Here is a 144,179-nt window from a genome sequence, read left to right on the forward strand (position 1 = left end):
ATGCTATGTGTCCCACTTTTCCACATTGCCTGCATACTTTGTCCTTAAACCAGCAATCCTTCTGGTCATGGGTTGTTCTGCCGCAGCGATAGCACTTTTCTGCTCCATATGCCATTTCATTGGTGCTATATTCCTGTGGTTTCTGTTGTATTTCCACAGCTCCCCGTGCTGCTGCTTCGTAAAATACTGCAACGCTGAAAGCCTTTTCTAGCATAAGGTCCTTTTCCGAAAGTAGTTGTTTCTGGGTTCCTTCACTCTGGAGCCCGCAGACAAACTTATCCCTTAAGGTATCTGCAAGTCCTGCTCCGAACTGGCAGTGTTTCGATAACTTGCGTAGTTCCGTAAGATAGTCAGCATTACTTTCATCTTTGTGCTGGTTTCTTTTATGGAACTTGAATCTTTCTGCTATCAGCAGTGGTGTAGGGTTTAGATGTTCCTGTAAGATACTGACAATCTCTTCAAAGCTTTTCTCCATTGGTTTAGCTGGGGTAATTAAATTCTGCAATAGGCCGTACGTTCTCGCGCCCATCAAATTCAATAATACCGACGCCTTCTTTTCATCGGCCACCTCATTTGCCTTGCAGTACACTTCAATTATTTCCACATACGTGGTCCAGTCTTCTATTTCGTTGTCGAAAGCAGTGATGCTGCCACTCTTCGGCATCTTGGGTGGTTTAAAATGGCGCCTCCCGCGCTTTTACTTCTTCCCCAATGGATTAAAATGGCGCCTCCCGTGCTTTTCCTTCTTCCCCCACTGCTGCCAACGCTGCTCCTAGCGTTCTAAATAGTAATGGCGGCGCCGTGTGGATTTCTGCGCTTCTCTCTTTTGTTAATTAATTTTCTTAGTTTAATTCTTCTTCGACGCTGTCCACTGCGCGTTGCTTTTCCTTCCCCCTTTTTTATTTTCTTTAACGCTGCCCAACTCTTGAGCACCGGCCGCACCCTGTGCGCTCCACCCTCTCTCTCTCTTTTTCTTCCCGACGACGCTGCTCGGCCCCCTTGCAGAGCCGCTCGATCGAGCTCTAGCCCGCCGCAGTCCGGGAAGGGTCAGCGCACTACCTGCTACCAGCCCGATTTGCTGGAACACCTTGACTGGAGAACCAAGCCCAGCTCTCCACAGCCTCCCCTGCGATTCTCTGAACTCCGATGGATCACTGGGCGGTTGCCCGCGGTCGACGCCCATTGCTCTGGCTTCGACCTCCAAGAAGCTTCTTTTCAGGGATGGATCCCCGTGAGGTGATGCAGTACTGCAGGTGAGTTCGAACCTGCTCGTCGCCACTGTAGTGTCCGCGTATCAATAACACACGGACTGCAGGAGAACGGTAATAACAGGTGTTTACTGAACAGAGGGTATGCTGGAACTAACTGTACAAATTACTACACGGTGTTATATACAGGTGTGGTCACTACTGGTACTGCAGTATACAGGGGCTGTAAAAGATAGTTCCTCTCTTAAAGGTACATACATTACACTGTCCATCACAAACACCTGGGCTCCTCCCATCTTCTCCAATCAGGCTGCTGGTCAATCAGCAGTAACAATCATACAAAATGTCCGATACAAAAATCCTTGAGGCCTGCGCTGATGCTTACAGGCCCCCCTTTGATATTTCAATGTCCCCACTGGAATATCAAGCCGTTCATTACCTTTAAAATCCCCAGGTTCTGTTCTTTAAGCACAAATACATACTTATAATACATTTTTACAGAGAACAAAACTCCTGGTTACCCTTTAGTCAGGGCCCGCCAACATCTTCAGAGTGCCTTGCTTCGCTTTTTACAGGAGAGCCGTAACAAGTACAATCCCACCAAACTCTGTATAATTATAAGAACGTGCGAACATATCCGGATCCACGGAGGGATCTCGACATTTAACCCAATGTCCCACCAGGGCGGGGAAATCATCCCTTTAATTCCCTCCCGTGTCCCGGTTTCGCTGTTCGAGCATGTAAAAATGTTTTTGTGACAGCTCAACAGCTTTTATTAATTTTGTGAGGTGTTCAGGCAGAGGCTGTATCTCGTACCCGAACCGTGTGACGTACTGCTGCAGATTCTGTACCGTGTTGTTTACCATGAGGTGTACTGTGGATGGCTCTAAAATGGGAAGGATGGGCTCTTGCGCCACCTGAACTTCTGTGTGGGGTTTGAAGCAGAAAGTCGAATCGGTGACCGGGCACCAAGTGTGTACCCGACACCGGTCCACGCTTGTCGTGATGCAGTACGTCCCGTCGCCCGCGTATGCTACCTGAGGTGGAACGTGGCTCTGGGCCATCACCTCCATGGTGCAATTGATGGGTTCTGCACTTTCCGATTCAAACCCACACACTGCTCGATCGAACGCGTTCAGGTGCTGGGGACACAATATCACGTGCGCGCCCCTGCTCTGGCACCCCTTGAGGTCAGTGCCAGTCATGGCGTGCTCCCACTTTATAACAAACGGTGGGGCCCCATGATACCGCACATGCGCCCCGTCCCTCAAGACGCCAATGTTATTGACCCGGTATACCGGCACTGGCTGCGGTGACCCGCCCATTACCAGCATCCGCAGTACAATCCCCATAACCGTGTGGTTGGACCATCCGCAATCAACTTGGACTGGGTAGGCTTCGGAAGCTAATCTGAGCTGACATGGGCTCATCGAATTATGATACGGGCTGAGCGTTGTGAGGTGCCGGTTGCTAACCCACGATGGGACGCGACCTTGTTGTAAGTCCTCCAGATGACTGCGTCCCTCGTTTAGCAACCACGCACCGTACAACACATACGCATCACTTTTGGCTGCCTGTGCCGAGGCATTCCTGTCATCCAGTATCAAATCGTTGATGGTCTTGGCGTGTGTCTCCAGCTCAGCGATGACCTCTTCTAAATGAATGGTCATCGCCTGGTCTCCTTTTCGCTCCGAACCTTCCACCTCGTTCCCTTCCCCCAGTATCTTTCACAGCTGGTCCGTTAAACTATTAATCTGCACCTGCAGCTGGATATCATCCATACTATTGACGAGGGACGCGCCCATGCTAAAGGCCATGGCCATGTCATTAACCGTCCCTCGCCTCTGTCTACCCAGATTGCCTCTATCATACACATCCATGCCATACAGTTTCTCCCGACTCACATCCCCGTAGCTGAGCTTGAAAAATTGGCGAGACATTTCTTTAATAAGGGCTTCGTAAAACTGCTCAGTCTCCTTCGGACACCACTTGGGCAGCTGCACCCAGGTTAAATTTAAGATGACCGACGGGCCGCGTAAAGTACATCCTGGAATAAAACCTTCCAGGTCGGGACTAGAACTGAACCATTCCCTGGACCTGGTGTGGTGGCAGGACACCTAACTTCTGTCTCCTGTACCGGTGGGGCTGTGGGCAGGGGCTTCCTATCGTGCACTACCAGTTCCGTGGAATTTATTGTGTTGGGAGGGTCTGGGACTACGCAAGCAACCAAACTCCGATCCCATCGCATATCGGCCCCGGAATCCTGTCATTGCCGTATGAAAGCAATCAACACACCCGCTGGGCAGATCCGTTCTGACCCCCACACACATACATAAATCCCCTGTTCCTCCTTCCACCACTTGTTCCTGCACACTTCCACTCCCCCCTTCGTCCCCGTGATCTGTCGGTACGTGTCGTTCCCCAGTCTTTCCCAGTCCACTGACCTGTTCCCCTTGTCCTGACTCAACTTCCTAAGCCACCACCATCGTCCCAGGGGAATGTGTCCCTTGCATCTTAAGCACACGCGCTTGCCCTCGGTCACCCTAACCCGTGTGACTGTGATCTTCAGTTAGGGACATGGTAGGGAAGCCTCCCCGTACGTGAACCCGGCGTGGCTGGAATATTTCGTCGAATTGGACCCCAGCCACCCTGGCCATCTTCCCTCGTGGAAGTAGGCTGACATCCCGTCTGTGTCCCCCCTGCTACCCCCCTTAGTCACAGTGGGTCCGTCCCCCCCAGTACCGCCATAGGGGAGGGACGACTCGATGTCCCCTCTCCTGCTGTGCCCCGTTCCGGCCAACATCAAGATCACGCTCAGTCTCAGGGCTGTCTCCATTCCGTCCTCGGCATCCTATGAAACAAAAAGCAACAATCCCTTTCTGTGAGAGGGTTTACTTCCACAGGTTTGGCTTTGTTATATACAAGAACTATGTACATCACTACCCGTGTTGCCGGGTGCCCCCGCTAAGGCTCTTCTCGCCGGGGCCTTTTGCAGCTCACGGTCACCGTGTAAGGAGGCGTCCACGGCGTCCTCGGCCGTGGGACCCTACTGCTCCTCCTTACTGTCCCGACCACCGGGTCATCATCATCCCAAATCATGGGAGGAAGAGCCGCATCCACCATGCTCATTATTGGGCCTTGGTGTCGTTTTACGTTTGTTGTTCTCTCCCCTGGGTTAAACCGCTTGCACTGGTTAATATGGAACCACTTCGTGTGTTTTGGGAGTTTAACCGCGTACACCATGGGGCTTGCCTTGTCCACTATGCTATACGGCCCCATGTATAGTGGCTCAAATGCCCCTACCCGGGCATAGTTCCGTACCATTACCTGGTCTCCCACCTTCCACTCGTGGGTTTTCTGGGGCTCGAGCAGCAACTTATTTTTCCGGTGCTGGTACCTCATATTACTGGCTGCCTGCCAGTGAATCTGTTTTAATTTATCATACAGATTCTGTACAAACTTGTCCTGGTTCACTTCCCGGACTTGGGCTTCCGTTAGGACCAGCGCCAAAACGTGGGTGGGGGTGCGCATGGCCCTCCCGGTCATGAGCTCATGCGGGGAATACCCTGTGCTTCTGGAGAGGCTAGCCCAGACACCCATTAAAATTACCGGGACGACCCTGTCTCTTTCCTTAGCCTTTCTTTAATCATCCGGTTAAGGCGCTCCACACCCGCGATGACTGTGGGTTGTGAGCCACATGCCACTTCCCCATAATCCCTAAATCTTCAGGGTGGCCTACATTACTTGCCCCGTGAAATGACTCCCTTGGTCGGACTCCACGACCCGTGGCAGTCCCCACCGGGAGAACACTTCCTTTGCCAGAATCCTTGCCGTCGCCAAAGCCACGGCTGCTCGGCAAGGGAAGGCTTCCACCCGGTTGGAGAACACGTCCACCAGGACTAGGCAGTATTTGTTACCTGCCTGTGTGGTGGGTAGTGGTCCGATGTAATCGACCTGGAGGGACTGCCATGGTCCCTCTACTCTCCTTGTGTGTCCTATGGGGACTTTCCTCCGCTGAGGATCGGGGTTGTTTGCTGCGCACACCAGGCAGTCCGCGCAAAAGTCGCGGACATCCTCCCTGACTTGGGGCCACCACCATACCTGTTCTACCCTCTGCCAGGTAGTTTCCGGTCCTGGGTGTCCCGCTCCTGGGCCCCCATGGGCCAAATGGAGGAATTCCCTCTGGTACCGCTTGGGAACTATCCACCGATCCCCTTTAAATAGCATCCCCTCTTTAACGGTAATGTCCGCTGCTCCGAACGGACCCTCTACCTGTTCACCATTTTCCTTCTTCCCCAGGATAGCCTTAAGGACATGATCCTGGGCTTGGACTTGTTTTAAGTCCGGGGCCAAAGTTATCCCCGGTGTTCCTCCCTTGTCCTGGGTTGCTGTTACCGGGCCTACTTCATAGGGATCCCAGAACTCTCCTTCCCTGCTTGGCCAACTCGTCGGCCCTTTGGTTACCTTCTCCTCTGGGCTCTGTCTTAGAGTGGGCCTTGACCTTATGTACATAGTGATCTCCCCGGGTGTCCGTGACCTCCAAAATCCTCCCTAGCAGCGGAGCTGTTGCTAGGGGCTTCCCGTCCGCGGATTTAAAACCGCGCCGAGTCCAGATGGCCAGGTACTCGGTGCACGAATTACATGCAAACATGGAATCCGAGCAGATGGTGTAAGGAGTGGGGAACTCGTCGGGGTGGGTGACCACATACACCACCGCCGCCAGTTCGGCGTGCTGAGTGCTCAGGGTGCTGGGGAGTTTAATGGCCTTCGCTATTTTAGTCGTGGGGTCATAAATCCCGCACCCGGTGAAGCGCTCCCCCTTTGCTACCGAACTGGACCCGTCCACATAAATGACCCGGCCCATCGGGTGTAACCCAGCCCGGAACCCGACATCCACGTCCCATACCCCTTCTACCGTACATGTGTGGGCCGTACCTGGGTAAATCAAATTCGCTGCCAACTTGGGCTGGGTCAACTCCTGCACTCTCAGATTCATCTGCGAGAGCAATAAAGTCCAGCGAGCAATGCGAGCACCGCTCACTGTCCCGTCCTTTATTCTCCCATCCAACAACATCTGAGTGGGGGTGTGGTGGGTGAGTAGAACTATCAGGGATGATCCCGTAAAGAGCTGTGAGCGCTTTACGGCCCAATGCATGGCCAGGAGATGCCTCTCGCAGTTGGAATATCCCCGTTCTACCTCGGTGAGAACCCTAGATGAGTAGACCACGGGCCGTAGCTTGCCGTGTCGCTCCTGGAGCAACACCGTGCTCTAGCTATCCCCGCTGGCTGCTACCTCTAAAAAGAATTCCTCCCCACCGTTGATGGCCCCCAGTGCGGGAGCTGTCTGCAAATCCTCCTTGAGGCGTGTGAACGCTTCCTGGCAGTTCTGGTCCCACTCCCACCCGACTCCCTTGCGGAGGAGCCAAAGCAGAGGGGCTGCCGTGGCTGCGTAACCCTCAATAAAATCCCTGCAGTACCCTGTGAAGGATCTTACCCCTGTTACGTCCTTGGAGACTGGTAACTCCTGTACTGCCTTTCTTTTCACCCCGCAGCCGACCTGGGCTTTCTTCGGGTTTACTTTAAACCCGGCCTCCCTCAGCAGCTCGAGCAGCTCGGAAGCAGTGGCCCATGCTCCTCCCCCTCAGCAGAGAACAAAAGCAAGTTGTCCACATACTGTACTAGCTGCTGAGGTTGGCTAAAACCCTTTAAGGCGTCCTCCATACACTGGTGGAATATGGGAGGGCTGTTATGAAGACCCTGGGGAAGGCATGTCCAGGTGTACTGTTGCCCTTTAAAAGTAAAGGCAAACTTGTATTGGTCTTCCCTTTTTAGAGGAATCGACCAAAACCCATTGGCAATATCCAGCACCGTGAAAGTGGTTGCGGTCGCTGGAATGCTCCCTATCAGATCGGCAACAGCCGTGACTGTGGGCGCCCAGGCTGGGATGTTTTTATTGAGCACCCGATAGTCCACGGTGGCCCTCCACGACTGGTCGGGTTTCCTAACTGGCCAGAGTGGTGAGTTCACGTGGGTGGCTATCGGCCTCAACAACTCCTGTTCTACCAGGGATCCCCGTGCCGTTTCCAAGTCGGCTTCTGCCTCTCTGGGCAAATGATACTGCTTTTGTGGCCGTGACATGGGGTCCCCGTGTACTCGGACTTCTACCCCTGTCACCTGGCACAGTCGTGCTTGTGCGTGGCGAACGATGCGAGATTGTCTCTCACATTCACCTGATACTTGGCTGGGGTATTACTGACCAATTGCTTCAGGTCGTAACTCTCCTTAGGCTTCATCGTGCACACACTACTCCTTCCTTACTCGTCCTTAGGGATTACTATAACTTCTCCCTCCTTATCGGAGCTCACCGCTCCCCAAAGGCTGTGATTCCTCAAATCCACTATTATATGATGGGCTAACATAAAGTCGGCCCCTAGGACTCCTGACCCTGGCTGTTCCCACTTTATTAGGATGCATTTCCACTTGGTGTGGAGGGATCCTAAATCTATGGCCAAAGGATTGGACATTGCCCCCGCCTGCTCGTTCCCTGTGAACCCCATGAGACTGAATGGGATCCTGCTAGACCAGGGTGAGTTGGTCGGGTCCCTTGAATGGATCACCATGCTCGAGGCCCCAGTGTCCACCAAGTACTTCCCGTGTACCGTCTCCACCCCCATCTTCACACAAGGTCTGCCCCACTCATCGTCCATGAGCGGACACAGGTACTCAGGCTGGGCGCGTTCTAGTCAGGGTGTTGGGTATACGGGAGCGGTGGGGATCACACCGCTTGCGGCAGCATCCGCCCTCCCTTTCTCCTGAACAAAAACCGTCCGAAGGGCAGCCCCCAGAACGTCAAACGGTTCCCCAGTCGCCCCCTTCGCCTCGACACTCTGTGCCTTTTGCACCAGAGGATCCCCTCGGCCTTGCCCCTTTATCTGGGTCGGGCACTCTTGCCTCCAGTGTCCCGTCTTCCCACACCCGAAACATGTCCTTGCCTTTTCTGCACTAACCCCTTCCTGACGCCATTCCTGCTTGCTACCCTCACTGGCCTTTATCTCATGTACCTTGCCTTTATGGGTTTGACCTCCTCCTCTGAACCGGTTTTAAAGGCCATGTTCATCTTACGGAGCACATCGGCCTCCGTATTCGCCAAGTCCTCGGAGTCAAACTAGGCTTCTGCTTTTGCCCTTATTCGTGGCAAACTGTTTGCCATGAGGGTCCTGAGCCAGTGATTCCTGGGGCCCCCTTGCAGCTGTAACCTGTCTAGTATCCCACCCGTGGCCTTTTCGTATACTGGCCATAGCCTGTCTGCGAATGCCTGTGGTGCTTCGCCAGCCAGCTGCAGCGTTCTCTCCACTCGGGAGAACGGACTACCCTGGGTATGTCCCATGGCTCTCAGGATTTCCTCCTTTAAATTGTAGGGTTCTCAAAATTCCCACATTCTCCAAAAGTTATGGATAAAGGGACCCTGTTTGGACAAGTTATTAAAAAGGGTACCCGAAAGAAAATGGCTTCTGAAACCTCGTGACCGAGGCCAGCAGGACTTTAGAAAGCAAGGCCCGGCCAAAGGCAGGCCCATTCAAATCCTGAAACGAAACCTAACATGCATGGATCTGTGTGGAAGACTTTGTCATTTTGCTAAAGCCAGACAGCTAGGTAAACACAGAATGTGCATTTTTCATCTCGAAACAGTTAACTGACGTAATCTTGAGGCCATTAACTTTTTGCATACATAATTGGTGACCGCTCAAAGGAGCCACCAAACCAGGAAAAGACGATTAAACATTCATAAATGACAAACAGCCAGGATATTGAAGCCGTTAAAACCAGGAGACAACCGCCCCAAAAGCCGTTAAGGTGAATGACTGTTGTATCCGTGTGTTAATGGAGACACGGAATGCAGGAGTTGGTTTACAGGTGTTTACTGAACAAAGTCTGGAGGTGAACTAAAAGATACAAGACACTATACAGGCTTATATAGCCCGAGTGGCCACTACCGGCATTACAGTACACAGGGGCTCTTAAAGGTACATAAACCACAATTCCTCCCCTTTTAGACAACCAGTACATAACATTTTAAGCAATCATTAATTAACATGTTTACAAGAACAATAATCTACACATTTGCTGCAGTTAATCAATTATAAGTCAGTCGCTCTGGAGGCTTCCTGACTCGGTCCGGATAATGCCTCGGTGGTGTAGTAGTTTTCGGTGGTGTAGTAGGTTCTTTTGGCAAGGTCGATTCGGCTTGAATGCCAGTGTCGGGTTCATCTGGTTCCAGTATCACCGGATCGGAGGTAGATACTATGGGTATCTCTGCTTCATCATTAGGCATATAGAGTTGTGGTGTAGGTTGTCCCTTTTCGGATGACTCTATGATTTGGTCAGCATGGCGCCTTACTATGCTTTCTCCAATGTCCACGGTATACATCAGCGGTCCAAGTTCCAGGCTGCCATTTCTCGGTACGGTAGTCCCGGGCCAAAACTTGTTGACCTATCTGGAAGGTTCTAGTTGGCCTTTCATTCATGCCTTGAAATTGCCGGTTCTCTACATCCCTTCTGATGTTTGGCTTGATCAAATCCAGCTGGCATCTTAGTCTTCTATTGAAAAACATCATGGCGGGAGTTTGGTTTGTAACCATATGTGTTGCATTCCTGCATGCAAACAAGAAATTATCTACCTTATGTTGTAGATTTATGTCTTCATTACCCATGGCCTTTATGGCCTTCTTGAAGGTCTGGACAAACCTTTCAGCAAATCCATTGGTGGCGGGATGGTATGGGGCGGACGTATAGTGCTTAACCCCATTGTTTTTTTAAGAACTTCCTGAATTCGTCGGACACAAATTGCGGTCCATTATCAGAACAGATCTGTTCAGGCAAGCCCATTCCTGGCAAATATGGTCCTTAATACTGTGATGGTTTTTTCCGTGGTGGTGGAGGACATCTTTATTACCTCCGGCCACTTGGAGTGTGCATCAACCGCGATTAAGAACATTGAGTCCATAAATGGACCAGCAAAGCCGATGTGTACCCTTTGCCATGGAGATGAGGGCCACTCCCATGGATGTAGAGGGGCTTGTGGTGGGGCGTTTTGGACCTTCTGGCATCCTAGGCAGCTCTTGGTCATTTCTTCGATGTCTCCATCGATACCTGGCCACCATACAAACGCTCTGGCTAGGTTCTTCATTTTCACTCCACCCAGATGGCCCTCGTGAAGCTCCTTTAGCACTTTATCCTGGAGTTTGGGTGGAATCACCACTCTGGATCCACACATCAAGGTTCCTCGGCACACTGACAGCTGTTCTCTTCTTTGCGAGAATGCTGGCAACAGTGGTTCGCCATGTGCTGGCCATCCCTTCACCGTTAAATTGTAGACTCGTGAGAGAGTCGGGTCATTTCTCGTTTCCTTTTCAATGGTAGAATTTGTTACTGGTAGACATTCCACTATGGTTGAGTGGAACATCTCCACTGGGTCCACTGTAGGTGCCTCTTCTACCGTTGGCAATGGTAGGCGCGATAACCCGTCAGCATTCCCATGCTGTTTTGATTCTTTGTATTCTATGTCATATCGGTGTGCCCCTAGGAAAAGGGACCACCTCGGTAGCCTTTGCGCTGTCATAATGGGAACGCCCTTTATAGGGTTGAATATGGAGATGAGGGGTTGATGGTCAGTCAACAAGGTAAATTTTTGTCCGTGTAGGTAATGGTTGAATTTTTTCACTCCCCATACCAGGCTGAGTGCTTCCCTGTCGATCTGGGCATAGTTACGCTCAGCTGAGTTCAATGAGCGTGACGTAAAAGCTATCGGCCGCTCCGAGCCATCAGGGAATCTATGCAATAATACCGCTCCTACGCCGTAAGTGGATGCATCGCACGCCAGTCTGATTGGCAGTGATGGGTTGTAATGAGCCAACACTTCCTTGGACGTGATCAAGCCTTTGCATTTATGGAAGGCACGTTTACAGTCTTCGCTCCATTTCCGAATTACTCCCATTTGTAGCAGTGCGTTAAGAGGGTGCAGAACAGTTGACAAGTTCGGTAAAAATTTATGATAGTAATTTATCAATCCCAGGAACGACCTTAATTGTGAGACATTTTCAGGTGCTGGGGCTTTTATGACCGCTTCAATTTTTTCAGGTGACTTATGCAACCCTTGTTCGTTAATTATATGGCCACAATATGATATTTGTTTCTGGAAAAATTTGCACTTGGGGCGATTTGCTCGTAGGCCCCGTTCTCTCAGCCTAGTGAGCACCTGCTCCAAATTGGCAAGGTGCTCGTTGTCGTTTTCTCCTGTTACGAGGATGTCGTCTAGGTAGCATTGAGACCCCGGAATCCCTTGCAGGACTTGCTCCATAGCTCTTTGCCAGATAGCTGGAGCTGATGCTACTCCGAAAACCAGTCGATTGTACTGGTACAGGCCTTTGTGTGTGTTTATCGTGAGATACTTTTTAGAGGCCTCCTCAACCTCCATCTGCAGATATGCCTGTGCCAAGTCAATTTTGGTGAAACGTTTCCCTCCGGATAGTGAGGCAAAAATATCTTCTATCCTCGGAAGAGGATACTGTACCGTGTGAAGGACCGGGTTTACAGTCACCTTGAAGTCCCCACAGATGCGAATTTTTCTCTGTTCTTCAGATTTATCATTATTCAACGTTTTCTTCATGACCGGGACGATGGGTGTTGCCCACTCGCTCCAATCTATCTTGGATAACACGCCTGCCTTTTCCAAATTCTCCAGCTCTGCCTCGACTGCTGGACGAATTGCGTATGGCACCGGCCTTGCCTTAAAAAACTTGGGAATTGCCGCATCTTCCACTTTTATTGAGGCGGTGACGCCTTTCAAGGTTCCTAGTTCCTGTTGAAACATTTCTTTGGCGTTGACCAAGATGTCTTTTAATCGTTCAGGTATGACGTCATCATCATTTTTTTTCTTACTGGTCACCGTCAGTGCCTGAATGGAGTGCCAGTCTAAACGTATCTTCCTGATCCATTCACGTCCCAACAGCGGTGGACCACCATCTTGCAGAACGTATAAATACAACTTCTGTATTTCCTTGCCGTTGTATACAACAGGCACCCTTATTTTCCCTCTGGGGTATACTTTCTGCCCCGTATATGTCTTCAAGATAATAGATGTGTCTTTCAAAGGTATATGCGGAAATAGCCGCTCGTAATCCCGTCGACTTATGACGGTGAGAGCTGATCCTGTATCTAGCTCCATTTTAACTGGGGACCCCGCTATCGTGAGGGTAACCCAAATGGTCTGGTAATCTTCTTTGGCAATTACATTATGTAATTTGAGACAGCTTAGTCTCTTGTTTCCAGAGTCGCTATCACTCTTCTGGTCTTCGGAGCTACTGTCCGTCATCATTTGTACCTTTCTGTACTTTTCCTTATTGATTTTTTTTCTGTCAGTGGATTTTTTGTTTCCAGATCAGCATACACGTGCAATGTGTCCCATCTTTCCGCATTGCCTGCATGCTTTGTCCTTGAACCAGCAGTCCCTCTGGTCATGGGTGGATCTGCCGCAGCGATAACATCTCTTGAAACCCCGTGTCATTTCATGGGTGCCGAAGTCCTGTGGCTTTCACTGTATCTCTGCAGTTCCTCTTGCTGCTGCTTCATATGATACAGCCACACTGAAAGCCTTGTCCAGTGTCAAATCTTTCTCAGAAAGTAGCCTTTTTTGTGTTCCGTCACTTAGGAGACCGCAGACGAATTTGTCTCGTAGAGAATCTGCCAGTCCTGCCCCGAATTGGCAGTGCTTTGACAGCTTTCTTAATTCGGTGAGGTAATCAGCGTTACTTTCATTCTTGTGCTGATTCCTCCTGAAGAATTTGAATCGTTCCGCTATCAGCAGCGGTGTTGGGTTTAAGTGTTCCTGTAGGGTATCAACAATCTCCTTAAAATTCTTGTCCATTGGTTTGGCTGGAGTGATTAAGTTTCGTAACAGCCCGTATGTCCTTGCGCCCATCAGATTTAGAAGTACCGATGCCTTTTTATCATCCTCTACTTCATTCGCTGTGCAATATACCTCCACTCTTTCCACATATGTGGTCCAATCCTCTATATCACTATCAAAAGCAGTAATGTTGCCAGTCTTAGGCATCCTGAAAATCAAAAATGGCGCCTCCCGCGCTTTCCTTTCTTCCCTGCTGAGAAAAAATGGTGCCTCCCGCGCTTTCCCGCCACTGCCGCTGCTGACAACGCTGTTCTCCGCGGTTTTTATTTACACAGATATTTTTAATAGTTGGAGACTCGTTCCCGCCGGACTCTCTGGGACTTTTCCCTCCCTCTGCTTGGTCCGAACGCCGACCTGCTTTGCAGCGCCGGCCATCTCCCGAGTGCTCCACCCTCTGTCTCTGTTTGCCTCCGCCTTCCGACTTGCTGCTTGGCCCCGCTGCAGAGCCACCCGATCGAGCCCCAGCCCGCCGCCCAGGAAGGATTATTGCAGTACCTGCCACCAGCCCGGCTAGCTGGTGAAACCACAGTTTTATATATATATATTTTTTTTCTTCGACCTTCGTCTGAGGAATCGATCTCCTTGAGGTGCTGCGAATTGCAGGTAAGTCCATTTCCAGTTCATCGCCACTGTTGTATCCGTGTGTTAATGGAGACACGGAATGCAGGAGTTGGTTTACAGGTGTTTATTGAACAAAGTCTGGAGGTGAACTAAAAGATACAAGACACTATACAGGCTTATATAGCCCGAGTGGCCACTACCGGCATTACAGTACACAGGGGCGCTTAAAGGTACATACACCACAACTGTAAACACATTAGACGAGCCCGCCAAAAATTAAAAAAAGAACTGACCTGATTTGGTGCGCAGATAAGGGAATGGAGGACCTGTATAATTATAGGCCCACCGGTCGCTCAGGAGAAGCATGCCATCGGGGTACGTTGAGGAATAGAGCCAAATAGCAAGTTCGAGGAAATAACTGAGGACAATTAGGCCGCAACCGCAGCCTTACACGACTGAGCCGACCCCAAAGGCCACCAACCGAGCCCAGCCGCAACGAAATCCAACGACCACCACCAGAAGAACAACCATCCTGCAAGGTAAAGTACCCAATAAAGACTTTACTCTGCAAACTGAGGAAAAGGGGGTACATTACCCGAACGACTCCACCGCCGCGCCCTGGGACCACGTGACGATGGCAGGCCCCAAAGGACGCAAAGAACGAACCCCAAAACCACAACCGGCTTAATCGAGACGCGCCCTGGGACCACGTGACGATGGCAGGCCCCAAAGGACACAAAGAGCGAACCCCAAAACCACAACCGGCTTAATCGACAGGTTTTGAACTGTCAAGGAAACCCCATTGGTGAGCATAAATCCCTGGCCCCTCTTAGCTCAATCTAGTTAGGTATTGGGGGTGGGGACAAGGGTAGGGGGGATTATTAACGTGATTGTTCCCTCGTTGTGCCATGTGTTCCCCATTCCCAACTAAGTGTAATTTTGTATGCCTGTAATTATTCTAGTGATTTTTCCAGTATTGTAATATTGTTGTGCCTTTTAATAAAATTACGGTTTTCTTGTACCAAACCAATTGTCTACTCTATTTCTGTATCGCCGCCTGTACCTAAGTCCGGTGTCTAGAACCCAGGGGTGTGGGAGCGATTCAAACCGCTCAGAGACAGTCAGGGGCAGAGCTGACTGGGCACATGCCACCCCCTACAAAATCTGCCGTGGTTCCCTGCCACAGTTTGGTGGCTGCGGACAGGGCCTGGTACAATTTTCCATCCAGGGAAAATAGTAACAGCCTGTGAGTTTCGCCCTCACGACACCCATTGATCCCCCCAATTTGCTCCACTTCCATGAAGTGAACGGAGGGGTCCCCTTCTTTTCTTAATTTGGGCATGCTTGCTATCATAGCCTGCAGTTGTGGGGTGGTAAACGGGACCACGTAATCGCTCTGCAGCGGGCCCTGAGCACCGTTTTGTGCGGGCGGACTGTACTTTTGCTGCCGCAGAGGACACATCGGTCCCGGTGGTGTTTCCGGCGCCGGTCGGGCTTCCCTCTCCCAGACCCAATCCTCAGACCCCTGCCTTTCCTCTTCCCAGTCCACCCGAGCTTCCCCCGGGGTTGTTAAGCAAACCATCCCTCTAGCTTTGGACAGGGCTGGGGTCAGACTTTTTATCCTTTCCTCGCAGGGCCTGTAGTTTAAATCCTGGTACCCCCTGCTCCTGGCTACCCTGTAGGCTGCCTTTATGTCTCTAAGCTGCCCCTCTAGCCCATCAACTTTACCCATTAAGCGGGCGTTCTCCTCCCGTACAGCCTGCTCATTGAGATTGGCCTCGGTGACCTGGCACTGCAGGTACTCCCCGGTGTTACGGGTGGTTTCCTCCTGTACGCATTTCTCCTGTCTTTCCTCGCGCAGCTCCTCCACTAGTCTATTACCCACTAGCCCCCTTGCGTCTGACTTTTCTTCTGATTCCCTGAGCTCGCCCTGCAGCTTTCCAACCTGCTCCCTGAGCAGTTGGACCTGTTTCTGCAGGCACAGGAGCCAAATCTCTTTTTCCTTCGACGTTTTATGCTCCTTGCTCCCTGTCCATTCCGCAGCCCTATCCTGAGGACTGTCAGAACGCAACATCTCCAGCACCCACTGCTGAAACACATTAACTTTACCAAACACACAGGAGGAAATTCTGAACCCATTGCAGATCTCTTGTCCTCTAAACTTTCCATGATCCTGTTCACACAACCTATCGTCCTGCCCGTGGTCGCCAATTCTGTAGGTGGTTTGCCTTGGTGGTTCGAATCACCTCTCCTACTTAGTTCTAGATGACAGGAATTACGGTGAACAGAACTGGAACACAGACAAGCTTTTCAGACTCAACCGTATGGTGTTTAATAAAGTTAACACACACCTGCCTCCAGTACGTAAAATGCCTGGTGGTGTAAAACAAACAGTACAATAATACAACTTGGCCCGTCGAACAGGCCCCTGTCTCATATTAATATGCCTAAAATCACACTGTGTTGCTATACAGTGTACAACATGGACTTGTCCCACAAACCCCGAAACATACACTGTATAATACACACAGAACCTCCCCACTGAGCCCCTCTGGATTGGTTGGGACACACAACACCCCCTCCCACAGTACCGGTGGTGGGACAATGCTCACCCCGACTGTCCGTTTTCTTGCTCGCTGCTTCCCTGTGTAGTGCGTGTCTCCTGGTTCCGTATCGCCGATGCAGTATCCAAGTCCCAGTTTTGAGGTTCGTTCCTACAGTCGAAGAGCAAGGCGAGGCTCTTGTCGCTCATGGTGGTTTCTTCTCTCCGTCTTGGACGGAGTGCTCGGTTCTTGGTTCAGAGATGAGGGCACGCGAAGGGGAGAGCAAGCGAGAGAGAGCGAGAATGGCCAAAGCTGCCTTCTCTTATACCCTAAAAGTTCATTAAGGTCTGTGTATTGCAGTGATGTCTTTTTAATGACCCTTTTTTGTCTGGTTTCCCGCATTTTGGGGCTATCCCATCTAGGTGCTGGTGTTAATGGTAGATGATGGGCTGCACTTTCCACCCGATCCTGGGTTAAGTGGTTTCCCATTAATTTGCAATGGCCCTCCATCTTCTGCCCATTACCGTATGAGTCACCTACTCGGGCCCATTGTTTCCCAGAGAACTCTGTCTGCTCACACATTCTCCCGTAATCAGTTTGTAGGCCTGGCTGGAATCTCCTGTCCATTACAAACACCTGGGCCCCTCCCATCTTCTCCAAACAGGCTGCTGGTCAATCAGCAGTAACAAACATACAAAAATCCTTGGGGACTGCGCTGATGCTTACAAATGACAAGAGCTCAAACTGGAGTTTTTTCCAGGCATTTTTTGTAAAATGAGACACAATGGAAAATTGAGGATATGTTAGCCTGCTGGTTATGGTACTGGACTAGCAACCCAGACATGGCAAGCTTAAATCTCACCACGACAAGTTATGAAATTGAATTTGATAAAGTTGGTAATCTGTAGGCTAGTGCCAGACGAATGACCATGAAAGCCTTTGGATTGTTGTAAAAATATAGCTAACTTACTAATGTCCTTCAGGGAAGAAAACCTGACACCTTTAATCAAAACTGGGTTTAGAATACATGTACGTAAATGCACAAAGTGTGGGGAATAAGGTTGGTGAACTACAAGCACAATTAGCCATGTGGCAATATGATGTTGTGGCAATAACGGAAACGTGGCTTAAAAACAGTGAGGACTGGGCACTTAATATTCAAGGGTACAAGGTGTTCAGAAAAGATAGGAAAAAAGGAAGGTGGGGTGGCAGTGCTGATTAAGGAAGACATTGTAGTGCTGGAATGGGAGGATGCTCTTGAGAGGGCAAGGACAGAATCCATTTGGTTAAAGCTGAGGAGCAAAAAGGGCATGATCATGCTATTGGGGGTATTCTACAGTCCTCCAAATAGTGAGAGGGAGGTAGAGGAGCAAATCTGCAGGGAAATCGCAGAGATATGCAAGAGCTAGAAGGGGGAAAAATTGAGTGGCGCCCCCTTTGGGGCGCTAACTTCGCCGGGGCGCTAAAAGTAGCCATGTCTGGGTTGCTAGTCCAGTACTGAAAATTAGCGCCCCCGCAGCCGAAATTTATCGGTAGTGCCCCAAGAGGGAAGCGGGGCGCTACTGGAAGTGCCCCGCCTTCCTCTTGGGACGCTGCAAGGGAATATTGCGGCGCTATATGCCGCAGCTCCACGCGCTGCAGCACGTCGCGCCGTGGTACTGCCAGCCTTCCCCCCCTTCTTAAAAGGGAGGGGCCTAGAGCAGCGTGACCCGGGGCCCAGCTGGGCCACCAGGGATTGGAGTGCTGGCAAAAGAGCCCAGCAGTCAAGAGAAGTGCCGGGCTCAAGGAGCGCAGTCGGCACGCCGCGGGAATGCTGCTCAGGAGGCCGGGAATGGCAACGGGGGCAGGTGCTGGCAGGCGGCCAGCAACAAAAATGGCCGCCCGACATCTCGCCTTTAATTTGCACCGCCCTGGCTGCAGGTAGGCCCCCCTGATCCCGTCGGACATAGTTTCCGGCGGTAAGTCAGGGAGCGTTACCGAAGATCGCGACCGGGACGCGAGCGGGGTGCTGTGCACGGTGATGACATCATCGCTGGCGGCACAGTGCCATGGGGCGCTAACGGTTACCGCCGCGCTAACCTCACGCTGAATTTCGCAGGAGGCGTTGGTGGCGCGCGCCCGGGCACAAGTTGTTTTGCCCTGTTAGGGCGCTAACGAGAGGTGCAAAGCAACCAAATTTTCCCCCCATAGAGTGGTGATACTGGGGGACTTTAATTACCCAAATATCGATTGGGATAATGCTAGGGTAAAGGGAACGGCGGGGGAGGAATTTCTGAAATGTGTTCAGGAGAATTTCCTGGGACACAGGGACCTGTGAGTTAATGTGCATAGGTCCCTGAAGATGGCAGGACATATTGAGAGAGTGGTTAGCAAAGTATATGGGATCTTGGGCTTCAAAAATAGAGGTATTGAGTACAAAAGTAGGGAAGTTATGCTGAATCTTTATAAAGCGCTGGTTAGGCCACAACTGAGTATTGCGTCCAGTTCTAGTCACCAAACTTTAGGAAGGATGTGAAGGCCCTTGAGAGGGTGCAGAGGAGATTTACTAAAATGGTTCCGGGGATGGGGGATCTTAGCTACAAGGACAGGTTGGAGAAGCTGGATTTGTTTTCATTAGAGCAAAGGAGGTTGAGGGGTGATTTGATAGAGGTGTACAAGATTATGACGAGTTTGGATAGGCTAGACGGGGAAACGCTGTTCCCACTAGTTGATGGTACAAGGACTAGGGGACACAGATTTAAGGTTTTGGGCAAGAGATACAGGGAGGATGTGAGGAAAAATCCTTTTTATGCAGCGAGTGGTGAGGACGTGGAATTCGCTGCTGATGGAAGTGGTAGAAGCGGAGACACTCAAAGTTTTCAAGGGGAGACTGGATAGGCACTTGAGGGAAATAAACTTGCAGGGCTACGGAGATAGAGCGGGGGAATGGGACTGACTGGATTGCTCTACAGAGGGCCGGCACGGACTTGATTGGCCGAATGGCTTGCTTCTGTGCCGTATGACTATGACTCTATGACTCCTTGACCAATATGTTCTTGGCCCAACTTAGAAGGAGGCATTGCTGGATCTGGTGCTGGGGAATGAGGTGGGCCAGGTCGACCAAGTGTCTGTGGGAGAACACTTGGGTACGAGTGATCATCGTATCATAAGATTTAAATTAGCAATGGAGAGGAGCAAGGAACAATCTAGAGTGGAACTTCTAAACTGGAATAGGGCTAACTTCAATGGGATGCGAAAGGATTTAGCCAGGTTAAAATGGAACCAAAGACTGACAGGAAAATGTGTAATGGAACAATGGGTGATCTTGAAGGAGGAGATGTTCCAAGTACAGGCTAGGTACATTCCAACAAGAGGGAAGAGTAAGGGAACCAAAGCAAGGGCTCCTTGAATGACGAGGGGGATTGAGAAGATGATGAAACAAAAAAAGAGGGTGTATGATGCATGTCAGGTGAATTCATCAAGGGAAAACCAGACCAAATACTATAAGTTGAGAGGGGAAGTGAAGATGAAAATAAGATTGGCAAAGAGAGAATATGAGAGTAGAATGGCGGTTAACATAAAAGGGAACCCAAAAATCTTCTACCGGCAGGTAAATAGTAAGCGGGTAGTAAGAGGCGGGGTGGGGCCTATTAGAGACAAAGAAGGTGATATATGCTTAGAGGCGCAGGGCAAGGCTAGAATACTCAGTGAGTACTTTGTATCGGTGTTTACTAAGGAGGTGGATTCTGACAAAATATCAGTAGAAGTGGAAAAGATAGAAGCAATGGAAGGGGTGAAAAGTGATAGACAGGTTGTACTAGAAAGGCTGGGTATGCTTAGAGTGGACAAGTCGCCTGGTCCAGATGGCTTGCATCCTGGGTTGCTAAGGGAATTGGGGGAGGAGATAGCGGAAGGGCTTGCTATAATTTTCCAATCTTCCCTAGATGCAGGGGGGTTGCCCGAGGATTGGAAATTGGTAAATGTAACACCATTGTAGAAGAAAGGGTATAAGGACAATCCTAGTAACTACAGGCTGGTCAGTTTAACATCAGTGGTGGATAAAGCTTTAGAAACAATAATCAAGGAAAAAATTAACGGGCACTAGGAGAGGTTTCAGCTAATTAAGGAGAGCCAACATGGATTTGTAAAAGGAAGATCGTGTTTGACTAATCTAATTGAACTTTTTGATGAAGTAACAGAGAGGATTGATGAAGGGAATGCAATGGATGTTGTCTACATGGATTTTAAGGAAGGCATTTGACAAAGTATTGCATAGAAGGCTGGTTAACAAATTTGAGGCTCATGGAATAGGTGGGTCCGTGGCAGTTTGGATAAGGAATTGGCTTAAGGACAGCAAACAGCGAGTTGTGGTAAATGTCTGTTTTTCAGACTGGAGGATGGTAGACAGGGGTGTTCCCCAAGGGTCAGTGCTGGAGCCACTGCTTTTTTTAAATATATATAAATGACCTGGATATTGGAATACAGAGTAGAATTTCTAAATTTGCCAATGACACCAAACTTGGTGGTGTGACAATGAGGATGATACCAATCGACTGCAACAGGACATAGAAAGGCTAGCAGAATGGGCAGACAAGTGGCAGATGGAATTTAATACAGAGAAGTGTGAGGTGATGCATTTTGGCAGAAGGAACCGGGAGAGGCAATATATACTTAATAGCACCGTTTTAAAGAGTGTGCAGGGACAGAGGGACCAAAGCACTTTACAGCCATTTATTAATGACCAGATAATCTGTTTTAGTGATGTTGATTAAGGGATAAATATTGGCCAGGACACCATGGATAACTCCCCTGCTCTTCTTCGAAATAGTGGCTATGGGTTCTTTTACATCAACCCGAGAGAGCAGACGGGGCCAAAAGACGGCACCTCTGAGGTTTATAAAATAGTGAAGGGACTGTTTTTATGTAGATCAATTATTTCAACTGGAAAGGTTAGGGAGGACCGGGGTTTGCACTTCCAATTTATGTGGGGGCAGAATTGGGTTGAATTTAGGCGGTTCTTCATTGCCCAGAGAATAGTGGAGCTTCGCCCTCATCAAGATATAATGAGCAGCGGGCCGAGATTCTCTGAAATACCCAGCCGAAGGGCGAGGCTCTCAGTCGACAGCACGACCTGCAAAAATCAAACTATTGGCACTAGGTCTCGTTCACCCATCACCCCGGTGCTCGCTGACCTATATTGGCTCACGGTCCACCAAGGCATTGAATTTAAAATTCTCAGCTGGTGAAATTGGGTAGTGCCCCGTTTGGGGCGCTAATTTGCGAAATTTTGAAAATTTAGCACCAGGCGATAAGGATTCTGAACTTCTAGTAAACTGGGTGTTAGCACCCCAGGAAGGAGGTGGGGCGCTAAATCAAGCACTAATGACCTCAGTGGGGTGCTACAGGGATGCTACCAATAAAGCGCTAATGAATTTCAGGTGCAATGCATTCAGCAATGATCCTTCACATTGGCTCCTTCCAGCTTTTAAAGGGGAAGTTGCATTATTGTGCAGATGCTCATTTTCAGCATTGCTGGCTCTAAGACGACCTGCGAGCAAGTGAATCCCCTGATGGCTATGGCTGTTCCCACTCCCAGGGAGAGAGCTCGTCGATTCACAGACGAGGCCTTGGAGGCATTGGTGGCTGGAGTGGAGCGAAGGAGGGCAGTGCTGTTCCCGGGCACTGGAAGGAGGCCATCGCCTCAGGTGTTCAGGGCAATGTGGAGGGAAGTGGCCCAGGAGGTCTCGACCAGTAGTGTGGTGGAACGCAGCCTGACACGGTGGCATAGTGGTTAGCACTGTTGCCTCACAGCGCCAGGGACCCGGGTTCGAATCCGGCCTCGGGTGACTGTCTGTGTGGAGTTTGCACATTCTCCCCGTGTTTGCGTGGGTTTCCTCCGGGTGCTCCGGTTTCCTCCCATAGTCCAAAGATGTGCGGGTTAGGATGATTGGCTATGATAAATTGACCCTTAGTGTTAGGGGGATTAAATACGTGGAGTTACGGGGATAGGGTGGGATATGTGTTGGTGTAGGGGTTACGGGGATCGGGTGGGATATATGTCGGTGCAGGCTCGATGGGCCGAAATGGCCTCTATCTGCACTGTGGGGTTTCTGTGATTCTGTGATTCTGTGACACAGTGTCGCAAGAAATTCACCGACCTCAGTCGGGTGGTCAGGGTGAGTACGTGCTTCAACAGCTCCTACAAACCAGCATCTGAACCTCAGTCTGTGCACACTGCGCAAACAACCACACCACCACCACTCACCCACCAAACATCTGCCCCTACTCAAACTCACACCCACATCTCACGCCTTGCCCACAATCACAGCTATTCAATGACGACAGGCATATCTCCCAAACACATAGCTGGACTCTGACTCAAACACATTTGTTTCTCTTGTAGGCCAAGATGGCCCACAATAGGAGGGTGCAGCAGAGAACAGGCGAGGGTGATGCGCAGCTCCAGCAGCTCTCAGACCTTGCGGAGTGAGCGCTGCGACTCATTGGGCAGCAGGTGGTGGGCACCGTGGCCGTCGGCGACGTCGATCCCATTGGGGGCAAAAACGATTATCTTCAGCCCCTCTCCTTCTCTCACCCCACTTCCCCCTCACATCGCAGATCTTTCTACCTCCTGAGAATGTCTGAAATCCTTGCTCCATTCCTACCCCCCTGCCCTCACCTTAACGCGAGTGTTGTGCCTTGATGCTTTCAGAGAATCAGCAACCAGATGACTAGCCTGTCCTTGAGCCCCCCACTGAGAGTGAGGAAGGAGAAGAGGAGCAAAACACTGAAATCAATCAAAAGACCTCTTTGCCTATGTGAAATTAACAATGCAGCATTGTTAGCTGAAGAAAACTAAACCGGATGTGGACGCCTTTAATTAGCGTTCCTCCAGGGGACATCCGACTGAAAGCCGCCTCCTCTACCTATCGTTGTTAACGGCAGGCGCACAAGCAGGGGGCGAGAGGGAATTTTTCGTCCGGGGCGTTACCGGAGCGCTGCGCACGGCAATGACGTCACGATCTCCGGGCACAGGAGATTGCGCAATGTCTTACCGCTGCTGCAAAACTCCCGCCGAATTTAGCAGGAGGTGTTGATATCGCCGCGCCCGGTCGCAAAAAAATTTGTGCCCCGTTAGCGCCCCCCGGAAGCGCTAACGGGAGGCGCAAAGGAGCCCAATTTCTAGCCCTGTTGTGTTCAAATCCCTTCATGGCCTCGCCCTTCCCTATCTCTGTAACCTCTTCCAGCCCCATGACCCTCCGAGAACTCTGCGTTCCTCCAACTCTCGCCTCCTGCGCATCCTCGATTTCTTTCGCCCCCCCCGCCACACCCTTGGCGGCCGTGCCTTCAGCTGTACAGACCCTCAGCTCTGGAATTCCCTCCCTGAACCTCCACACCCTCCCTCTCTCCTCCTTTCAGACCGCCTACCTGCACCTGCCCAACATCTCCCTCTGTGGCCTGGTGCCAAATTTAGTCAAAACTGCCCAACGCATTACCGGCACCCGGCTACCGACCATAGAGCACATATACCAGAAACGCTGTTTACAGAGGTCACGGTCCATCATCAAAGACCCAACCCACCCCAGCCACAGTCTGTTCGCCCTCCTGCCATCTGGGAGACGCTACAGATGCATTCGCACCCGTACGACCAGATTTAGGAACAGCTTCTTTCCCAGGGCTGTCATCCTACTGAACTCCACAAATAAACTCTAAAGCCTGCACATCTGCCAATGCACTTTATTATGGTTATGTTTATGTTAATGCATTACCAGCCAAATGTATGTTGAATGTTTAAATGTCTTAATCTAAATGTACACTCTCGGGAGCCGCAAGCCTACATTTCGTTGTACTGCACTTGCGCACTAACAATGACAATAAAGTTGATTATGATTATTATAACGCTCCTGTGAAGCGTCTTGGGATGTTTTACGCCGTCGTAGGCGCTAAATGCGCAGTCCTACAAGTCTGCGATTAGATTTTGTAACATTTAGAAGATTGCAATCTACAAACTCTACAAACAGTTGCATACCACGCGTGTGATTCGCAGTCTTCCCCAGAACTTACGAGTCTCTCCGCATTGCATAATGTCGCGCAAAGCAGTGTGACGGTGAATAAAGCTGCAGGTTCAGTTACTGCACCTATAACCTGCTTCCACAAGTTATTAGCAACGCACCGCGGGACTGTGTGAGCAGTGAGTCACTGGGCTGCGGGTCAATTTTCTTTCCGCCTGGTTTATTTTTCCTGGAATACAAGTGCCACCCACTTTTTTTTCCCAACCAGCTGAACAGATCTCTGGAGACTTAACCCCTGGGACATCACACAGCAACAGCAGAGTCTCCCGCCGTATCTGTGCCTGGGATCCAGTCAGTAAGTATTACAGATCTCGCCTCTCAGTATTGGAGAGGGGAGGTCTCACACTGATGGATATTTATTGTTTTAATCTCTCTCTCTCTCTTTCCTATAACACGCGTATTCTTTTTAATGTTCAGACCATCTTTCCGCTCTGTCCTTAAGTCGGCGCTTTTTCAATGTGACTGTTTTGGGTTCTGCCGCTGGTAGCTCTGTGCTTTTCACTTAAAGCAGCGGCAGGCAAGCCTGGTCCTCATTATCTGCCCAGGATGTTATGGGGAGATAGCTGAATGTTTACAACATTGGTTCGCTGCTAAATGGACAACTGGATGCTTCTGCTCTCAGTATCTCTGCTATTCCTATTTCAGATACTGGAATAGTCTGTTACTGGTATTTCTGTTACATATATTAATATTTTTGCTATATTTTCTGATATTGTGATGAGTATTTCTGCTATTGGTATTAGTATTTCTCGTATTAGTATTTATGTTATCGGTATTAATACTTTTTTTATTGGTATCAGTATTCATCCTAGAATGGTTACAGCCCGTGCAGGTCTCTGCAAGAACACTTCAGCTAGTCCCACTGCCCCGCCCTTTCCGCGTAGCCCTGCAATTATTTTCCTTCAGGTAATTATCCAATTCCCTTTTGAAAGCCATGATTGCGTCTGCTTCCACCACCCTTTCAGGCAGTGCATTCCAGATCCTAACCACTCGCTGCGTAAAAAAGTTTTTCCTCATGTCGTCTTTGGTTCTTCTGCCAATCACCTTAAATCTGTGTCCTCTGGTTTTGGTATTAAAGAAAGAAGAAAGGCTTGCATTTCTATAGCACCTTTCATGACCACCGGACGTCCCAAGGCGCTTTATGGCCAATGTAATACTTTTTGGAGTGTAGTCACTGTTGTAATGTAGGAAACGCGGCAGCCAATTTGTGCACAGCAAGGTCCCACAAACAGCAATGTGATAATGACCAGATCATCTGTTTTAGTGATGCCGATTGAGGGATAAATATTGGTCAGGACACCGGGGATAACTCCCTCCTGCTCTTCTTCGGAATAGTGCCACGGGATCTTTTATGTCCACCTGAGAGAGCAGACGTCAGTTTAACGTCCCATCCAAAAGACGGCACCTCCGACAGTGCAGCACTCTCTCAGCACTGCACTGGAGTGTCAGCCTAGATTTTTGTGCTCAAGTGTCTGGAGTGGGGCTTGAACCCACCACCTTCTGACTCAGAGGCGAGGGTGCTACAAATTAATATTTCTAATCTTAATATTTCTGTTATTGGTATTAATAGTTCTCATTGATATTTCTCATAGCAGCATTTATACTATTGGTGTTAATATTGCTACTATCTGTATTTATGATATTCATTTTTCTGATATTGGTTTGTCCGATATTGGTATTTCTGATGCTGGCATTTCTGTCATCTTCTGTTCATGTGGACTTACATATTCTTTTATCTGATAATCAAGATAACTGTTTTTCATTTTTCTCATGGAAAAAAAACTGATGGCAGCAAGGAATGTTATCTGCCAAGTACCAATAAAATCTGGAAATCCCCTGTAGCAAAAACTGAATTTGACTTCCTGAGCACAATTTACCTCTCCATTGCACCTAGGGAATACTCAGGCCCCAGATGGGAGGAAAAAGGTTCAGAGAGCCATGATGTCGGGCCGCTGCCCCCCCTTGGCACTGCCGTAGGATATCTGAGGCTTTGCTTGAGGACAGGGAGAGTAGCTGTGCCCACAGCGGGCACAGGCAAAGGGCTGCCATTGAAACAAGTTGGGATGGGGTGTTGGCGGTCCTCCCGCGTCATTTCCCTCTGGGGTTTGCCAAAAGCACACCCATTTTGAAGGGGTGGCAGAAGAAGTAGACAGTAGTCTATGTACCTGCCCCACCCTGATGGGGGTCGGCAACAAGTCAAGGGAGGCCCCCTAAAAAAAGTAAGTAATATTTTATAGTGTGGAGATGCCGGTGTTGGACTGGGGTGGACGAATGTAAGAAGTCACACAACACCAGGTTATAGTCCAACAGCTTTATTTGAAATCACAAGCTTTCGGAGTGCTGCTCCTTCGTCAGGTGAAGTGGAGAAATGCATAAAGACACAGCTTATATAGTCAGAGAATAATGTCAGATGTTTACAGGTAATCTTTCTAACTGCCATTTATCACACCTCGGCAGAGAGATAATCACCGCAATCAAAGGTGTGAATGGTGTCCAAACAGGTCAGTCAGGAAAACATTACATCAAAGAACAATGACACCAATATTTTATAGGCACCCCATGGATCTTTCAGCCTTTTCGCTGCTGTTTTTAGACAATGTTGGTGGCCATTCATACTGCTGCAGGCATTTCTAAGCACAAGGTTCAGCCAGGGAGCAGCCTTGTGATTGGAGTGCGGCAAGAGTACATAAGAACGTAAGAGCAGGAGTAGGCCATACGGCTCATTGAGCCTTCTCCACCATTCAATAAGATCGTGGCTGATCTTCTATCTAAACTCCACTTTCCTACCCTATCCCCATATCCCTTGATTCCCTTAGTGCCCGAAAATCTGTCGATCTCAGCCTTGAATATACTCATCGACTGAGCATCTGCAGCCCTCTGGGGTAGAGAATTCCAAAGATTCACAACCCTCTGAGTGAAGAAATTTCTCCTTATCGCAGTCTTAAATGGCTGATCCCTTATCCTGAGTAGGAAATGATCAGGATCCCGAAACACAGGTGGGTTCAGGCCATTACAGGCAGAGTGTACTTCAGGTGTGCTTTGACTGCCTGGCACCTAGGTTAGGGTGAACAGCAAAGTAGGCCCCATTCAATCACTATTGTCTGTGACGCTGATTATTATACATTAGAAGTATGGTACAGGCTGGTTTTCTGGAAACCAGATGTTTTATCAGAATGCGTCCTCCAAAACACTGCTAATATTGCCAGTGAAAACAGAGTAGGACTTATTTAGTCACCATGAACCAGTGGCCCCTGTTTGATAATCATACTGAAACCAAAGATCTTTTTAAAACAATGGAATGTTATTCCTGGTACTGTCAGGCAAGAATTCTTCTGTAGACCACAACTTATTCTTGAATATTTACTCATTTTAGGCAATTTATTTGTCCGGGATTTTATGTAACCGAGAAAGTGTGAGTGAGCGAGTGTCACCAATCCTCGTTGAATTTTCTTTCATTCACGAGAGAGGTTTTGATAGAGTAGACAGGGAGAAGGTGTTTCCAGTGGCAGAATGGTCGATAACCAGAGGGCACTGATTTAAGATAATAGTCGAAAGAACCAGGGGGGAGATGAGGATTTTTTTTTTTACGCGGCGGGTTGTTATGATCTGGCCTGAAAGGGCGGTGGAAGCAGATTCGATAGTAACTTTCAAAAGGGAATTGGAGAAATACTTGACAAGGAAAGATTTGCAGGACAATGAGGAAAGAGCAGGGGGAGTGAGACTAATTGGAGAGCTCTTTCAAAGAGCCGGCACAGGCACGATGGGCCGAATGGCCTCCTTCTGTGCTGTATGATTCAATGATTCTAACACATCTATGCAAGTTATACGATCATTGTTGCATCAATAGAAGATGGTTTGAGCTGCCAACAGATACAAAAGCAGCAGTCATTCAGGGGTCACCAGCCTCCCTGCCACACTGGAGGCAAGAGTCGTGAGCAGGTGGCAGTCCAGTGCCAGGCACTTTAGCAGTGACGGGCTCTGATATGATCTCCAAGAGTGCAATGGCATGTGACCCCCTCCCCCCCCCCCCCCCAATCAAGGAAAGCCCTCTCACACCACTTGAGATTTTGATACCATGGTGTCAGGCCAAGCTTAAAAAGTGCCCCAGGGCAGTTTAAGAATGTACGCTGTGGTTTTGTTTTAATGTTTTGATTAAAACAGATGTGCCCATCTATTCTCTCAACACATTAAGAATTTACTAGATGGGCTCAGTGATCTGGTGTGAGGTAGACCAGTATAGCTTCAGCGTAACAGTGATTAACCTTCACGCCAGCCATGGTATGATTACTGTCCTGAAGTCAAGTTTAAAAAGTTCCCAGAAAGTCCTTTGGACTTCTTTGGGACTTTTTAAACTCATTTTTTAATCTTTACCTTATGAGTAGAGAGCTGGTGGTCGCATTGACACTCTCCTAACATAAAAATTAAATGATCCAGTGAGCGCAAATCTGTACTCGATGCCACAAGAACAGTATAACCAGCCTCTTAAAGGGCAAATAAGCAAAGGGCTTCTCCTTTAACTCCTCCCAGTTTGTAACAGAGGTTCACAATGGCATCGTCACATCAGTAAAAATGATATTACCTAGTAAAACTTGGTTTTAAAATGGAAACATCCCCATGACAACCACATCACAAATAGTTTCTGCTGTAGTTTTCATATGGTTAAGCCTCTTTCAGTGTCAGAGCTCTGCCAATCCTCAGTTGTATTACGGGATATGGAGCCAAGGCGGGTAAATGGAGTTAAGATACAGGTCAGCCATGACCTCATTGAATGACGGAACAGGCTGGAGGGGCCGAATGGCCCACTCCTATTCCTATGTTCCTCTGCATGTGCCAGAAGCATAAATATCCACAGCGGCCCTCCCGCTCGGCTTGCCGTGCCTTCAGCGGAAGAGCCATGGAAATCCCAGGAAAATGGCACGAACACCACTTGCGCCACTTTTCCGGCGTTTCCCAGGCTCGTTACTGCAGACAATCGGGAAAACCCCTGCGGAAATTCACTGCCACAATTTGCTATTCTCCGCAATTTTATTATGTTCACAGTAGCACACAGTGCAACTAGATTCGCAGCATAATGGAAGAGGTCCACACTGAGGAGGTTTCAATCAACACAGCTCAGTCTTGTGTTCATAGCGACAAGGAAGTCTGTATTAGCATTAGGCTGTACATAGCAACCTAGTAATGTACAGGACCATCTGGACAGTCCCAATATATAGAAAATATCATATCCCACAATACCTCTCATATAACTACTCTATCACATTTTTCTCCAGGTGCTTATAAGGCTCTTTCTTGATTTTGCTCATGCAGTCATCACATTGCATACCTTCACCAGCCTCTGCATAAAGTTGTTAAATCTAAAGTTTGAGGTGATAGTTGTAGGTCTGTAATTACATTAAAAATAGTGGCATTTATCTTGTTTGTAACCTTTTTTTTTTTCGTTCGTGGGATGTGGATGTCGCTGGCACGGTCAGCATTTATTGCCCGTCTCTAATTGCCCTTGAGAAGGTGGTGGTGAGCTGCCTTCTTGAACCGCTGCAGTCCGTGTGGTGAAGGTACTCCCACAGTGCTGTTAGGGAGGGAGTTCCAGGATTTTGACCCAGCGACGATGAAGGAATGGCCGATATATTTCCAAGTCAGGATGGTGTGAGACTTGGAGGGGAACTTGGAGGTGGAGGTGTTCCCATGCGCCCGCTGCCCTTGTCCTTCTAGGTGGTAGAGGTCATGGATTTGGGAGATGCTGTCGAAGGATCTTGACCAGAATTGTACTCTGTGTGGGGTCAGACCAGCACTTTGTACAAGCTCAAAATCACTTGCTGAGGTTTGTGCTCTATTGGTCTGGCTATACAGCCCAAGCTCTCTGTCACAGTTTGTACTAGACATTCTCTTGTATTCAATATCAATTGTCAATCCCATAACCGAATCTTCAATCCCTACATTCCCTAATCTAGTTAGATGATGAAATAACCAGGGGATTTTTTTTTAAATTCTGGGGATATGGGCGTCACTGGCAAGGCCAGCATTTATTGCCCATCCCTTGTTGGCCTTGAGAAGGTGGTGGTGAGCCTTCTTCTTGAACCACTGCATTCCGGGTGGTGAAGATACTCCCATAGTGCTGTTAGGGAGGGACTTCCAGGATTTTGACACCGCGACAATGAAGGAACAACAATATATGTCCAAGTTCAGATGGTACATGACTTGGAGGGGAACCTGGAGGTGATGCGTCTGCTGCCCTTGTCCTTCTAAGTGGTGGAGGTCACGGGTTTGGGAAGTGCTGTCGAAGATTCCTTGACAGGTTGCTCCAGTGCATCCTGTGGATGGGGTACACTGCAGCCATGGTGGGCCGATGGTGGAGGCAGTGAATATTGTAAGGTGGTGGATTGGGGTGCCAAACAAGCAGACTGCTTTGTCCTGGATGGTGTTGATCATTTTGAGGGTTGTTGCAGCTGCACCCATCCAGGCAAGTGGAGAGTATGCCATCACACTCCTGACTTGTACCTTGTAAGTGGTGGAGGGGCTTTGGGACTCAGTAGGTGAGCCACTCGCCGCAGAATACCCAGCTTCTGATCTGCTCTACTAAACCATGGCATTCATATGGCTGGTCCAGTTTAGTTTCTGGACCAGATTTTAACAGAGAATCCTAATTTGATGACTGAAATATCACACATGCCACCAGAAGACACTGAAAAGCTCTTTGGTTATGGAAGAAGTCATTTATTAACTCTATAAACGTAAGTCCATTTTTTTTAGTTTAACCTATGCCGAAGTCATAGTGAAAGAGGAGGTAGTGGAGATACTGGATGAGATAAAAATTGATACAGAGGAGGTACTAGAAAGGCTGTCTGTACTTGTGATGAAATAACTCTGTGTTCTGGCATTTGTATTGTCTGTTGTTGTTGTACTTGTTAATGTCTGGAATGTTCTACCGGTGTAACCACTAATGCTCCTCCCTAGCCCTGCCCCTCTGGATCCTCCGGATTGGTGTGAGTCTTACTTATAAGAGCTGGGCCTTACTCATAAGGGCTGGGTCGGTGATGAATGATGGTTGCCCTGTGTTAACTTGATGTTCTTACTTAATAAAAGCCTTTAGTTTTAAGCTTTAACCTCACGGATTCAGGCCGTTATTTGGCACATCAGTACTTAAAGTTGATAAGTCACAAGGACCAAATGGGATGCACCCTAGGATGCTAGGGCAGGTTAAGGAGGAAATCGCGGAGGTACTGGCCATAATCTTCCAATCCTCCTTGGAAACGGGGCTGGTGCCAGAGGACTCGAGAATTGCAAATGTTACACCCTTGTTCAAAAAAGGGTGTAAAGATAAACCCAGCAACTACAGGCCAGTCAGTTTAACCTCGGTAATGGGAAAGTTTTTAGAAATGATAATCCGAGACAAAATTAACAGTCACTTGGACAAGTGTGGATTAATTAAGGAAAGCCAGCGTGGATTTCATAAAGGCAAATCGTGTTTAATTAACTTGATTGAGTTTTTTGATGAGGTAACAGAGAGGGCTGATGAGGGGAATGCGATTGACGTGGTGTACATGGATTTCTAAAAGGCGTTTGATAAAGTACCACATAATAGGCTTCCCAGCAAAGTTAAAGCCCATGGAATAAAAGGGACAGTGGCAGCATGGATACAAAATTGGCTAAGTGACAGGAAACAGTAGTGGTGAATAATTAGGTGTTTTTCAGACTGGAGGAAGGTACACAGTGGTGTTCCCCAGGAGTCGTCACTAGGACCACTGCTTTTCTTGATATTTATCAATAACTTGGACTTGGGAGTACAGGGCACAATTTCAAAATTTGCAGATGACACAAAACTTGGAAGTATAGTGAACAGTGAGGAGGATAGTGATAGACTTCAAGATAGGCTGGTAAAATGGGTGGACACATGGCAGATTAAATTTAACACACAAAAGTGCAAATTGATACATTTTGGTAGGAAGAACGAGGAGATGCAACATAAACTAAAGGGTAAAATCCTAAATGGGATGCATGAACAGAGAGACCTGGGAGTACATTTGCACAAATCATTGAAGGTGGTATGGCAGGTTGAGAAAGTGGTTAAAAAAGCATACGGGATCTTGGGCTTCATAAATAGAGGCATAGAGTACAAAAGCAAGGAAGTTATGATGAACCTTTATAAAACACTGGTTCTGCCTCAACTGGAGTATTGTGTCCAATTATGGGTGCCGCACTTTAGGAAGGGTGTGAAGGCCTTAGAGAGGGTGCAGAAAAGATTTACGAGAATGGTTCCAGGGATGAAGGACTTCAATTACGTGGATAGACTAGAGAAGCTGGGGTTGTTCTCCTTAGGGCAGAGAAGGTTGAGAGGAGATTTGATAGAGATGTTCAAAATCATGAGGGGTCTAGACTGAGTAGATACAGAGAAACTGTTCCCATTGGTGCAAGTGTCGAGATCCAGAGGACACAGATTTAAAGTGATTGGCAAAAGAACCAAAGGCAACAAGAGGAAAAACTTTTTTACGCTAGGATCTGGAATGCACTGCCTGAAAGGATGGTGGAGGCAGATTCAATCGTGGCTTTCAAAAGGGAATTGGATAAATATCTGAAGGAAAGAAAATTGCAGGGCTACGGGGAAAGGGCGGGGGAGTAGGACTTGTTGAAGTGCTCTTGCAGAGAGCCGGCACGGGCTCGATGGGCCGAATGGCCTCCTTCTGTGCTGTAACCAGTCTATGATTCTATGATTCTATTCAAACATAGCTAATTCAGATTTTTTAGCATCTTCTAGCTGCTGCTGTCAGCCCACAGCTCAGCCTTTGTGTTTGAGAGGGAGGGAGGGAGGGAGTGAGAGAGGGAGGGAGTGAGAGAGGGAGTGAGAGAGGGAGTGAGAGACAGAGTGAGAGAGATGCACTTCCTCACAGCTTGTAGAAAATATCAGGGCATAAGGGAGAATTTCTACCCAAAATTCACAAAAATATGCCCGGAATTCAGAAATTTGAATGACGACCAAAAACTCCCATACCTACTAGGGGAAGAGAGAAATTGTGTAACCTTAGCGTCACACTATGTTACAGCTTGCCATAAACAGAGGGACAACCACTAAATATAAGAAAAGAGTATATACAAATTATATGAATGTATATTTATACACTCAGGGATATATCTGTTTACATACTGTATGGATAGATCTGTATTTATGTGTTCAACCATGAATGTTTTTCGATGCTTTGGCAACATAAGATGTACCTTGTCATCATGCCAATAAAGCAATTTGAATTGAATTGAATTGAATTGAGAGAGGGGGGAGAGAGACAGCCTTCTCTCAGTCCTCTGCCTCAAGTCTGCAGGATTGGAAGTTTGGCCAACCCAGCTGTCGCTACCCTTTGACGTGTGAACATGATATTGCGGATTGGCCGCCCGTTATAGAAACTACCTGATTTTCCTTTCCATTGTCTTGGGTGCAGAGCCAGACTAAATGGAAATAAAACATTAGGAATTAAACATATTAAACATTTTAGAAGTTAAGCAAGAAAACAGAAGTGTGGAATCTGTCACAAAGTATTTTAATCCATACGTGCACTGTTCCTCAGGTTGTGCCGGTGATTTTATTTGCCCTCCGTGACCCGCCATCATGCCGCTTGCTCGATCTTTCCCGCTAATGGCCGTTGCATGGACGATTGCAGTCAATGGAGCTGTCCACACTTGCAAGGAAGAAACGAGTGAGTAATTTCAACATTTTAACGTCAAAATAAGCTGAGGTACTACACTGTCATCCAGATGTCTGCAGTAGTACTCTGAGAGCTGGCGTCAGTTTTATTCCTCATATATGTGACTCATTTCATTAGGAGTTGTGCGGGCCTGCAGTGGTTCCTGCAGCATGCATTTCTCAGTTTACTAAAAAGCCAAATGCATGAGGCAACCTGATTGATGAAAACGAAAGGAACTTTGGGCAAAATAGCATGTTATCTTGGTTTCCTCTTTGATTCAACTCAGAATTCTGCCTTTGGAATGAATTCTTTGGGGATAATTCTGCTCTTAAGGGGGAAAAAAATCCTTCCACTGATGTGTTTACGTGAGTCTTCCCCAAGTTAGTAAAAGAATTTTAAATCTTTAATCTTACAATCAGAGCAATATATCCCCCTCCCCAACCGCCGCCCCCCCCCACTCTCACCGCAGTCTGTGGGCTAGCTCAAGCCTGTCGATCACTGCCATCATCTTGCTTTTAGCTAGGCAACGTTCGTTCATGCTTGTGGCATTAAAATTATAATTAAAATTTGGTTATCTGCGCTACATTTTAAATGTACTATGTGCTCGTCACTGGGAAATGGAACAAGTACCGCTCAAGTTACAAGTCGTTGGAATCAAGTACTCCCAGGTCAGGCACAGCTCACGGCCAGCTGTAGAATAAAGCTCTTTCTAATCGACCACAACTTTGGACGCGTAACCATCTCCCTGCCAACGCAACCTTTCTCCATTTCCCAAATCCTTTGGGCCTCTGAGTGAATTACTAATTGTACATCAAATTACGATCAGTTTTGTCCTGTCGGCCAATCCCCGCTGGGTTAAAACGGCCCAAACTTATGTCCCATTAGACCTTTACGGCATGACAGCGAGACAAAGAGGAAAAATATCACCACATCAGTTGAGGGTGGATTTGAGCCCACAGCCCAGATGTGAAAGGACACTAACTGCACCGACTCAAAGTGTTATGTTGTCTCCAGACTTTTCTTAAGTTGAAACAATTTAGGGGAGCTGTGATTGATGAAAGAAAGACTTACATTTATACAAGATCTATCAAAAACATCCCCAAACCCCTCATATACAATAAATTACTTTGAAATGCAATGACTGCTGATTTGCGGCCAAATCCACCAGCCATTTTGTACACAACAGAAGCCCACAAGCAACAAAGAGATTGAGTAGACTAGGCCTATATTCTCTAGAGTTTAGAAGAATGAGAGGTGATCTCATAGAATCATAGAAAGTTACAGCACGGAAGGAGGCCATTTCGGCCCATCGTGTCCGCGCCGACCAACAAAGAGCTATCCAGCCTAATCCCACTTCCCAGCTCTTGGTCCGCAGCCCTGCAGGTTAGAGCATCCCAAGTGCACATCCAAGTACTTTTTAAATATGGTTAGGGTCCCTGCCTCTACCACCCTTTCAGGCAGTGAGTTCCAGACCCCCACAACCCTCCGGATGAAGAAACTTCCCCTCAAATCCCCTCTACACCTTCCCCCAATTACTTTAAATCTGTGCCCCCAGGTTTTTGACCCCTCTGCTAAGGGAAATAGGTCCTTTCTATCCACTTTATCTATGCCCCTCATAATTTTATATACCTTAATAAGGTCTCCACTCAGCCTCCTCTGTTCCAAGGAAAACAGACCCAGCCTATCCAGTCTTTCCTCATAGCTAAGATTCTCTACTCCCAGCAACATCCTTGTAAATCTCCTCTGTACCCTCTCTAGTGCAATCACATCTTTCCTGTAATGTGGTGACCAGAACTGCACGCAGTACTCTAGCTGAGGCCTAACTAGTGTTTTATACAGTTGAAGCATAACCCCCTGCTCTTGTATTCTATGCCATGGCTAATAAAGGCAAGCATTCCGTATGCCTTCTTAACCACCTTATCTACTTGGCCTGCTACCTTCAGGGATCTGTGGACATGCACTCCAACGTCCCTTTGTTCCTCTACACTACTCAGTGTCCTACCATTTAATGTGTATTCCCTTTCCTTGTTAGCCCTTCCCAAATGCATTATCTCACACTTCTCCGGATTGAATTCCATTTGCCACTGTTCTGCCCACCTGACCAATTTATTGATATCTTCCTGTATTCTACAGCTTCCTTCTTCAGTATCAACCACACAGCCGATTTTAGTATCATTTGCAAACTTCTTAATCATACCCCCTATATTCAAGTCAAGATCGTTGATATATACCACAAAAAGCAAGGGACCTAGTACTGAGCCCTGCGGAACCCCACTGGAAACAGCCTTCCAGTCACAAAAACACCCATCAACCATTACCCTCTGTTTCCTGTCTCTGAGCCAGTTTTGAATCCAACTTGACACTTTGCCCTGGATCCCATGGGCTTTTAACTTCATGACCAGTCTGCCATGTGGAACCTTATCAAAAGCCTTGCTAAAGTCCATATACACTACATCAAACGCACTACCCTCCTTGTTACCTCCTCAAAAAATTCAGTCAAGTTTTTCAGACACGACCTTCCCTTAACAAATCCGTGTTGACTATCCTTGATTAATCCGTGTCTTTCTAAATGAAGATTTATCCTGTCCTTCTGAATTCTTTCCAATAATTTTCCCACCACCGAGGTTAGACTGACTGGCCTGTAATTACTCGGTCTATCCTTTTCTCCCTTTTTAAACAAGGGTACCACATTAGCAGTCATCCAGTCCTCCGGCACCACACCTGAAGCCAGAGAGGATTGAAAAATGATGGTCAGGGCCTCTGCCATTTCCTCTTTTGCTTCGCTTAACAGCCTGGGATACATTTCATCCGGGCCTGGGGATTTATCCACTTTTAAAGCTACTAAACCCCTTAATATTTCCTCTATCACTATGTTTATTTCATCTAATATTTCACACTCCTGCCCCCCGATAGCAATGTCTGCTTCGCCCCTCTCCTTTGTGAAAACAGATGCAAAGTATTCATTAAGGACCCTACCGACGTCTCCCGCCTCCACACACAGATTACCCTCATGATCTCTAATAGCCCCTACCCTTTCTTTAGTTATCATCTTACTCTTAATATATTTATAAAACATCTTTGGGTTTTCCTTGATTTTACTTGCCAAGAATTTTTCATGCTCCCCCTTTGCTTTCCTAATATAATTTTTAATTGCACCCCTGTACTTTCTGTACTCCTCTAAAGATTCTGGAGTATTTAGCCCTTGGTATCTGTCATACGCCTCCCTTTTTTTCTTTATCCTACCCTGTATGTCTCTAGACATCCAGGGGGCTCTAGGTTTGTTAGTCCCACCTTTTTTCTTTAAGGGCACCTGTTTGGTCTGAACCCTCCGGATCTCCTCCTTGAATGCCTCCCACTGCTCTGATTTACCTTCAAGTAGCTGTTTCCAGTCCACTATGGCTAAATCCCCTTTGATCTTAGCAAAATTTGCTTTTCCCCAATTTAGAATTTGTATTCCTGGTCTATCCTTGCCCTTTTCCATAACTACCTTAAATCTAACAGAATTGTGGTCACTAGCACCAAAATGCTCCCCCACTGATACGCCTTCTACCTGCCCAGCTTCATTCCCTAAAACTAAGTCCAGAACCGCCCCCTCCCTTGTTGGGCTTGCTACATACTGGCTAAAAAAGTTCTCCTGGATGCATTTTAGGAATTCCGCACCTTCTATACCCTTCACACTAATTTTATCCCTGTTAATATTGGGGTAGTTGAAATCCCCTACTATTACTGCCCTATAGTTTTTGCACTTCTCAGAAATTCGCCTACATATTTGTTCTTCTATCTCCCTCTCACTGTTTGGGGGTCTGTAGTACACTCCCAGCAGTGTGATCGTCCTTTTTTGTATTTCAATTCGACCCATATGGCCTCGTTTGATGATGCCTCTAACATATCATCCCTCCTCACAGCTGTAATAGTTTCTTTTATCAATACCGCGACCCCTTCCCTTTTTACCTCCCTCTCTATCCCATCTGAAAATCCTGTAACCAGGAATGTTGAGCTGCCATACCTGCCCCTCTTTCAGCCACATCTCTGTAATAGCTATACTATCATAGTCCCAAGTATCTACCTGTGCCCTCAGCTCATCTGCCTTGTTCGCTATACTCCTTGCATTGAAGTATATACCGTTTAGTACAGGCAAACCTCCTTGTTGACTACCATCTAGCCCTTGATTCCTCTGTCCTTCCATTGAAACATACAACATTCTTACAGGGCTTGACAGGGTAGATGCAGGGAGGATGTTTCCCCAGGCTGGGGCGTCTAGAACCAGGGGTCACAGTCTCAGAATAAGGGGTCAGCCATTTAGGACTGAGATGAGGAGAAATTTCTTCACTCAAGAGGGTGGTGAATCTTTGGAATTCTCGAGGGCTGTGGAGGCTCAGTCACTGAGTATATTTAAGATAGAGATCGCTAGATTTTTGAATATTAATGGAAACAAGGGATATGGGGATAGTGCAGGAAAGTGGAGATGAGGTAGAAGATCAGCCATGATCTTATTGAATGGTGGAGCAGGCTCGAAGGGCCAAATGGCCTACTCCTGCAACTATTTCTTATGTTCTTATGAGATGAATAATCAGTTACATCTGTGTTGGGTGGCACTGGTTAAGGAAAGACATTTTGTGGGACACCTGGAGGGATCTCCTGGCGTCCACCCAGACAGACAGAAGGGCCTCAGTTTAACATTTCAATTGAAGAACATCAACCTCTTGCCAGTGTAGTACCGCATTGGAGTGTCATCTTAGAATTTGTGCTCATGATCCATTGCGGGGCCTGAACCCACAACCTTCTTACCATTGAAAGCGCTATCAGCTAAACTAAGCTGACACTTTTGATGTGTTGGGGAGTTAGTAAGGCAACCCTGTTGCATAATTAAAATGAGTGTAGCAGGTTGGCTGAGTGGTTGACTCTTAATGACATCTGAAGTGGTCTGGGAAACCACTCAGTTGTAACAAGAGTCATGCAAGGGGAAGGCCAACCTTGTAAGGGAAGTTAAAGATAAAAAATAAATGCGGTCTGTATTTTGTAAGAGATTGATCATTTTATCTTTTGCATTTCATAATGTTTGTTTTTCTACATTTCATAGTTTAGTTGCGCTTAGATTCTTTTCCATGATATGCACTGCCTTTTAAATGTGCAAAGTGAATACATTTCTGTATGTAATGAAGTGAGTGCAACAGTAATATAAATATCACATAAGGATACAATGGAACCATATTTGAAAAAGATAAATATAAACATTATTGAGCGCTGCTGCAACAGGCTGCTTATAGACTGACCACTGCCTCACTACGGATAGAGAAACGAAAAAGAGAGACTTGCATTTCTGTAGCGCCTTTCATGACCTCAGGACGCCCCAAAGCGCTTTACAGACAATGAAGTATCTTTGGGGAGTGTAGTCACTGTTGTAATGTAGGAAACTCAGCAGCTAATTTGTGCACAGCAAGCTCCCACAAACAGCAATGTGATAATGACCCGATAATCTGTTTTGGTAATGTTGATTGAAGGATAAATATTGGCCAGGACACCGGGGAGAACTCCCCTGCTCTTCTTCGAAATAGTGCCATGGGATCTTTTACTTCCCCTTGAGAGAGCCGACGGGGCCTCAGTTTATCATCTCATCCGAAAGACCGCACCTCTGACAGTGCAGCACTCCCTCAGTAATGCACTGGAATGTCAGCCTAGATTTCTTTGCTCAAGTCTCTAGAGTGAGTCTATGTACTCACAACCTTAGACTGATCACTGATAAAGTGACCACTGCATCACTAGGCTACTGATAGAGTGGCCACGGCATCACAAAGCTGTTTATAGAGTGACCTCACGAGGCTGTTTGTAGAGTGACCACACGAGGCTGTTTGTAGAGTGACCACACGAGGCTGTTTGTAGAGTGACCACACGAGGCTGTTTGTAGAGTGACCTCACGAGGCTGTTTGTAGAGTGACCACACGAGGCTGTTTGTAGAGTGACCTCACGAGGCTGTTTGTAGAGTGACCTCACGAGGCTGTTTGTAGAGTGACCACACGAGGCTGTTTAGAGAGTGACCACACGAGGCTGTTTGTAGAGTGACCACACGAGGCTGTTTAGAGAGTGACCACTCTAGGCTGTTTAGAGAGTGACCACTCTAGGCTGTTTAGAGAGTAACCACTCTAGGCTGTTTGTAGAGTGACCACACGAGACTGTTTAGAGAGTGACCACACGAGGCTGTTTGTAGAGTGACCACACGAGGCTGTTTAGAGAGTGACCACTCTAGGCTGTTTAGAGAGTGACCACTCTAGGCTGTTTAGAGAGTGACCACTCTAGGCTGTTTAGAGAGTGACCACATGAGGCTGTTTAGAGAGTGACCACACGAGGCTGTTTAGAGAGTGACCACACGAGGCTGTTTAGAGAGTGACCACACGAGGCTGTTTAGAGAGTGACCACACGAGGCTGTTTAGAGAGTGACCACACGAGGCTGTTTAGATCGAGTGTGCCTGCAGTGAAAGCTATTGTAGGGCCCCTGGGTGAAATCGGGTTGTTCAGCACAGAATGAGTATAAAAACAAGGCTTTCAAGCTTAGTCGCACACCAAGACACTTTTGCAGCATCATTCTGATTATGAAATTTTTGCGGCTAAAACCGTGTTAAAATAATATTCAGAAAATAAATATAGAAAGAATGAGCAGAAAATAGATTGTCTCAATTATTGAAGTTGTAGGGCCCCATAATTATCCTTGACATTTTTAATAAATACAAGTCAAATTGCAGTGAACCATATTAGGAGAGATCCTATGATGATGTCCATGGGTCAGGTAAGGCTTAGACCACTCACCCCTGCTGTTGCTACTCGCTGGCTTCCTGCAGTTGGCGTCCAACTATTAACCTGCTCGAATCTCACAAGTGATGTGTTCCCAGTCCTTAGGCCGGTAACTGTCATGGTTGCTCACTGGCTTTTGTCTTGCAATCTAATTAGTTGTAGCTATCTAGTATACTAGAGCATCCACATTACTATAAATATAGGTAAACACAGAGAACGCCCCAGCTCTTCTTTTACGTCCACCTGAAAGGTCAGACGAGGCCTCGGTTTAACACCTCATCTGAAAGACGGCTCCTTTGACAGTGCAGCACTCCCTCAGTACTGCACTGGAGTGTCAGCCTGGATTATATGCTCATGTCTCTTGAGTGAGGTTAGAACTCCCACCCAAACTGTTTTTTTCTGCTTCTGCCAACCCATGTTCCATGTACAGAGCCAGAACCACCTTGCTGCAAGTCCACTGCTGTTTCGGTCACAGAATCACAGAATCACAGAAACCCCACAGTGCAGATAGAGGCCATTTCGGCCCATTGAGCCTGCACCGACACATATCCCACCCGATCCCCGTAACCCCTACACCAACACATATCCCACTCTATCCCCGTAACCCCACGTATTTAATCCCCCTAACACTAAGCGTCAATTTATCATAGCCAATCAACCTAACCCGCACATCTTTGGACTGTGGGAGGAAACCGGAGCACCCGGAGGAAACCCACGCAAACACGGGAAGAATGTGCAAACTCCACACAGACAGTCACCCGAGGCCAGATTAGACCACTCACCCCTGCTGTTGCTACTCGCTGGCTTCCTGCAGTTGGCGTCCAACTATTAACCTGCTCGAATCTCACAAGTGATGTGTTCCCAGTCCTTAGGCTGGTAACTGTCATGGTTGCTCACTGGCTTTTGTCTTGCAATCTAATTAGTTGTAGCTATCTAGTATACTAGAGCATCCACATTACTATAAATATAGGTAAACACAGAGAACGCCCCAGCTCTTCTTTTACGTCCACCTGAAAGGTCAGACGAGGCCTCGGTTTAACACCTCATCTGAAAGACGGCTCCTTTGACAGTGTAGCACTCCCTCAGTACTGCACTGGAGTGTCAGCCTGGATTATATGCTTCAAAGTCCAATGTTATTAAAATGTAATTGGGCCTGCCAGGTGTCAGCCGTAGCTCAGTGTAAGCACCCTCGCCTCTGACTCAGAGGTTTTGGCTTCACTCCAGAGATGTGACCGCATGATCTAGGCTGACACTTCAGCACGATACTGAGGGAGTGCTGCATTGTCAGAGGTGCTGCCTTTTGGATGAGACATTAAACCAAGGTTCCGTCTTCCCTCTCAGGTGGACGTAAAAGATCCCACGTCACTTTTCAAAGAAGAGATGGGGAGTTCTTCCTTGCATTTATATAGCGCCTTTCACGAACTCAGGACTTCCCTAAGCGTTTTACAGTCAATAAAGTACTTTTGAAGTTGTAATGGTAGAATCATCGGATAGTACTGCAGAGAAGGAGGCCATTCGGCCCATCGGGTGCACTGGCTCTTTCGAAGAGCAATCCAGTTAATCCCACTCCCCCGCTCTTTCCCCATATGCCTGCAATTTTTCTCCTTCAAGTATTTATCCAATTCCTTTTTGAAGGCTACTATTGAATCTGTATCCACCAACTTATCAGGCAACGCATTCCAAATCCTAACCACATGTTGCATAAAAAAGTTTACTCCTTTTGCCTCTGATTCTTTTATAAATCACCTTAAATCTGTGCCCTCTGGTTATTGACCCTTCAGCCATTGGAAACAGTTTCTCTTCACTTATTCTATCTAAACCCTTCATGATTTTGAACACCTCTATCAAATCCCCCTTTTAGCCTTCTCTGCTCGAAGGAGAACAACCCCAGTTTCTTCAGTCTATTAACATAACTGTAATCCCTCATCCCTGGAACCATTCTAGTAAAGCTCTTCTGAACCCGCTCCAAAGCCTTCACATCTATCCTAAAGTGTGGTGCCCAGAATTGGATACAATACTCCAGCTGGGGTCAAACTAGTGTTTCATATAGGTTTAACACAATTTCCTGGCTTTTGTACTCTAGGGGCAGGATTTTCATTGGGCCATGGAGTCGGGATTGGAGGCGTCGGGCGGGGGGGGGGGGTTAAAATCCCAAAATCGGGGGTCCCGACCCCATCCCGCACCCAAACCCGCCTCCATGCCAGTTTCAAAGGAGGTGGGTACCCGCCCCGCACTGGGACCCGCCTACCCGAGGCGGGAAGGGATTAGTGCCAATTAACTGCCTGTTAACAGGCGCAAAAGATGGGAACATTTTAAACTTAAGTGCGTTATGCCCAAAACCACCTAAGCTCGTGCTTCCCCCCAGCTCTTTTACGATGGTTCAAAATTCAATTAGTCGGATCAGGCCCTGCCCACTGAACTGGCCACGCCCCCAGGTTGACATAAGAACATCAGAAACAGGAGCAGGAGTCGGCCATTTGGCCCCTCGAGCCTGCTCCGCCATTCAATAAGATCATGGCTGATCTGATCTTGACCTCAACTCCACCTTCCTGCCCGCTCCCCATAACCCCTGACTCCCTTATTGTTCAAAAATCTGTCTATCTCCACCGTAAATATATTCAATGACTCCACAGCTCTCCGGGGTAGAGAATTCCACAGATTCACGACCCTCTGAGAGAAGAAATTCCTCCTCATCTCTGTTTTAAAAGGGCGACCCTTTATCCTGAAACTATGCCCCCTAGTTCTAGATTCCCCCACGAGGGGAAACATCCTCTCAGCATCTACCCTGTCAAGCCCCCTCAGTATCTTATATGTTTCAATAAGATCACGTCTCATTCTTCTAAACTCCAATGAGTATAGGCCCAACCTGCTCAACCTTTCCTCTTGAGACAAGCCCTTTCATCCCAGGAATCAACCGAGTGACATTGCGAGATTCCACCGATTTGAGCTGGTTCGGGAAGGCTCTTCAAATTGCGCTCATTATCTTAGGCGCCCAGGCACCAGCAGGCACCTTTTTACAAGCTTTTTCATAGCAAAGAATATTTAATTTACTAAGAAATTGACGAGTGTACACCGACGAACCTATTAAATGGTTCTGTATAGCTTTTGAAAGTAGTTTGCAGTGATTTTTAAATCAGGTTACTCACAGGTGGAGGACTGGACACCCTTATAAAAAAAATACTGCTTACTTTATGGGGATCAATCCCATTTTCAGCTGTATTTAAAAAAAACTGCACCAACAGTTACCACTCCTAAATACATCAACAAATACTTTTTAATGGAAAGAAGAAAGAAGGAGAAACGATTCCCTTCTGTTCTGCTGCCCGATGGCACTGGTTAATGGAAAATTTTACATTTACGACTTCCTGCTTGCAGACCTGGCCCAGTGTATTTTCAGAGACAGAGAGAAAATCCCAGTCCATTTAACTTCCACTCTCCTCAGCCTACGGTGGCTCAGACCTTTACGCTAAGCTCGGTCGGACTTTCCTGGGAAGCCCCCCCACTGCTGTAAGTTCCTCTATTGACAGCTTTCTCAGCCATTGGCCCAGCTCCATGAAACCACTTCTCCAGCAATCAGTGTCAGAACCCAGGCCGATACATGAACTAGTATCTCGCTCTCTCTCTCTCTCTGGCCCTCCCTATTATTAAATGTACTGGCCACGACTGCGCTGGTTTAAGCGTCGTTGGTGCATTTATCAAGTCCTGTCTTCTTCGCACACTAGCCTTTTAGTTTTTTTTAAGATTGTCTGCGATCAAGTTATCGGACAAGGACCAGAACATAGCTTATACTGAAAAACTATTGCCAAAGCTACATGCTGAAGGAACTCCCAGTCCAAGAACATGTGTGCTCTTGTGCAACATTGCCCTCCCCCTGCCAGAAATCCGATGCTGTTAAAATGACTATCTGAAAAAAAAGGACATGACCTCATTGCAGCAGGGAAATTTAGTCTAGAAACACTGAAGTCAGTGGTAGTTCCCAACCTCAAACCTAAGCGACAGGCAGCTATATTCTGCAGAGGGCCACAGCACTCACCTGCAGAATTTATTTTGTTGCAGAAATATATCAACGTATTATAATGTATGGATAAAATCAAAGGATTCATCTTGGGGTCTCTTGGGCTTAGCAGCATTCCTCAGTGAACTCGCGCTGCACATGTCTTTGATATTCCCAAGGAGGAGTGCACAGGTCAGTAGCTGGTGCTGGTGTATGACTTTGAAACTCATCCTTTGGTCCCGCTATTAACTCGCCCACCCCTTGCCTGGTGGAATCCAAACTGGGGTGGGCAGTTAAAATGAAGGGAACGACTTTTCCCCTCCGATCGCCCCCTGCATCCCCCTCACCCCCCTTACCTGACTGCCGGGGAACGATCCCGCGGGTCTCCCGGCTGCGGCCTCCTGCTTGCGATATTCCGCCTGCCCGCCAGCCAGATGGTGTGTCTGGTCGAGTTCAGACGGGACTCCTACGAATGTTACGATAATGAGGCCCAGCCGGGCCTCCACATCCCCGGACGCCCCTGGTTCATCGCCCGCTTTGGGGGCTCTCATGCTCTGTACCCGCGCCCCCTTTAAAATCAGGACCTTAGTGTGGGCAACACTTCCATAGGTGACATTCAGAAAAGCTGTTCTTTGCAGCAGTTTATAAAGAAAGAAGGAAAGAAAGACGCATTTATATAGGGCCATTCATGACCACCGGACGCCCCAAAGCATTTTCAACCAATAAAGTACTATTTGAAGTGCAGTCACTGCTGTAATGTGGGAAACACAGCAGCCAATTTGGGCACAGCAAGCTCCCACAAGCTGCAATGTGATAATGAGCAGATAATCTGTTTTAGTGATGTTGTTTGAGGGATAAATATTGGCCAGAGGGAGCTTTACTCTGCATCTAACCCGTGATATACCTGCTCTGGGTGTGTTTGATGGGGCAGTGTAGCGGGAGCTTTACTCTGTTTCAAATCCATGCTGTACCTGCCCTGGGTGTGTTTGATGGGGCAGTGTAGACGAAGTTTTACTCTGTATTTAACCCGTGCTGTACTTGCCCTGGGAGTGTTTGATGGGGCAGTGTAGAAGGAGCTTTACTCTGTATCTAAGCCATGCTGTACCTGCCCTGGGAGTGTTTGATGGGACAGTGTAGAGGGAGCTTTACTCTGTATCTAAGCCGTGCTGTACCTGCCCTGGGAGTGTTTGATGGGACAGTGTAGAGGGAGCTTTACTCTGTATCTAACCCGTGCTGTACCTGCCCTGGGAGTGTTTGATGGGGCAGTGTAGAGGGAGCTTTACTCTGTATCTAACCCGTGCTGTACCTGCCCTGGGAGTGTTTGATGGGATAGTGTAGAGGGAGCTTTACTCTGTATCTAAGCCGTGCTGTACCTGCCCTGGGAGTGTTTGATGGGACAGTGTAGAGGGAGCTTTACTCTGTATCTAACCCGTGCTGTACCTGCCCTGGGAGTGTTTGATGGGGCAGTGTAGAGGGAGCTTTACTCTGTATCTAACCCGTGCTGTACCTGCCCTGGGAGTGTTTGATGGGATAGTGTAGCGGGAGCTTTCTTCTGTATCTAACCCGTGCTGTACCTGCCCTGGGAGTGTTTGATGGGGCAGTGTAGAGGGAGCTTTACTCTGTATCTAACCTGTGCTGTACCTGCCCTGGGAATGTTTGATGGACAGTGTAGAGGGAGCTTTACTCTATATCTAACCCGTGTTTGCAGTTGAAATTGTTTCAAACTGTTGTATTTCTCAGAAGAATGCTCTATGGGGCAGCTCAGCTGTTTAAAGCTTCCTTGATTTTACAATAGATATCCGCAGATCTCCTATGGTCCGAGAAACTGCAGTGTGGTTTCTGATACTTACTACAGCAGCCTAAGTTTGACAGTACCTTGCCCATCGCTGTAATATTGAGGCAACATATTGCATTAGTGACATGAGATGAAGCCTAAATGAATTCCAAAAATGTATTTCTACTGTAATATATTATTAGTGCAGGATTTATATGCAATTTTAAATGTCAATAAAAATCCATTAAAAAAGCTATTACATCCTGAAACTATTAGAGTTCAACAGTGCAGCTACAACACTGGCATCTACCCGACAATGTGGAAAATTGCCCAGGTATGTCCTGTCCACAAAAAAGGACAAGCGCAACCCGGCCAATTAACATCCTATCAGCCTACTTCCAATCATCAGCAAAGTGATGGAACGAGTCCTCAACAGTGCTATCGAGCAGCACTTACTCACCAATAACCTGTCCACTGATGCTCAGTTTGGGTTTCGACATAAAAGCAGTCCGCTTGATCTGCATGCCATCCACTGGCTTAAACCTCCACCACTCCCTCCACCATCTGCACACCGAGGCTGCCGCGGGTACAAGGCTTCTTCGGCAGCTCCTCCCAAACCCGCGACCTCCGCCGCTTGGTAAGACAAGGGCAGCAGGCGCATGGGAACGCCGTCACCTCCAAGTTCCCCTCCAAGTCACACACCATCCCGACTTGGTCATATATCGCTGTTCCGACATTGTCGCTGGGTCAAAATCCTGGAGCTCCCTACCTAACAGCAGTGTGGGAGCACCTTCACCACACAGACTGCAGCGAACTCCGAAGTAAATATTTCTGCAGGACATCGAATAGTTGAATTCCAATGTGTTTGCTACCATTAATTAGTTCCTTGTAATGTATGGGGCACATTATATAGATTATGAGGTAAGCTTTATGAGTTAGCACTCTTAGCTCTGAGTGAATTTAGAGAATTTGGGCAACAACAACTTGCACTTATAGACTGCCTTTAATGTAGTAAAACATCCCACGGCACTTCACAGAAACGATTATCAAACAAAATTTGACACCAAACTACATAAGGAGATATTAGGGCAGATCAAAGCTTGGTCAAAGAGGTAGGTTTAAAGGGCCATCTTAAAGGAGGAAAGAGAGGAAGAGAGGCGGCGCGGTTTAGGGAGGGAATTCCAGAGCCTAGGGTCTTGGCAGCTGAATGCATGGCCTCCAATGGTGGAGCGATTAAAATCAGGGATGCGCAAGAGGCCAGAATTGGAGGGGCGCATGTTACGTCCGTGTGTAATTGAGACACGGACTGCAGGAGTTGGTTATAACAGGTGTTTACTGAGTGGAGACAAAACTGGAACTACTATACAAAGTTACTTCACAGGCTTATATACAGGGGTGGTCACTACTGGTACTGCAGTATACAGGGGCTGCAGAATATAGTTCCTTCTTCAAAGTACATACGCTACAATTCCTCCCCTTTTAGCTAAACAGTACATAACATTCGATTAATAATTAAATAACATATTTACAATTACAGTTGCTATACACATTAGCTGAAGTTAAGCAATTATAAATTCAGTCTTTGAGGAGGCTTCCTGATTCTGTCTGGATAACGCCTCTTTGGGGTATCCGGTTCTTCTGGCAAAGTTGATTCGGGATCAACATCGTTGTTTGGTTCGTCTGCTTCCAATAACACCGATTCTGAGGTAGATGCAATGGGTACTTCGGTTTCATCACCAGGTGTATCGGATCGTGGTGTGGATTTGACGCTTTCCAGTGACTCTAGAATCTGGTCAGCATGGCGTCTTACAATGCTCTCTCCAACGTCCACGGTATACATTAGAGGTCCTTGCCGTGTGCAGATCGTTCCTGGCTGCCATTTCTCTGTGCGGTAGTCCCAGGCCAAAACTGGTTGACCTATCTTAAAACTCCTGGTCGGCCTTTCATTCATATTCTGAAACTGCCTGTTCTCCACATCTCTTCTGATGTTTGGCTTAACCAAATCCAAGCGGCATCTTAGTCTTCGATTGAAGAACATCATGGCTGGAGTTTGGTTGGTAACCGCATGTGTCGCATTCCGGTAGGCAAACAAGAGGTTATCCACCTTGTGTTGTAGGGGTATGTCTTCATTACCCATTGCCTTGATAGCCTTCTTGAATGTTTGAACGAACCTCTCAGCCAATCCATTGGTGGCTGGATGATATGGGGCGGATGTGTAATGCTTAACACCATTGTTCTTTAAGAACCTCCGGAACTCTTCAGACACAAACTGTGGTCCATTGTCGGAGCAAATCTGTTCAGGCAGCCCATTTCTGGCGAATATGGTTCGTAAGACTGTGATCGTTTTTTCTGTGGTGGTTGAGGACATTTTTATTACCTCTGGCCACTTTGAATGTGCATCCACCGCAATTAAAAACATCGAGTCCATAAATGGACCAGCAAAATCAATGTGCACCCTTTGCCATGGAGATGAGGGCCACTCCCATGGATGTAGAGGGGCTTGTGGTGGGGCGTTTTGGACCTTCTGGCATCCTGTACAGCTCTTGGTCATCTCTTCGATTTCTCTATCGATTCCCGGCCACCACACAAACGCTCTGGCTAAGTTCTTCATTTTTACCCCTCCCAGATGACCCTCATGAAGCTCATTGAGCACTCTATCCTTCAATTTGGGTGGAATTACTACTCTGGATCCACACATCAAAGTTCCTCGGCACACTGACAGCTGTTCTCTTCTCGGCGAGAATGCTGGCAGCAGTGGTTCGCCATGTGCTGGCCATCCCGTCACCGTTAAATCATAGACCCTGGAGAGTGTCGGGTCATTTCGTGTTTCCTTTTCTATGTTTGCATTCGTCACAGGTAGACATTCGACTATGGTCGAGTGGAATATCTCCACAGGATCCACTGCAGGTGCTTCTTCCACCATCGGCAACGGTAGGCGCGACAATCCATCAGCATTCCCATGCTGTTTAGTTCCTTTGTACTCGATGTCATGTGCTGTCATTATCGGGACGTCCTTCTTAGGGTTGAAAATGGAGACAAGAGGTTGATGATCAGTTAGTAGAGTAAATTTCTGACCATGCAGGTAGTGATTGAACTTCTTCACCCCCCACACCAGGCTGAGGGCCTCTCTGTCAATCTGGGCGTAGTTACGCTCGGCTGAAGTTAACGAGCGTGACGCAAAAGCTATCGGCCTCTCTGAACCATCAAGGAATTTATGTGACAGTACCGCTCCAATGCCGTAGGGAGACGCATCACACGCCAGTCTTATCGGTAGTGATGGGTTGTAGTGAGCCAATACTTCTCTTGAAGTGATTAGGTCTTTACTCTTCTGAAAGGCCCACTTACATTCATCGCTCCATTTCCATGCTACTCCAGTTTGTAGTAGGGCGTTCAGTGGGTGCAGAATTGTGGACAAATTCGGGAAAAACTTATGGTAGTGATTCACCAATCCGAGGAATGACCTCAATTGCGACACATTTTCAGGCGCTGGAGCCTTAACTACCGCTTCAATTTTGTCAGGGGACTTATGTAACCCCTCTTCATCAATCACGTGGCCACAATACGATATCTGTTTCTTAAAGAACTCGCACTTGGGGTGATTGGCTCGTAGCCCATGTTCTCTTAGTCTAGTGAGCACCTGCTCTAGGTTGGCAAGGTGTTCACTGTCATCTTCACCTTTCACTAGGATGTCGTCCAAGTAACACTGAGTCCCCGGAATCCCTTGCAGGACTTGTTCCATCGCTCTTTGCCATATCGCCGGAGCTGATGCTACTCCGAATACCAGTCGATTATACTGGTAAAGACCTTTGTGAGTGTTTATCATGAGATACTTCCTAGAGGATTCTTCAACCTCCATCTGCAAATATGCTTGTGCTAGGTCAATTTTTGTAAAACGCTTCCCTCCAGATAGTGAGGCGAAAATATCTTCTATCCTTGGAAGAGGATATTGTACTGTGTGAAGGACTGGGTTCACCGTCACCTTGAAGTCCCCACAGATGCGAACCTTCCTTGGCTCCTCAGACTTATTGTTTAACGTTTTCTTCATGACAGGAACGATGGATGTCGCCCACTCGCTCCAGTCTACCTTAGATAACACGCCTGCATTCTCCAGATTCTCCAGCTCTGCCTCGACAGCTGGGCGAATTGCATACGGTACCGGTCTTGCTTTGAAATACTTGGGAATTGCATTCTCTTCTATTTTTATCGAGGCGGTTACGCCTTTAAGAGTTCCCAGTTCTTGTTGAAATACCTCTTTAGCGTTAGCTAAGATTTTTGACAATCGTCCAGGTGTGACGTCGTCATCCTTTTAACCAGCCACAGTCAGTGCCTGAATGGAGTGCCAGTCTAAACGTATCTTTCTGATCCATTCACGTCCCAATAACGGTGGTCCACCATCTTGCAGTATGTACAGATACAATTTCTGTATATCCTTGCCGTTGTATTTGACTGGCACCCTTACTTTCCCTCTGGGGTATACTTTCTGCCCCGTATACGTCTTCAAGACAATGGATGTGTCTTTCAAGGGTATGTATGAGAATAGCCGCTCGTAGTCTCGTCGATTCATGACGGTCAGGGCTGATCCTGTATCCAATTCCATTTTGACTTGGGACCCTGCTATCGTGAGGGTGACCCACATGGTTCGGTGATCCTCTTTTGCGATTACGTTGTGAAGTTTGAGACAGCTTAGTCTCTTGTTCCCGGATTCACTATCACTCTTCTGGTCTTCGGAACTACTGTCCGTCATCTTTTGTACTTTCCTGTACTATTCCTTAGTAGCCTTTTTGTTGTCATTAGTCTTTTTCCCGGACCTCCAAACTCGTGCAATGTGCCCCATCTTTCCGCATTGCCTGCATATTTTGTCCTTGGACCAGCAGTCCTTCTGGTCATGGGTTGTTCTGCCGCAGCGATAACATTTTTCAAATCCCCGTGTCATTTCATGGGTGCCGTATTCCTGTGGCTTTTGCTGTATTTCCGCAGCTCCCCTTGCTGCTGCTTCGCACGATACTGCCACGCTGAAAGCCTTATCTAGCGTCAGCTCTTTCTCTGAGAGTAACCTCTTCTGGGTTCCTTCACTCAGGAGTCCACAGACAAATTTGTCCTGTAGGGTATCTGCCAGTCCTGCTCCGAATTGGCAGTGCTTTGATAGCTTGCGTAGTTCCGTAAGGTAATCAGCATTGCTCTCATCTTTATGCTGATTTCTCTTGTGGAATTTAAATCTTTCTGCTATCAGCAGCGGTGTAGGATTTAGGTGTTCCTGTAGGATATCAACAATTTCGTTAAAACTCTTCGCCATCGGTTTGGCTGGAGTGATCAGGTTCCGCAATAGGCCGTACGTTCTTGCGCCCATTAAGTTTAGTAGTACCGATGCCTTTTTCTCATCGGCTACTTCATTTGCCTTGCAATATACTTCGACTCTTTCCACATACGTGGTCCAGTCTTCTATTGCATTATCGAAGGCAGTGATATTGCCAGTCTTCGGCATCTTGGAGATCTAAGATGGCGCCTCCCGCGCTTTGCCTTCTTCCTCGATTGAACAAAATGGCGCCTCCCGCGCTTTGCCTTCTTCCCCGCTGGATTAAGATGGCGCCTCCCGTGCTTTCTGTCTTCTCCGCTGCTGCTAGCGCTGTTGCTGGCGTTCTTATGCCTTGATGGCGACACCCGATGGTCTTCGCGCGCTTCCCCGCCGCGCTGCTGCTAACGCCGCTCTCCGCAGTCCCCGTGGCAAACTGCAGCTCCTTGCGGCTTTCTGCGCTTCTAATTCCTCTTATTTTAATTACTGTTCCCGTCATCAGAGCAAACCCTACGGGACACTTTCCTCCCTCTTCTCGGGTCTGTACGCTGCCCGGCTTCGTAGCACCGGCCGCGCCCTGTATGCTCCACCCTCTCTCCTCTTCCCGACAACGCTGCTCGGCCCCGTTGAAAAGCCACCCGATCGAGCTCTAGCCCGCCGCAGCCCAGGAAGGATCAGTGTACTACCTGCCACCAGCCCGATTAGCTGGAACACCATAGACAGGATAACCAAGCCCCGCTCTCGACAGCCTCTCCTGCAAATTTTCGAATTCGATGAATCAGAGACGGTTGCCCACGGTCGACGCCCGTTTCTTCTGTTTGTTTTTTTTCTTTTCTTCCTTCTGGCCTCGACCTCTAACAACTTCGCTTCAGGGATGGATCCCCATGAGGTGGTGCAGAACTGTAGGTAAGTTCGGATCTGTTCGTCACCAGTGTTACGTCCGTGTGTAATTGAGACACGGACTGCAGGAGTTGTTTATAACAGGTGTGATGTAAGAAAAAGGAGTCTTACCATCAAGTAACTTTAAAGTTAGCTTTAAGTAACTTATAAACACACTATATACAAGAGAGGTCTTTACCATGCCTCTGGTAGAAGCCTCTTACAATACTGAACAGTCCAGTATTTATACCAGTCCAACAGGAAGTGACATATGACAGGAAGTGAGGTATGTACACAGTTCGTAGTTCACAGTTCACAGTTCACAGGAAGTGATGACATAACTTCCCGGAATTTATTATTATTATCACATTCTTCCCTCCTGCAGGATTAGGAGGCTGTGGTCTACCTTTTGTTCCGTAGCCGCCGAACAAGGAAGAGTCGCACCCGTTTGGATTCCCATCGTAGAGGGTCGCTGGTCCGCTTACATGCGGTTGGCCATTGGTCAGAGTCTGTGTGGCCTGGATTGCCCTGTGAAGGGTCGGGGAGATCATGGCTTCGAGTACGAGCCCCAATAGTTTCAAAGCCGGACTGCCTCTGTTCAGAGGGAGGTGCAGAGCTGGTCTGTGGCGGATCAGTACTTTCATGCGGGGTACTGGGAGGGTCGCAACCTTGAGCACGGGGTTCTACCGGCACCAAGCTAGTTGGTGTCCGATCAGGATCCTGGAGAGGGGTACCCGATAGGTCCCAAGAGTTTCCTGGTGAAATGCCATCACCCGATGTCCCACTAGGTCCTGGTGGGCAGGGAGCCAGATCCCGTAATGATACGGTAGATTCTCGGCCGTCGGAATATCGTATGTTTGCATAGGTGGGGTTGGCATCGGTTAGTTCGACCTCGTCTACGAGAGGGTCATTTTTAGACGTCCGAACGTATCTTCGGAGTAATACAGGTCCAGGAGTAGTTAGCCATGATGGGAGTGATGTCCCATGAGATGAGCGACGCTGGAATCCAAAGAACCGCTCATGAGGTGTAGTATTTGTGGCTGTAGAAAGCAGGGACTGTATAGAGTGCAATGCATCCGGAAGCACTGTTTCCCATTGCTGGTCTGGTAGGCCTCGAGATCTTAAAGCGAGACGTACGGAATTCCAGATGATACCGTTATACCTCTCTACCTGCCCATTTCCGATGGGATGGTATGGTGTTGTTTTGCTTGGAGCAATTCCCCGTTCTGAGAGGTAGTCCTTGAGTTCCCTTGACATAAAGGATGGACCCCGATCTGAGTGAATATAAGCCGGCATGCCACAGAGAGAAAATACCTGCTCAAGGCAGCAGATTACTGTGGACGCCAACATATTGGAGCAGGGGAAGGCAAACGGAAAACGTGAATATTTGTCGATCATGGTGAGCAAATATGTGTTCCGAGTTGAAGAGGGCACTGGGCCCTTAAAATCGATGCTAAGTCGTTGCATCGGTTGGGTTGCATGTATGAGTATACTATCTGAGGGGCGGAAGAACTGAGGTTTTAATTCCACACAAAGCCGGCATTCTGAGCATATTTTCTTTACATCTTCAGTGGAAAAAGGGAGATTCCGTGATCGTACGAAATGTAGCATGCGCGTAACGCCAGGATGACACAATCCATTGTGGACATCCATGAGAGTAGAGGATGACATAGTGGAGCAGAATGCCCGTGTGAGGGTGTCCGGGGCCACATTCTACTTGCCAGGCCGATAGAGAATGGTATAACCAAAAGAGGCCAGTTCCATCCTCCAAAGTTGTATTTTATTATTCTTAATTTTGGTTCGTTTTCGATTATCGAGCATGAAGGCGACTGATCGTTGGTCCGCGATCAATGTAAAGTGCTGGCGAGCTAGAAAATGGTTCCACTTCCGTACTGCCTCTATGATGGCTGTGGCTTCTTTCTCAACCGGAGGATAATGTAGCTCGGCACCTTGTAAGGTCCTGGACATAAATGCTACAGGACGACCTTCCTGATTCAGAGTAGCCGAGATCGCCACCTCCGAGGCATCACATTCAACCACGAAAGGGAGATTCTCATCGATGGAGTGAAGAGCCACTTTCTCCAACTGTTTTTTGAGAAGGTTAAAGGCTGCAACAGCCGCTGTTCCCAGTGGAAATGATCTAGCATGCAGCAAGGGTTGGATTTTGTCCGAAAAATGAGGAATCCATTTAGCGTAGTATGCAAACAGACCGAGAGCCCGACGTAAAGAAGCCGGATTCTTAGGTGACGGGAGCTCTTGGAGCGGGCGAAGTCTTTCTGGGTCTGGCTTAATGATACCATTGCCTACGCAGTAGCCAAGGATGTTGATGGTCGGTTGCGACTCAACAGATTTGGATTCATTCAGGGTCAAATTACGGCGATGGAGGGCATCCCGAAATTTTTGGAGGTTGGCGTCGTGTTCCTGTTGATCGTGACCTGCAATGGTAATGTTATCAAGATAGGGAAAAGTGTCCCTTAGGTTTTCCTGCTTAACCAGGCCATCCATTGCCCGTTGGAAGACAGCCACTCCATTAGTAACCCCGAATGGGAGGCGACGAAATTGGTACAGCCGTCCATTAGCCTCAAAGGCCGTGTACTGCTTATCTGAGACCTTCAAGGGTACCTGATGATAGGCACTTTTTAAATCGTAAGTTGAGAACACTTTGTATTCAGCCAGTTTATTAACCATATCATCAATGCGTGGCAATGTGTAGGCGTCCAAGTCGGTATATTGATTGATGGTTTGCGAATAATCGATGCATAGTCGCTGTTTGTGAGGTTTTAGAGGGTTCTTGACAATGACGACTTGAGCCCGCCAGGGCGACGAAAATGGTTCGATGATATCCTTTGCTAGAAGTCGAGAGATTTCAGCCGCAATAAAAGATTGGTCTTCCTGATTAAAGCGCCGCGATTTCGTTATTATTGGTTTGCATCGAGGCAGAATACTGGCAAATAATGAGGGTTCATCAAGTGAAGCTGCTGACAATGCACAAAACGGTAATTTAGACGGTATATTAGAAATAGTAAGTCCGGGTTTGGATCCACCAAACTCAATGGTGAGTTTCTTATGCTGTTTTTGGAAGTCCAGCCCTAAGAGGAGATCACTACATAAGTCCTTGAGCACCGAAAGTTGGGTGGAGGGATACATACGACCATGAAGTGTCATATCAACAACACAAAAGCCGGAGATTCTGGTATTAAGTGATGACTGAGCCATCACAATTGCCTGGTCCGATGGGAAGACATGTAGTTTCAATTTCGCAACAATCTGTTCCTTAATGAAACTATCAGTACTTCCTGAGTCAATTAAGGCATCTAAGGTATGCCCTTTAATTGAAATTTTTGTGGCTGCATGAGACCAGTTCTGTGGGCAAGCAGCTGTAATTGGTGTCGTTGCACAGAGAGTGGCTAAAACTCTCGGTGTGCTTCGGGAGAGAGCTCGAGAGGAAGCTTGATAGGTCCTAGCTGGAGCATCTTGATAGGCCCTAATTGGGGCAGTTCGGTAGGCCTTAGCTGGATTGGCCATCGTAGAGGCCCTTGATAGGCAAACTTTAGCAAAGTGTCCTTTTTTTCGCAATAACTGCAGATTGCATTGCGAGCAGGGCAGGTTTTCCTAGGGTGAAAAGCATCTCCACAAAAGAAGCATTCCTTCCTAGATTGCCAAGAGGCTGCTAAAGTGGGGTCATCCTCCTCTTCTTCATCAGAATTATCAGAATTAGATTCCCCCATGATAGGGTTCACCTGAGACCGCTTGAATTGTCTGGTTGCAGTTACAGCAGCAGATCGAGATCTGGGCAGCTGATAGAGGTCTGCATTTCTCTTTGCCAAATCCAGAGAACAAGCTAGGTCAAAAGCTTTTTGTAGCTCAAGTGTTTTACTTTCTAGTAGACGCTGGCGTATAAATGGAGAGGCAATCCCGCAGATGAAAGCATCACGAATCATTTCTTCGCGGTACAGCTCAGCTGAGGCTGCCTGAAAGTTACAATCTATGCTGAGCCTGCGAAGTTCTTGCAGGAATTCGTTAATTGATTCCCCTGGCCCTTGTTGGGCTGTGGCCAGTAGATGTCTAGCATAGACCTCATTTGGGGTCTTGGCATACAGTTTCTTAAGTGCCCGAATCACCTCATCGTAATTATCCCATTCATCAACATATTCGAACACTTTTGGGGTCACATAGTTGATAAGTATCCTCAATCTAGTAGGAGCATCCGCTTTACATTCATCCAGAAAATTCTCAAAAGTACGGTACCAATGCTTCCATACCCTGCCAGCTGCTGGTGTATTCGGGTCCAAGTCCAGATGAATAGGTCTAAGGATTCTCTCCATGATGGGGGTTCCCTGGATCCTTAACTCCGAGTTTGTCCGAAGGTCTAGTATTTGTGAGTGTAAATATTAAGTTACTGAAATTGATGTAAGAAAAAGGAGTCTTACCATCAAGTAACTTTAAAGTTAGCTTTAAGTAACTTATAAACACACTATATACAAGCGAGGTCTTTACCATGCCTCTGGTAGAAGCCTCTTACAATACTGAACAGTCCAGTATTTATACCAGTCCAACAGGAAGTGACATATGACAGGAAGTGAGGTATGTACACAGTTCATAGTTCATAGTTCACAGTTCACAGGACGTGATGACATAACTTCCCGGAAGTTATTATTATTATCACAAGGTGTTTACTGAGTGGAGACAAAACTGGAACTACTATACAAAGTTACTTCACAGGCTTATATACAGGGGTGGTCACTACTGGTACTGCAGTATACAGGAGCTGCAGAATATAGTTCCTTCTTCAAAGTACATACACTACAGCGCAGAGATCTCGGAGGTTTATAGGGCTGGAGAGACTAACGGGCAGGAAAAGACCAACTGGTCCATCAAACCTGCCGCATATTCATGATGGCTGAAGCATCACAACTAAACATGATTTATCCACACTTTTTGTATTATGTCCGTGTGTAATTGAGACACGGACTGCAGGAGCTGGTTACAACAGGTGTTTACTGAGTGGAGACAAAACTGGAACGACTATGCAAAGTTACTACACAGGCTTATATACAGGGGTGGTCACTACTGGTATTGCAGTATACAGGGGCTGCAGAATATAGTTCCTTCTTCAAAGTACATACACTACAATTCCTCCCCTTTTAGCTAAACAGTACATAACATTCGATTAATAATTAAATAACATATTTACAATTACAGTTGCTATACACATTAGCTGAAGTTAAGCAATTATAAATTCAGTCTTTGAGGAGGCTTCCTGATTCTGTCTGGATAACGCCTCTTTGGGGTATCCGGTTCTTCTGGCAAAGTTGATTCGGGATCAACGTCGTTGTTTGGTTCGTCTGCTTCCAATATCACCGATTCTGAGGTAGATGCAATTGGTACTTCGGTTTCATCACCAGGTGTATCGGATCGTGGTGTGGAATTGACGTTTTCCAGTGACTCTAGAATCTGGTCAGCATGGCGTCTTACAATGCTCTCTCCAACGTCCACGGTATACATTAGAGGTCCTTGCCGTGTGCAGATCGTTCCTGGCTGCCATTTCTCTGTGCGGTAGTCCCGGGCCAAAACTGGTTGACCTATCTTGAAATTCCTGGTTGGCCTTTCATTCATATTCTGAAACTGCCTGTTCTCCACATCTCTTCAGATGTTTGGCTTAACCAAATCCAAGCGGCATCTTAGTCTTCGATTGAAGAACATCATGGCTGGAGTTTGGTTGGTAACCGCATGTGTCGCATTCCGGTAGGCAAACAAGAAGTTATCCACCTTGTGTTGTAGGGGTATATCTTCATTACACATTGCCTTGATAGCCTTCTTGAATGTTTGATCAAACCTCTCAGCCAGTCCATTGGTGGCTGGATGATATGGGGCGGATGTGTAATGCTTAACACCATTGTTCTTTAAGAACCTCCGGAACTCTTCAGACACAAACTGTGGTCCATTGTCGGAGCAAATCTGTTCAGGCAGCCCATTTCTGGCGAATATGGTTTGTAAGACTGTGATCATTTTTTCTGTGGTGGTTGAGGACATTTTTATTACCTCTGGCCACTTTGAATGTGCATCCACCGCAATTAAAAACATCGAGTCCATAAATGGACCAGCAAAATCAATGTGCACCCTTTGCCATGGAGATGAGGGCCACTCCCATGGATGTAGAGGGGCTTGTGGTGGGGCGTTTTGGACCTTCTGGCATCCTGTACAGCTCTTGGTCATCTCTTCGATTTCTCTATCGATTCCCGGCCACCACACAAACGCTCTGGCTAAGTTCTTCATTTTTACCCCTCCCAGATGACCCTCATGAAGCTCATTGAGCACTCTATCCTTCAATTTGCATGGAATTACTACTCTGGATCCACACATCAAGGTTCCTCTGCACACTGACAGCTGTTCTCTTCTCGGCGAGAATGCTGGCAGCAGTGGTTCGCCATGTGCTGGCCATCCCGTCACCGTTAAATCATAGACCCTGGAGAGTGTCGGGTCATTTCGTGTTTCCTTTTCTATGTTTGCATTCGTCACAGGTAGACATTCGACTATGGTCGAGTGGAATATCTCCACAGGATCCACTGCAGGTGCTTCTTCCACCGTCGGCAACGGTAGGCGCGACAATCCATCAGCATTCCCATGCTGTTTAGTTCCTTTGTACTCGATGTCATATTGGTGTGCCCCTAGGAAAAGGGACCACCTCTGTAGCCGTTGTGCTGTCATTATCGGGACGCCCTTCTGAGGGTTGAAAATGGAGACAAGAGGTTGATGATCAGTTAGTAGAGTAAATTTCTGACCGTGCAGGTAGTGATTGAACTTCTTCACCCGCCACACCAGGCTGAGGGCCTCTCTGTCAATCTGGGCGTAGTTACGCTCGGCTGAAGTTAACGAGCGTGATGCAAAAGCTATCGGCCTCTCTGAACCATCAAGGAGTTTATGTGACAGTACCGCTCCAATGCCGTAGGGAGACGCATCACACGCCAGTCTTATCGGTCGTGATGGGTTGTAGTGAGCCAATACTTCTCTTGAAGTGATTTGGTCTTTACTCTTCTGAAAGGCTCGCTTACATTCATCGCTCCATTTCCAAGCTACTCCAGTTTGTAGTACGGCGTTCAGTAGGTGCAGAATTGTGGACAAATTCGGCAAAAACTTATGGTAGTAATTCACCAATCCTAGGAATGACCTTAGTTGCGACACATTTTCAGGCGCTGGAGCCTTAACTACCACTTCAATTTTGTCAGGGGACTTATGTAACCCCTCTTCGTCAATCACGTGGCCACATTACGATATCTGTTTCTTAAAAAACTCGCACTTGGGGCGATTGGCTCGTAGCCCGTGTTCTCTTAGTCTAGTGAGCACCTGCTCTAGGTTGGCAAGGTGTTCACTATCATTTTCACCTGTCACTAGGATGTCGTCCAAGTAACACTGGGTCCCCGGAATCCCTTGCAGGACTTGTTCCATCGCTCTTTGCCATATCGCCGGAGCTGATGCTACTCCGAATACCAGTCGATTATACTGGTAAAGACCTTTGTGAGTGTTTATCGTGAGATACTTCCCAGAGGATTCTTCAACCTCCATCTGCAAATATGGGAGCACGGTGGCATCGTGGTTACCACTGTTGCCTCAAAGCGCCAGGGACCCGGGTTCGAATCCGGCCTCGGGTGACTGTCTGTGTGGAGTTTGCACATTCTCCCCGTGTTTGCGTGGGTTTTTTCCGGGTGCTCCGGTTTCCTCCCACAGTCCAAAGATGTGCGGGTTAGGTTGATTGGCTATGATAAATTGACCCTTAGTGTTAGGGGGATTGAATACGTGGGGTTACGGGGATAGGGTGGGATATGTGTTGGTGTAGGTGTTATGGGGATCGGGTGGGATATGTGTCGGTGCAGGCTCGATGTGCCGAAATGGCCTCTATCTGCACTGTGGGGTTTCTGTGATTCTGTGATATGCTTGTGCTAGGTCAATTTTTGTAAAACGCTTCCCTCCAGATAGTGAGGCGAAAATATCTTCTATCCTTGGAAGAGGATACTGTACTGTGTGAAGGACTGGGTTCACCGTCACCTTGAAGACCCCACAGATGCGAACCTTGCTTGGCTCATCAGACTTATTGTTTAACTTTTTTTCATGACAGGAACGACGTCTGACGCATTATCAAAGCGTGCTGTGAGTTTGGGTAAGTGTGAGAGTTCTTAAATTGTTATTTCTCTTTAAATCATTCTTGATAAGATTGCTTAAGCAGTTTAATAAAGGGGAAAAGTTAAATATTTGGGATTCTGTTGGTTTAAGAAGAGTAAAGCAAGGTTACACTGCAGTAGGAGTAAATTGGCACAGCAGGCAGTGGAAACCAGTTTTCTAACCAATCAGCAGGGGTGACTCATTTGGCTGTAAACAAACAAACAGTATAAAAAGACCAGTCCTAGTGCGAGCAAGCACTGACTGTGAGTCATCAAAGCATGCTGTGAGTTTGGGGAAGTGTGAGTTAGGGTAAGTGGGGTGTTAGGTGCTCTTTTCAAACTTTAACTCTGTGGGTTGCAGTTAATAAGGCCTTTCTGGTCCAGAGTGACTGTTGGTAAACCATTTAACTGGTGTAACTAGAGGGATTGATTTAATTTAAATCCAATTAATTAAAGGGGATACTAGCATCTAAAATCGGGCAGAGGGTGTCCATAACTAACAATAAAAAATTTAATTAATTACATAGAATGGAGCAGGTGATGTGTTACTGTTGCGAGATGTGGGAGCCGGTGAACCCCATTGAGGCTCACGGTGATTACGTCTGTGACAAGTGTCTGCTGCTACAGGAACTCCAGCTCCGTGTTGATGAGCTGGAGTCTGAGCTTCAGACACTGCGACACATCAGGGAGGGGGAGAAGTACCTGGACTCTGTGTATCAGGAGGTGGTCACACCTATGAAGTTAATTAATTCAGATGTAGCCCATGGTCAGGGACAGGACGGTGTGACTACGAGTGAGGCAGGTACGGGGATCCAGGAGGTAGAGCTGGAGGAGCCGCAGCCCTTGCTCTTGTCCAACAGGTTCGAGGTTCTTACTCTCTGTGGGGACAGGAGCAGGGACTGCAGGGAGGATGAACAACCTGGCCACAGCACCGTGGAATGGGGGGCCATTCAAGAGGGGGGAGTAAATAGAAATGTTGTAGTGGTAGGGGATAGTATTATTAGGGGGATAGATAGAGTTCTCTGCAGCCGAGAGCGAGAGTCCCGAAGGCTGTGTTGCCTACCCGGTGCCAGGGTTAAGGACATCTCCTCTGGGCTGGAAAGAAACTTGCAGTGGGAGGGGGTGGATCCAGTTGTCGTGGTCCATGTTGGTACAAACGATGTAGATAGGACTAGGAAGCCGGTCCTGTTAAAGGAGTATGAGCAGCTAGGGGTCAAATTAAAAAACAGAACCTCAAGGGTAATAATGGATTATTACCTGAGCCACGAGCGAATTTGGCTAGGACAAATAAAATTAGAGAGTTAAATGCGTGGCTCAAAGACTGGTGTGGGAGAAATGGGTTTTGCTTCCTGGGACACTGGCACCAGTACTGGGGCAGGAGGGAACTGTTCCATTGGGACGGGCTTCCACTTGGCCAGTGCTGGGACTAGAGTCCTGGCGGATCATATAACTAGGGCTGTAGAGAGGGCTTTAAACTAACTAGTGGGGGGGAGGTTCCTAGAGAGCAAATAATAAAAATGACAACAGAGAAGGTCATAGACTTAGGTAGCAGTGGGGAAATTAAAAACCAGAGCATGTCAGGAAGGGGCAGAAGGTATGGAGTAAAAGGTAAAGTAATAAAAAGGGCAAAAGCAGGAACTAAGTGTCACAAAACATATTTGAAAGTTCTCTATCTGAATGCACGTAGCATTCATAACAAAATAGACGAGTTAATGGCACAAATAACTACATATGGGTATGATCTTGTGGCCATTACAGAAACATGGCTGCAGGGTGACAATGCCTGGGAATTAAACATACCAGGTTATTTAACGATCAGGAAGGACAGGCAGGAAGGAAGGGGAGGTGGGGTGGCTATGTTAATAAAGGAAGGAATCACTGTAATACAGAGAAATGATATTGGATCAAAAGATCAGGATAATGAAACAGTTTGGGTGGAGGTAAGGAATAATAAGGGGAAAAAAACACTAGTGGGCGTAGTCTATAGGCCTCCGAACAGTTGCAACTCTGTTGGACGGAGTATCAATCAGGAAATAGTTGAGGCTTGTAATAAGGGAACATCTATAATTATGGGGGATTTTAACTATCATATTAATTGGACAAATCAATTGGCTGCCTTGAGGATGAGTTCATTGAGTGTATTAGGGATGGGTTTCTTGAGCAGTATGTAACTGAACCGACCAGGGGGAAAGCAACCTTAGATCTGGTCCTGTGTAACGAGACAGGATTAATTAAGAATGTCCTAGTAAAGGATCCCCTTGGAATGAGTGACCATAACATGGTTGAATTCCATATTCAATTAGAGGGTGAGAAGGTTGGATCTCAACAAGCGTGCTAAGCTTGAATAAAGGAGACTATGAAGGTATGAGAGCGGAATTGAGTAGAGTGGATTGGGAAAATAGATTAAAGGGTAAGACGATACATGATCAGTGGTGTACATTTAAGGAGTTATTTTACAACTTCCAAAAAATATATATTCCACTGAGAAGAAAAGTGTGTAAAAGAAAAGACAGCCATCCGTGGCTAAGTAAAGAAATTAAGGATAGTATTCGACTAAAAACAAGGGCATATAAGGTAGCCAAATCTAGTGGGAGGATAGAGGATTGGGAAAACTTTAAAAGACAGCAAAAACTAACTAAAAGATTGATTAAGAAAGGGAAGATAGATTATGAAAGTAAATTAGCAAAAAATATAAAAACAGATACAGGTACAGCATCCCTTATCCGAAAGCCTTGGGACCAGCTGAGTTTCGGTTTTTGGAATTTTTCAGATTTCAGAAGGTATTTTATAAGACTGGGAAATTTGTCGGGGGTGGGGGTCGGCGGGGGGGTCGGGGTCGGCGGGGGGGTCGGCGGGGGCTTGGCGGGGGGTCAGGGGTGGGGGTCGGCGGGGGGTCGGGGTCGGCGTGGGGGTTGGCGGGGGGTCGGGGTCGGCGGGGGGTCGGCAGGGGGTCGGGGGTGGGGTCGGCAGGGGGGTCGGGGTGGGGGTCGGCGGGGGGTCGGGGTCGGCGGGGGGGTCGGCGGGGGGTCGGGGTCAGCGGGGGGGTCGGCAGGGTGTCGGCGGGGGGTCGGGGGTCGGCGGGGGACAAAAGAATATCGGACAGGCCGCTGCAGCTATCGGACGGGCCGCTGTATTGTTGGGTTCACTCTCCCGGTACCTCCTTCACACTGCCCAGCTCGGCCTGCAATCTCCTACCCAGGAGGGAACTCTGTGACCCTCTGCCCTGCTCAGCGTAAGTCGTGCGCCACTCTGGTCATGTCGTGCGCACGACTTACGCTGAACGAAAAAACCTTCGGTTTTTAGAGGTTTTCGGTTTTCGGAAGTTCGGATAAAGGATACCTGCAGTAAGAGTTTTTATAGTTATATAAAAAGAAAAAGGGTGGCTAAAGTAAATGTTGGTCCCTTAGAGGATGGAACCGGGAAATTAATGGTAGGAAATATGGAGATGGCAAAAACACTGAATGAATATTTTGTATCAGTCTTTACAGTAGAGGACACTAAGAATATCCCAACACTGGACAAACAGGGGGCTATAGCGGGGGAGGAGCTAAACACGATCAAAATCACTAAGGAAGTGGTACTCGGTAAAATAATGGGACACAAGGCGGATAAATCACCTGGACCTGATGGCTTACATCCTAGGGTCTTGAGGGAAGTGGCGGTAGGGATTGTGGATACATTGGTAATAATTTTCCAAAACTCCCTGGACTCAGCAAAGGTCCCGGCAGACTGGAAAACTGCTAATGTAACACCCTTATTTAAGAAGGGCAGTAGACAGAAGGCTGGAAACTGTAGACCGGTTAGCCTAACATCTGTGGTAGGTAAAATTTTGGAGTCCATTATTAAGGAGACAGTAACAGGACATTTGGATAATCATAATTTAATAGGACAAAAAGTCAGCATGGTTTTATGAAGGGGAAGTCATGTTTGACAAATTTGCTGGAGTTCTTTGAGGAAGTAACATATAGGGTGGATAAAGGGGAACCAGTGGACGTAGTGTATTTAGACTTCCAAAAGGCATTTGACAAGGTGCCACACAAAAGATTATTGCTTAAGATAAAAAATCACGGGATTGGGGGTAATATTCTGGCATGGATAGAGGATTGGCTATCTAACAGAAGGCAGAGATTTGGGATAAATGGTTCATTCTCAGACTGGCAATCAGTAACTAGTGGTGTTCCGCAGGGGTCAGTGCTGGGTCCCCAACTCTTTACAATCTATATTAACGATTTGGAGGAGGGGACCGAGTGTAACATAGACAGGCTAATTAAGTGGGCAGAGATTTGGCAGATGGAATACAATACTGGAAAGTGTGAGGTTATGCACTTTGGCAGGAAAAATCGTAGAGCAAGTTATTATCTTAATGGCAAGAAACTTGAAAGTACTGAAGTACAAAGGGATCTGGGGGTCCTGGTGCATGAAACTCAAAGGTTAGTATGCAGGCGCAGCAAGTGATTAAGAAGGCCAATGGAATGTTGGCTTTCATTGCTAGGGGGATAGAATATAAAAATAGGGAGGTATTGCTTCAGTTGTACAAGGTATTGGTGAGACCGCACCTGGAATACTGCATACAGTTTTGGTGTCCATACTTAAGAAAAGACATACTTGCTCTCGAGTCAGTACAAAGAAGGTTCACTCGGTTAATCCCGGGGATGAGGGGATGAACATATGAGGAGAGGTTGAGTAGATTGGGACTCTACTCATTGGAGTTCAGAAGAATGAGAGGCGATCTTATTGAAACATATAGGCCTAGAAATTGAGTGGGCTTAGCGCCCATTTTGCGGCGCTAGAGGGCATTGCGCTGGACTTACAGCCGGTTTTGAAATTGACTAGGGCCCAACATCGGCGTTACACTGGTAGTGCTGCGCCGGCACCGATGACGTCATCGGTGTGCGCAGCGTCCCGGTTGCCGTGGTGACGGGCCCCAGCGCCGAAATTCAGTTGCGGCCGCCTCGCCCGTGGCAGCCGCAACTAAGACTCTGGCAACAGAGTCTTACACGACTTTGCGCCGGCGCATAAAGGTGGAGCGGCGGCCGGCCGCTTTCCCGCCGGCCGCCTGCCCGCACCTCTCTCCCCGGACTCCCCCACCCCCCCCCGCGGAACAGATGCTTCTCGGCTGCGAGCCCGGCACTTCCCCGAGGTGCCGGGCTCATTTTTGTGGCGATTTAACCGGCCAGCGGGCGGGTGCAGGCAGCTCCTCCTTAACTGAAGGAGGAGGCCTGCACTTCCCGAGCCTGCCGCACCGCATCGGGCGCCGCAGCGCCGGAATAGCGCCGCAATGCGGCGCGTAGCGCCAGTTTTCAGGCGCAAACAGCCTTCAGTAGCGCCGGCAGCCGTTTGGGCGCGGCGCTACTGAATTTTTGGCGCGCACAGCGCGACTTAGCATCGGCGCTAAATTTCCGGCGTTAAGCCCCGGCGCAGCGCAAACTCAATTTCTAGGCCATAAGATTGTGAAGGGGTTGGATCGGGTGGATGCGCGGAGGATGTTCCCGATGATGGGTGAAACTAGAACTAGGTGGCATAGTCTTAGAATAAGGGGCTGCTCTTTCAAAACTGAGATGAGGTGGAACTCCTTCACTCAGAGGGTGGTAGGTCCATGGAATATGCTGCCCCAAAAAGCTGTAGAAGCTACATCATTACATAAATTTAAAACAGAAATAGACAGTTTCCTAGAAGTAAAGGGAATTAAGGGTTACGGGGAGCGGGCAGGAATTTGGACATGAGTCCAGGTTCGGATCGGACGTGGCCCTGTGGGTAGCGGAGCGGGCCCAGGGGCCATGTAGCCTGATCCTGCTGCTATTTCGTGTGTCTAATTCTGTTAGATTCAGGAGATGGTTCTGTGATAGTAGATTGGCGGTTATGATCAGATCAGCCATGATCTTATTGAATGACGGAGCAGGCTCGAGGGGCCGATTGGCCTACTCCTGCTCCTATTTCTTATGTTCTACCTTAGATAACACGCCTAGATTCTCCAGCTCTGCCTCGACAGCTGGGCGAATTGCATACGGTACCGGTCTTGCTTTGAAAAACTTGGGGATTGCATTCTCTTCTATTTTTATCGAGGCGGTTACGCCTTTAAGAGTTCCCAGTTCTTGATGAAATACCTCTTTAGCGTTAGCTAAGATTTCTGACAACCATCCAGGTGTGACGTCGTCATCCTTTTTACCAGCCACCGTCAGTGCCTGAATGGAGTGCCAGTCTAAACTTATCTTTCTGATCCATTCACGTCCCAATAACGGTGGTCCACCATCTTGCAGTATGTACAGATACAATTTCTGTATTTCTTTGCCGTTGTATTCGAGAGGCACCCTTATTTTCCCTCTGGGGTATACTTTCTGCCCCGTATACATCTTCAAGACAATGGATGTCTCTTTCAACGGTATGTGTGAGAATAGCCGCTCGTAGTCTCGTCGATTCATGACGGTCAGGGCTGATCCTGTATCCAATTCCATGACCCTGCTATCGTGAGGGTGACCCAAATGGTTCGGTGATCCTCTTTCGCGATTACGTTGTGAAGTTTGAGACAGCTTAGTCTCTTGTTCCCGGATTCACTGTCGCTCTTCTGGTCTTCGGAACTACTGTCCGTCATCTTTTGTACTTTCCTGTACTGTTCCTTAGTAGCTTTTTTGTTGTCGTTAGTCTTCTTTCCAGACCTGCAAACTCGTGCAATGTGTCCCATCTTTCCGCATTGCCTGCATATTTTGTCCTTGGACCAGCAGTCCTTCTGGTCATGGGTTGTTCTGCCGCAGCGATAACATTTTTCAAATCCCCGTGTCATTTCATGGGTACCGTATTCCTGTGGCTTTTGCTGTATTTCCGCAGCTCCCCTTGCTGCTGCTTCGTACGATACTGCCAAGCTGAAAGCTTTATCCAGCGTCAGCTCTTTCTCTGAGAGTAACCTCTTCTGGGTTCCTTCACTCAGGAGTCCACAGACAAATTTGTCCCGTAGAGTGTCTGTCAGTCCTGCTCCGAACTGGCAGTGCTTTGATAGCTTGCGCAGTTCCGTAAGGTAATCAGCATTGCTCTCATCTTTATGCTGATTTCTCCTGTGGAATTTAAATCTTTCTGCTATCAGCAGTGGTGTAGGATTTAGGTGTTCCTGTAGGATATCAACAATTTCGTTAAAACTCTTTGCCATCGGTTTGGCTGGAGTGATCAGGTTCCACAATAGGCCGTACGTTCTTGTGCCCATTAAGTTTAGTAGTACCGATGCCTTTTTCTCATCGGCTACTTCGTTTGCCTTGCAATATACCTCGACTCTTTCCACATACGTGGTCCAGTCTTCTATTGCATTATCGAAGGCAGTGATATTGCCAGTCTTCGGCATCTTGGAAATCTAAGATGGCGCCTCCCGCGCTTTGCCTTCTTCCCCGCTGCATTAAGATGGCGCCTCCCGCGCTTTCTGTCTTCCCCGCTGCTGCCAGCGCTGTTGCTGGTGTTTTTATGCCTGGATGGCGACGCCCTATGGTCTTCACGCACTTCCCCCCCGCGCTGCTGCTAACGCCGCTCTCCGCGGTCCCCGTGGCAAACTGCAGCTCCTCGTGGCTTTCTGCGCTTCTAATTTCTTTTATTTTCCCGTCATCAGAGCAAACCCTACGGGACACTTTCCTCCCTCTTCTCAGGTCTGTACGCTGCCCGGCTTCGTAGTACCGGCCGCGCCCTGTGTGCTCCACCCTCTCTCTCTCTCCTCTTCCCGACAACGCTGCTCGGCCCCGTTGAAAAGCCACCCGATCGAGCTCTAGCCCGCCGCAGCCCAGGAAGGATCAGTGTACTACCTGCCACCAGCCTGATTAGCTGGAACACCATAGACAGGATAACCAAGCCCCGCTCTCGACAGCCTCTCCTGCAATCTTCAAATCCGATGTATCAGAGGCGGTTGCCCACGGTCGACGCTCGTTTCTGCTGTTTGTTTTTTTTTCTTTCGTTCCTTCTTCCTTCTGGCCTCGACCTCTGACAACTTCGCTTTAGGGTTGGATCCCCATGAGGTGGTGCAGACTGTAGGTAAGTTCGGATCTGCTCGTCGCCAGTATTATGTCCGTGTGTAATTGAGACACGGACTGCAGGAGCTGGTTACAACAGGTGTTTACTGAGTGGAGACAAAACTGGAACTACTATGCAAAGTTACTACACAGGCTTATATACAGGGGTGGTCACTACTGGTACTGCAGTATACAGGGGCTGCAGAATATAGTTCCTTCTGCAAAGTACATACACTACATTTTGTTTGGCCTTTTTTTCTTCCCTCCCACATGGCAGCTGTCCTTAATTCTGCCAGCGCAATTCACACTTCATCTAGAGCCACCCTATGGCCTAGAAATTGGGTTGGGGCGCCAAAGTGGCGCAAAAGTCGGCTGAGCGCAGGATTTAGCGCAGCGATCGGAGTGATACCGATCGCCAGAAATTCAGTTTCAGTGCCCCTCGAGGGGAACGGGGCGAGGCTCGAGGCGCTACGCGTCCCTCTTAGGGCGCTGAAACTGATTATCGCAGCGCAACGTGCCGCAGCGCCACACGCTGCGGCACGGCACGCTGCGGTACTGCAGGCCTTCCTCCCACTGTTAAGGGGGAGGTGCCTGCAACAGCGCGATCCCCGATCGCGAGTGCCGGCAAATGAGCCCGGCACCAAGGAGAAGTGCTGGGCTCTCGGGAAACAGCCAGCAATGCCGCGGGGGGCGGTTAGGAGGCAGGGGATGGAGGTGCTGGCAGGCGGCTACCGAAAAAGCGGCCGCCCCGCACCTCCACTTTAACTTGCGCCGCTGCCGGCACAGTAAGGCCCCGTGAACCGGGCGTGGGTAGCGAGCAGCGCAACTGCGCCGTTCGCTACCAAATATTGCGAACGGGGCCCGAATGGGGCGCTGCGCACACCGATGACGCCATCGGTGGCGGCGCAGCGCTAATGCCTAATGCCACCATTAGCGCCCCTACTGAATATCGCCGGAGACGCAGCCAGTGGCGCTACAGCCACTGACTGCCTCTTTAGGCGCTAACAGGTGGCGCTACTCACCCAATTTCTCCCCCTATGTTCCTTAACTGTCCCATTACCACATCCTCATGCCTTGAATATCTCTTAATGTCTCTCAATGTCTCTCAATCTCTCCTGCTTTCTATCCTATCACTGACTTTCCCTTTTGTTCTTTCATTCCTTCCCCCTTTTCCCAGCCCCTAAACCTGCTTTCCATTTCCTGCTTTTTTCCAGTTCTGACGAAAGGTCTTCGACCTGAAACGTTACTGTAGTGTATGCACCCGTCTACCTTTAAGAGAACTATTGTATGTAACCGTTCACCTTTAAGAGAACTATTTTAGGTGTGGCACTACTTTGTTTGGCTTCTGTATACTGTAATACCGACGGTGACCACACCAGTATATAAGTGTTGTGTCAGGATTTATTGGGCAGATTCGCCCTGACCTTCGAATAGTAAAGTCCTGTTTTAAGTTACTCTTGGAGTCTGTGTATTAATTAACTAAACAACCCACAGACTTTACAGTTACCTCTGTTTCTCTCTCCACGGATGCTGCCTGGCCTGCTGAATTTTTCCAACGTTTTCTGTTGTTATTTCGGATTTCCAGCATCCGCAGCATTTTGCTATTGTATGACTAAACACTTCCTCCCCCCCGCAACCCCTCTACCTCCATCTTCCAACCCCACCCCACATCTCCCCTACCTGCGCCCCTTACCCCATCCTCCACCCCACCATCCTCTGCAGCCATGTACTCTCCCGGGAGAGTCAAAAGAACAGAGAAAATACCCAGGGCCAATAAGGGAAAAAATACTCTGCAAAATTCTTTCCAACCCTCTCAAGTGATCAAAACCAGTCCGAGAGATTATAACATGAAGCTTAAAAGTTTACGGGGTGAATTGGCAAATGAAATTCAACACAGATAAATGTGAGGTATTACGTTTTGGTAGGAAGAATAGGGAGGTCACTTATTACTTGGCGGGTACGAGTCTAGGTGGGGTAGATAATAAAGGAATCTCGGAATAGAAATACACAGATCACTAAAAGTAATGACAAAGGTTAACAGGGCCGTAAAAAAAGCAAACCAAGCACTAGGGTTTATTTCTAGAGGGATAGAATTGAAATGTAGGGAAGTTGTGCTAAACCCGTATTGAACCTTGGTTCGACCACACTTGGAGTACTGCGTACAGTTCTGGTCGCCATATTATAAAAAGGATATAGAGGCACTGGAGAGGGTGCAAAGAAGATTTACACTGCCCTGAGGAACTCCTGCAGTGATGTCCTGGGGCTGTGATGATTGACCTTCAACCACCACAACCATCTTCCTTTGTGCTAGGTATGACTCCAGCCAGTGGAGCGTTTGCCCCCCCTGATTCCCATTGACTTCAGTTTTACCAGGGCTCCTTGATGCCACACTCGGTCAAATGCTGCCTTGATGTCAAGGGCAGTCACTCTCACCTCACCTCTGGAATTCAGCTCCTTTGTCCATGTTAGGACCAAGGCTGTAATGAGGTCGGGGGCCGAGTGGTCCTGGCGGAACCCAAACTGGGCTTCAGTGAGCAGGTTATTGGTGAGTAAGTGCCGCTTGATCGCACTGTTGAAGGAGCGGGACTAATTTGATAGCTTTCAAAGAGCCAGCACAGGCACGATGGGCCAAATGGCCTCCTTTTTGAGCTGTAAGATTCTATGAATTCATGAGGAGTACCTGGCTAAGGCAAAAAAAGGCTCATTTGCTGGAAATACTTTTATATTCATATTATATGCGTATATCATTTTTCAACTATTTCATTGATACAGATCATCTTTCCTCAATTGGCAATCTGTCATGTCTTTTTTATGACAAGTTCTTTATGAACTGTACCTGGGATATCAGTGAGCAAGCACCACCGGATGCACAGTATCATTTGTTTTACAAGTAAGTGTGAATTTTTATTCATCTACCTACCTATTTAAACAACAACAACTTGTATTTATATAGCGCCTTTAACGTAGTAAAATGTCCCAAGGCACTGCGCAGGAGTATTATAAAACAACAGTTTTGACAGCGAGCCACATAAGGAGAAATTAGGACAGGTGACCAAAAGCTTGGTCAAAGAGGTAGGCCTAGAAATTGGGTTGTGGGCTCGCCAGGGCTGTAGCGCCAGAAATTTTGCGCCAGCGTTAATGCGGCAGCGCCCGACGAAAATTCGGTTGCGCCGGCCCCAGAGGGCGGCGGGCGCTAAAGGAGGGTTTTAGCGCCTGAAAACGGGCGTTGAATTGGGTTTCCCGGCGCTAATCCCCCGCTGCGGCACCCGATGCGGTGCGGCAGGCTGGGGAACTGCAGGCCTCCTCCTTCTGTTAAGGAGGAGCTGCCTGCAGCCGACAACTGTCCGGCGGATTCCCCCGACATCTGAGCCCGGCACCTCGGGGAAGTGCCAGGCTCGCAGCACACACTCATCAGGGCCGCGGGGGGGGTGATGCAGGAGTCCGGGAAGGGAGGTGCGGGCAGGCGGCTGCCGGGAACGCGGCCGGCCGCCGCTCCACCTTTATGCGCCGGCGCAAAGGCGTGTAAGAACACTTTTCACATTCGTTAGTTGCGCCTGCCACGGGCGAGGCGGGCGCAACTGAATTTGGGCTTGGGGCCGGGTTACCACGGCAACCGGGACGCTGCGCACACCGATGACATCATCGGTGCCGGCGCAGCGCTACCGGCTAACGCCGATGGTAAGGCCCAAGTCAATTTGCAAAACGGCTATAAGTCCGGCGCAAGGCCCTCTAGCGCCACTAATTGGGCGCTAAGCCCACTCAATTTCTAGGCCGTAGGCTTTAAGGAGCGTCTTAAAGGAGGAAAGAGAGGTAGAGAGGCAGAGAGGTTTAGGCGGGGAATTCCAGAGCTTAGGACCCAGGCAACTGAAGGCACGGCCACCAAAGGTTGAGCGATTATAATCAGCGATGCTCAAGAGGGCAGAATTAGAGGATCGCAGATATCTCGAGGGGGCTGTGGGGCTGAAGGAGATTACAGGGATAGGGAGGAGATAAAGCCTGAAATGGCTGTTTGTGCTCTATTGACGGGTTAAATGAGGGTTCATTTTAATTTGTTTTGCAAAGACTGCTACTCAATGTATTATTTTATTATAATATGGGGATAGTGCAGAAAAGCGGAGTTGAGGGTCAAAATTCAGCCATGATCTTATTGAATGGCGGAGCAGGCTCGAGGGGCCGAATGGCCTACTCCTGCTTTTAATTCTTATGTTCTTATATTTATTACTCTCAGTATGTGGGCTAAGCTTCTAGATCCCACAGAGCAGGCCATAAATTGAAAAGGAAGAAGTAATAATCCTTATCATCAGCTGTAACCTGCAATTAGGAGGCATTTAAACAGTTGAAATAGTAAGGGGGAGTGGGATGCCAGCACAGATGCTAACTGAAATAAATTGCAGAAGGAAAAGGGGATAAAAAGAGAGGAGGGGCAGATTTACTGCCTGCATTCTGTCTCATACTAGTGTGTCCTTCCTCATCCTAACTCACCAAGTGGATGGCGAAGGACGCACTGCATGAGCCAGATAGCCTCTTCCCCACCACCCAAAGTTGCCCTGTGAAAGAGGCTTGGGAGGAGATATCCGAAAACAGGCAGGTCAGGGTGTTCAAATCCTGCCATGGCAGTTTGAGATAAAGCCAGAGCTAAGACGGAATCTAGCTGCAGTAGACTAATGCAACAGTAAGAAATTCTTCTCGAATGATAACTTCAAGCGGGTGATTAAAGCAGAATTTTGAGACTGGAGCTTTGAGCTCTTTCCAGTCGGATGATACGGCAGTTAAAATCAAAGCATCCCACTTACTTCTCTTCTCCCTTCCCCCCCCACCCCCCGCCCCCCTCGGCGAATATCTTAAAGCCAGGCGGCGGAGGCATGGGCCTGACGCAGGAGTTGAATTTCCGCTAATTGGGGGCCTATTACATTGAGAGGGGCCCCAAGCCATTATTATGCCCTACTGGGCAAAGAGTCTACCATGGAGGACCAGGATCAGAAGCAGAGGAACCTCCATGTTAAGTAAAAAACAATTAATGTGGTGCCAGGAGTAGCAGGAGTGCGCCTGCAGACTCCCAAAAATATTTTGAGCCGCTGCTTCCCCAGGATTCCCCCCTCTCCCCTTCAGAACCCCCCTACGACGACTTACCTTGCTGCTGGCCAGGAGGCCTCCGAGCCGCCAGATACAGTCGCTTCTGGATGCCCATTTGGCACTAAGAGTCATGCATGAAATGACAGGTGTGTAACATTCCTTTGAGCTTAACGCTGACAGCAAATTTCAGCCTTATTTTTAACTGAGATGAAATAAGGGCCCGGACTTTACGGTCAGCGGTGAAGGAATTGCGCTTGCCGTTCACTGCGTTGACAGCTGCCCACATTTTTTTGCGAGCTTTTGAGCGGAGGCTTGCTCTAATCCGGCGTCTGATCCAGCAGGGTGCCCTCTACAGGGTACCTGTGGCATCTGTGAGCCGAACAAGAAACACCGAGGCTCTGCAACTAATTAGATTGAAGAACCCTCACTGTGACACGAAGAGTCCAAACCAGGAAGTATAAAGCAGGAAATATAAATTAGATTTAAATGATGTACAGAAAGCAAAATAAAGATTGGGAAAGATAGATGGGATTAAGAGAGGGAGTCAAAAGAGACAGACAGAAAAAGTAAAACAAAATTATTTTAATCTCCACCACTAATTTTATTCTGAGGGACTGAGACTCCACACTTATAAAATTATTTTTTGAGGGCCAGAGAGGTTATTTAGCAGTAATTATCACTTATCACGCCGTTAAAAACTCACTCCTGAATGAACCAGCCCTAATTTTTTTGGCCATTTTTAGTGGGGAACTGGTGGGCAAGCACAGCAAGTTCACGCCATCGCAGTCATTTCAGTGCCGAACCTGTCGGCGAGGAATGCAACAGCGCACCCTGTGGCGGAGCGGGGTATCTCTGACAGCAACAATGGATTTCCCCATTTAACTGCGCATGTGCGGACGCCAGAAGTTGCTGTCAGATTTACTCCATCATAATGGTGAGTACTGATAGCCTCGCCGTTATTATTACAGTAAAATCCAGGCCATTATATTCTACGCACACATTTATTTTTAAAATGTTATCTTTCCAAGGCTTCAACACGACAATAAAGAAACCAACTGCACGAACTATCTTAAGAATGGACGGAGAAATGTTGCCTGCCACGTTCAGAAGTTTGAATTGGACCACTTCAACCGTATTACATTTTGTGTTGCTGAATCAAGCCAAAATCTGACGAAACTTTATTGTAGAGTTATCCTACCAGTCACCTATTGTAAGGCCTACTCACTTTACTCTTATATTGTCTTTAGTTCTCTACTCTACGTTTGAAATGTAGTCAGCCTGTTGATTGAAATGCCCGAGTTAAAAATGAACGCATCCTATTTATCCCCATGTTACCATCAATGATAACGGCCCGTAATTTCCGATTGGAGGCTTCCTGCGTGCGGATGCCTCCTATCGGAAAAAATCTACGCCCTTACCTGAGGGCTTCCGAGGTCCAGACACTTCCGCTCCTGGGCCTCTCCACAGTCGAAATGCGCAGGGCCCACATATCCCGGGGACGCATGCAGTTCGCAGGCATTCTTGGGATCACGTGGGCCAGGCCAGCCAATAGGAGAAGGGAATCTCCCTTCATACTTTCAACAGATAGACCCGTCAAAAATATGAATGGAGATCACCCCAAAAAAGACACTAAAACATTAAATAAATTTTAAAAAATCCATCACATTTTAAAAATGAGTTAAAATTACATTAAATTAAATATTTTAAACATAGAAACATAGAAGATAGGAGCAGGAGTAGGCCATTCGGCCCTTCGAGCCTGCTCCGCCATTCAATGAGATCATGGCTGATCATCCAAATTCAGTACGGTCCCTGCCTTCTCTCCATACCCCTTGATCCCTTTAGCCTTAAGAAATATATCTAACTCCTTCTTGAATATATTTAATGAATTGTAATCTAATTTTTTGAAAAAAATAATTAAAGTTTTTTACGGGGCTAAAAATAAACTTAAAAAAAATATTTTAAAATTATAAATGAGTGAAAAAAAATTATCTTTTTTACTTTTTTCAACTCTTATTCTTGACAGATCGCTTTGCACGCCTGAAACCGGCATTTCCGATGTCCCTACGGGTGTCCTTGTACACACCCGTAGGCATCGGAAAATACAGGCCAATACAGTAAGTATTGAGTATAAGTACAGTAATCCCTCCCCAACCGGGGGGGGATATGTCCCTGAAAACCCCCGTGGTTAGTAAAACCGCGATTGGCAAATACAGTATAAATGTTCAAATAACACAATAAAAAAGAATATAAAAGCAATAAAATCATGTTATTTACCTTAATCCTAAATTAAAAACCGCGTATACGCAAAATTCACTGCCGCGGTTGGCAAACGTTGTCGCAGAGAGAAAACCGTGTATACTTGAAATCCACATATGGCAAAACTGCAGTTGGGGCGGGTTTCCTGTACAGGTACACTATCCCTTAGCCGAAAGCCTTGGGACCAGCTGAGTTTCGGTTTTCGGAATTTTTCGGATTTCAGAAGGTATTATTATAAGACTGGGAAATTTGTATTTAATATAAATTGTAAAAGTTCAGGCTACCTCTTGCGACTGTTCCGTGTCTCATTCCCCTTCCTGCTTCTCTGGAAAGCCGGATATTGGCTGACTCCTACTAAGCTGGCCCGCAAATCAGGTCGGGGGTCGGGGGGGAGAAAAGAATATCGGATGGGCCGCGGTTCAGGTCGGGGGGGTCCGGGGGGGGTCGGGGTCGGGGGGGATCCGGGGGGGAGGGGGTCCGGGGGGGGGGGGTCGGGGGGAGAAAAGAATATCGGACGGGCCGCGGTTCGGGTCGGGTCGGGAGAAAAGAATATCGGACGTGCCGCGGTTCGGGTCGGGTTGGGTCGGGGGGAGAAAAGAATATCGGACGGGCCGCTGCAGCTATCGGACGGGCTGCTGTATTGTTGGGTTCACTCTCCCGGTACCTCCTTCACACTGCCCGGCTCGGCCTGCAATCTCCTACCCAGGAGGGAACTCTGTGACCCTCTGCCCTGCTCAGCGTAAGTCATGCGCCACTCTGGTCATGTCGTGCGCACGACTTACGCTGAACAAAAAAACTTTTGGTTTTTAGAGGTTTTCGGTTTTCGGAAGTTCGGATAAAGGATAGTCTACCTGTATTAGCGATGGATGATAATATGTTGCTGTCAGCGATACCCCGCTCCGCCACAGGGTGCGCTGTTGCTGTCCTCACCGACAGGTTCGGCACTGAAATGACTGCAACAGCGTGAACTTGCTGTGCTTGCCCACCAGTTCCCCACTAAAAATGTCTGAAAAAGTTAGGGCTGGTTCATTCAGGAGTCAGTTTTTAACGGCATGATAAGTGATAATTACTGCTAAATAACCTCTCTGGCCCTGAAAAAATAATTTTGTAAGTGTGGAGTCTCAGTCCCTCAGAATAAATTTAGTGTTGGAGATTAAAATAATTTTGGTGTGTTTGTTTTAATGAGTTATCTTCCGTGTTTCAGATAAAGCCAGTCCTCCAATTAATGTTCACGTAACAGAGAGTGACGTAGAATGGGAACCACCAGGAGGTGAACATGATTCAAAACATTTTTGTTATCAAATACAAATCACAGATTGGAGCAACAATGGCAAAAAGGTAAATAAATGTGGATCTTACTAAGGTTTGTAATATTCAGAAGTCCAACCAGTATCCCAACTCGTACCAAGTCCCGTTCACCCATTACTCCTGTCGCTTGCTGACCTACATTGCCTCCCGGTCTGGCATCGCCACAATTTTAAAATGTTGTCCATGCTTTCAAATCCCTCCGTGACCTCATTCCTCCCTATCACTGTAATCTCCTCCAGCCCTACAACCCTCTGAGATCTCTGCATTCCACCAATTCTGGCCTCTTGTGCATCCCTAATTTTCATTGCTCCACCATTAGCAGCCATGCCTTTAGTTGCCTAGACCCTAAGTTCTGGAATCTCTACCCTCTCTACCTCTCCACCTCCTCCTTTAAGACGCTCCTTAAAACCTACCTCTTTGGCCAAGTTTTATGTGGCTTGGTGTCAGCTTTTGTTTGATAACACTCCTGTGAAGCGTCTTGGGACATTTTATGGGGTACGGTAGCATAGTGGTCATGTTACTGGACTAGTAATCCAGAGGCCTGGACATAATGATCCCGAGACATGAGTTCAAATCCTACCGTTAATTAAATAAACCTGGAATAAAAAAAGCCAGTATCAGTAATGGTGACCATGAAACTACAGGATTGTCGTAAAAACCCATCTGGTTCACTAGTGTCCTTTGGGGAAGAGAATCTGTCGTCCTTACCCTGTCTGGCTGAAATGTAACTCCAGACCACAGCAATGTGGTTGCCACTTAACTGCCCTGTGAAATGGCAGCCCACCACCACCTTCTCAAGGGCAATTAGGGATGGGCAATAAATGTTGGCCTTGCCAACGATGCTCACATCTTGTGAATGAATTTAAAAAAATTACTACATTAATGGTGTTATATAAGTGCAAGTTGTTGTTGCCAATTTATGATGGCTGGTGTGGCACTTCCTGTAAACTCAGGAAGTAGATGTGCAATGGGGGCTGGGTATCGGATGGCTTTACACACGCCGTCTTCAGCTACTGATAGCAAAGCTTAATATGCTGGAACCCATCATTTGTAACCCATCATGATAGTTCCGTTGAAAGTCAGGGGTTACGGGTTGAGATTTTTCTTGTTGGAGATAGTCATATTGCCTGCCACTTGTCAACCCAAGACTGGATGTTGCCTAGATCCTACTGTAGGTTAGCAGGAACTGCTTCATTTTTCATTATCTCTCCATTGCTATTTATCTCACAAGTTAATTTCTCCACTTTAAATTGAAATAATATGAATTGTACTGATGGATCTAGTGTCTCACCTGTCCTTCTAGAGCTCCAATAATTGTTATACTGTTTTAGATTGAAGATGTAGAATTGAACTGGAACATCGAAAATCGACTGAAAAGCTACTCTGTGCAAGTGAGGGCAAGAACTAACAATTACATTTCAAGTTCTCGCTGGAGTGACTGGAGTCAACCTGTCAATATTGGTAAGAGTATGACCTTGTTTAAACTTAAGCGAAATAAGGTTTCTGCCGCATGTCTGGCAAAGTTAGGGAGCGGGAGCAACTCTGAAGAAATTCCCAAATAATACTACACTGCATACAGTTCTGGTTACCACATTACAGGAAAGATGTGATCGCGCTAGAGAGGGTACAGAGGAGATTTGCGAGGATGTTGCCAGGACTGGGGAATTTTAGCTATGAGGGATGATTGGATAGGCTGGGTTTGTTTTCTTTGGAATAGAGGTGGCTGAGGGGAGATTTAATTGAGGTGTATAAAATTATGAGGGGCCTAGATAGAGTGGATAGGAAGGATCTATCTCCCTTAGCAGAGAGGTCAATAACCAGGGGGCATAGATGTAAAGTAATTGGTAGGAGGTTTAGAGGGGATTTGAGGAGAAATGTTTTCACCCAGAGGGTGGTGGGGGGTCTGGAACTCACTGCCTGAAAGGCTGGTAGAGGCAGAAACCCTCATCGTATTTAAAAAGTACTTGGATATGCTCTTGAAGTGCCGTAACCTACAAGGCTACGGACCAAGAGCTGGAAAGTGGGATTAGGCTGGAGAGCTCTTTTTCGGCCGGCACAGACATGATGGGCTGAATGGCCACATTCTGTGCTGTAAATTTCTATGATTCTGTGATACACCCTTGCTAATCCTTACCTGTGTGAGGACCCGCCCGTACCCCAGGTTCCCAAGTCAGCTGGCTCTATGTTCCATAACCCAAGAGAGTGGTCTCTTTATTAACACGGTCGACTGCATGACATATTTAACTTGTGAGAGCTGACTGTAACATTCGGTGCTTGGTGGTTCACGTTTATGGGTGTTTTTTGGGAATAATGACCTTTTCCTTTGGGAAGAGAAAGACACCAGAGAGCGAGGGGTGTGCCTTGGTGATTCCATGGTGATAGAAAGTGTCCCTCTCCCATTAATAGATAATAAGGAACATAGGAGAATAGGAACACGAGCCGGCCATTCAGCCCCTCGAGCCTGTTCCGCCATTCAATGAGATCGTGGCTGATTTGTAATAACTCCATCCAGCTGCCTTGGCTCCATATCCCTTAATACCCTTGGCTAGCAAAACCTTATCAATCTCAGATTTAAAATTATTAATTGAGCTGGCATCTATTGCTTCTTTGTGGGAGAGAGTGCCACATTTCTACCGCCCTTTGTATGATTTTAAGGTTGTGTCCCTTTGTCCTAGACTCCCCCGCCAGCAGAAAAAGCTTCTCTGTATCTACCCTATCAATTCCTTTCAATATCCAAAAAACCTCCATCAAATCACCCCTTAGCCTTCTATATTCTGAAAACATCACCAACAAGTGATTTCCATTGCCTACTCTGTAGCTGTAAGTTAGTAAGGGATACCACTCATAACTAGGTTTACTTACAGTGAATATACCAGAGGTATTATGTTATACGTTACACACAGTTGTTGGCTTTTTTAATGGAGACATGCCAGTGAAATGTGCCAGACAGTAATAGGAGTTTGTTCTTATTTGCAGAGCCGGAACAGAAAGAGAACACGGTTTTGAAAATCTGGATAGGGGCCGCAGTTACTTTTGTTGCGATGGTGTTGCTGCTGATGTTCATTTGCAGAAGGTAAGTCTCTGATCCAGTTCTGCTCATTGGAACCACGAGGTGACGGTATTGTAATGCTTCTGGCACAGGACTAGCAACCCAGAAGTTGAGAGTTCATGTCCATAAAGAAAGCGGATCGTCATAATGCTCCTCAGGAGTCTGCCTATGGATGAGTCTGTTGTTGGTGAATGGCTCAGTGGGTAGCACTCTCGCCTCTGAATCAGAAGGTTGTGGCTTCAAGTCCACATCCCAGGGACCTGAGCTTAAAATCTAGGCTGACGCTCCAGTACAGACTGAGGGAGCACTGCACTGTTGGAGGTGCCATCTTTCAGATGAGATGTTAAACCGAGGCCCTGGTTGCACCTTTCAGGTGGACGTAAAAGATCCTCTGCCACTATTTTGAAGCAGAGCAGGGGCGTTATCCCCGGTGCCCTGGCCAATATTTATCCATCAACTGACACCTAAAAGAACAGATAATCTGATCATTGTCTCATTGCTGTTTGTGGGACCTTGCTTTGCACAAATTGGCCGCTGTGTTTTCTACATTAAAACAGTTCAAACATTAAAACACTTCAAAAGTACCGACGAAAGGTTCTCGACCTGCAACGTTGACTCTGTTTCTCTCTCCACGGATGCTGCCCTGGCCTGCTAAGTTTTTCCGGCGTTTTCTGTTGTTATTTCAAAAGTACCGAATTGGCTGTAAAGCATTTGGGATGTCCTGAAATCGTGAAAGGTCTTATATAAATGTAAGTTCTGTCTTTTGACACTGTATGGCAGCCATCAATATCATTTGAAGCCATGCTGTTATAGATGGAAGAAGTCCTGCCACTAGGGACAGATGCCTACGTCTTGTGAACGAATAAATGAAGCGTTCAAGAGTGTTATGGAAAGAGAGCCATTTTTCCCTAATCCTGTATCCCTGTGGCTGGGAAGCAGGAGTGCTCCTCCCGGCTCCACAATAAAACTATGGGCTGCTGGCAGCAACCGCTTGCCCTGCTGAATGCAATAGCCTCCAACTCCACCCCATCCCCTTACCGGACTCCCCTGAGTCCCAGCCGGCTGAGTTCTATACCCACCCGCGTCGCCGCTGTCCTTATTAGGTGCGAGCACCGGGATCGCTGCCCGAAACACGGCCACATATTTGACAGCTTCTTCCGAGCAGTTACAAATGCTGCTTTGCTAGGGACTGGCCCTCTTCCTCAAAAGGAGCCGCCTTTGCTGCCCTTCGGGGCATCGTCACTGAAATCAGCGGCTTTGCCCACAGCGCTCCCTCCAGAGTAGAAAAAAAAATATGATGCCTCCCCTTTAAGAGCAAACATCCTTTAAAGTTTGGGGGACTTGGCCAGATTTTGTGACTGATGCTCAGTCAGTCAGCTTGTACGCTTGACTCGCTGCGCATGCTCTCCATGGGCGGAGAAACATAGAAACATAGAAGATAGGAGCAGGAGTAGGCCATTCGGCCCCTCGAGCCTGTTCTGCCATTTAATGAGATCATGGCTGATCATCCAAATTCAGTACCCTGTCCCTGCTTTCTCCCCATACCCCTTGATCCCCGTAGCCTTAAGAAATATATCTAATTCCTTCTTGAATATATTTAATGAATTGGCCTCAACTGCCTTCTGTGGTAGAGAATTCCACAGGTTCACCATGCTCTGGGTGAAGAAATTCCTCCTCATCTCAGTCCTAAATGGCTTACCCCTTATCCTTAGACTGTGACCCCTGGTTCTGGACTCCCCCGCCATCGGGAACATCCTTCCTGCATCTAGTCCTGTTAGAATTTTATAAGTTTCAATGAGATCCCCTCTCATTCTTCTAAACTCTAGCGAATATGAGGCTAATCAACCCAATCTCTCCTCATACGTCATTCCTGCCATCCCAGGTATCAGTCTGGTGAATCTTCGCTGCACTCCCTCCATGGCAAGAACATCCTTCCTCAGATAAGGCGACCAAAACTGCACACAATACTCAAGGTGTGGTCTCACCAAGGCCCTGTACAACTGCAGCAAGACATCCTTGCTCCTGTACTCGAATCCTCTTGCTATGAAGGCCAACATACCATTTGCCTTCTTAACCGGCCAGGCACATTCAGAGGTTGCTCTCAGCTGGCGAGACTCGCCATAACCCGAGCGTCATGTTAGAGGTATGAGTGTACCCATGCCACAGGTGTGCAGGGCGGCAATTTGTACAATGATTACGAAATCAGAATGATAATCTTAATGAACCCGAAGAATGTGTGTGTCTCGAACTTATAGGCCAGGCGAATGGATGAATTGATGAAAATAACCTTTTGGCTAAATCATTCTGTTTGGATATTTTAATTTTTCTTAGGTACAAGTTATTGGAAAGCCTGTGTCAACCAATCCCTGATCCTAAAAAGATGTTTAAAGGTCTGCTTGACTCTACCAATGCCGATTTTCAGGTAACCAATTGCACCAATGAATGGTAACAAAATACATAGTGAATGCACAACAACATGCATTTATATAGCACAGGAAATACCTCTCCAGCGGGCGATGTTACAGAGATGGAAGTAGGAGGCCTTTGTGATGGGGTCAAAAGGCCTGCTCGGGGTTGAATAGGATGCTGGGGTTGCGAATGGTCTGGTTCAGACAGTGGCTGGCGAGCAGGATAGAATCGATGGTATGGAGGCTGTAGTGAAGAAGATGGTTTTGAATTGTGGCCCACACAGGACTGGATGTTCTGCTAGCACAGAGCAGCGAGGGAGTCGATACAGGCCACGGATAGCTAATGTCCCTGTGAAAGCTGACCTCTGTTTCAGCAGATCATGGTCAAGGATGGCTAAGGGTTCTGCTTTGCCGCATTTCCACCAGCAGAACAGGACTCCCAGAAGTTCGAGGCCTTTTACTTTTGCTGCTGGACCATTCTGCTCAGCTGCATTTCAACAATTTGTATTTATAGATCACCACTAACATAGTAAAACATCCCAAGGTGTTTCATAACAGCGTTATCAAACAAAATTTGACACTGAGCCACATAAGGAGATATTAGGGCAGATGAGGTAGGTTTTAAGGAGCATTTTAAAGGAGGAAAGAGAGGTGGAGAGGTTTAGGGAGGGAATTCTGGAGCTTAGGGCCCAGGCAACAGAAGGCACGGCCGCCAGTGGTGGATCGATTATAATCGCGGATGCTCAAGTGGCCAGAATTGGAGGAGCGCAGATATCTCGGAGGGTTGTGGGGCTGGAGGAAATTACAGAGATGAGGGGTGGGGTGGGGCCATGGAGGGATTTGAAAACAAGGATGAGAATTTTAAAATCGAGGCGTTGCTTAACCAGGAGCCAGTGTAGGTCAGCGAGCACAGGGGTGATGGGTGAACTGGACTGGTGCAAGTTAGGACACAGGCAGGGGAGTTTTGGATGACCTCAAGTTTACAGAGTTTTGGATGACCTCAAGGGTTCTGTTGGTGCTGTCCCTTTTTCTCAGCATTGAAATACCAGAATATTGTAAGTGGATTATTAAAAAGAGGGCCTGTTGTTGACTGTCAGTGATGGTGTCCAATTGAACTCTACCAATGATCATTATCACATCTAACAGAAAATCAGACATGTTTCCAAACCCGAATGTTCAGGCCCCGCATTTCCTCGTAATGGCGGTTGTGCCTGTTATCGACACCTTTAACCCCCGGCCACATTCCAGAGTTACAGCCATTCACGTATTTTGGGAAGGTGACCGTGCCATTTGCAGCGCAACTGGGGTGCCCACCACAGGCAGGGAGGGAAGCATAGAAACTCACGGCAGAAGTTATGCCACCCAAATACTTTTTTAATTGTAAAATAAAAAATAGCCCGGGTTTGAATTTCACATCTTTCCCTAATGAAATCGATGGCCATAGGGGAAACCAGCCATTAAAATTTAACTCCCTCCCCCGCCACTCCCCCCACACTTGAGGTCCCTAGCAACACTGGACCCCAGGGATGCTCAGGCACCTCTTGTACCCAGCAGTCCTTGGGTACAAGTGATGGGAAATATGCTGAATGACATACTAGCCTCATTTGCAAGGCGTCGTTATATTCATTCCTGTTTGCATATGGGTGGGCATGCTATGCCCCTGCCCCCGAATCCAAGAGAATTTTTTTTTAAAATTCATTCAGGGGATGTGGGCGTCGCTGGCGAGGCCAGCATTTATTGCCCATCCCTATTTGCCCTTGAGAAGGTGGTGGTGAGCCGCCGCCTTGAACCGCTGCAGTCTGTGTGGTGAAGGTACTCCCACAGCGCTGTTAGGGAGGGAGTTCCAGGATTTTGACCCAACGACGATGAAGGAACGGCCGATATACTTCCAAGTCAGGGTGGTGTGCGACTTGGAGGGGAAACTTGGAGGTGATGGTTCGCCTGCTGCCCTTGTCCTTCGATTTAGTAAATTCTAGAGAAACATTAACCAGTGGAAAAAGCAGGGTTCAGGCGTACGTGGGACCCACTCCATTTCCACCCTCACCCATCTACAATACACCATTTTTATGCAGTGAGGGAATTGGGTTGGGGAGCGGTGTGGGCTTCTGATTGCAGACGTAGCAAAATTAACAGTTGCAATCATGGAAGCTGAAGTTTGCAGCAATGTACGTTTGTCCATGCAGGTGCAGCAGGCGGTTAAGAAGGCAAATGGTATGTTGGCCTTCATAGCGAGAGGGTTTGAGTACAGGAAAAAGGATGTCTTGCTGCAGATGTACAGGGCCTTGGTGAGACCACATCTTGAGTATTGTGTGCAGTTTTGGTCGCCTTATCTGAGGAAGGATGTTCTTGCCATGGCGGGAGTGCAGCGAAGATTCACCAGGCTGATACCTGGGATGGCAGGAATGACGTACGAGGAGAGATTGGGTCGATTGGGCTTGTACTCACTGGAGTTTAGAAGAATGAGAGGGGATCTCATTGAAACTTATAAAATTCTAACAGGACTGGACAGACTAGATGCAGGGAGGATGTACCCGATGGTTGGGGAGTCCAGAACCAGGGGTCACAGTCTAAGGATAAGGGGTAAGCCATTTAGGACAGAGATGAGGAGGGATTTCTTCACCCAGAGAGTGGTGCACCTGTGGAATTCTCTACCACAGAAGGCAGTTGAGACCAATTCATTAAATATATTCAAGAAGGAGTTGGATATATTTCTTAAGGCTAAAGGGATCAAGGGATATGGGGAAAAAGCAGGGACAAGGTACTGAATTTGGATGATCCGCCATGATCGCATTAAATGGCGGAACAGGCTTGAGGGGCCAAATGGCCTACTCCTGCTCCTATCTTCTATGTTTTTATGTCCCCTATAATGGATAACTTGAAGTATTTGTGATGAAGTGCCTCAGCAAACATATGATATTTCTTTTCTTTGAACAGGAATGGATTAACGCCTATCATCCAGTGACCAAAGAACCCGAGGAATGCATCGTAGTTACTGTTGAAGACTAGGGGGGGGTGGAGAAATTGCATATCGTCCCGTTTGGGGGCGGTAACATCCGGGAGGCGGGTAATTTTGCGCCAGGCCCGGAAGTCCCGCCCCGCCTGCTAAATGCAGGTTGCCACCCCCGGAAGGAAGTGGGGCGCTAAATCACGCGCTCAATTTCCTTCCTGGGGCGGGAGCGGGGCGCACAGCTCAGCAGCGCCTCCGCGTACGAGGGGCTCTTCCCTCAATTAAAGGGAAGGGCCCAAGCTGCATGCTCTGCCAAAGAAGAAGCCACCTGCCTGGACCAGCGGGGGGCGGGGGGTGCCGCGCTATCAGAGTGCCGGGCTGAGCGATCGCGGCACCGAATCCACCAACAGACCACCACCAGAGCGGCAACGAAAACTGTACCTTTTTTAGTTTCACAGCGGCCGGCCACCTCCCCTTTAATTTTCGCCCCGGTAGCAGCCGGACGATGTAGCGCCGCCGCTAAATTCCCGCCGAATATGGCGGGAGTAGCTGGCGGAGCCGCGCCCGGTCGCAAAGTCATTTGCGCCCCATTAGCGCCCCCGCGGGTGTTAACGGGATGCGCAAATGATTCAAATTTCTCCCCCTAGAAGTTTAAATCTCGAAGTCGGCAAACAATTTCAAGTTAATCCCAAACTGAATGTAGCAGCAGTAAGATTTTGCTATCACAAAACATCCAGCGGAATTTTTTAACGTGGCACGATAATTGTAATTAAATATGTGTTTATTGTGTTATTTTTAAAAGTATGCTGTATTGAATGCTTTTCATATTTGACTTCCTTTACTATATATGGCTATATATGGGCAAATAGTCCGGTACTTTTGCCTTCTGTGAGTAGTAACTCAGATGCTGAAATGCATTATTTCGCTCTTTTGGATTGATGGGAGCTTGACTGCACTATAACGTGTGTCAGCATGGCTCAGTACTCCCACCTCTGGAGCAGAAGGTTCGGGTTAGCAACACCCTCGCCAGAAATGCATAGGTGTTAGTTGTGGCTCAGTGGTAGCAATCTGGGTCTGAAGATTAGGGGTTCAAGTCCCACTCCAGAGACTTGAGCACAGAACCCAGGCTGACATTCCAACACAGCACTGAGGGAGTGCGGCACTGTCGCAGGTGCCGTCTTTCGGATGAGACTTTAAACCGAGGCCCCCGTCTGCTCTCTCAGCCAGATGTAAAACATCCCATTGCTCTATTTGAAGAAGAGCCGGGGAATTCTCCCCGGTGTCATTATTTATCCCTCAACCAGCATCACTAAAACAAATAATCTGGTCGTTATTATTTTGCTGTTTGTGGGACCTTGCTATGTGTCGTGTTTCCTACATTACAGCAGTGACTACACTTTAAAAGGCTGTAAATTGCTTTGGGGCGTCCTGAGTTCACGAAAGATGTTGTATAAAATGCAAGTCTTTATTTTTAAACTACCGCCCTACTGAGAGGCTGATGCCCTTTTAGGTGAGATGTTAAATTGTCTGCCTGTTCAAGGGGGCACGAAAGTTCACATCATACTATGCAAGGAGTTCTTCTTGCATTCTGCCCAACATTCCTACCTCAACCAATCAAACTCGGGGCAAAAAGCAGATTAATTGATCGTTTATTTTATGGCTGTTTGTGGCTCAGAATGACCGCTGTGATTTTACGGTCCATAATCAACATGGCACCTCAAAAAAAAATATCATTAACTGAAGCACTTTAAGATATTTCAACATGATCAGATGTTATATGGACATATAAATACTTTTAATTTCCATTATTCTCTACAACAGGTGCTAAGCAAGGCTCATTTCATAGCACCCTCACCTCGAAGTCAGAAGGTTGTGCGTTCAAACCCCACCACAGACTAATGCATATAATCAAGGCATGATATACTTCAGTGCAGCATCTGAGGGAGCTCTGCATTGTCTGAGGTGCTGTCTTTTGGATGAAAAGTTAAAACCAAGGCCCTGTCTATTTGTTCAGGTGGGCGTTAATTGCCAAACTGGTCTACGTGAGGGTTTATACTCCACACTGTAGTGTATGTAACCGTCTACCTTTAAGAGACTATTGTATGTAACTGTTCACCTTTAAGAGAACTATTTTAGGTGTGGCACTACTTGTTTGGCTTCTGTATACGGTAATACCGACGGTGACCACACCGGTATATAAGTGCTGTGGCATGATTTATAGGGCAGATTCGCCCTGACCTTCGAATAGTAAAGTCCTGTTGTATGTTACTCCTGAAGTCTGTGTCGTAATTAACTGCACAACCCACAGACTTTACAGTGGCGACGAGTCCGATCGTACCCTGCGGCAACAATAATTTCAAAGCAACGAAAGAGCGTCGAAAAGAGGCAACCGCCCTCGTCATTCGGCTGGGAGAAAACTCAAGGCTGCAGCAATAGAAAGGAGGAAGACTTTAGCGACAAAAACTTCCATCAGCAACAGGCACTGACTGTCCCTTCTGCCACGGTGACTGTGAGTAAGGGAAAGTGAAAAGAATAGCCGGAGGATAAGGGCTGGGCACTCGACCACGGTCGAGGGGGAAAAGGAGCCGGACAAAAAGTCGGGTCCAACGGTGTCGTGAGAGACCGCGACCGGCGGGAGAAGCCGGGCGGTGACCGAAGCCACGAAGCGCTGCGACCGGGAGCGTAGGCGCGGGAAGAGAGAAACTCAGCCGCAGCCGGGGAGAGAAGCACCAGACTGCGAGAGGGCTGGGAGGCGCGATTGGGGTCCGAGCGAGCGGGAGAGGCAGAGCCGACCAAGAGAGACTGCGCGAGAGCCAGTCCAGCGGCTGAACTGTCCTCCGTCAATGGGGTGTAACCAGCGCCGGTAGAGCCGAGCGAGCGGGAGAGAGGCAGAGCCGAGCAAGGGGAACTGTGCGAGAGCCAGTCCAGCGGCTGAACTGTCCTCCGTCAACGGGGTGTACCCAGCGCCGGTAGAGCCGAGCGAGCGGGAGAGAGACAGAGCCGAGCAAGGGGAACTGTGCGAGAGCCAGCCCAGCGGCTGAACCTGTTCGCCGTCAACGGGGTACCCAGAGCCGGTCGCCCTGCCATAAAAAAATTTTTAAAAAGGGAAAGCCTTGAAGCCGACGCGCAGGCTGTGAACCTGAAAGCCAGCGGCCGTCGCCCGTGGGGAAAGTGTACCCCTCCCGCCAGGGAAGAAACGCGGGAAGCCGCCATTAGGCGGGGAAGAAGACAGAAGCGGGAAACCGCCATTGAAGTGGGAGGGGAGAGAAGATAAGAGCGGGAAACCGCCATTTTCGCGGGAAAACCGCCATCTTAGAAAAAAAAAGAAATAATGATTTAAAGAAATACTTGTGTTGTTCCCAAAGAGAGGAAGATGCCTAAGCATGGTAACATCAACGATTTTAATTCCGAGGTAGAAGACTGGGCCACGTACGTGGAACGCATTGAGATCTATTGTGAGGCCAATAAAATAGAAGAAGATGACAAAGCTATAACCTTGCTGAACTCGATGGGCGCAAAGACATACGGGCTCTTGAAGCATCTACTAGCACCAGCTAAACCGGCGGATCAGACTTTCGTTGATATTGTGGCTGTCCTGAAGGACCACTTGAACCCTACACCGTTGATGTTGGCGGAACGATTCAAATTCTATGCGAGAACGCAACGGAAAGACGAAAGCAACGCAGAATACTTGGTCGAACTGCGTAGACTAGCGAAATACTGCCAGTTTGGAGGGAATCTGACAGAGGCATTGCGAGACAAGTTCGTGTGCGGGTTGGCAAAGGAAGGAACGCAAAAGCGACTACTCGAAGAGAACGACCTTACACTTGACAGGGCTGTCCTTATTGCAGCATCGCACGAAGCCGCAGCGAAGGGAACTGCGGAAATGCAGCTAAAGACAGCAGCACTAAGTGTGGATCAAATTACCTCGACAGCAACAAAATGCTATCGTTGTGGGAAGACAACACACGACCAGAACCAATGCTGGTTTAAGAACCAGGAATGTAGGAAATGTGGCAAACTGGGTCACATAGCTAAGGTATGCCGGTCAGGGAAGAAGACCAACAACCAAAGGACCAACAACCAAAGGAAGCCATCACAGGAAAAGTACAAGGTACACAAGGTGGCTGAGAAGAGTTCAGACGAACAGAATTCAGACTCAGACCCAAATGGCCAGGAGCTGGGTAGTCTGAGAATTCACAATGTGAGTAAGGAAGCTGACCTACAAACTATCTGGGTCATGCTAAAAATAGCTGGAATCCAAGTGAAAATGGAGTTGGACACTGGATCAGCTCTATCAGTCATAAATCGAAGGGATTACCACCGGCTATTCTCACATATACCCTTAAGAGATACCAAGTTCGTATTGCAGACATACACGGGGCATAAAGTATACCCCATGGGAAAGATAAGAGTCAAAGTGAGAAATAGGGGTAAAGAACACCCAAGAATGAACTTATACGTACTACATGAGGGAGGACCACCACTTCTAGGATGGAAGTGGATCAAGAAAATAGACATGGAATGGCACTATCTAAAAGCCATAACGAGTGAGGACTCGGTGCAGACAATCAGCTCAGATTCTGAAATGGATGACGATAAGACCAACCCAAATATGAAAGACAAGGCTGAAATGGACTTGCCGACGAAGGTTGGAAAAACGAAGGCATGCATAAAGGCTTATGCTCCAGAGAAGAACAAAGTTTCAGAACAGAACTCCACCGAACAACGACAACCTAGTTCGACAGAAAATTCTGAGCCTGTTCAAGTTACGGACATATCCATGACGGAAGAACGCCGAGCTCGGACTCAAACTTATTTCAAATTACGACAACAATTAGAACAATTGAGTTACCGTCTCGTACAAGAGATGAAAACAATAAAAAAGTTCTATGACACCGAATGGGAGAATCTGGAAAGACAACAGAAGCAGCTAGCTCAAGCAGAGAGCGACCATAGAGCCATCGTGACCAATTACCGATCACATCTCCCTTATGCTGTTCAGGAGTTAGAATATTTGCAGGAAGAAGCAAATGAAGAGGAATCTTCAGGAAGCCAGGATTTTATTCCAGTTCTTCTCTACGACTCCTTACAAGCAGAGTGTGAGAAGTTGAAAGAACAGTATGAACAGGCCCAGGCTACAATTCTGGAAGGGGTTAACTCGGCAACCTCCGAAAAGCTAGTTTCAGTGGAAGCATATGAGCAACTGAAGGTTGAACATGAGCAAGAAGTCCAAAGGCTGCAGGAAATTCTTGATGAGCTCAAGGCCAAGACAGACTCATCGGTAGAAGTTCCATCCATAGATGAGAAATTAGAGGTGAAAGACATGGCAGAACCTGAAAGACAAGATGTACAAGAACTCATAAAAATATTAAAGGAAACCCAAGACAAATATGGGGCGGCAATGACCGAGATTCAACAACTTGAAGAACAGATTCAACTGGGAATCCGTTCAGTGGAAGAAAAGGGAACTGTAAGAAACACAGAGACTGTAAGAATGGCCTCTGAACATGAGCTAGAGAGCATCAAGGCGCAACTTCTCCGAGCGCTGGAAGCCAAAGTACAAGAGGAAAAGAAGGTGAAAGCATTGGAGGAAAAGGTGGATGAAATGGAGAAGACTCTGACCCACAGTGTTCCCGTGGAAGAGTTAACGGTCAGCCAACTCCTTCATATGCTGAAGGACAAGACTCTACAATGGGAACAATCTGAACACGAGCTTCAATCTTCAAAGGGAAGGAGTTCGGAGCTCTCAAAAGTTATGGAAATAGCTGAGGTTGCAACACAGATTTTACAGGGATGCCAAAAGTACGCTGAATCACGTCAATGTGAACAGCAGAATGTTGAAACAGCTGCTCCAGTAGAAGGATTGAATAGCCTGATCAATCAATCCCCGAGGGAAGGGGAAGTGTTGAAATCACAAACGAGGTCATTAGTGAAGGATTTGCAGGAAACCCAGGAAGAGCGGGATGAATATGAACGCATGAAGAAGTCTCTTCAGGAAAGATGTCTAGGGAGGGAACAACAGTCGGCTAACGTCCAGTTGGGTACGGAAGAAGTAGCAGGCCCTCTCGCTTGACTAGCTCAGGACGACACCGAATATTACCATGACCTGTTGAGTGACACTGAATATTACGAGGATCTGGTCTGCCCAGCTTGCGATGAAAACTCCCAAAGTGCAGAAATCAGGATGAAGCACTTAAAGTCTAAGGAACATAGAGAGATGGTGGCGCTACAGCTGGCAGCTGATAAGGGAGCCCCGAGAGTCTCCAAGAAGCAGAAAAGAAAAAGAAGAAGCAGAAGATGATAACCATCAAAATCATTATCACTCCTACCAGATCATGCACGTGGGCCCTACAAAGGGAGATAAATCAGTTGGAAAGTAAGGAAAATTACCAAGGCAATACAGCTGTTTGTAAAAGTCAGCATTGCTGGTTCAGCAGGACGGGAGTTCAAGCTGTTACGTCAAGGGGAAGACTAGTGGAGGAGTCACGATAGCAATGTGAACCGGCTACACCACAGCGATGTTGTTCGGACCGAGTCAAGACTAGAGACTGAATCTATACACTGTTCCCACAGAGACTGAACCTGTGAACTGTTTCCCACAGAGACTATATCTGTAAATTGTTTACCTGAAGTTGAATATATGTATGTTAATGAGAAATAGTATGTTGTAAGCTAAAAAGGGAGGATTGTAGTGTATGTAACCGTTTACCTTTAAGGGACTATTGTATGTAACCGTTCACCTTTAAGAGAACTATTTTAGGTGTGGCACTACTTGTTTGGCTTCTGTATACGATAATACCGACGGTGACCACACCGGTATATAAGTGCTGTGGCATGATTTATACGGCAGATTCGCCCTGACCTTCGAATAGTAAAGTCCTGTTGTATGTTACTCCTGAAGTCTGTGTCGTAATTAACTGCACAACCCACAGACTTTACACACACGAGTACTACTCCCCCTCTAGAGACCTCTTTTCATCCTGCCACCATATACCTCTGTTGCCTTATGTACAACTTGTATTTATATAGCGCCTTTAACATAGTAAAACATCCCAAGGCGCTGCACAGGAGTATTTTAAGACAAAAAGTTTGATACCGAGCCACATAAGGATAAATTAGGGCAGGTGACTAAAAGCTTGGTCAAAGAGGTAGGTTTTAAGGAGCGTCTTCAAGGAGGAAAGAGAGGTAGCGAGGCAGAGAGGTTTAGGCAAGGAATTCCAAAGCTTAGGGCCTAGGTAACAGAAGGCACGGCCACCAAAGGTTGAGCGATTATATTCAGGGATGCTCAAGAGGGCAGAATTAGAGGAGTGCAGATATCTCTGGTGGGGGTGGGGTGGGGTGGTGGGGCTGGAGGAGATTACAGGGATAGGGAGGGGCGAGACCATGGAGGGATTTGAAAACAAGGATGAGAATTTTGAAAATGAGGCACTGTTTAACCGGGAGCCAATGTAGGTCAGCGAGCACAGGGGGTGATGGGCGAACGGGACTTGGTGTGAGTTAGGACACGGGCAGCTGAGCTTTGGATGACCTCATGTTTACGTAGGGTGGAATGTGGGAGGCCAGCCAGGAGTGAGTTGGAATAGTCAAGTCTAGGGGTAACAAAGGCATACACATCAAGCCTCCCCTTAAATGTGTCAATGCTAACTCCTTCAACCCTTCCACGTGGCAGCGAGTTCCACAGTGCCATTGAGATCTTTAACGCCCACCTGAACAGATAGACAAGGCCTTGGGTTTTAACTTTTCATCCAAAAGATGGGCGCATGCTTTGGTAGTCTTAATACTAGCTTGAATTTGTATATTCGTCATCGTCCAGAGACCAGCAGGGCATTCTTAAGGGGGAGGGTGAGCAGGCAGAGGTCGTGGTCCACATTGGGACCAACGACATAGGAAGGAAGGGAGATGAGGTCCTGCATCAAGAATTTAGGGAGCTAGGTAACAGATTAAAGAGCAGGACCTCAAAGGTTGTAATCTCTGGATTACTCCCAGTGCCACGTGCTAGTGAGTATAGGAATAGGAGGATAGAGCAGATGAATGCGTGGCTAAGGAGTTGGTGTAGGGGGGAGGGTTTTACTTTCCTGGATCACTGGGCCTGCTTCTGGGAAAGGTGGGACTTGTACAAGTCGGACGGGTTGCACCTGAACCAGAGCGGGACAAATATCCTTGCGGGGAGGTTTGCTAGCACTGTTGGGGGGGGTTTAAACTAACTTGGCAGGGGGATGGGATACAGAGGGGAGCTGAAATAGGGGGTGATGTGCTGCCAATTATAGAGAAAAAAACAAGTCAGCTTGGTAGACAGGGCAAACATATAAGGGCAAGGCTGGATGGCATCTATTTTAATGCAAGGAGTCTTGCAAATAAGGTGGATGAACTGAAGGTGTTGATAAACACATGGGAGTATGATATTGTTGCTATCACGGAGACATGGTTGAGGGAGGGGCAAGACTGGCAGCTCAATATTCCGGGGTACAGAATCTTCAGGCGAGACAGAGGGGGAGGTATAAGAGGAGGGGGTGTCGCAATATTAATTAAGGAGTCAATTACTGCAGTAAGGAGGGATGATATATTAGCAGGCTCCTCTAATGAGGCCATATGGGTGGAGCTTAAAAACAAAAAGGGGGCAAGCACTTTGCTGGGAGTGTACTATAGGCCTCCAAACAGTCAGGGGGAGATAGAGGAACAGATATGTAGGCAAATCTCAGAGAAATGTGCAAATAATAGGGTAATAATAATGGGGGATTTCAACTTCCCCAATATTAACTGGGATAGTCAGAGTGTGAAAGGCTCAGAGGGTGTAGAATTCTTAAAGTGCATCCAGAAGAGCTTTTTGAGCCAGCATGTAGAAAGTCCTACAAGAGAGGGGGCGGTACTGGACCTAATTCTAGGGAATGTGGCTGGCCAAGTGGAAAAAGTGCTAGTAGGTGAGCACTTTGGTGACAGTGACCATAATATGGTAAGATTTAAGGTGGTCATGGAAAAGGGCATGGATGGGCCGGAAATAAAGGTTCTAAATTGGGGGAAGGCCGATTTTAATAGGATAAGGCAGGATCTGGCCAAAATGGACTGGGATCAGCTACTTGTAGGAAAATCCGCATCGGAGCAATGGGAGGCTTTCAGAAGGGAGATTGAGATCATACAATGGCAACATGTTCCCGTAAAGGTCAAGGGTGGTTCCAAAAACCACAGGGAACCTTGGATGTCAGGGGATATACGAGAATGGATTAGGAAAAAAAGGAGGGCTTTTGGCAGATACAAAAGGCTAAAGACGGAGGAAGCCCTAGAGGAGTACAAAAAGTGCAGGGGGATACTTAAAAAAGAAATTAGGAGATCAAGGAGGGGCCCTGAAATAACACTGGCGAGCAAAATAAAGGAAAATCCTAAGATGTTTTATAAGTATATTAAGGGTAAGAGGATAACTAGGGAAAAAGTAGGGCCCATTAGGGACAAAAGTGGCAATCTGTGTGTGGAGCCGGAAGATGTAGGAGGGGTTCTAAATGAATTTTTTGCATCTGTTTTCACTATGGAGAAGGACGATGTAGACATAGAAATAGGGCGGGGGGACTGTGATATGCTCGAACATATTAACATCGAGAGGGAGGAGGTATTGGCGGTTTTAGCTGGCCTAAAAATGGATAAATCCCCAGGCCCGGATGAAATGTATCCCAGGCTGCTGTGTGAGGCAAAGGAAGAGATTGCGGGGGCTCTAACACATATATTCAGGACCTCTCTGGCCACAGGGGATGTGCCAGAGGACTGGAGAACCGCTAATGTAGTACCATTATTCAAGAAGGGAAGTAGGGAAAAACCGGGGAACTACAGGCCAGTGAGCCTAACATCAGTGGTAGGAAAATTATTGGAAAAAATCCTGAGGGACAAAATGTGTCTCCACTTGGAGAGGCAAGGATTAATCAGGGATAGTCAACATGGCTTTGTCAAGGGAAGATCATGTCTGACTAATTTGATTGAATTTTTTGAGGGGGTGACTAGATGTGTGGATGAGGGTAACGCAGTGGATGTGGTATACATGGATTTCAGTAAGGCCTTCGATAAAGTCCCGCACAGGAGACTGGTCAAGAAGGTAAGAGCCCATGGAATCCAGGGTGCCTTGGCACATTGGATACAAAACTGGCTTAGTGGCAGAAGGCAGAGGGTGATGGTCGAAGGTTGTTTTTGTGACTGGAAGCCTGTGGCCAGTGGGGTACCACAGGGATCGGCGCTGGGTCCCTTGCTGTTTGTGGTCTACATTAATGACTTGGATATGAATGTAAAGGGTATGATCAGTAAGTTCGCGGATGATACAAAAATTGGTAGGGTGGTAAACAGCGAGGAGGGTAGCCTCAGTCTGCAAGACGATATAGATGGGTTGGTCAGATGGGCGGAACAGTGGCAAATGGAATTTAACCCGGAAAAGTGCGAGGTGATGCACTTTGGGGGGACTAACAAGGCAAGGGAATACACAATGAATGGTAAGACCCTAGGCAAGACGGAGGGTCAGAGGGATCTGGGTGTGCAAGTACACAGATCCCTGAAGGCGGCGGAACAGGTGGATAAGGTGGTAAAAAAGGCATATGGGATACTTGCCTTCATTAGCCGAGGCATTGAATATAAGAGCAAGGAGGTTATGATGGAGCTGTATAAAACACTGGTTAGGCCACAGCTGGAATACTGTGTGCAGTTCTGGTCGCCACACTACAGGAAGGATGTGATCGCGTTGGAGAGGGTGCAGAGGAGGTTCACCAGGATGTTACCAGGGCTGGAGCGCTTCAGCTATGAAGAGAGACTGGGCAGATTGGGTTTGTTTTCCTTGGAGCAGAGGAGGCTGAGGGGGTACATGATTGAGGTGTACAAAATTATGAGGGGCATAGATAGGATGGATGCTGGGGAGCTTTTTCCCTTAGTAGAGGGGTCAATAACTAGGGGGCATAGATTCAAGGTAAAGGGCGGGAGGTTTAGAGGGGATTTGAGAAAGAACTTTTTCACCCAGAGGGTGGTTGGAGTCTGGAACTCACTGCCTGAAAGGGTTGTGGAGGCAGGAACCCTCACAACATTTAAGAAGCATTTGGATGAGCACTTGAAATGCCACAGCATACAAGGCTACGGACCAAATGCTGGAATATGGGATTAGATTAGACAGGGCTTGATGGCCGGCGCGGACACGATGGGCCGAAGGGCCTCTATCCGTGCTGTATAACTCTATGACTCTATGACTCTATGGTTGGAATCTTTCTCTGAATTACAAGGTGCCAATCACATTACCTGCCTCCAGAGGCACCATGCGATGGTGTGGAGAAGTTTTTACATTGTTAAACATGAAAATATGTAAATCAAGTGAGACTGGGGATGTTTTAACAGCACAGGTGCAAAATTTGTGTTACCTCAAAAATGTTCACTAACTTACACTGGAACTAATAATAAAAGTGATGGAATATTCAAGTATTGAATGGAATGGATTAGTGTAAAAGCAATTATCACTATTTTGCTATGCCTTTTTCTAAACTCAGATGTAACCACGTGGTACTGCTATATAACAAGATATGAGAGAAAATAAAAAAATTGGTTTTGCAACCTGTAAGCTGGCAGACTTTGAATGTCATTATTCTGCAAGGCCTTTGGCTGATCTATGCCTCATTAACATGATCAGACGAAGAACAGCACAAATCAAAAAAATAATCGGCCATGAATTCACGGTGGGTGATGACGGTGAACTGGCAGCGTTCGCCCGTCATTCCCCCTCTGAAACTGACCGTAACTTCAGGATGTAGCGCGCGGGCGCGTCTAAACGCGGAAATCCTGAAGCTGCGGTCAGTCATTCACTGCTCTGCCACAGGCGGCGCTCTGGAGCTCCCCAGAGCAATCAGTGAAATTACTGGAACTGATGAAAACTGCTCCAATATCGCAGTTAAACACCCCATTAAATGTGAAGCCTTGATGGAATAGGTGTAACTTGGGTTTTAACAGTGTTTTGACTGCTCAACAACCATCCTGGCCCTGAAAAATAAATTTTTATATTTGTGGAATGTCAAATTTTTCCATTATGATAAAAATTTAAATTAAATTAAAAAAAAAAAAATTTGTTCCTGATATTTCAGCTTCTACCTTAATTCCATGTGTATGGCCCAATTTTTATTTCACGCTCTCAGTAACATTTTGAAAAAGTGCCGATAATCAGTGCTTTTCAATTCCTGGTTTGTTGTCTGTGAGAATTCTTCAATGAGACTGGTTGCTTAGACAGCTTGATGACATCACTGTTGCATCGCGCTAGGAATCCCCTATTGACAGTGCCACAATCAATTACACGTCGAGAAAGCTAAAGTTTTCGCCACAGAGATCAACTTTCTTCGGTCAGTGGTGATCGCCGTTGCACCCCCGCTGACCGCGAACATCATTATCTAAGAACTAAAGCTTAATGGCCTGGAAATCACATGGTGTGATATATGAACACTTAATGTGTTGTCATCAAGTTCCTTTATCCACTATTTGAATACTAGTTAATGGTTTCTTTATAACAGCAGGAAGACTAATTTGATAGCAAAATACTGCGGATGCTGGAAATCCGAAATAACAACAGAAAACGCTGGAAAAACTCAGCAGGCCAGGCCACATCTGTGGAGAGAAACAGAGTTAACGTTTCAGGTCAAAGACCCTTCGTCAGAATTGAGAAAAAAGCAGGAAATGAAGCAGATTAAAAAGCAAGTTTGGGGGCTGGGAAATGGGGGCGGGGATGATAGAACTGCTATGATTCCCAGAGCATTGTGGACCTGTAGAGCAGGCTGCCTATTCATTGCAGTGGCCGCCAATTCACTGAGTTCCTTCAAGCGGGAGCTGGAGCTCTTTCTGTCTGTGGCAGAGATCACCTCATACAAAAGGTAGGTACTGCAAGGAATCATCAGGTCCAGCGTGATCTCCTGGACTAGTTTCCCAATTGCCTAGTTAGGTCAGAGAGGAATTTTCCCACATTTTTTTTGCATCCAAATTGGCCTGGGTTTTAATCTGTTTTTTCAGCTCTCCCAGGAGATCACAATTGTGTGGGACAAGGTGGTTGGACCAGAGGGTCTTTTCCTGTCTATCATTTGTAAGGGGTTTTCCTTGAGAGATTTCCCTGAGGTTTCTCTCTCTAGAGGCCTCTCTCTCTTGCACAGTAAACCTTGAGTGGTTCGACCCACTCGCCCCTTAGATTCTATACTCTGGTCTTAGGCGCAGGAGCTACAATGTAGAGAAGACTCTTGCAGACCAAATTTGATGAATCAAAATGAAATTTTATTGCAAATGGAAAAATACCAAATCAAATGCAACACAGATAAGAGAGTACATGGGAGGGAAAAATAAACACAAACAAATCATAACGACACAGTACTAACTAAAGCAAATACAGGCATCTTATACTCTACAAAGATTATCATGAAAATAAGGAAACACACGGAACATCGAGGGACAACAACTCATGTTAATTGTACCCTTAAATCCACCCCCTTATTAAACCTATCTAGATCTGATTGTGAAGGGCCAGAAACATGCTCACCAATCCCACTAGGAAGTGCAAGGGTTTTGAAATCGAGTCTGTGTTTGGTCCATTCAGGCGTTTCGTCTCCACGTGGATCATGGAGCCCCTGCGAGCTGTACCACACCTCTCTCCTGAGGTGGGGGGTCGGGGGCGGCTGGACACCGGCGGGCCTGGATGTCGGCGGGGTCGAGGATTGTCGGCTCGACCCTGGTCAGGGGAGCCTTGGGCTGGTATGGCCCCTCTGTTATCGGCTACGACCCGGGGATGGTCGATGATCTCCCGATGGTTTTCCCCAGGGCGGGACGCTGGTTTCGAGCAACTTTCTCTATGCAGTCATGATTATCCTTCTCCAACCCAGCTCCTCTCCGCCCAGCTCAAAAGTTGGACCAGCTGCTGAGGCTGCAACGACTGTCCGACTATAAAACTGTCTTTTAGCTCAACTCTCCTTGTGACTGTTCAAGCTTGCCAATTCAAGCTTCTCCCAGCATCTTCTCCCAAGCTGTGTGTCTGCCCGATCTACTGCCGTGTCGAGTCGTGTCCAACTGCCGTGTCGAGTCGTGTCCAACTGCCGTGTCGAGTTGTGTCCAACTGCCAAAAAGTCTCTCCAGATATACCTTTCTTCCAGAGGCTTCACTTCCCGCCCAAAATCAGGTTAGTCTTTGTTTTAATTTTGGCGGGCTGTGAGCACAGTGGGGTAGTTATTATATTTAAAATGTCTTAAACGGCTGGTAAGAGGCCCATCTCTGGTTTAGAATTACCTCCATTGTTTTGAATGTCCTGCTGATCTCGTTATCTAGTCCTGGGTGCTGTCCTCATGAATATGAAATTGTCCCCTTTTGTCTGGGGCAGCATCTTGATGGCCTCTGCCTCCAGGCCGATCTTGACTAGATCTGCACCAATCCATATGCATACCTGTGGGTCTGGTTTCGTTCTCTCAGGAACAGCTCCCAGAACTTACTGTGGGTTGAATCCACAAAACTGTCTGAGGTTGCGCAGGAACCATTTTAAAGTGTCCCAATAAGCTGATCACATGGTATGGTGGCCATTTTGTATGCCCCTTTTTCTGGGCTTCTTTTAAAACAGTCTTTAAAATCATGGCCTCTTCTGCCTATTGACCCTTATTAATATGAAATCCAATTTTGCGAATCCTACACATTTTTCAGATGTTCGTATATTGCACATCGTAACAGTAACCATCTCCAACAAGAGAAAGCCCAGCCCTTTCCCCCTGACCTCCAATGCCACTACTGACACTGAGTCCCCCAACATCAACCTCTTAAGGGTCACCTTTGACCAGAAGCTGCAGTATGTATGATCTCCACGATACACTAGCAATTTACACAGGTTACTTCAGCAGCACCTCACTCCCCTTACCACTACCTTCAGGTGTCAGCCGTGGCTCAGTGGTAGCACTCTCGCCTCTGAATCCCACTCCAGACTGATGTAGGCTGATAGAAATATAGAAACATAAGCCTAGAAATTGAGTTTGCCTCCGCCAGGGCTGTAGCGCCCGAAATTTAGCGCCAGCATTAATTGCCGCTGCGCCCACCAAAAATTCAGCTGCGCCGCGCCCAGATGGCTGCGGGCGCTAATGGAGGGTGTCAGCGCCTCGCACTGGGCGCTGAATGCAGGATTGCGGCGCTAATCTCCCGCTGCGGCACCCGATGCGGTGCGGCAGGCTGGGGTACTGCAGGCCTCCTCCTTCTGTTAAGGAGGAGCTGCCTGCAGCCGACCGCTGGCCGGTGGAATCGCACGAAAAATGAGCCCGGCACCTCGGAGAAGTGCCGGGCTCGAGGCCCACACACATCTGTGCCGCGGGGGGGTGGTGGAGGAGTCCGGGGAGGGAGGTGCGGGCAGGCGGCCGCCGGGAAAGCGGCCAGCCGCCGCGCCACCTTAATGCGCCGGCGCTAAGTCCAGCAAGAAGCTTTTGAAAAATCGTTGGTTGCGGCTGCCATGGGCGAGGCGGCCGCAACTGAATTTCGGCGTCCGGCCGTGTTACCACGGCAACCGGGACGCTGCGCACACCGATGACGTCATCGGTGCCGGCGCAGCGCTACCGGCTAACGCTGATGGTAGGGCCCAAATCAATTTCCGAAGCGGCTATAATTCCGGCGCAAGGCCCTCTAGCGCCTCTAATTGGGCGCTAACCCCACTCAATTTCTAGGCCATAGAAGATAGGAGCAGGAGTAGGCCATTCGGCCCCTCGAGCCTGCTCCGCCATTCAATGAGATCATGGCTGATCATCCAAATTCAGTACCCTGTCCCTGCTTTCTCACCATATCCCTTGATCCCTTTAGCCTTAAGAAATATATCTAACTCTTTCTTGAATATATTTAATATAGAAACATATAGTCCAGTGCAGTATGGTAGGCATGCTGCACTGTCAAGAGGTAATGTCTTTTGGATGAGATGTTAAACCATGACCCCATCTGTCCTTCTCAGGTGGACATAAAAGATCATTCGAAGAAGAGCAGGGGAATTCTCCCCAGTGTCCTGGCCAACATTTATCCATCAACCGACATCACAAGAACAGATTTACTGATCATCAGCACATTGCAGTTTGTGGGACCTTGTTGTGCGCAAATTGGCTGGTGTATTTCCTACATTACAAACATGACTACACTTCAAAAGTACTCAATTGGCTGTAAAGCACTTAGGGACATCCTGAGATCATGAAGAACGAAGGGGAAGGTCTGTGATAGGGTGGAGGACAGGAGTGATTAAATGAGAAAAGGGATCACAGTGCAAGGCGAAGGATGCTGATCATGGGACAAACAATGGAATCAAAAGATGGATCCAGAGGAGCTATAAAAGGTTACAGAGTGTCCAAAAGGAAATGGATGATGATGATCTATAGTTGTTAAACTCAACGTTGAGGCCAGAAGCTTGTAAAGTGCCTGGTAGGAAAATGAGGTACTGTTACTCGAGCTTTGAGCTTCTATGGAAGAGGGTAGGAGGCTTCCTCATTTGCTCCCTGGATCTCATTGAAATGTCTAAAATTCTTAAGGGGCTTGCCAGGGTAGATGCTGGGAGGATGTTTCCCCCTGGCTGGGGAGTCCAGAACCAGGGGGGTCACAGTCTCAGAATAAGGGGTCGGCCATTTGGGACTGAGATAAGGAGAAATTTCTTCACTCAGAGGGCAGTGAATCTTTGGAATTCTCTACCCCAGAGGGTTGTGGAGGCTCAGTCATTGAGTATATTCAAGACAGAGATCGATGGACTTTTGGATATTAAGGGAATCAAGGGATATGGGTGTGATGAAATATATACCATTCATCACTGCCTGTTTTCTGTGTCTTGTAACTGCCTGCTTTCTGTGTCTTTTCCCTTCCCCCAGTCCTCATGTATTATGTATTGGAATGTGCTGGAACTGGTTGTGTGCAGGGCTCCGCCCATACCTGCCTCCTTTGTAATCTAACTTCAGTCCGGCATCAGCCTCCTGAAGGTAGACATCTCTCTATTTTACGTGTTATGTTCTGAGTTAATAAAAGCCTTACTTTTGTTCTGCTAACTTCGAGTCTCGGAATAATTGAGGCACATCAATTTTATTAACTCAATTTTCAACACTATGGATCAACTCCTGAAACCCGAACGTTTGGATTTGGATCAACATGCTCCGGACGCATCAGCACGCTTCGGACACTGGTTTGACTGTATGGAATTCTTCCTGGACAATTCCGCAGCCGTCAAAGACGCTACGGACACTGCGAAGATGAGACTCGGAATGCTACGGAATTGGGTAAGCCACCGGGTTTACCCCCTCATCCAAGACGCCGATACGTACCTGGCCGCCTGCAACACCTTAAAGGCGCATTACCAGCAGCCTACGAATGAGGTGTATGCTAGGCATCTACTCGCTACTCGCGCACAGCGACCTGGGGAACCGGTGGAGGAGTTCCTAAGCATCCTGAAAAAGCTTGGCAAGGACTGTAAGTGCCGAGATGTAAAAGCCGCAGTGTACACCGACGAGCTTGTTCGCGATGCCTTTATCACAGGCCTCAGCTCCACTCACATCCGGCAAAGACTGCTGGAAAAAACGGGGTTGGACCTGAAACAGGCTGCGGACACCGCGCGGTCCCTGGAGATGGCCCAGAGGATCTCGGACGCCTACTCTTCAGCCCGCGCCGTCCACGCCGCCACGTGTGCGCCGAGGGCGCCGCCATCTTGGAAGGCATCTTCCCCGCCCGGCAGCCCGACACCGGCGGGGCCCAGCTCTCCCCCCAGAAGCCCTACGACAGCCGCGACGCGTCAAGGACCCAACTGCTACTTCTGCGGGCAGCCAAAGCACACCAGAAACCTGTGCCCGGCGAAAGGCACCACCTGCTTTAAGTGCGGTAAGAAGGGGCACTTCGGGAAGGTGTGCAGAGGGAACCCCGCCGGAAAACCAACCGCCGGAAAACCCGCCGCGTGTGCGCCGTGGGAGCGGCCATCTTGGACGCCATCTTGCCCGACCTCGTGGGGTCCGCCATCTTATGAGCAGACAGCGTGGACGCCATCTTGTCTTGATCAGGGCCCTACAGTGGCATCGGTCACAGTGGACCAGACCAGGCCGCATCCGCTATCCAAATCAATGGTGGACATCGAGGTAAACGGGTGCCGGGTTAAATGCTTAATTGACAGTGGAAGCACGGAGAGTTTTATCCACCCTGAACTGGCACAACAACTCTCCCTAAAGGTGGTCCCTGCTCAGGGTACCATCTCTATGGCCGATAAAACCCAGACATCGACCATTCTGGGTTACTGCACGGTACAATTGTGCGTTAACGGAACTGTGTATGATAATTTTAAAGTATTAATCATGAAGAATCTATGTGCGAGCGTGATCTTGGGTTTGGATTTCCAGTGCAACCACCAAAGCATCACGCTCAAGTACGGTGGGTCCCAGCCGCCCCTCACAGTGTGCGGTCTGGCTACCCTGAAGGTAAAGCCGCCTTCGCTATTCGCGAACCTTACCCCTAACTGCCGGCCAATAGCGACCAAAAGCAGGAGGTACAGCTGGGAGGACAGGCGGTTTATCGCGACCGAGGTAGACAGGCTCCTGAAAGAGCGCATTATTGAACACAGCAACAGCCCGTGGCGCGCCCAAGTGGTAGTGGTAAGGGGTAGCGAGAAGAAACGGATGGTGATCGACTATAGTCAAACGATCAACAGGTACACCCTACTAGACGCCTACCCGCTACCCCGCATATCAGAAATGGTGAACCAAATCGCCCAATACCGGGTGTTCTCCACCATCGACCTCAAGTCAGCGTACCACCAGCTCCCTATCAGACCAGAGGACCGCCCGTACACCGCCTTCGAGGCGAACGGACGCCTCTACCAATTCCTCAGAGTCCCCTTTGGGGTGACGAACGGGGTCTCGGTCTTTCAGAGGGAGATGGATCGCATGGTCGATGACCACCACTTGCAGGCAACCTTCCCCTACCTCGACAACGTCACCATCTGCGGTCACAACCAGCAGGATCACGACTCGAACCTCGAGAGGTTCCTGAAAACCGCACAAAAACTCAACCTCACCTATAACGAGGACAAGTGCGTTTTCAACACCACGCGCCTCTGCATACTGGGCAGCGTGGTGGAGAATGGGGAAATCGGACCAGACCCCGACCGATTGCGCCCCCTATGGGAGCTGCCCCTGCCCAACACTCCAAAAGCCCTGAAAAGGTGCCTGGGGTTATTTTCTTACTATTCCCAATGGGTCCCCAACTACTCCGACAAAGCCCGCCCCCTCTTGAAAGCATCCTCTTTTCCGCTCTCTGCTGAGGCCCACGCCGCCTTCAAAAGCATTAAGCAGGCTATTGAGCAGGCCACGCTACAGGCAGTGGACGAGAACACTCCATTTCAAGTGGAAAGTGATGCGTCCGACTTCGCCTTGGCGGCCACCCTCAACCAGGCGGGGCGGCCCGTAGCTTTCTTCTCGAGGACCCTCCAAGGCCCCGAGATCAGACACTCCTCCGTGGAAAAGGAGGCCCAAGCCATCGTGGAGGCAGTGCGCCACTGGCGCCACTACCTAGCCGGCAAACGCTTCACCCTACTTACCGACCAGCGATCGGTAGCGTTTATGTTCAACAATAAACAGAGGGGGAAGATTAAAAATGATAAGATTCTTAGGTGGCGGATCGAGCTCTCCACTTTCGAGTACGACATCATTTACCGGCCAGGGGCCCTTAACGAATCCCCTGACGCCCTCTCACGAGGGATGTGTGCCAGCGCCACCGAGGATCGGCTACAGACCCTCCACAACGACCTCTGCCACCCAGGGGTCACGCGGCTGTTCCACTTCATAAAGTCCCGTAACTTACCCTACTCGATTGAGGAAGTTCGGTCTCTGACCAGGAACTGCCGCACTGGCGCTGAGTGCAAGCCTCGGTTCTACCGCCCAGATAGAGCCCACTTAATCAAAGCTACACGGCCCTTCGAGTGGCTCAGCTTAGATTTCAAGGGCCCCCTCCCGTCCGTCGACCGCAATGTTTACTTCCTGAACATTGTGGACGAATACTCCCGTTTCCCATTCGCCTTCCCCTGCCCAGACATGACCAGCGCCACGGTCATTAAATGCCTCAACAGCCTGTTCTGCCTGTTCGGTATGCCGAGCTATATCCACACGGATAGGGGGGCGTCCTTCATGAGTGAAGAGCTACGCCAGTACATGCTGTCCAAGGGGATCGCCATGAGCCGTACCACCAGCTACAACCCCCGGGGTAATGGCCAGGTGGAGCGAGAGAACGGGACAGTGTGGAAAGCAGTCACTCTAGCTCTAAGGACCAAGGGCCTCCCTATCTCCCGCTGGCAGGAAGTCCTCTCGGATGTGCTCCATTCGATACGGTCGCTATTGTGTACGGCCACTAATGCCACGCCTCATGAACGAATGTTTGTCTTTCCTCGGAAATCCACCTCAGGCGTATCCATGCCGTCATGGCTCTCCACCCCAGGTCCGGTACTCGTGCGAAGGCATGTGAGGGGCCACAAGACGGACCCTCTCGTGGAGCCAGTACACCTACTCCACGCCAACCCCCAATACGCATATGTCCGGCACGCCGACGGAAGGGAGGACACCGTGTCCATAAAAGACGTCGCCCCAGCCGGCATCGACAACAACCACGGCAATAGCTGCGACGACGATCACAGCAACCCTTACCCACCCACTATTCTTTCATCACCCCCGGAAGAACATCGACCAACGGCACCCCCACCAGCTACCCCTTCAACAACCCCGGCGGCACCCCCGGCAGAGACCCAGGAGGCTACCGGGGACACCCAGCCGACACCCGCGGCACCACAACAGCCACGTCGGTTGCAGAGGACTATCAAACCCCCGAACAGACTAAATCTATAGAAGGGGTGAATGTGATGAAATATATACCATTCATCACTGCCTGTTTTCTGTGTCTTGTAACTGCCTGCTTTCTGTGTCTTTTCCCTTCCCCCAGTCCTCATGTATTATGTATTGGAATGTGCTGGAACTGGTTGTGTGCAGGGCTCCGCCCATACCTGCCTCCTTTGTAATCTAACTTCAGTCCGGCATCAGCCTCCTGAAGGTAGACATCTCTCTATTTTACGTGTTATGTTCTGAGTTAATAAAAGCCTTACTTTTGTTCTGCTAACTTTGAGTCTCGGAATAATTGAGGCACATCAATGGGGATAGTGCAGGAAGGTGGAGATGAGGTAGAAGATCAGCCATGATCTTATTGAATGGTGGAGCAAGCTCAAGGGGCCAAATGGCCGACTCCTGTTCCTATTTCTTATGTTCATATGAAATAGTGCTCACTCTTTATGCTACCTCCATCCAGGTTTCTCTCTTGTCACTTTTCAAAGGATGATGCACCTCTGCTCTGAAAGAGGAAAGTCTATTTTGTAATGGCCTAATCTGTATGTACAAATTGGATCAAAAAACCTTTTAACTGTGCCAAATTTCACCATGGCAGTTTTAGACTTTGAAGTCCATTTTATTTAAAAGCTGGAAATTTAAAACTGGTATCAGTAAAGGTGGCCAGGAAGCTACCAGATTGTCGTAAAAGAAATCCAACTGCTTCTCACCTGCCCTGGCCTATCTGTGACTCCAGTCCCACACCAATGGGGTTGACTCTTAACTGCCCTCTGTGCAGGGCAACTAGAGAGAGGTAATAAATGCAGACCTTGCTTGTGAGGCCCACATCCTGAGAATGATTTTTTTTAAATTATGTAATAGTGTTGATAGCCAACCCATCCTACAGTAAATAGCAAAAACAAAGCACTGTAATGTTGTAACAGGTTTCTGATATCAAGGAAACAGACGACAGTGGTGATATATCTCCAGAAAAAAGTCCGTTGCAGAGGAAAGTCTGTTTTGCAATGGCCTAACCTGTATGTGGAAATTGGATCAGAAAACTTCTTTTTGGCTAGGCCAAATTTCTCCCCTTCTCTTAAAAGCACTGAAACATAGGAACATAGGAACAGGAGGAGGCTAGTCAGCCCCTCGAGCCTGTTCCACATTCAATTAGATCATGACCTGCCTTGGTTCTGCAATCCGCCACGCGCGAGTGAGCCTAGAAATAGGAGGATAGAGCAGATGAATGTGTGGCTGGAGAGATGCTGCAGGAGGGAGGGCTTCAGATTCCTGGGGCATTGGGGCCGGTTCCGGGGGAGGTGGGACCTGTTGCACCTCAACAGAGCCGGTACCAATAGCCTCGCGGGAGGTTTGCTAGTGCTGTTGGGGGGGGTTTAAACTAAATTGGTGGGGGATGGGCACCAGGCTGTAACATTAGAAAGGAGAAACAAAGGGCACAGAGGATTGGGAGAGATGGCTAGCACTGAAGTAAGAAATAGTAAGGTATTCGGTGTGATCAGACTAAGAGAGAACACAGGATGGTCTAAGATAGGTTTACAGTGTAGGTATGTGAATGCATGAAGCATAGTAGACAAGGTTGGTGAGCCGCAGGCAGAAATAGCCACATGGGAATCTGATGGCATGGCAATAACGGAGACCTGGCTCAAAAAAGGACAGGATTGGGTATTAAATATTCCTGGATGTAAGGGCCTAGAAATTGGGTTGTGGGCTCGCCAGGGCTGTAGCGCCAGAAATTTTGCGCCAGCGTTAATGCGGCAGCGCCCGACGAAAATTCGGTTGCGCCGGCCCCAGAGGGCGGCGGGCGCTAAAGGAGGGTTTTAGCGCCTGAAAACGGGCGTTGAATTGGGTTTCCCGGCGCTAATCCCCCGCTGCAGCACCCGATGCGGTGCGGCAGGCTGGGGAACTGCAGGCCTCCTCCTTCTGTTAAGGAGGAGCTGCCTGCAGCCGACAACTGTCCGGCGGATTCCCCCGACACCTGAGCCCGGCACCTCGGGGAAGTGCCAGGCTCGCAGCACACACTCATCAGGGCGGGGGGGGTGATGCAGGAGTCCAGGAAGGGAGGTGCGGGCAGGCGGCCGCCGGGAATGCGGCCGGCCGCCGCTCCACCTTTATGCGCCGGCGCAAAGGCGTGTAAGAACACTTTTCACATTCGTTGGTTGCGCCTGCCACGGGCGAGGCGGGCGCAACTGAATTTGGGCTTGGGGCCGGGTTACCACGGCAACCGGGACGCTGCGCACACCGATGACGTCATCGGTGCCGGCGCAGCGCTACCGGCTAATGCCGATGGTAAGGCCCAAGTCAATTTGCAAAATGGCTATAAATCCGGCGCAAGGCCCTCTAGCGCCACTAATTGGGCGCTAAGCCCACTCAATTTCTAGGCCAGGGTGTTCAGAAAAGATAGGGCAGGAAAGATAGGAGGTGGTGTGGCAGTATTGGTTAAGGAGAATATTACAGTGCTGGAGAGGGAGGATGTCCTGGAGGGGTCAAGGGCAGAATCTATTTGATTAGAGAAATAATAAATGCGGGGGAGTAGGACTAGCTGAGGTGCTCCTGCAGAGAGCTGGCACAGGCTCGACGGGCCGAATAGCCATCTTCCATGCTGTAACCATTCTATGATTCTATGGGCTAGAAATTGGGCTCCTTTGCGCCTCCCATTAGCACCTCTGGGGCATGCTAACGGGGCACAAATGGGTTTGTGACTGGGCGCGGCGATAGCAACGCCTCCCGCTAAATTCAGCAGGAGTTTGGCGGCAGCGGTAAGATGTTGCGCCCCGATCTCCTGCGCCCAGAGATCATGACGTCATTGCCATGTGCAGCGCCCCGGTAGCGCCCTGGATGGAAAATTCCCTCTTGCCCCCCTGTTTGTGCGCCTGCCGTTCACTACCACAGGTAGAGGAGGCGGCTTTCAGTCGGATGTCCCCTGGAGGAGCGCTAATTAAAGGCTCCACATCCAGTTTAGTTTTCTTCAGGCAACAATGCAGCGATGTTAGTTTCACATCGGCAAAGAGGCCTTTTGACTGATTTGTGTGTTTTGTCAACTGAGGCACAGAGAAAGAGTGCAAAATGTGGTCAGAGGTAGGTGGGCCAACAGGGCTCTCAACAGGAGACCTTACCCACCCAGGCTATTCCAGCAGCAGTTCTCCTACATGAGTTTCACTGAGGACCAGTGTGTTAGAAGACTCCACTTCAGCAAGGCCGTGGCCACAGAGCTCCTGCAGCCAGACCTCGAGCCTCAGATCAGAACCACCACGGCTCTCTCAGTGGCAGTCATGGTCACCGTCGCCCTCAATTTCTATGCCAGCGGAGCATTCCAGTATGCGACTGGCGACATCTCCAATATCTCCCAGTTTGCCATCCATTGCTCCATCCGCGAGGCTACAGAGGCTCTCTACAGAAGAAGAAGGGACTACATTTCTTTCTCCATGACCAGAGAGAAGCAGCGTGAGCGTGCATGTGGCTTTGCCAGAACAGTGGGCTTCCCCATGGTGCAGGGCACCATTGACTGCACCCACATCGCTTTGCAGGCACCTCATAACAATCCTGAGGTATACCGTAACCGCAAAGGATACCACTCACATAATGTGCAGTTGGTGTGCGACCACACACGTCGAATCCTGACCGTCAATGCCCGCTATCCTGGCAGCAGTCATGATGCCTTCATCCTGCGCCAGCTCTATTCCAGCCACCACATCAAGCTTGTGGCTGGCTGCTGGGAGACAAGGGCTATCCGCTCTCCACCTGGCTCATGACTCCCCTCCACAACCCCAACACTCCTGCCCAGCACTCATGCTGCCACCAGGAATATCATTGAGCAGACCATCGGAGTGCTCAAGGAACGGTTCCGCTGCCTTGACCACTCAGGAGGAGCCCTCCAGTACTCGGCTGAGCGGGTATCACTTTTCGTCATCGTCTGCTGCATGCTCCATAACTTGGCCATCATGAGGGCACAGCCATTGCCACCAGGCATAACTCCACACCTTAGGAGGAGGAGGAGGAGGGGGAGGAACAGGTGGAGGAGGAACAGGAGGAGGAGGAGGAGGAGGAGCAGGAGGAGGAGGAGGAGGAGGAGGAACAGGATGAGGATGAGGAGGAGGAGGAGGAGGAGGTGGAGGAGGAGGAGGACGATGAGGAGGGGGAGGAACAGGATGAGGATGAGGGTGAGGAGGAGGAGCAGGAGGAGGAGGTGAAGGAGGAGGAGGACAAGGAGGAGGAGGAGGAACAGGATGAGGATGAGGAGGAGGAGGACGAGGAGGAGGAGGAGGAGGAGGAGGAACAGGATGAGGATGAGGACGAGGAGAAGGAGGAACAGGATGAGGATGAGGACGAGGAGGAGGAGGAGGAGGATGAGGACGAGGACGAGGAGGATGAGGACGAGGAGGAACAGGAGGACGAACAGCAGCGATGGAGGAGGCAGCCACTCAATCGGCGCTCTGCAAGGTCGGTCCGTGACCGCCTCATCAGATTTTGTTTCCAGTGACCTCGAGTCCTCTTTCCGGTTGCTGAGCACATCGCCATCATTCCATCACTTTGTGATTCCATACCACACCCCAGAACTGAAATGAGACACCGCACCAAATCTGCAACATTCCAGTAATAAATTTATCAAAAACCATTAACCACATATATACAACAATATTGACTAATCACCCTTGTGCAAACCCTTGCCTTCCCTCTTTTCAGTCCCCTTTCCTAATCTAGTGCTCCTACGAAGTGTCTCCCCAGTGGCTGCAGCAGGGCTGGTGGAAGGCTGCTGAGTGTCAGTGCCAGAGACCACAGATGGCCTGGCAGGACGCCCCCTGTAGACTGCACCACCTCAGGCTGGGAGGCAGCAGTCTGGGCTGGCTGGATGACAGGCAGGGACAAGGGCAATGGCGGAGTGGCCGTGGTGGGATCAGGAATTCTGTCATCGTGAGAGAGGACAGCAGGTTCCTGCTCCACTGACCCACTCACACTCCCCTGGGGCAGCACCTCAGCATCACTACCAATCTGCTGGAGCACATATTGCTGGCCTGCTGCGACACTGTGAGATCCACGGTGGACTATGGTGGACCCAGCAACAATGGCAGCAGTCAGATCTCTCGTGGCATCAAGCTGAGACTGCAAGAGAGCAGTCTGAGACTCGATGGCAGCAACCATTGACTGCATTACAGCACTAAGACGTTAGGTCTTGATCCGTACGGTCTCTCTGGGAGTCCACTATCCTCTGCACAGTGGAAATGATGGGCTCCCTGATGTGCACAGAGCTCTGTGCAATGTTGGAGGCGGACTCCTCCAGGCTCCTTATCATTGCCGAGAGGCTCTCGGGCAACCTTGCCATTGCACCTATCATCTCGGCGTGCATGACTATTACCCTTTTTGTGAATGCTTCCCCATCTGAATCCTGTGCAGCAGAACTTGCGCACGATCTCGCCCTCCGGGGAGCTGGCCCCCGAGCTACCCTTTCCCCCTGGCCTTGCTGCAGCCCGCTCATCCCCGGTGCATCACCCAGTACAGACCCCTCTACTAAACTTGCCTCTAAAGATGGCATGTTGCCAGTATCTGAGGTGGTGCCTGCGGGTGAGAGATGCAGTGACGCGATGCTTTGTTCCCCCTCCTCTTCTCCTTCCTCACTCTCAGTGGGAGGCTCAGGGACAGGCTGGTCAGCCGTTGCTGATTCTCTGAAAGCACAAAAGCACAAGACTTGCATTAAGGTGAGGTCAGGGGGGCAGGAATGGAGCAATGAATGCAGACAGCATCAGGAGCTGGAAAGTGAGAAAGGTTTGTGGTGTGAGGGGGAAGTGGGATGAGAGAAGGAGAGGGGATGAAGATATCGTTTTTGCCCCCAACGGGGTCGACATCGCCGACGGCCATGGTGCCCACCATCTGCTGCCCAATGAGTCGCAGCACTCACTCCGCAAGGTCTGAGAGCTGCTGGAGCTGCGCATCACCCCCGCCTGTTCTCTGCTGCTCCTTCCTATTGTGGGCCATCTTGGCCTGCAAGAGAAACAAATGTGTTTGAGTCAGAGTCCAGCTATGTGTTTGGGAGATATGCCTGCCATCGTTGAATAGTTGTGATTGTAGGCAAGGCGTGAGACGTGAATGTGAGTTTGAGTAGGTGCAGATGTTTGGTGGGCGAGTGGTGGTGGTGTGGTTGTTTGTGCAGTGTGCACAGACTGAGGTTCAAATGCTGGTATGTAGGAGCTGTTGAAGCATGAACTCACCTTGACCACCCGACTGAGGTCGGTGAATTTCTTGCGGCTCTGTGTCAGGCTGCGTACGCCCACACTGGCCAAGACCTCCTGGGCCACTTCCCTCCACATTGCCCTGAACACCTGAGGCGATGGCAATTACGTCCATGAATGATTGAGACACAGACAGCAGGAGTGGAACAAAATAAGTCTTTACTGATGGAAGTCAATAGTGAAACTGAAACAACAGAGGCTCACTAGCGCCTTTTATACAGGGGTGGTCACTGCCGGTACTGCAGTCTGAGACCTGTTATTCTCTTAAAGGTACATACACAACAATTCTTCCCCTTTTAGATAAACAGTACATAACATTCATTTAACAACTAAATGATAACTAATTACAATCACAATTACTGTTGCTAGATACATTGGTTAAGTTTAGCAATTATAAGTTCAGTCTTTGAGGAGGCTTCCTGATTCTGTCTGGATAACGCCTCTTTGGGGTATCAGGTTCTTCTGGCATGTTGAGTCGGAATCAATGTCGTTGTTTGGTTCATCTGCTTCCAATATTACCGGTTCTGCGGTAGCTGCAATTGGAACGTCGATTTCATTACCAGGTGTATCAGATCGTGGTGTGGAGTTGACGTTTTCCAGTGACTCTAGAATCTGGTCAGCATGGCGTCTTACAATGCTCTCTCCAACGTCCACGGTATACATGAGAGGTCCTTGCCGTGTACAAATCGTTCCTGGCTGCCATTTCTCAGTGCGGTAGTCCCGGGCCAGAACTGGTTGACCTATCTTAAAACTCCTGGTCGGCCTTTCATTCATATTCTGAAACTGCCTGTTCTCCACATCTCTTCGGACGTTTGGCTTAACCAAATCCAAGCGGCATCGTAGTCTTCGATTGAAGAACATCATGGCTGGAGTTTGGTTGGTAACCGCATGTGTCGCATTCCGGTAGGCAAACAAGAAGTTGTCCACCTTGTGTTGGAGGGGTATATCTTCATTACACATTGCCTTGATAGCCTTCTTGAATGTTTGGACAAACCTCTCGGCCAATCCATTAGTGGCTGGATGATATGGGGCAGATGTGTAATGCTTAACACCATTGTTCTTTAAGAACCTCCGGAACTCTTCAGACACAAACTGTGGTCCATTGTCAGAGCAAATCTGTTCAGGCAGCCCATTCCTGGCGAATATGGTTCGTAAAACTGTGATAGTTTTTTCCGTGGTGGTTGAGGACATTTTTATTACCTCTGGCCACTTTGAATGTGCATCCTCGAGTCCATGAAGGGACCAGCAAAATCAATGTGCACCCTTTGCCATGGAGATGAGGGCCACTCCCATGGATGCAGAGGAGCTTGTGGTGGGGCGTTTTGGACCTTCTGGCATCCTGCACAGCTCTTGGTCATCTCTTCGATTTCTCTTTCGATTCCCGGCCACCACACAAACGCTCTGGCTAAGTTCTTCATTTTTACCCCACCCAGATGACCCTCATGAAGCTCATTGAGCACTCTATCCGTCAACTTAGGTGGAATTACTACTCTGGATCCACACATCAAGGTTCCTCTGCACACTGACAGCTGTTCTCTTCTCGGCGAGAATGCTGGCAGCAGTGGTTCGCCATGTGCTGGCCATCCCTTCACCGTTAAATCATAGACCCGTGATAGTGTCGGGTCATTCCGTGTTTCCTTTTCTATGTTTGCATTCGTCACAGGGAGACATTCGACTATGGTCGAGTGGAATAACTCCACAGGATCCACTGCAAGGTCTTCTTCTTCCACCGTCGGCAACGATAGGCGTGACAATCCATCAGCATTTCCATGCTGTTTAGTTCCTTTGTACTCGATGTCATATTGGTGTGCCCCTAGGAAAAGGGACCATCTCTGCAGCCGTTGTGCTGTCATTATCGGTACGCCATTCTGAGGGTTGAAAATGGAGACAAGAGGTTGATGATCGGTTAGTAGAGTAAATTTTTGACCGTGCAGGTAGTGATTGAACTTGTTCACCCCCCACACCAGGCTGAGGGCCTCTCTGTCAATCTGGGCGTAGTTACACTCGGTGGAAGTTAACGAGCGTGACGCAAAAGCTATCGGCCTCTCTAAACCATCAAGGAATTTATGTGACAGTACCGCCCCAATGCCGTAGGGAGACGCATCACACGCCAGTCTGATCGGCAGTGCTGGGTTGTAGTGAGCCAATACTTCCCTTGAAGTGATTAAGTCCTTACTCTTCTGAAAAGCACGCTTACAATCATCGCTCCATTTCCATGCTACCCCGTTCGTAGCAGGGCGTTCAGTGGGTGCAGAATTGTGGACAAGTTCGGTAAAAACTTATTGTAGTAATTCACCAATCCGAGGAATGACCTCAGTTGCGACACATTTTCAGGCGCTGGGGCCTTAACAACGGCTTCAATTTTGTCAGGGGACTTATGTAACCCCTCTTCAGCAATCACGTGGCCACAATACGATATCTGTTTCTTAAAAAATTCGCACTTGGGGCGATTGGCTCGCAGCCCATGTTCACATAGTCTAATGAGCACCTGTTCTAGGTTGTTAAGGTGTTCACTGTCATCTTCACCTGTCACAAGGATGTCGTCCAAGTAACACTGAGTCCCCGGAATCCCTTGCAGGACTTGTTCCATCGCTCTTTGCCATATCGCCGGAGCCGATGCTACTCCGAATACCAATCGATGATACTGGTAAAGACCTTTGTGAGTGTTTATCGTGAGATACTTCCTAGGGGACTCTTCAACCTCCATCTGCAAATATGCTTGTGCTAGGTCAATTTTTGTAAAACGCTTCCCTCCAGACAGTGAGGCGAAGATGTCTTCTATCCTTGGAAGAGGATATTGTACTGTGTGAAGGACTGGGTTCACCGTCACCTTGAAATCCCCACAGATGCGAATCTTCCTTGGCTCCCCGGACTTATTGCTTAACGTTTTCTTCATGACAGGAACGATGGGTGTCGCCCACTCGCTCCAGTCGACCTTAGACAACACGCCCGCCTTCTCCAGATTCTCCAACTCTGCCTCGACGGCTGGGCGAATTGCATATGGTACCGGTCTTGCTTTGAAAAACTTGGGAACTGCATTCTCTTCTACTTTTATCGAGGCGGTTACGCCTTTAAGCGTGCCCAGTTCTTGTTGAAATACCTCTTTGGCGTTAGCTAAGATTGTTGACAATCATCCAGGAGTGACGTCTTCATCTTTTTTACCGTCCACCGTCATTGCATGAATGGAGTGCCAATCTAAGTTTACCTTCCTGATCCATTCCCGTCCCAATAACGGGAATGGTGGTCCACCATTTGGCAGTATGTAGAGATACAATTTCCGTATTTTCTTGCCGTTGTATTTGACAGGCACCCTTATTTTTCTTCTGGGGTATACTTTTTGCCCCGTATACGTCGTCAAGACGATGGATGTCTCTCTCAAGGGTATGTATGAAAATAGCCGCTCGTAGTCTCGTCGATTCATGACGGTTAGCGCTGATCCTGTATCCAATTCCATTTTAACTTGGGACCCTGCTATCGTGAGGGTGACCCAAATGGTTCGGTGATCCTCTTTTGCGATTACATTGTGAAGTTTGAGACAGCTTAGTCTCCTGTTCCCGGATTCACTATCGCTCATCTGGTCTTCGGAACTACTGTCCGTCATCTTTTGTACTTTCTTGTACGGTTCCTTAGTAGCCTTTTTGTTGTCGCTGGTCTTCTTCCCAGACCTGCAAACTCGTGCAATGTGTCCCATCTTCCCGCATTGCCTGCATATTTTGTCTTTGGACCAGCAGTCCTTCTGGTCATGGTTAGTTCTGCCGCAGCGATAACATTTTGCAAATCCCCGTGTCATTTCGTGGGTGCCGTATTCCTGTGGTTTTTGTCGAATTTCTGCAGCTCCCCTGGCTGCTGCTTCATACGATACTGCCACGCTGAAAGCCTTATTTGGGTCAGCTCTTTCTCTGAGAGTAACTTCTTCTGTGTTCCTTCACTCAGGAGTCCACAGACAAATTTGTCCCGTAGGGTATCTGCCAGTCCTGCTCCAAACTGGCAGTGCTTTGATAGCTTGCGTAGTTCCGTAAGATACTCAGCATTGCTCTCATCTTTGTGCTGAGTTCTCCTGTGGAATTTAAATCTTTCTGCTATCAACAGCGGTGCAGGGTTTAGGTGTTCCTGTAGGACAGCAACAATTTCATTAAAACTCTTCGCCTTCGGTTTGGCTGGAGTAATCAGGTCCCGCAATAGGCCGTACGTTCTAGCGCCCATTAAGTTTAGCAATATCGATGCCTTTTTCTCCTCCGCTATTTCGTTTGCCTCGAAATATACCTCGACTCTTTCCACATACACGGTCCAGCCCTCTATTGTATTATCAAAAGCAGTGATACAGCCAGTCTTCGGCATCTTGCAAATCTAAAATGGCACCTCCCGCGCTTTGCCTTCTTCCCCGATTTAACAAAATGGCGCCTCCCGCGCTTTGCCGTCTTCCCCGCTGATTAAGATGGCGTCTCCCGCGCTTTGCCTTCTTCCCCGCTGTTGTTAGCGCTGCTTTCCACGGTTTCTTGCGCGTTTAATATATATATTTTTTTATTATTTTCCCGTCATGGAACAACCCTGTGGGACTCTTGCCTCCCTCTTCGCGGGTCTATACGCAGCCCGGCTTCGTAGCACCGGCCGCGCCCTGTGTGCTCCACCCTCTCTCTCTCTTCTTCCCGACAACGCTGCTCGGCCCCGTTGCAAACCACCTGCTCGAGTTCACGACCGCCGCAGCCCAGGAAGGGTCAGTGCACTACCTGCCACCAGCCCGATTAGCTGAAGCACCGTCGACAGGAACCAGGCCCCGCATCCGACAGCTTCTCCAGCAATCTTCAACTCTGCAACACAGGGCGGATGCCCACGGTCGACGCCCGTTTCTACTGCCTCTTACTTTCTTTTCTTTCTGGCCTTGACCTCTGCTCACTTTGCTGTAGGAATGAATCCCAGGAGGTGGTGCAGACTGTAGGTAGGTTCGTATCTGCTCGTTGCCAGTATTACGTCTGTGAATGATTGAGACACGGACAGCAGGAGTGGAACAAAATAAGTCTTTACTGATGGAAGTCAATAGTGAAACTGAAACAACAGAGGCTCACTAGCGCCTTTTATACAGGGGTGGTCACTGCCGGTACTGCAGTCTGAGACCAGTTATTCTCTTAAAGGTACATACACAACAATGGCCTCCTTCCAGTGGCTGGGAACAGCACTGCCCTATTTCGCTCCACTCTAGCCACCAATGCCTCCAATACCACGTCTGTGAATCGACGAGCTCTCTCCCTGGGAGTGAGAACAGCCATTGCCACCAGGGGATTCACTTGTTCGCAGGTCGCCTCAAAACCAGCAGTGCTGATAATGAGCATCTGCACAATGATGCAACCTCCCCTTTAAGAGCTGGAAGGAGCCAATGTGAAGGATCATTGCTGAATACATTGCACCTGAAATTCATTAGCGCTTTGCTGGTAGTGCCCCTGTAGCACCCCACTGAGGTCATTAGCGCTTGATTTAGCGTCCCACCTCCTTCCTGGGGCGCCAACACCCAGTTTACTAAAAATTCAGAGGCCTAGAAATTGGGTGGCTAGCGCCACCTTTTAGCCCCTAAAGAGGCAGTCAGTGGCTGTAGTGCCACTGGCTGCGCCTTGTGCCATATTGAGTTGGGGCGCTAATGGTGGTGTTAACCTGTTGCGCTGCGCCGCCACCGATGACGTCATTGGTGTGCGCAGCGCCCCATTCGCGTTCCGATCGCGATATTGGGTAGCGATCGCCGCTGCTGCGCCGATCGCTACCCGCGCCCGGTTCTCGGGGCCTTACTGCGCCGGCAGAGGCGCAAGTTAAGGTGGAGGTGCAGGGCGGCCGGTTTTTCCAGCGGCCGCCTGCCAGCACCTCCGTCCCCAGCCTCCAGATCCCCCCCCCCGTGGCATTGCCGGCTGTTTCCCGAGAGCCCGGCACTTCTTCGCGGTGCCGGGCTCTTTTGCCGGCATTCGCGATCGGGGATCGCGCTGTTGCAGGCTCCTCCCCCTTAACTTTGGGAGGAAGGCCTGCAGTACCGCAGCGTGCCGTGCCGCAGCGTGTGGCGCTGCGGCACGTTGCTCTGCGAAATTCAGTTTCAGCGCCCTAAGAGGGACGCGGAGCGCCTCGAGCCGCGTCGCTTCCCCTCTAGGCGCACTGAAACCGAATTTCCGACGATCGATAATGCTCGAAACGCTGCGCAAAATCCAGTGCCCAGGCGATTTTTGCCCCGCTTTGGCACCTCACCCCAATTTCTAGGCCAGAATCTTTATCGCCTGGTGCAAAATTTTCAAAATTTCAGAAGTTAGCGCCCCAAACAGGGCGATGCCCAATTTCATCTCCTATGATTCTATGAATAGCCTTGTCCAACAAAAATGTATCAATCTTAGTTTTGAAATTTTGAATTGGCCCCCAGCCTCAACAGCTTTTTGAGGGAGAGTGTTCCAGATTTCCACTTACCCTTTGTGTGGAGAAGTGTTTCCTGAGATTGCTCCTGAATGGCCTGGAGGCACGGGGGCTGTTATTTGGATGGACGGGCTGCTTCAGTTGGGCTGCAACTGTGTGATGTGGTTTAGGTCACGAGGTATTGGGGAGGCTGTTACTTGAGGTCAGGGATGCTGATGAGAACTTTTGGGGTTGTGTTTGGCACTGCAAGGGAATATTGGTAGCGTGAATGGAGGTTATGCTGGGTAAGTTCACTGGGGCAATTGGACCGCTATTGGCACCCCAGACCCGCCAAATGCAAATTTTCAGGTGGGAGGCTGCTTAAACATGCAAATCGGGGTTGCTCCCCAGTTGTAGGGCCCCGGTGGCAAATTCAAGGTAAAAATGGGCGCCACGTATGCTCCGGCCGCTTGTGTCAGGTGGTGAGCGGCCTAACCAGCAGCCAAGAGTAGGCACGAAAGGTCTTTTGGGAGAATTTTTTTGTGGGGCCAGGAGAAGCAGCAGTGCTCCTGCTCGACCTGCTGACCAGCTCGCACGGGACCTGGCCTACTTCCTGCCCTCCCACAACCGGTGAACTGCAGCAGGGCACCCTAGCCGCCAGTGACCATTCAAATGAGGCTCAACCTCCAAAAATGGTTCGGGATGAAGGGATAATTACTAATCCTAGCCCTTTTCGGGCTACCCCGGATCAGGCATATTCCCCAGACGTTCACCTTCAACTAGAGTTAGAGATAGCCGAATTCTATAAGATGCTTAATTGGGTCTAAAGGTCCAGGCTATCTCTCTCTAAAGGAAAGGAATGAGTTGAAGATGTTACCATGCTCCAGATAGCACTTTTAAGAACTCAGCAGGCCAGGCAACATCCGTGGAGAGAAATTAGAGTTGAAGTTTTGGGTCGAAACCCTTTTTCAAAACTGGATAGGAAATAAAATAGATCAAAGGCAGGGCTGCGATAGAACAAAAGAAGTAAAAGAGACATTAAGAGGTATTCAAAACCAGACAAGATGGTAATAGGACAGTGGAGACAAAAGACAGCTGAGATTAGGTGTGAAGTGTACTGGCAGGATGAGAAACAGCTGCCATGCAGGAGAGAGGGGAAAAAAAGGAAAGGGAGGGGGGAAGGGAAGACCCAAAACAAAGGGGTGGAAAAAAATATAAGTAAAAATGTAATAGGGGCCGAGGGTATGATCTGAAATTGTTGAACTCGATATTGAGTCCGGAAGGCTGCAAAGTGCCTAATCGGAAGATGAGGTGCTGTTCCTCGAGTTTACGTTGAGCTTCCGTGGAACAATGCAAGAGGCCAAGGACGGTGAGGTCCGAGTGGGAATGGAGCGGTGAATTAAAATGACAGGCAACCGAAAGCTCGGGGTCACCCTTACGGACAATTTCAGATCATAACCTCGGCCCCTATTACATTTTTACTTATAATTTTTTCCACCCCTTTGTTTTGGGTCTTCCCTTCCCCCCTCCCTTTCCTTTTTTTTTTCCTCTCTCCCACATGGCAGCTGTTTCTCATCCTGCCAGTACACTTCACACCTAATCTCAGCCGTCTTTTGTCTCCACTGTCCTATTACCATCTCGTCTGGTTTTGAATACCTCTTAATGTCTGTAAAGTCTGTGGGTTGTTTAGTTAATTAATACACAGACTACCAGAGTAACTTAAAACAGGACTTTACTATTCGAAGGTCCGGGCGAATCTGCCCAATAAATCCTGACACAGCACTTATATACCGGTGTGGTCACCGTCGGTATTACAGTATACAGAAGCCAACAAAGTAGTGCAACACCTAAAGTAGTTCTTTTAAAGGTGGACGGTTACATACAATAGTTCTCTTAAAGGTAGACGGGTACATACGCTACAATCCTCCCTTTTTAGCTTACAACATACTGATTCCCCATTAAACATACATTATAACATATATACAACTTTATGCAAGACAGTTCACTGATTCAGTCTCTCTGGAGGTTTCCGGACTCTGTCCGGATAACGCCTCGGTGGTGTCGTAACTCCCGGCGGGGTAGTAGGTGCTTCTGGCAAGGTCGATTCGGCTTGAAGGACAGTGTCAGGTTCATCTGATTCCAGTATTACCAGATCGGAGGTAGGTGTTCTGGGTATCTCTGTCTCAACATTAACCGTGTAAGGTGGTGGAGTAGGTTGGCCATTTGTGGCTGACCCTATGATCTGGTTAACATGGCGCCTTATTATACTGTCCCCAATGTCCACCGTATACATCAACGGCCCTAGCCTTTTTCCAATAGTTCCAGGCTGCCATTTCTCGGTACGGTAGTCCCGGGCCAAAACTTGTTGACCTATCTGAAAAGATCTAGTTGGCCTTTCATTCATGCCCTGGAATTGCCGGTTCTCTACGTCCCTTCTGACGTTTGGCTTAAGCAAATCCAGCCAGCATCTTAGTCGTCTATTAAAAAACATCATGGCGGGAGTTTGATTTGTGACCGCATGTGTTGCATTCCTGTACGCCAACAAGAAGCTATCCACCTTATGTTGTAAGTTAATGGCTTCATTACCCATGGCCTTTATGGCCTTCTTGAAGGTCTGGACAAACCTTTCAGCCAATCCATTGGAGGCGGGATGGTATGGGGCTGACGTGTAGTGCTTAACCCCATTGCTCTTTAAGAATTTCTTGAATTCTTCGGACACAAATTGCGGTCCATTATCAGAACAGATCTGTTCCGGCAGCCCATTCCTAGCAAACATGGTCCTTAACACTGTGATGGTTTTTTCCGTGGTGGTGGTGGACATCTTTATTACCTCCGGCCACTTGGAGTGTGCATCCACCGCTATTAGAAACATTGAGTCCATAAATGGACCAGCAAAGTCGATGTGTACCCTTTGCCAAGGAGATGAGGGCCACTCCCATGGATGCAGAGGAGCCTGTGGTGGCGCGTTTTGGACCTTCTGGCATCCTAGACAGCTCTTAGTGATTTCTTCGATGTCCCCATCAATGCCTGGCCACCACACAAACGCTCTTGCTAGGTTCTTCATTTTCACTCCACCCAGATGTCCCTCGTGCAGCTCCTTTAACACCTTCTGTTGAAGTTTGGGTGGAATCACCACTCTAGATCCACACATCAGGGTTCCTCGACACACTGACAGCTGTTCTTTTCTCTGCGAAAATGCTGGCAGCGTTGGTTCGCCCTGTGCTGGCCATCCGTCCACCGTTAAATCATAGACTCGTGAGAGAGTCGGGTCATTTCTTGTTTCGTTTTCGATCATCGAATTTGTTACTGGTAGACATTCCACTATGGATGAGTGGAACATCTCTACCGGGTCCACTGTAGTCGCTTCTTCTACTATCGGCAATGGCAAGCGCGATAACCCATCAGCATTTCCATGCTGTTTGGACCTTTTGTATTCGATGTCATATTGGTGTGCCCCAAGTAACACGGACCACCTCTGTAATCTTTGCGCTGTCATGGTGGAAACGGCCTTGTTAGGGTTGAATATGGACACCAACAGCTGGTGGTCTGTCAGTAATGTGAACTTCTTGCCCTGCAGGTAATGATTGAATTTCTTTACGCCCCACACAAGGCTGAGGGCCTCCCTATCTATTTGAGCATAATTTCGCTCCGCGGAGGTCAATGATCGGGACGCGAATGCCACTGGCCTTTCCGAGCCATTTGGTAACTTGTGTGAAAGTACTGCTCCAATTCCATAGGGGGAAGCATCACAAGCTAGACGAAGAGGTAACGTTGGGTTGAAATGAGCCAACACTTCTTCAGAGGTAATCAACGCCTTGCTTCTGCGAAAGGCCTTTTTACATTCCTCACTCCACTTCCATGGTACTTCTTTCCGCAACAGAGCGTTCAGCGGATGCAGCACCGTGGATAGATTCAGCAGAAACTTGTGATAATAAATAATCAACCCCAAGAATGATCTTAACTGTGATACGTTTTCCGGAGCGGGGGCCTTCAGGACAGCTTCTATCTTGTCAGGTGACTTGTGCAGCCCCTCTCGGTCAATGACATGACCGCAGTACGAGATCCGTTTTTGGAAGAACTCACATTTCTTGCGATTAACTCGAAGGCCATATTCCTTCAACCTAGTGAGCACCAGTTTCAAATTTGTGAGGTGTTCTTCCTCGTCTTGTCCCGTAATCAGGATATCGTCTAAGTAACACTGCGTGCTTGGAATTCCTTGTAATACCTGCTCCATGGCCCTCTGCCAAATTGCTGGAGCCGAAGCTACCCCAAAAACCAGTCTATTATAACGATACAAGCCTCTGTGTGTGTTGATGGTGAGGCACTGACGCGACTCTTCCTCGACTTCCATTTGTAAGTATGCCTGTGCCAGGTCTATCTTGGTGAAGTGTTTCCCTCCAGCCAACGAAGCAAAGATGTCTTCAATCCGCGGAAGCGGGTATTGTACCGTGTGAAGCACCGGATTCACTGTGATCTTGAAGTCTCCGCAGATGCGGACCTTCCCCGGTCCCCCTGGCTTGTTACTTGGTGAAGACTTCATGACGGGAACAATGGGCGTGGCCCACTCACTCCAGTCCACTTTTGACAGTACCCCTGATCATTCAAATTCTTCCAGTTCTGCCTCCACAGCAGGTTGTATCGCGTAAGGTACCGATCTGGCTTTGAAAAATTTTGGGCTTGCATGTTCTGCAATCTTAACCTTTGCTTTAATTCCTCGTAGTGTTCCCAGTCCTTGCTGGAATACCTCTTTAGCTTCGTCCAATATTCTGGACAACCGTTCAGGTTTGATATCTTCCTTTCCGGAATCTACCGTCATGGTGTTTAGTGAATGCCAGCCTATCTTTATTTTCCTGATCCACTCCCGTCCCAGAAGTGGTGGACCTCCCTCAGGCAACACATACAGGTCCATCCTTTGGTGCTCTTTGTCCTTGTATCTCACCTTGACTTCTATCTTTCCGATGGGGTATACTTTGTGCCCCGTGTATGTCTGCAATACTAGTTCCGTATCCCGTAGGGGAATATGCTTGAATAACTTTTTATAATCATGCTTATTCATGACCGTCAACGCCGATCCGGTGTCCACTTCCATTTTCACTTGGACTTTTGCAATCTGTAGTGTGATCCAGATAGCTTGTCGGTCAGCTTCTTTACTCACATTATGACTCCTCAGACTACCCAGTGCCTTGCTGTTGGAGTCTGAGTCCAAATTCTGTTCATCTGGACTCTTCCTAGTCACCTCATGTACCTTCCTGTACCTCTTTTGTGGTGACTCATTATTGTTGGTCTTCTTTCCTGACCGGCATACCTTAGCTATGTGACGGAGCTTGCCACATTTCCTACATTCCTGGTTTTTAAACCAGCATTGGTTCTGGTCGTGTGTTGTCTTCCCACAACGATAGCATTTCGTTGTACCCAAAGTAATTTGCTGCACACTGAGTGCCGCTGCCTTTAGCTGCATTTCCGCCGTTCCTTTCGCTGCGGCTTCGTTCGATGCAGCAATAAGGACAGCCTTGTCAAGTGTAAGGTCGTTCTCTTCGAGTAGTCGCTTTTGCGTTCCTTCCTTTGACAACCCGCACACGAACTTGTCTCGCAATGCCTCTGTCAGATTCCCTCCAAACTGGCAGTGTTTCGCTAGTCTACGCAGTTCGACCAAGTATTCTGCGTTGCTTTCGTCTTTCCTTTGCGTTCTCGCATAGAATTTGAATCGTTCCACCAACATCAACGGTGTGGGGTTCAAGTGATCCTTCAGAACAGTCACAATATCATCGAAAGTCTGATCCGCTGGTTTAGCTGGTGCTAGTAGATGCTTCAAGAGCCCGTATGTCTTCGCGCCCATCGAGTTTAGCAAGGTTATAGCTTTGTCATCTTCTTCTATTTTATTGGCCTCACCATAGATCTCAATGCGTTCCACATACGTGGCCCAGTCTTCTAGCTCGGAATTAAAATCGTTGATGTTACCACGCTTAGGCATCTTCCTCTCTTCCTGATAACACCACGGATTATTTCTTTAAATTTTCTTTTTTTTTCAAGATGGCGGTTCCCGCGAAAAATGGCGGTTTCCCGCGCTTATCTTCTCTCCCCGCCCACTTCAATGGCGGTTCCCCGCTTCTGTCTTCTTCTCCGCCTAATGGCGGCTTCCCGCATTTCTTCCCCTGGCGGGAGGGGTACACTTTCCCCACGGGCGACGGCCGCTGGCTTTCAGGTTCACAGCCTGCGCGTCGGCTTCAGTGCTTTCCCTTTTCTCAGCAGGGCAACCGGCGCTGGGTACACCCCATTGACGGCGAACAGTTTCAGCCGCTGGGCTGGCTCTCGCTCAGTTCCCCTTGCTCGGGCTCTGTCTCTCTCCCGCTCGCTCGGCTCTACCGGCGCTGGGTACACCCCGTTGACGGCGAACGGTTTCAGCCGCTGGACTGGCTCTCGCTCAGTCTCCCTTGGTCGGCTCTGCCTCTCCCGCTCGCTCGGCTCCCAACCGCGCCTCCCAGCCCTCTCGCAGTCCGGTGCTTCCCTCCCCGGCTGCGGCTGAGTTTTTATATCTTCCCGCGCCTACGCTCCCGGTCGCAGCGCTTCGTGGCTTCGGTCGCTGCCCGGCCTTTTTCGCCGGTCGCGGTCTAGCTGTCTCACGACGCCGTTGCGTCCCCAGCCTGTCTGTACCGCGGCTTCCTTGCTCCACGCTGCCCCAGTCTCAGCGCCTCTGGGCCCGACTTCTGTCCGGCTCCTTTCCCCCTCGACCATGGTCGAGTGCACCGCCCTTATCCTCCGGTTATCCTTTTTACTTTTCCCTTACTCACAGTCACCATGGCCGGCTTGCTTCTCGTGCTGATCGGCTCACTCCTCACCGTGGCAGAAGGGACAGTCAGTGCCTGTTGCTGATGGAAGTCTTTGTCTCTGAATTCTTCCTCCTTTCCAGCTCTGCAGACTCGAGTTTTCTCCCAGCAGAATGACGAGGGCGGTTGCCTCTTCTCGACGCTCGTTAACTGCTTCGGAAGTATTGTTGCTGCAGGGTACGATCGGACTCGTCGCCACTGTAAAGTCTGTGGGTTGTTTAGTTAATTAATACACAGACTACCAGAGTAACTTAAAACAGGACTTTACTATTCGAAGGTCCGGGCGAATCTGCCCAATAAATCCTGACACAGCACTTATATACCGGTGTGGTCACCGTCGGTATTACAGTATACAGAAGCCAACAAAGTAGTGCAACACCTAAAGTAATTCTTTTAAAGGTGGACGGTTACATACAATAGTTCTCTTAAAGGTAGACGGGTACATACACTACAATGTCTCTTTTACTTCTTTTGTTCTATCGCAGCCCTGCCTTCGATCTATTTTATTTCCTTTCCAGTTTTGAAAAAGGGTTTCGACCCGAAACGTCAACTCTAATTTCTCTCCACGGATGTTGCCTGGCCTGCTGAGTTTTTCCAGCATTTTCTGTTGTTATTTCGGATTTCCAGCATCTGCAGTATTTTGCTATAGCACTTTTAATAAGTTTAACTAGACTGTAACCTCCCGGATATTATGAGGGCCTGGAAAACCCCTCCAGAACTCTGCAACTCCTCACCAAAGAATGTACAGAGATTGAGTTTGTGAGTTTGATATTCGAGACAGAAGTACTCTGTGAGACAATTCTAAAAATATATATCACACACCAATAAACATTGAGTAACTATAGTACTGAAGAACAGATCTGCTTTATCCTAGAAAGTATATTCTGACAGTCATCAAAATCACCATCTGCATCTCAAGTTTTACAACATAATTAATACCAGGGTAAAATTGTGCTATAATTCTACCAGAATAGATTGCGACAGGAGAGACCAACAATAATATTTTATTCTGAGATACTTATCTTACAGACCTCATCTGCAACCCCATCGCAGTGTGTTTTTCCTGTAACCAATCCCTCACTGATCTACACTTACTCTCCTATTTAGATGTGCTTAGCACTCCCCATCATGGCCTTGCCTTGTATTGCACATAACTGAGTTACAACCTTGCATATAGGAACATAGGAACATGAGGAGGCCATTCAAACCCTCGAGCCTGTTCCACCATTCAATTAGATCATGGCTGATCTGTATCTTAACTCCATCTACCACCTTATCCATCATCCCTTAATACCTTTGTGAAACAAAAATCTATCAATCTCAGTTTCAAAATTTTGAATCGACCCCTAGAAAGCTTTTTGGGGGTGTTCCAGATTTCCACTACCCTTTGCGTGATGAAGTGCTTCCTGACATCACCCCTGAACGGCCTGGCTCTAATTTTAAGGTTATGTCCCCTTGTTCTGGACTCCCCTCACCAGAGGAAATAGTTTCTCTGTATCAACCCTATCAAATCCTTTAATCATCTTAAACACCTCAATTAGATCACCCCTTACATATCTACATAACCTACAGGTAGTTCCTTGAGATGTTATAGTAATATCCACAGACCAAAACACTGTATATTTAGTTTGCTTGTTCTGTGTTCATATTGTGTACAGTTTTGGTCTCCTTAGCTAAGGAGGGATATTCCTGCCTTAGAGGGAGTGCAAAAAAGGTTCACCAGACTGGTTCCTGGGATGGGGGGATTGTCCTATGAGGAGAGATTGAGTAAACTAGGCCTATATTCCCCAGAGTTTAGAAGAATGAGAGGTGATCTCATTGAAATGTATATAATTCTTAAGGGGCTGGACAGGGTAGATGCCGAGAGAATGTTTCCCCTGGCTGGTGAGTCTAGAACTAGGGGTCACAGTCTCAGAATAAGGGGTCGGCCATTTAGGACTGAGATGAGAAATTTCTTCACTCAGAGGGCGGTGAATCTTTGGCATTCTCTACCCCAGAGGGCTGTGGAGGCTCAGTCGTTCAGTATACTCAAGACGGAGATCGATAGATTTTTGGATACTAAGGGAACCAAGAAATATGGTGATAGTGCGAGAAGGTGGAGTTGAGGTCGAAGATCAGCCATGATCTTATTGAATGGCAGAGCAGGCTCGAAGGGCCGAATGGCCTACTCCTGCTCCTATTTCTTATGTTCTTATATAGTACAGGTAGACTACCTTTTATCCGAACTTCCAAAAACCGAAACCCTCTAAAAACCGAAGGTTTTTTCGTTCAGCGTAAGTCGTGCGCACGATATGACCAGAGTGGCGCACGACTTACGCTGAGCAGAGGGTCAGTGTAAGTCGTGCGCACGACGCCGACGACCCCCCGCGGACCCCCGCCGACGACCCCCCGCGGACCCCCCCGCCGACCCCCCGCCGACCCCGACTCCCGCCGACCCGCCCGCGGACCCCCGCCCACCCCCGACCCCCCGCCGGCCCCCCCGCGGACCCCCGCCGACCCACCCCCGACAAATTTCCCAGTCTTATAAAATACCTTCCGAAATCCGAAATTTTCCGAAAACCGAAACACGGCTGGTCCCGAGGTTTCCGGATAAAGGATAGTCTACCTGTATTTGTTTTGATGTGGGGACTGATGCTCATTTATTATTACTCCTACATTACAACAGCGACTACATTTCAAAAGTACTTCATTGGTTGTAAAGTGCTTTGGGGCGTCCTGAGGTTGTGAAAGGCGCTATATAAATGCAAGTCTTTCTTTTTATTGTAGGAATAATAATGCACAAAAGTGCAGTTCTATGACAGTGTAGCGTCACTAAAATCAGTAAACACATTTGTGAACATACAAATTCAAACATACAAAAACTGACTAAACCTACAGGTCCATTCAGCCTGCTCCACACAGGTTTAATGTCACGTGCATCAAAATACAAACATTCCCCAAGCCACGGGTATAATCATTAACAATTACCTTTTCAAACTGTCAATACACAAGTGAGGTCATTAGTTGGCTTCAAAATTCAACTGTTTTCTTTTAATTCCATAGATTCATATAGCACAGAAGGAGGCCATCCGACTCATCATGCCTGATGAATGAGCTGTCCAATTAATCCCACTTCTCTGCCCTTTTCCCACAGCCCTGCAATCTTTCCTGCACCAAGTATTTATCCAATTACCCTTTTGAAAGTTACTGTCGAATCTGTTTCCACCACCCTTTTAAGCAGTGCATTCCAGATCACAGCAATAACAACTTGAACAATAACATGTAAATTTGAACATTAGCCAATTGTAGAATTGCCCAATTTTTGTCCCATTGCTTTCAATGGGACGAAAATCAGACAGGCTCCACAATGGCCGGGCGATTCTGCCCACCAGATTACTGCCCAGGCAGTGACATTGAAAGTGACCTCCATGGTCACCCTCACTCTCCGGCCCCAGTGTCTCTCTCTGCTTAATATACGTTCTGCAGTTCATAGAACGCAAAACAGAAGCTACTACAGGAATGGAATCAGAACATGGATTTTTTCTTCTCTCAGATTTAAAAAAAACTCGAAATTTTACCTCAGTAAAGCTTCTGAAATGTATCTTCTTGTTATTATATTTAATTATTTGAGGAAAGGTTAGCCTTTACTTCAGACCAACGTAACTATTTTTCAATAGCCTCCTGGCTCAATCTCTGCCTCCCAGCTCCCATGGCGGGCTGGCAATTGCTCAGCCTCTGCTTTAGATAGCGCTGTCAGGCCTAGAAATTCGGTGGGCTGTGCCACCAGTTAGCACCCAAAGAGGGCACTTAGTGGGTTTAGTGCCACTGGCCTCGCCTCCCGCGAAATTTAGCGGGGCGCTAATGGTGGCGTTAGCCTGTAGCGCTGCGCCGCCACCGATGATGTCATCGGTGTGCGCAGCGCCCCGCTACTGCCCCGATCGCGATATTTGGTTGCGCCCCCCGCTGTAACGCCGGTCGCAATTTGCGACCGGTTCAGGGGGGCCTACCTGCGGCGGTAGTGGCGCGAATTAAAGGGGAGGTGCGGGGCGGACATTTTTTTTGTTGGCCGCCTGCCAGCACCTCCTCGCGCCGCCGTCCCCAGCCTCCTGAGCACCCCCCCGTGGGCAGTGCCGGCTGTGTCCCAAGTGCCCGGCACTTCTCCTCGGTGCCGGGCTCTTTTGCCGGCACTCGCGATCTCTGATCGCGCTGGTGCAGACCCCTCCCCTTTAAGAAGGGGAGGAAGGCCTGCAGTACCGCAGCGCGCCGTGCCGCAGCGTGTGGCACTGCGGCACGTTGCGCTGCGATATTCAGTTGCAGCGCCCCAAGAGGGATGCGGGGCGCCTCGAGTAGCACCCCGCTTCCGTTTGGGGCGTTGAAACTGAATATCGGGCTGGCGCAAGCGGCTCCTTCTAGGGCAGGACTTCTGGTGCCCAGGCGAGCTTGGCACCCCAAACGGGGCGCCACCAAATTTCTAGGCCTCTGTTTCTAAGCTGGCCATAGCTGCTTCAGCTCGACCATTCCTGTTACTATAAAACCTGCACAGTAAGATCCAGCATTTTGGAATGTCAATCGAAGCTGCAATTTAAACCTATGACCTTTCAAATAATCACCTAACATTACACTGTCAAAGATTCCATCCCCCCTCCCCCATTGATAATATAATTTGTTTGTAAATTCGCAAACTTCTGAAGAACTAAATTGGATTAAAGTCCTTCTTTTGCTGATTCTGACAAAATACACCACTGTCTGTACTGAAGAGGTATTGGCCCAGAAATTTGGGTCGGGAGCTTCCTGCGGGTGTAAGCCCCTGACCTGCACTTACTTTGTGTGCCGGCCGTTGTGCTGTTGGCCCCCGTGGAATTGCGATCCTGGCCCTCCTCCAACTGCCGGCGCGCAGTGCTTGTGTATCCCAGGGGCACAGTTAGTTTGATGCGTCCCCTGGGATCACGTGGGCCATGGGGAGCCAATCGGAGTAGGGAATGCTTCATTCATAAGTTTGACAGGAAGAGCTGTCAAACCTATAAATACTATAAGCCCCAAAACATCAATAACACCTCAAATAAATTTAAAAAAGAAAATCAAATTTTTTAAATAAACTATAAATTACATGAAATAACTATTTTAAACAGTCATTTAAATTTTTGAAAAAAATAATTTTATTTTCTAACGGGACTAAAAATAAACTTATCTTTCTTTAAAGTATTTAAAAATAATAAACCTGTGGAAAAAATGTTTTAATTTTAATTAATTCACCACTTACCTTGTAAAAAGCAGGCCTTGCGACTGCTTTTTACATGTCTAACTTCTGGAGACTTACCCTCCCGGGAAAACCTGCAAAAAAAACGTAAGTTGGATGTGCACGCGCAGCCTCTCCTGCGCACGTGTTCAACCTCTGAACCCCTTCTTTCAGGGGAACGGAAGTGCCAGTTTCCCGCGCATGCGCAGTGCATGCAGGAAACCGGCACTTCCATTGGGCTTACGGGTGAGCACCCCATGTGTACTCACCCGTGGAGACCCAAATTTAGGGCTAATAATATGCAAATTGACCCCCCATCTGTCCTCTCAGGTGGACGTAAAAGATCCCAAGGCACTGTTTTGAAAAAGAGCGGGTGAGTTATCCCCAGTGTCCTGGCCAATATTTATCCCTTAATCAACATCACTAAAACAGATTATCTGGTCATTATCACGTTGCTGTTTGTGGGAGCTTGCTGTGCGCAAATTGGCTGCCGTGATTCTTACATTACAACAGTGACTACACTCCAAAAAGTACTTCATTGGCTGTAAAGCACTTTGGGACATCCTGAGGTCGTGAAAGGCGCTATATAAATGCAAGTCTTTCTTTCTTTACACAGCAGAATGGAACTTTAGCATGGGACCTACGTGGCCTCATACCATACCTTTTTTTTTATTCATTTATGGGATGTGGATGTCGCTGGCAAGGCCAGCATTTATTGCCCATCCCTAATTGCCCTAGAGAAGGTGGTGGTGAGCTGCCTTCTTGAACCACTGCAGTCCCTGTGGTGAAGGTACTCCCACAGTGCTGTTAGGGAGGGAGTTCCATGATTTTGACCCAACGACGATGAAGGATCGGCGATATACTTCTAAGTCAGGATGGTGTGTGACTTGGAGGGGAACTTGGAGGTGGTGGTGTTCCTATGCGCCTGCTGCTCTTGTCCTTCTAGGTGGAAGAGGTCGCGGGTTTGGGAGGTGCTGCTGAAGAAGCCTTGGCGAGTTGCTGCAGTGTATTTTGTAGATGGTACACACTGCAGCCATGGTACGCCAGTGGTGGAGGGAGTGAATGTTTAAGGTGGTGGATGGGGTGCCAATCAAGCGGGCTGCTTTGTCCTGGATGATGTCGAGCTTCTTGAGTGTTGTTGGAGCTGCACTCACCCAGGCAAGTGAAGAGTATTCAATCACACTCCTTACTTGTGCCTTGTAGATGGTGGAAAGGCTTTGGGGAGTCAGGAGGTGAGACACTCGCTGCAGAATACCTAGCCTCTGACCTGCTCTTGTTGCCACAGTATTTATGTGGCTGGCCCAGTTAAGTTTCTGGTCAATGATGACCCCCCAGGATATTGATGATGGGGGATTCGACAATGGTAATGCCATTGAATGTCAAGGGGAGGTGGTTAGACTCTCGTTTGTTGGAGATAATCATTGCCTGGCACTTCTGTGGCGCGAATGTTACCTGCCACTTATCAGCTCAAGCCTGAACGTCATCCAGGTCTTGTTGCATGCGGACATGGACTGCTTCATTATCTGAGGAGTTGCGAATGGCGCTGAACACTGTGCAGTCATCAGCGAACATCCCCATTTCTGACCTTATGTTGGAGGGAAGTTCATTGATGAAGCAACTGAAGATGGTTGGACCTAGGACACTGCCCTGAGGAACTCCTGCAGCGATGTCCTGGGGCTGTGGTGATTGACCTTCAACCACCACAACCACCACAACCATCTTCCTTTGTGCTAGGTATGACTCCAGCCAGTGGAGCGTTTTCCCCCTGATTCCCATTGACTTCAGTTTTACTAGGGCTCCTTGATGCCACACTTGGTCAAATGCTGCCTTGATGTCAAGGGCAGTCACTCTCACCTCACCTCTTAAAGAAAGAGAGAACTTGCATTTCTGTAGCGCTTTTCAGGACCTCAGGACGCCCCAAAGCGCTTTGCAGCCCATTGAAGCACTTTTTGAAGTGTAGTCACTGTTGTAATTGGTTGAAAATTAAGGATTTTAAAAGGGTTTAGAAAAGGGACTAAGTGGATAGATCTTTCAGAGAGCTGGCGCAGGCTCAACGGGTTGAACGACTTCCTCCTGTGCTAGAAATTCGGCGGGGCTGACTTTCCGTGTGGGGGGAGTTCTCTCGCTCGTCCATTGTAACTTCGCCAGTTGATGCAGTTTTCCCGGTTTTCCGTAGCTCTGGCGACAAAGCTACGGCTAACGAGTGGGAGAACTCCCATGCCCTACAATTGGACGAAAAGTCACCGCTTAATGGGCTGTATATTCTGATCCCTATGGGTGTGCACGAGCTGTGTACGCGCTGTGTAGCCACCCGTAGGGACATCGGAAATGCCGGTTTCAGGCATGTAAAACGCACGCGCTGAAAACCGGCATTTTCGATCTGTCAGGAATCCATTTGACAGATCGGACGCCTGCCCTGGAGAAGGGCCCCTGCGGGCGGAGAGTTCCGCTTTCTGCAGAACCTCGGCCCGCAGAAAACCCTAAGAAATCTTACGCCTGGTAAAAGCAGATGTAAGGCCTGAAAAAAGTTGATAAAAGTAAAAAAAAAAAATTTCACTCATTTATCATTTAAAAATACTTTTAAAAAAGATAAGTTTATTTTTAGCCTCGTAAAAAACTTCAATTACTTTTTTTCAAAAAATTAAATTTTTGTTTAAAATATTTAATTTATTGTAATTTCAACTCATTTTAAAAATGTGATTTAAAAAAATGTATTTAAAGTTTTACAGTGTTTTTGGGGTGACCCCTGTATTGATTTGTATGTGGGTTCAATGACGACACATTCATGAAAGAGAATGTCTTTTAATCTAAAGTTTGTTCAACTATGTTAACAGCATTACAGGAGACACCATCTTAGAGATCCATCTAAAACGAAACTAAAACTAAACTCTCTCTCACATGCCCTCTGCTGGTCAGGCATAAATAATCAAACAGGCAAATATGCTGGTAAGGCATCATAATCAAACAGGCAAATACCATCACTACTTGCTGATATCATTACATCTCCCTTTCTTAAAACAAAAGCATTTTACTTTTATCTAACAACATGTTTTCTTTGTATTACTCTGCATTTTAACTGTAACACTTAATGAACTTACATTATCATTATCATTATCAAGGTTTTTTAACCTTGTTTTGTGTGTTCACATGAAATATGTAAATACACTAGAACTTGAAGAGAGAATAAGATAACATTACTTCCTTCGATAACAAGAGTCCTTAAACTTGCTCAATGAGTCTCTCAGGAGGCTTCACATGTCTTGAGGATTTTCTGATTGATTGTCCTTGAATCTGAGTTGTTGCCTCCGATGATGGTTTCTCAGCTGTGTGATCAGGCTGTTCAACAGTATCAGTCTTTTGACCTGCTGTGTGATCAGGTTGTTCAACAGTATCAGTCTTTTGACCTGCTGTGGCTGGTCCCATGAGAAGATCTCGACGATTTCTTCGCAGAACAGCACCCTCATCTGTCTGAATGGTGTATGATCTTGGTTGAACTTCACTCAGGACAGTTCCCTTCTGAGTCCATATGTTTGTTTTGTCTTTGAACCTTACTTGGTCACCAGTGTGGAGTTCAGGTAGGTTTTGTGTTCCTCTGTCATAGTAGTACTTTTGCTTTTCTTTCTGTTGTTCTTTGAACTTCCTCACTTTCTCCCCTTCTTTTGTTTTCAGGAGGTTCTCTGGGATGGGTAGATTTGACCTTAGCAGATGTCCCATAAGGAGTTGGGCTGGTGACATACCACACTCGAGCGGCGTTGTGCGGTATACAAGCATGCTCTGGTAGAAGTCAGTTCCACTGTCTTTTGCCTTGTACATCAGTCTTTTCACTGTCTGGACCGATTTTTCCACTAGTCCATTGGACTGTGGAAAGTGAGGACTTGACGTTGTGTGGACAAAGTCCCACTCTTTGGCAAAGTGTTGGAAACCTGCATTGTAAAACTGGGGTCCGTTGTCTGTGAAGACCTCGCTTGCCACGCCATGTCTGGAGAATATGGCTTTCATACATGTTATCACAGCATCTGCAGTGGTGGTGTACAGTCTACAAACCTTTGGATACAGGGAGTAATAGTCTGTGACTACAAGATAGTCCTTCCCTTGACATACGAATAGGTCAGCGCCTACCTTCTGGTAAGGTCTGTCTGGCGCTGGGTGTGGCTTTAGTGGTTCTACCGGATTGCTTGCTCGATATTTCAGGCATATTGTGCAGTTTGACACCTCATTTGTCACATCTTGGTTGATTTGTGGCCAGTACATCACCTCTCGTGCTCTTTTCTTACACTTTTCGATTCCCAGATGTCCTCCATGGATTCTTTTTAGCATCCCTTTTCTCAGACCCTTTGGGATAACTATTTTACTTCCTTTGTAGATGATGTCTTCAACCACTGATAGTTCCACCCTGCAGTTCCAGTACTCTGCCATGTCAGGTGAGCAGTCTTGCTTCATGTTGGGCCATCCATCCAAGATGCTATTCCTCAGTCGTCTCAGTGTTTCATCTTTGTTTGTCTCAGTCTTTATGAGCTCCATTTTTGCATCTGCTATTGGCAGTGCACTTGTGATCATGTCCACGTAGGCGTTTACTTTTTCATCCATTTTGGTGTTTGCGGGCTCACTTGGGTCAACAGCTCTGGACAACGTGTCTGCTGTATACATCAGCTTACCTGGTGTGTACGCAACATTCAGTGTATAGCGTTGCAGCCTGATCATCATTCTTTGTATTCTAAGTGGACAGCTATTTAGTGGCTTTTGGAACAATGCAATCAAGGGCTTATGGTCAGTCTCTACACTGATTGCTTGTCCTGCCACAAACTGGTGAAATCTTTCACAGGCGTATGTGATGCTGAGCAGCTCCTTTTCTATTTGAGCATATCGCATCTCCGCGTCTGTCATTGAGCGCGATGCATATGCAATAGGTTGCCAGTAGTCATATTTTTGCAGAAGAACGGCACCGAGCCCACTCTGTGATGCATCTGATGATATCTTGATGGGTCTCGCTGGGTCATAAAACCTCAGAACTGGTTCCTCTGTGAGCAGTTTCTTTAGATCGCTCCATGACTTCTCATGCTCATGATTCCATTCCCATTCTATGTTCTTTTCAGTTAGTCGTCTCAGTGGCGCCATCTTTTCTGAGAGGTTGGATATGAATTTATCCATGTAGTTGATCATTCCATTAAACCTCTGCACGTCCTTTTTGCATTGTGGCTTTGGCATATTCTCAATGGCGGACACCTTTCTGGGATCTGGTCTGATGCCCTCACTGCTAAGGATATCTCCCACGAATGTCAGTTCTGTCACCCCGAGCTGGCATTTCTCTCTATTCAGCTTCAGGTTTGTTTTCCTTGTTGCTTCCAGCACTTTTTTCAGTCTCTCGTCATGCTCAGTTCTCATGGTTCCCCATACTATGATGTCATCCATTGATGCATCAACTCCCTCCAGGTGCTCATAGATCATATGGATAGTTTTGTGATACACTTCAGGAGCTGAGGCAATGCCAAATGGTAACCTTAGGAATCTGTATCTGCCAAATGGACTGTTGAACGTGCACAGTCTTGAACTTGCCTCATCCAGTTTCATCTGCCAAAATCCTGATGATGCATCTAACTTGCTGAAATACTTTGCATTTGCAAACTGTGACATGATTTCCTCACGTGTCGGAAGCTTGAAGTGCTCTCTCTTTATTGCTCTGTTTAGATCTCTTGGATCCAGGCAAATTCTGAGCTTTCCATTCTTTTTGTCCACAACGACGAGGGAACTCACCCACTCAGTTGGCTCATCTATCTTCTGAATCATGTTCAGGCTTTCCATCCTGTCCAACTCTGCCTTCAGTTGCTTTTGAAGAGCAAACGGAACTTTTCTGCATGGATGTATGACCGTTGGCATACTTTTATCTACTCTGATCGTGTGTTCTCCTGGAAGGCAGCCTAGACCCTTAAATAGGTCATTGTACTCTTTCATGAGTTCATCATAGACTGTCTCTCCTTCGCTTTCCACAACGAGGACTCTCTTTACCAGGTTCAGTCTCTCACAGGCTATTAAACCTAGTATGGCTTGCACATCCTTTGGCACCACGATTAATGCTAACGTGTGCTCTCTGTCCTTGTGTGTCACTTTGACAATGCATTTTCCTTTCACTGGTATATCAGTACCTGAGTATCCTGTCACTTTCACTTTGATTCCATGTATCTTTGGTCTGGGTCTAATTTTCTTAAAATCAGTCTCTGATATCACATTAACTTGTGCTCCAGTATCCAATTTAAATGGAATGTGTATGTCATTCACTTTTAGTGTCAACATCCAGTCTCTTTTTTCTTTTTTGTTTTCAGACGCAACATCTACATAGAACTCCTCTATTTTGCTTTCATCTACTGTATGGACCTTGCTTTGTTGCGCTTGGTTCTTACAGCAACGGGCATAATGGTTTTTTTTGTTGCAACTATTGCATGTTTTACCATATGCTGGACACTTTCTTGGTGGATGCTGTGTACGGCATCGACTACATGACTTTCGATTGCCCCTTTCATTTTTGTTCGCTGGCCACGCCTCTTTTTTCACATTGGCGCTCTTTTTGTTAAACGGTTTGTGTCCGTTCTTTCTCACTGCATCCACGTTGCAGCTACTGTCACTGAACAGCTCCTTTGCCTGCGACTTCACAGTCTATGTAGCCCTACACAGTGCTTTGGCTTTTCCCAGGTCTAGATTTTGCTCTCTTAGCAGTCTTTCCCTTAGACCATTATCTGGAATACCACACACCAGTCTGTCTTTTATCAGCGAGTCTGTCAGTCCCCCAAATTCACACGTTTTGCTTCTGTTTCTCAGTTCAGTCACATACTGATCAATATTCTCTCCCGTTTTCTGTACACATGTGAAAAATCTATGCCTCTCAAACATCACGTTACGTTTAGGTATGCAGTAGGCCTCAAACTGTTCCATTATTTTATCCAGCTTCATTTTGTCTCCATCAGCAGCGAATGTGAAGTTATTATACACCTCCAGCGCTTCATCACCCACGACATGTAAGAACACTGACGCTTTCATTTTATCACTTTTCTCGTCAGCTCCGATTGCCGCTAAATACAACTCCAAACGTTGTTTGAATCTCCTCCAATTTTCAGCCACATTACCTGTCAACTGAAGCTTCGCCGGTGGGAGTAAACCTTCCATTTTTTCACTTCGTTAGCTATTCTTCAAAGGTAAGTAACGATGTTCTCTTTTGGCTTGCTAAAATGTGGAGAGCTGATTTAACTTCAGATTTTTCCTCTTCATCTCTTTCAATCACTTCTGACACCATGTATTGATTTGTATGTGGGTTCAATGATGACACATTCATGGAAGAGAATGTCTTTTAATCTAAAGTTTGTTCAACTATGTTAACAGCATTACAGGAGACACCATCTTAGAGATCCATCTAAAACAAAACTAAAACTAAACTCTCTCTCACATGCCCTCTGCTGGTCAGGCATAAATAATCAAACAGGCAAATATGCTGGTAAGGCATCATAATCAAACAGGCAAATACCATCACTATTTGCTGATATCATTACAATCCCCATTCATATATTTGACAGGTCTATCTGTCAAGTGTATGAAGGGAAATTCCCTTCTGCTACTGGCTCCCCATTTCCCACGTGATCCCAAGGAGGCTTGCGAACCGCCTGCACTTCTGGGATACGTGGGCCCTGCGCATTTCAAGTTTGGAGAGGCCCAGGAACAGACGTGTATGCACCTCGTGAGCCCTCAGGTAAGTCCGTAGATTTTTTCCAGATCGGAGGCATCCGCATGCAGGAATCCTCCGATGGGGAAATACAGGCCATTATTTCTGGTTGAGAAATAATTTCCATCGTGGTTTCTCTGAACTGGCTGAAGATTTACTGTTATCTCAGCTACATTTGATGGTTTGCATCTCAGTACATGGTTGTGGCTTTGTAAATATTTATCTTTCCCTGTGGATTTTTTCTCACGTGGTTTTTTGTTCGTATCCGTTGCCAGGATCTGTGCTTCAAATCATTAACTCTAGTAGTGCAGCTTTACAACCCGCTGCCTCCTGCTTCCTGTCCTAAATCTCTTGCATTTAATCTTATATATATGTCAACTTAACCTGCGCTCCTCAATCACTAGAAACATACTGGGGGGAAATTTAATTGCCCTGCTCCCTCATTGCCACCTCCAGGCGGGTATGGTGGGTGGGAGAGATTAAAATCAGTCGAGTTGACTTACCAGCCCGGGGTCGCTCCGTTCCCATCCAGAATTTTAGCTGCCGCTATTATGGGAAACTCCTCTGCTCTTCTTCGAATACTGCTGTGGGGTCTCTCACGGCCACCTGAGAGGGTAGACTGGGCCTCAGCAAAAGGCTTGCACCTCCCACAGTGTGGCACTCCCTCAGCCCTGTACTGGGAGTGTCAGCCCAGATTCTGGGGCTGAAATTGGTCTACGCCAGTAGCGCGAAAACGGGCTCTCAGCGATCGACAGCCCCTTTTACACCGCGCACAATTTTCTCTTCCACTGACTTCCTATTCGAACCTGAGCTGAACTTTTGATCCTATATCCTCGCCATCAAAAATGCTGCCTGGTTTCACCTCTGTAACATCACAGGGTCGATTTTCGTTCAGGTGCAGGGAACTGGCGGTTTCCACGAATTTAGTGATTCTGACACGATTGTAAATGGGTCTGTGAGATTGATGCAAATTTAACACAATTGGCCAATTGATTTCCAGCGTGTGGGAAGCCTTGGCAATTGAGTATTTCCAGTCAGAAAGTTGCAGAATATGACATCATCATTGCTGCTACTTTTAAGGTCCACAGCAAGCCTTGCTTCCTCTGCAGGCTTCCAACCTTCCACATTAAGATGGCACAGGAGCCTGCAGGAGGAACGGCCAGCGGGAGGGCCAGATGTGCACCCAAATTTGATGAGGCTTCACTACAGGCTTTACTGGATGGTGCTAGGGCCCACAGGGAGGTCCTCTTCCCTTCTTCAGGGAGGAAGAGGCCTCCCAGCCAGACCAAGGCTGTGTGGCTAGAGGTGGCAGGTCAAGTCAACTCCTTGGGGCTAACACGAAGAACGTGGTTTCAGTGCAGGAAAAGATTCCATGACCTTCTTTGCACTGGAAAAGTAAGTACTGTATGATGTTTCCATCACCCTCAATCTGATCCTTTCCTCACCAGCACTCAGCTTTAGCAATCTCTTCCTGCACATCCCACTAGAAACTCACATCCATGCACCCTTACCCATTCCCTCTCTCTCTATGCTCACAGTCACAGAACTGTGCCACCATGCAGCCCCCACACTCCCTATCACTCTGATGCTTTGAACACAACTGACAACACACAGGAAGGGCCCTTGGTCTCGCAACCTCACTCCATCTTTGTCTCCTTCTAAGTATCTATGCTATGCAATCTCTGCATTCACTCCTTCATTCTCACTCAACCTCCACTTGTCTCCCTCATTGCAGGAAAAGAGAGCTCACAACAGGAGAGAGCAAGCCAGGACAGGAGGAGGGCTGCCCTCATTAGCCCAGCTCACCCCCTGGGAGGAAGGTGTCCTGGAGATTGCCAGGGCTGACCGAGATGTGGACGTTGGGGAAGGACAGGCAGGAGCATCCCTGCAAGCTGGTGACAGAATAGTTTTCCATCTCTCTTATTGGCATTGCATGAGTCGCTGACAATGATTCTGAAGCTACATCATATGGGCTTATGATCATCTGCAGAATGCAATGTGCATGTAACCTTGGCATCACATCTCTAACTTTTTCCTTGATTCCCCCACAGGACCATCGAGAGCCCCCGTCACCACTCTGCAGGAGGAAGAGCCTGAGCAGCCAGGCTCCTCAGAGGAATCTGCAACCTCTGAGGGCACAGTGTCATTAGCAATAAGCACACCTAGCACCAGCGCAGACACTCACACCTCGGTGGGACCTTCGAGTAGAGTTGTCACCTGGTGTATCACAGCTCACAAGTGAGCATCAGCAGATTGGCGCATGAACGCATCACCACGGAAAGGATGGCAACCTCCGTGGAAAGGATGGCTACAGAAGAGGGGAGTATGGCTACGGCCCTGGAGGAGCTAAGTCGCCAGAGTGTTGAAAACATGGTGAGTGTTCAGAATAGATTGACATCTCTGGAGGAGCGATGGTCAGCTATTGAACAGAGAAACCAGGCCTTCATGGCAGGCCCTCTGAGTAGGACTGCCATTGTAGAAACGGGTCCCCACGGCCCCCCTGATGTGCAGCAAGCTGCTCTCAAGCCACTTGCAGGCACTGAGGGGGACCTGACCCATGAGAGGGAGGTTGGTGGCAGACCTCAAGGAAGTGGGGGCTCCTCTCCAAGCGCTCACACTTCCATGTTCCATGCCACTGCAGAGCCCTCGGTCAGAGCCCCGCCGGAGTACACACCCAACGGAGATAGAGGTCGCAACCCCTGCACAGCCGCAGGAGCAGCAGACTGCTGGCGAGCCCCTACAGGCTCGCCATCCCAGAGGACACCCGCCAAAGGTGTCGAGACAGGAGCAGCAGGAAAGTGAGCAAGGGGCCTCCACATCTGCTGAAGCCACAGGGGAACTACTATGTAGGAGCATGCGTAAGAGGAAAATAAAGCACTACTAGTCACAAGGGTAGTCACTTGGGTGAAATGTTGTGTTTATTTTTAAAATGCCATCAGTTGGTTCTTGTAAATAAAATTTCTGATGGCAACTTCTGCAGTTGTGGCATGTGTCATTTCGCGAATGGGGCTGGAGGTCCTCTAATGCCAAGAGGGGAAGGACAAAAAGGCCTCCCATGCTTCTGGTAGGTGCCTCAGTTGAGGAAGCGCTGAGTGAGGGTGGCGAGAGGGGTCTCGCAGAAGGTCACATTGGAGAAGTGTGTGAGGCTCCAAACTTCCACAGCTGTGGTTATGCCTTCTAAAAGTTGCCCCAGACCTGAGACAACAAAGTCCTGCCACCTGTTGTCACTGGGGGGGTGGGGGGGTGCTGGTTCTGGACCCAAGTGCAGACAGACGAGGCGAGAAGCAGGTATGCAGTTTTAAATAAAAGTACTTTACTAGATTCACACAGGTAAACAGTTACAAACATAGGAGCTCAAGACAAGCTACCACTAGGCAAACGGCTTGTCAAGACTGAGCACAGAGGGAAGAAACCACAGAATTTAAATACAAGCAAAAACAGGTGAAACCAATACACCTGATAAAAGGCAGTTAAGTAATAAACACAGGAGAAACTAGTAACAATTAGCAAAGGGACAAAAACAAGTGAAAGTGCCATCTAGGGGTTTCTGAGGGAACTAACCGGCACCCTCACAGTACCCCCTCCCCTAGGAACGGCTCCTGACATTCCTCCTGGACAATCAGGGTGGCGACGGCAAAAATCCCTGATGAGTTCAGGATCCAAAATGTCCCGGGCCGGAACCCAGAAATGCTCTTCAGGACCATAACCCTCCCAGTCGATACAAAACAGGAGAGCTCGAGAGTTTATCTTGTCCAGGAGAACTTGAGAGTTTATTTTGCCCAGGAGAACTTGAGAGATCAACGGCACAAAGCACAGCGAGAGCCCAGGCCCAAGAGACTCGAGAATTAAACATAGGAGGGCCCAGGAGACAAAATTTAAACACAGAGGATTAAACACAGGGGAGGCCCAGGAGACTAGAGAGTTTACTTGAGAGTTTAACACAGTAGAGGCCCAGGAGACTTGAGAGTTCACTTGAGAGTTTAACACAGTAGAGGCCCAGGAAACTTGAGAGTTCACTTGAGAGTTTAACACAATGGAGGCCCAGGAGACTTGAGAGCTTACTAGAGAGTTTAACACAGAAGAGGCCTAGGGGACTCGAGAGTTTGGTAGAACCCGAACGCTGGCCTTACCCGACAGCCTAGGTTAGGGAATGAAGGCTCCCTGGCTGATCAGGGCAGTGGGCAGTTGGCTGGCCGGTTTCTGCTGGGTCCATGTATGGCTCAGTCTTGCTGTCACGGGGGGTGCTGGTTCTGGACCCAAGTGCAGACAGACGAGGCGAGAAGCAGGTATGCAGTCTTAAATAAATGTACTTTACTAGATTCACACAGGTAAACAGTTACAAACATAAGAGCTCAAGACAAGCTACCACTAGGCAAATGGCTTGTCAAGACTGCGCACAGAGGGAAGAAACCACAGAACTTAAATACAAGCAAAAACAGGTGAAACCAATAAACCTGATAAAAGGCAGTTAAGTAATAAACACAGGAGAAACTAGTAACAATTAGCAAAGGGACAAAAACAAGTGAAGGTGCCACCTAGGGGTTACTGAGGGAACTAACCGGCACCCTCACACCTGCAAATGATGACTGATCAAATATCCTCTTTAATGTTGGATGTGCAGCTGATAGTCAGCAAGCCAATAGTGTTCACGTCAGGTTTCACAGGCGTCATCCCCACCAGGTGCGTTTTGCGTGGGAAAAGGGTTAAACAGGCAAGGGCCTGTTAAAATGGGATTATAAAGGCCAATCAGTGCTGCTTAAGGGCCTTAAAGACCAGTCCCACCTGTTGCAGGCGAGACTGATTTGGGTCAATCAGACACACCTAGGTTAAAATGGCGTGGAGGCGGGAACCAGGCGGGGGGGGTCGCGACCCCTAGATTTTGCGATTTTAACCCCCCGCACGCCTAAAAGCCCGCCTCACGGCCTAATGAAAATCGAGGCCCACCTGTCTCTGCCCCTAACTCAGCCCATCTACCACTCAAACTCTCATCCATGCCTTTGTGACCTTCAGACTCAACTATTCCAATGCTCTCGTCAACCACCTATGCTCCATCCTCTGTAACCATTAGCTCATCCAAAACTCTGCTACCTGTATTCTATACTACACCAAGTCCTGCTCACCTATCACCCCT

The 144,179-nt window shown here is 48.2% G+C and overlaps 1 protein-coding gene and 1 pseudogene across 1 annotated transcript; one reads left to right on the plus strand and one right to left on the minus strand.

The window, feature by feature from the left end:
• Positions 1–1,909: 1,909 nt before the first annotated feature.
• LOC147112087 (uncharacterized) lies at positions 1,910–2,878 on the minus strand (annotated as a pseudogene).
• A 21,496-nt stretch (positions 2,879–24,374) lies between these two features.
• Positions 24,375–88,166, plus strand: LOC147112088 (interleukin-13 receptor subunit alpha-1-like). Its single transcript, XM_085999602.1, has 10 exons — positions 24,375–24,623; positions 33,880–34,008; positions 60,833–60,874; positions 71,627–71,744; positions 74,956–75,137; positions 77,391–77,524; positions 78,826–78,955; positions 80,471–80,567; positions 82,875–82,965; positions 85,886–88,166. Exons 2-10 carry the CDS (start codon positions 33,921–33,923, stop codon positions 85,955–85,957), a joined length of 954 nt encoding a protein of 317 aa, XP_085855728.1. The 5' UTR covers positions 24,375–24,623; positions 33,880–33,920; the 3' UTR covers positions 85,958–88,166.
• The last annotated feature ends 56,013 nt before the right edge of the window (positions 88,167–144,179 follow it).

This window comes from Somniosus microcephalus, chromosome 10 (assembly GCF_052327205.1).
Source record: "Somniosus microcephalus isolate GS21.2 chromosome 10, FLI_Smic_1.0, whole genome shotgun sequence".
Taxonomy (NCBI): Eukaryota; Metazoa; Chordata; class Chondrichthyes; order Squaliformes; family Somniosidae; genus Somniosus; species Somniosus microcephalus.

Bases quoted from the DNA above. Each gene is read 5' to 3' on its own strand.
- LOC147112088 (XM_085999602.1), top strand. From the start codon at position 33,921: ATGCCGCTTGCTCGATCTTTCCCGCTAATGGCCGTTGCATGGACGATT. The intron at 80,568-82,874 runs GTAAGTCTCTGA...AATTTTTCTTAG, and splicing joins CTGATGTTCATTTGCAGAAG to GTACAAGTTATTGGAAAGCC. The intron at 82,966-85,885 runs GTAACCAATTGC...TTCTTTGAACAG, and splicing joins CTACCAATGCCGATTTTCAG to GAATGGATTAACGCCTATCA.